Source organism: Juglans regia, chromosome 3 (genome assembly GCF_001411555.2).
Source record: "Juglans regia cultivar Chandler chromosome 3, Walnut 2.0, whole genome shotgun sequence".
NCBI classification, from domain to species: domain Eukaryota; kingdom Viridiplantae; phylum Streptophyta; class Magnoliopsida; order Fagales; family Juglandaceae; genus Juglans; species Juglans regia.
In genome coordinates, this window is record NC_049903.1 from 1,229,295 (window position 1) to 1,350,874 (window position 121,580).

Sequence of the window (121,580 nt, forward strand, 5' to 3'; positions counted from 1 at the left end):
CTCATCTAAAAAACAAACGAAACAGTCTATATAGGTCTTACAGAGTTCAGAATGTGAAACTAAAAGTGTAGGTCCTTATAACCTATTAGTGGTGGTATAAATAAAGCGAAATAGTAGTGTCCTATAATAATACATACTCATATATAAGTTACATATTATTATATGAGTAATCCTACATGCAATCGTGGAATGCATAAATACTATACATTCATTTTAAAAAAGAGTGGGGTCTACTATTAAAAAATTAATTTCTTTTCATATGAGTCTCGTATTTATTTACTTTTTTCAAAACGACTGCACGGCACTTACATATTCACAAACTGCTAGTATCATTTCTTTTATTATATATGCCTCCTCCTCGATGGCAGAGTAGTTCAATTCTTTCTATGGATCTTCTTTCTCTCAGCTTATTCCTTACAAATAAGATGGTAAGTAAATCTCTCCTGGATACTCCTTCGATCCCTCCTTGGAATGAGTAGGCAGGCTAATGACTTCGATCAGTTGTTCATGATGAGAGTCGAGAACAAATTATACGAAAGCAGAAGGAAAGAAACAAAAAGAGAAGAGATGAGAGGAGAGAAAATAGATGGTACGTAGCTAGCCTCGTCTGAATACAGTAGGATTACTGGGGGTCATACAACAGAGGTAGATCCGATTCCTCGGAACCCTTTTTGTCATTGTCATGGAAATGAAGGGCCTGGCCTGCTCGAATTTCTCACCCCCACCATCATCATATTCCGAAGTTTTTTCAGGTCATTCTTTTTATTTTTTTTTACGTGCAGAATCTATATACCATTCGTTTAGTTCCGAGGCATGGTCTTTATAAATTAATTCTGAGAGCATTTCCAGCATTAACAATCTGTGTTCTCAAGACCCGAAAAGCTATATTCTCCATTTTACTCACTTATTAATTTCTCATTACAGACTTCAAAAAACTCTATTTACTCTCTATTATCTTAAAATGTTATTTGGAAAAATAAATACTAGGAGAAAAAGGAGAAAGAGAAATTAAGTAAATTGAATAAAGAAAGGTTTGAGAGTACTGCAACGTATGGTATACTGGCCGCTATATATATTTAAAGAGCCAAGGTAGCATTATATATGTTGGTTTAATGAATATTTTATAACGAGTCTGTTGGACATGGGGTTTTGGGGTCTTTCAAACAAGAGAATTTTATTTATTCAACACGATAATTTTATAAAAATAATCAGAATTAGGTATTTTGGGTTCTTTTCAAATAATGGAGTTTTAACCCAAATTATAGCTAGCTTTGAAGCTTTGCATGAACTCTTATCCCCCCGCGCGTCATGTACTATACATAAAAATTAATTTTAAAAAAAAAAATCTAGAAACTATCAATTTCAGCAACTCCTAGACGGAGTCACGGACGGTATAGAATCGAATCCATTCCACAATTACCTTCTTTAATCATATCCTGCGTTGAAAATTATTCAGATTTCTGAACTATAACCAGTAAGGGATTGTTTGGATTCATAGTTGATCTTGTAGATGAAGAGTTTGGTTGGGACTAGATGATTAAGTTGATAAGTTTGGACAAGACTAGATGAGTAAGATGATAGACTTTATCTTATTTTTTGGTTTTGTAATTTGGATGAATGTAAAATATTTTGACTTTATCTATAACTATTTTAAGTTTATCTAAAAATTATTAAGAAGTGTTTTAAATAAGTTAAGAATGTGAAAATCGAGTTATAAGGGTTTTGTAATTATCCAGAGAATAGTTTGACTGAAAAATTGTTACTGTTGAGAAGATTAAGTGTCAGATCATGTCAGCATCTTATCAGAAGAGCTCATCACTACAGAGTCAATTCGTTAGCAAAATCCTACTACAATTCAAATTGCTTTCATATTGTTTATTTAAGAGATCATATTGGTTAGGATACGTAGAGATTCAGTTCTAAATATTTTTATAGCAATTTCCAGTTCATATTTTTGTAAGAAAATTCATTGAAAAATTTTCATATTATTTCTCTCAACAAGTGTGATCGTTGATCCAAAATTGAGATAACGTGATCGTGATTCAGCCACTGGAGTTTCAAGATAAAAGTCAATGTTTGAAGATTGTCGGAGGTTCTAGCTGCTACTACGGTAGAGACAAACGGATCATTTGTTTGTCAAGTAAGAGTGTTAATTGACAAAGATTTTATAATTGAAACTTACTTGTAATTGACAAAGACTTTTTTGGGTATGGTTGTCCTGTAGAATTTTACTTTTAAAGAATTTTTTAAAGAGTTTCATTTTGTTTCTAATCTTGGTGTTATGCAATTCATTTATTTTATGTTATTATTTTATTATTAAATAATTGCATATTTAACGACTAACTAATTTATTGAGTAAATTAGTAGATCTTTGTGTTACGTTATAAGGACATTTGGATAATTTCAGATCTCATTTCATTTAATTATTACATTTTTTCTAAACTTTCAAACAAAATATAATAAAGAATTTAATTTTTTTTTTCAAATTTTAAAATAAAAATAATATTTAAAAAATATATTATAATAATATTTTATTTAATTTTCAAATATTATTTTATATATCTTAACTCATCTTTCTAATATGCTACCTGCTAAGTATTAAGTAGTAACAATAATGTTTTAGCTCATATAGATTTTATAAAAATAAATTCATAAATATATGAGGTAGTTAGATATGATACATCAAATTATAAAATTATTTTTATTATATAATAGATTTAATTCATTATATAAAAATTTATTAATTTATAAATTTATTTTTATCAAATTTATTTATCACTTTAACAGCTCTTCTCATACACCATACAATATAATTCTTATTATTAATAAATTAATTACACACGTCTTTATTCTTTTGATAGCTAGACAGTAAAAGGGTGTTTGACAATTTTGCTAAAGACAAAAATGTCGTAGTCATTATAATCACCTGCCAGTAGATGGCTAATCAATCAATAATAATGATAGGATTAGTATCTTATTATTATCTATTTATTATTATTTTTATATTTAATTTTTTATTTTACTTAATATTTATAATCTTATGACTATCCATCAATCAAACCCTAGAGTGATACTTGAATTGGCTGGTGATGGGGCTTAATTTGTTATTCAGAATAAAACGTTTGCAGCCATTAATAGGTACGTATATCAAATACAATTACAGCAAAATTTATATAATTTCCTATACATTGAAACCGTATTCCCATTTATGGTAAACTGTGAAGTGTGAAGGTCGACGACACTGTCAAGAAACGTCCGGCCCACATGGAGCTTTGCACTTCGCACTATACGACATGTAATTCAGAAGACAAGGGAGGTGAGAGAAACGATGGCCGATGTGATACCGATGTACGGTCCTTACTTTTCTTCAAGCTTGGAACCACTCATGTGTAACATTGATGAAATCTCATGGAAACAGTAAAAAAGTTGGACAGAACTGCACGTTGGGTTAGTGCCAGACGTCCTTAATAATATGATTCTGCCATTGAAAATAATAGGCATCATTTTCCACATGTAGAATGTAAGGAGATATATACAATACTAGGTAAAATAGTTTAGACAGAAAAAGATCACAAAAACATGAGATTTCACTGGCCCGAAAGCATAAAATGACAGCGTACGTACGTCACAAATACAGATAGGAAGTGATTCTTTTTATCTGCATGCTTTATTTAATCACATTATCACATACGTACACGGTAATGGATCGATCTAGGATAGAGATATATGACTTGAACAAAAGCCTCAGTAGCTAGATAAGTACTCCACTTTATTCTAATAGCTAGGTTTCTGCAGTAACATGGAGTTTTTTTTTTGCTTCAGTACTTAATTAGCTATCTAGCGTCTTCTTGCTGCTGTTTCTCTCTGCGCATTGAAGTAGACGGCAGCAACTGGGAGGCCGAGATCGTTTTCTGCAGCAAAACTTCGGGTGTTGAAGTTATCCCTTGAAGAAGGTGGCGTTACTGACTGCCTGCGTCTCTGCTTGAACAGAACAAACACAAACCTGTGGATTCCTATATTAGGCTTTGGAATCTCATAGCTCACTACCTCCCTTCCTGTAATGTACAAAAACCCACCAAGAGATCATGAGTTACACTTACAATAGATCAACACCCTATATATATAGCTAACTCTGTAACTCTCTTTTTATTGATTTGGAAGATCATATGATCAATAAACATACCAAATGTAGCATCAGTTGTGCCAGGAATGTCTGTGACCACCCTGCAGATGTAATTTACAGTATTAGTTCTGCCAGTTCTATTTTAACTTAATATAATATCCAAAAGTATATTTCCATCGGCCTTTTGATCTCCTCATGTTGGTTTTCTTTTTAGATCGAAGTTTGAATTTTAAAACCGGTACTAGTACTGTTCTTGATTATTCAGGAGCATATAATTAGATTACATTAATGGTCACGCTGAAACATTAGTACTATATATAAGAGCACAGAGAGAGATAAACAAATATATATATGTTCTGGCTGTGACAAAGTTAGTTAATCTTTAGTCCTGTATATTAGAAAGAACATATATGCATGGTTATCTTTTCATGCTTAATTAATTAAGCGCATGACATGAGATCATCATGTGCTAGTATGACCAGTACAGCCGAGAATTCGTGTCAATTTGGCTGTTTTGTAATTAAGTTTGTTTTTTGTTGGACAGAGCCAGAGGTTATGGGTTACCAGTGCAGGTGCTCCCTTAAATAAGGATCACTAGGGCCAGGAACATCTGGATCTGTCATGACCTGCACATAAAAGATCAAGTAAATATTAATGCATATGTATATGCCAGATAAAAGAGGAGATAAATTAACAGAAGGACTTAATATTCCAATATATATACCAGTGTAAAACAAGATCTCATATCGCCCCCTTGAATTTCAACCTTAGGTTTGGTGGCGACTGTGGAAGGATAGAATTCATGCCCATTGTAGACCTGCTTGGTATCGTAAGTGACAGTCATTTTTATGCTTCTCGTGAAAGAATCGAGAACATCTCCAATGACTCTGCCAACAATGAGAGGTTCTGACATTTTTGCCATTGAAAGAGCAAGGCAGAAAAGGGAGAGAAGTGATCTAGGAAATAGGCCAGGCAGGTGATAAGATTAAGTTGCGAGTAGTTTGTAGTTGGCATGGAAGCTGAAGCACCTTATTTATAGTACTTTTGAAGTACCTGCAAGTCACTTCAGACCAAATATTGTGGCTCCAGATTGAGTATAAAAAAGAACAGAATAAATATTATGGGAACATCTGAAAAAATCATATCGCTAGCTAGGCATCATGTACTCTCTATCTAATGTGGGGCACATCAAGAGCTGCGTGCCTCGCTTTCTATGAACTCTTTTAACAGTATGTGAAGCCCTGCCTGATCTCATAGTACTGCATGGGTCCCTAGTTCTAATTGATTGGCTCATGTATTCCTAACCAATAATAATATCTTGAAACTATTATCACTATATAGCCAAGGGAGGGATCCAGATGATCATAACACACCATTTTTTTTTCCTTGCCAAATTAATCCTCATCACATCGAATGAGAGCGAATTCCATTGGCTTTGGGTGTCTGAGAAACTGAATTAATTGTTTGGGGGTATATTAAAAAAAAAGTACCTTAATTTGCTTGCCATCCAAACGAAGAGAAGACTTGTTTATATAGTGAATAGTGATTTTTTTTTTTTTTTTTAAAGATAATTGTTGGGTAGAAGGAAAAAACAGTATTCTCAGCAGTCGGAGGAGACATTTTAATGAAGGGTACTACTGCATGTGGCGCAAGCTATTCCTAGCTAATTTCCTACGTATGTATGTATACAACAGAGTTTCGATTTCAAATTATCATCTTCACTCTACAAGAAACTGAAAGGAATGAGGACCGGCTAGATTTTGATGTAGGCCGGTAGCTAACTAGCGCAATGATGGGAGGGAGATGGCTTTAATAAGTATGGACAAAATTGAGTAAATCCAAACATGCGGCGGGCATGGGATTTTCCGACTAGCCCTTCCAGCAGAATATATATAGGAGTGGAGACTTGATAATTAATGCTCAATCCTTGTCACATTGAGCGTTAATAAATCGTTCTTTGATGCAAGAGCTGCTGGTAGCGATGCATTGATCATTTGGATCCTTAAAAGTTTTTTTTGTCTAAACTTAATTAGTTGTGGGGATTTCAATAAGGTGGACGCGTGGATGATTTTTATTGGAGTAGAGAGGCATAGATGTGTGCAGCAAACTGTCACGTCCTTGCTTTTCAAGTTGTCATTCCTAATCTCTCTCTCTCTCTTCAAAAGAAGAAAACATAAATTAAGGAAAAACAATAAACTTTTATGGATTCTTCTTGAACGTTGATCAAGGCTTAGAGCTCGATTGGATGTTAGAAGTAAGCTCAGCTCAATTTTAGATTTTGTCTAGTAACATCTGTCTTCAATTAGACCAATTTTAATTCGTGGGACCCATTGACAAGACCACCTAAAAAAATCTGACTTTCTCTTTTCCCTCAAAGATGATGGACCCACCGATTTTGTCTCTTTCTATTCTCCTCTCTCTCGATTTCTCTTTTTCGACCAAAAAATAAAAAGTAATGTTTTAGATCGTACTCTCATATTTTATACATCATATATTATTATTTTTTATTAAATATATGATAATTGAATGATATGTTAAAAAATTCAATAATTTTATGAATAAAAAAATAAAAATAAAAAATATGATATATAATATGTGAAGATAATAAATAGTAAAATTCGATAAAAAAAATATTTTAATTTGATTCTCGAGCGACGGAGAGTCTGCTCGAGCGGGGAGACAAATGTCTCCAACGCTGAATCGAGTGAAGCACAATTTGCTGGTGACTCAAATTTTTTTTTCTTCTTCATTACATGTATTTTTTTCCCTCTAATTAAATAAAATATAAATAAATAATAGAATAAAATGTGGAAATGATATTATAGTTATTTTATTAATAATTATTTTATTTTAGTTTTATAAATTTAGAATAAGAAAATTTGTGTTTATAGTGTTGGGAATATTTTTTATTTATTTATTTGTAATTTTTTTTACTTGCATTGAGAAAATTTATGTTCGAGGCATTATATATTTTTTAACTTTTCATAAATAGTATTAAAATCATATGAACATATTAAAGTCATATTAGATGGGTCCTATATAATTTATTGTACTATTTCAACTTATTACTATTTATAAAAAATTGAACTAAATTCAGCTCAATATCCAAACACAACTTTAACTCTAAGGAAGTCATCTTTTGCATTTAAGGTTATACTAGAGGAGAGAAATCGTTGAATGGAACTCTTAGAACTTTCCTAAAACACTCGTGCACAAAGGAAATTTACCAGTTCTAGAGATTCTTTCAGAGCTTTAGGGCATAAAGGAACTCCACCAAAAATGGCGAGGGCAGTGAGCTGCGTGAGTGCTTAGAGGTCATCTCAAAGTAAAAGAGATTCAGATCCAAAATGGGAAAGGTTGAAGAAGGTGGATTTTCCATAACTAGAAGCCCAAGTACTTTTTATGTATATGATCCCATGCTGTACTACCTCACCCCTCAAGTAATAATTCTCTATTAATAATGCACCATATAATATGCATTCACGCACCATCTAATTTTATTCCCCCCCTAATTAATTCTTTATTCTTTCGCTTTTTCTTTGTTTTCTTGCACCTTCCTAATCCTTGATCACCCGCGTTTGTCTCCTTTTCTCTAATATTTTAAGAACAAAGTTTAGCATCCATCGTGATGCTTCCAAGATCCAAGGCTGTGATTGGATAGTTATATTATTTAATATTTTATTATTATTATTATTTAATATTTTATCGTTAATTTTTTATTAATTTTTATTATTATTTACAAATTACATGAGATCACTCAAATTTATCTTCATATCTTTGAGAAAGGGATGGCCCAAAACCCGATGTATTCTATCAAATGATATAGGTATAATATTTTTAGGATATATTTTAAATTGGGAGTACTTGGGTAAAACAATGTTGTTTTTATATGTTATTTTATAAAAATGCTACTTATTTAAAACATGATTATAAAAATATTGGATGTGTATTATTTTCTTAATAAAAAATTTAACTTACAAAAAAACGTTAATGTTTTCTACTTTTTTTCTTATATAGTTAAGAAGCATATCATATATATATGTTCATCTTTGTTTCCTGCGAGTGCAAAAAATAACGCACATTATTACCTGAGGAGGTCTTAAATTTTGTTTCCTGGGTTGAAATGCAAATGAAAACAGTATTTATTAGGAATGAGTAATGGTATACATCACACTCTCATTCGATTTTGATCATATTAAGTGGTATGTGATACATTCATCACTATTAGATAATAAAGAAATATGTAATAAAAAATTATTTAATGGTAATACATGTATCATATTATACATAATGAGATGGTAATATGATGTATAAAATTTTTGATTAGGAAGATATGCTAACGTAGATCACTCTCTTTTGGGTATGCGGCAACCGGGCTTTAATCTTTGATTAAACAATAACGATTGGATTGGGCTTCAGGACGGTTCCGGAGAGGCTTTTTACTCCACAGTTGGGCCGATGATCAATATCCAACATAGATTAATGGAATGATGGATGATGATTAGGTGGCTAAGCTGCAATTCTGGAGGCCCGGGATCGGATCTTTTCTAAAGTTTCACAAAAATTTATTTTATCCCTCATCTTATAAAATTAAAGAGAAATAATAAAAGAATTTGAAAATAATAATGTAAACTTAACTCTTTAAGAAGTTTATTATCATTCTCTTTACAAAAAATTGCAGGAATCAATTTGACAAATTACTTACAGATGCCTAACTATTATATAGGACTTGTTGGAATAACTCTCATAGGTTGGAATTCGAACTCCCTCAAATAATAAAAAAATGAAAAAACTATTATATATAGAGATAAGACTCATGATACTCATCCAATGAAAAGTCAAAATTACCCACAAAACTTTTGCATTTACACCACTCTGTAAGATGTTAAACTCGGGAAATTAGTAGAATAAACGAGGCCTTTTTAGTCATGCAAAGTTGTAAAGACAGATATCAGTGGTCGAGCCCCAACATCAAAAACTCATAAACCAAGTCCACAAAAATCTCAGATCTCTCTCTCTCTCTCTCTCTCTCTCTGGGTCTTTGACTTTTGGGGTGATTTTGTTGCTGGGTTTTGGTGGGTAATTTGGGGTGGAAATGGCGGGGGGCGTGAACAGGAAGATATCGGCAGCGTCTGCCAGAGCTCACACCAGAAGAGCTAAGCAAAAAAGTTCCTTTCAGCTTCCCTTAGGTAGGTTGTCTTTCTTTTCGTTTTCACCTGATCCATTGCTGTTACATGATTAAATCTTTCATTGTTCCTCGTTCTTATCGTATATACGTCGGAACCATTGCATCGTTTCTATCTTGGTCGCCATTTAATATTTTATTATTGCGAAAGAAAAGAATGCCACAGAAATTAGACTTTTGTTAAGATCTCTATAATTTTTCTATATAATTGATCAGTTGATTATTACGAATTAGATCAATAGAATGCATAAAATGGAATTCACATGCAATTACATTTTAAGTTGGTTTTTATGTAAAGAGTTAAATTGCGTCTTCTAGTTGGAAATTCAGTTGTTGCTCATGTAAACCTTTTTCTATGTGATGGTGCGGAAGAAAGTTTTGTACTTGAAACTTTGAAATTTGGAACAAATGGGTACCTGTGCATGGTTGTTGGTATCTCATAGTAAACATTCGCATCGTTTTTTTGTTTTATATTTTCATAGTTTCTTTTAAAGTTAAAACTGTTGCAATTGGGAATTTCGAAAGAAATATTTATTTAGTTATTCAATTGAAAATGACTGAGAAGTATTAAATAAGAGATCTCACGTAATATTGAGGTACATGTGTCATTATAAATAGAGATTAAATAACTTAATAAAAAGAAAATCAAATTAGAACAAAAAGTTGTTAAGATTTTTTTTAAGGTTTCCTTGTACTTGAGAAAAAAGAATGAAGTCAAAGATAACTTAAGATTTTACTTTTTTTTTTTTTTAAGAAGAGGGACGGTACCCCCAGTTTTATTAATAACCCTCTCTTAAGGCGGATGAATACCTTTTACAATCAGTGTAAAAGCTTGGGGGGTTACATAAATCCCAAAACCAAAACTCTTGCAAAAACCTTTCATTCTAAGGAAAAAAAACTTGTACTTACATTAATTGTTCCAAAGTATCTATAACAGAAATAAAGCAAATATCCAAAAGAAACTATTCCCATCTAAAATTTGGTAAACCAGATTTATCAATAACAAAAAATCCATACAAATTTCTAGGTAATTGTAAGATAGAAGAGAAAGACAAAGTAATACCTGAAGCTCCAAGATTAGCTAATCTGTCTGCTACACCATTACCTTCTCTGTATATATGCTGCACATCAAAACTTATAAACTTGTTAAAGACAAGTATATCCTCCCAAAACTTGTAAAAAAAAAAAAAAATCCTCCCAAATATTCACGTACCTGCAGGGGGCTTTTTCCTATTTCTGTACCAATTAACTATCAGCAATGCATCAGACTCAACAATGACATCATAAAAACCAAGCTGGTAACACAAAGAAAGACCAGCTTTAACTGCAAAAATCTCTGCAAAAACATTTGTGCCAACCCCCAAATGCATGAAGAATCCATGTATAAATTGCCCACAGTGATCTCGAATAATACCACCACAGCCAGCGAGCCCAGGATTACCCTTTGAGGCCCCATTGATATTAAGTTTCACTCTACCAGTAGGGGGATTCAACCAGTGAATTAAACTAAACTTTTTCAATTTAGGCCTTGTTTGTATTCGTAACCCATCTCAACCCACCTCAACTTATCTCATCTCATCATTACAACTTTCTCAAATTCCCACACAAAATATAATAAATAATTCAACTGTTTCAAATTTCAAAACAACTTTCCCAAATTTCCACACAAAATATAATAAATAATTCAACTTTTATTCTACTATTCACAAACCATCTCAACTCATCTCTGAATCAAAACCACTCCTTAGTCTTCAGCAATGGAATTCTCAAGACACTTAAAATAGAAACATCATCCAACCTTTTTATGCCCCTTGATGGTTTAATCATCAGATTTAATTCATGCAACCATTTCACAATTTTGCAAATAATGCAAGAAGAAAGCTTGATTATACCTTCTTATTTGGCTGAGTTTCTTGCTAGCCACAATTCCCAAAGTATTAAATAGGGAACTAATTGAGCAATTATATGAATCTGATATGTCCCATGGAAAACCGACCACCAAGTTAGCAATTTATCTCTCCACCCCAAAGCTGAAAGATCTAGAATGCCGAAAATCTGTGAGAAGTGATGCCATACAGATGTAGCAAAATCACAATCATTAAAAACATGTAAATCAGACTCTACAGCCTCGCAGCCACAACTACAGTTAGAAGCCAAGCTTATGCCACATATTTGAACATTTATGTCCAAAGCTACCCCATTATTCCACAATTTCCATACAAAAACAGAAATTTGGAGTGGAAGATTCTTGCAGCAGAAAATCGAGAATGTTGAGTTCTAAGAATGTTCCATGCTGACTGAGTAGTGAATTTACTATCATTTGTATGCTTCCAATATCTATCATCATCACCACTTCATAGCTTTATTTGAAAACTAAGAACATGATGCATCAATACAGGATTTTGAAGAATTTCAAGCTTGTCTCTCTGCCAACCAGCAGATTCCAAGCAACTTAAGATTTTACTTAACCATAATTTTTTGATGCATATATATGTAAAACCATAATCCCCAAGGGTTGGCTCAGTGGTATGCTCCATCTATGTCTAAGATTCAAACCCTTGGGGTGCAAACAATTTGTAGGGGCCCACATTCCATCGGTGAAAAGCCGATGATTTACTTGATCCGTGTGATGAGGATGCATTACATGGGTTTGGGGTTTAACCAGATAAAAGACACGTGTTTGTGCATTCTGCAGAATTCCTCTTCACGAAACAAATATACGTAACAATCATGATATTTTATCTATTTTTTAATGCTCCAAAATGCTTTGTGATACACAATTCATAATATTTGAAAGTGATTCACATTTTCACAATTTAACAAATATGTATTCCCCCCCAACCCCCCACGCCCCCCTCTCTCCCGCTCTCTATATTTTTATGTTATTATAAACATTGCAGGATTGTTTCCTTCCAGTGGCATTTGTTTGCTTGGGAATGGTAATCCATGGTGAAGTTTAAATAACTAGTACAGACATTTGTTCTATACTGGACAGTATTGCACAACTAACTGGGTTATGGTATAACTAGGTTATTGTGTTCAAGAAACAGACTATTTACTGGAGAAGCACTATACCCAGTATGTGTATTTCCCAAAACCTGTAGCGGGTTTAATATCCCATTTCTTGTGCATCTCACCATAATATATCACCTCATGACTTTGAATTCTAGCTTAAAGAACAATGGGGAGTCAGGTCATGAGTTTAAACTCCACTGGGTGTGCATCTTAGCGATCCATATTTGATATTTATCACCTCTAATTTTTGAACCCGTTAATCACAAACTTATGCTGCTGGAACGGAATTTTCTTTTTGCAAGTTGCACAGGCGTTATTTGAATTTGTGCTTGAGAAAACTATGGCCTCAACGGCACAACCTGACAATGGCCGTTAAGACTGTCATACTTTATAGTTTATAAAAAGTCCTTCCTTCTAAATAAATGCAACACAGAATAATCATGTCGTTAGTATAGTTTATATTCTCAGCCTATGGATTTAACAGGTTGATTAGTTTTGTTCTCTCCATAATTTAGTAGAGTTGTTCAATGTTTTATCCAATCCTTGTGCTGTTTTTTCCTAAAAGCTCAAAATTTGCAGGGCTCTTAAAGAAAACAACAGTTTTGTTTTTGGTGGGGTTTCTAGCATGGGCTTATAAGGCAGTCCAACCTCCTCCATCGAAGATATGTGGTTCCGCGGATGGTCCCCCTGTTACAGCACCAAGGATCCAACTTAGTGATGGAAGGCATTTGGCCTACAAAGAGCATGGTGTGCCTAAAGAAATGGCGACCCATAAAATTGTCTTCGTCCATGGTTATGATTCTTGCAGGCATGATGCTGTTGTCGCCAAAACTCTATCCCCGGTACATTTTCATTGGTTTATTGTAGTTCTATATTTTTATGCCTATCGAAGTTTAGATATGATATTCTTAGATTTGTTATTGTTTGAATCAATGGTGGGTTCTTCCAGGATATAGTTGAAGAGTTAGGGATCTACATTGTTTCTTTTGACAGACCTGGTTATGGGGAGAGTGATCCTAACCCAAAGAGAACAGTGAAGAGCATGGCTTTGGATATAGAAGAGCTTGCCGATCAATTGGGACTCGGATCCAAATTCTATGTAATTGGTTTCTCCATGGGTGGGCAGGTTGTTTGGAGTTGCCTCAAGTACATACCTCACAGGTATGAGTTGTCTTAGCTGTATAAATATATGCAAGAGAAGAGAGGGAGAAATAAAGAATGCCTGCATTTGTTTGTGTAGAGAAAAAAAAAAAAAGAAGAGAGTTTCTACCTACTGTTTATGCCTTTCTCTTATGTGAGGGATACTTGTAACACTAACAGGCTAGCAGGAGTGGGACTATTAACTCCAGTGATTAACTACTGGTGGCCTGGTTTTCCTGCAAATTTATCTAGTGAAGTCTACAACCAACAGTTACAGCGAGATCAATGGGCACTTCGTGTTGCTCACCACGCTCCCTGGCTCACCTACTGGTGGGAGACACAAAAATGGTTCCCTACTCTTAGCGTTGCAGCTCTCAGTCCTGATATCCTTTCTCACCAGGATAGAGAACTCATGTCTAAGCGTTCCGATAGGGAAAACTATGTGGTTAGTATCTAGCTTTTCTTGAAATTTTAACATCTCAAAATTTCTATGATTTTTTTCTTTATTTAAATGGAAATTACTTCACCTTACCTTTCTGTCAATCTAATGAAAATTGCTGTGGAATGAAGAAGATTCCCAGTCACATCAATTACTAACTTGCTTTCTCACTCCCTCATAGTCTGACAGTATATGTCTATTGATGATTGTAATTTGTGACCAAGAAAAAAATGTTCTTCTGAGATTGTAGCTTGCTTGCAGTCCTGGAGATCTTTGTTATGACACTGATATAGAGAGTAGTGGTATGTGATTAATTGTTGAGAGCTTTTTATTGGCACTCTACCAACATTGAGAAGCAAAGATTAAGCTTCTAACAGGGATTTAGAGGATTAGCTTTATAAAATAACAACGAGAGAATCAAAAGCTCCGCCCTCATTGTTCTCTGGGCATTGGTTTTGGCCTTCTATGCACAGCTTTCTCTTCTCCTATTTTTCTTTCAAAAATTCTACATGAAAAGAATATAGAGGCAGGGTTGCAAAAAAATTTATTGGTAATATTTTTTTTTGTAGCCTCATTTGTTTGAAAATAACATTAATGGTTCTGAAGGACCTCTAAAAGATCCCTTGGAACGATATGAATTGTGAAAGTATTAGGACATTAAGGGACATAAATGCTACTGTACTTTTTTGCAACTATATTCATTTACTTGCTTTCTAAAGCTAGGACACTTGAAATAGACCAACTAATCCATAGGGATGCCTCCCATGTACTTGGATATGCCCATTTTTATCCTCAATAAAGTCCTTGTTCTACCATAGTTGCAGAGTATTGCTATCAGCCCTTGATTTTAAAAATGAATGGGTGTCCCTCTTGTTTCAAAATCACAAGTGCTGGTGCACTAATAACAGAATCAGACTTTTGAGACAAGATTAAGCTTTCAGCTCATTTTCTCATCCAAATTTAATGCTTGACTAATTAGTTAAACCGTCTGATGGACACAAGTTTAAATAGAATTTTTGTGTAAAAATGAAGGGATTCTTTTTAGCTTGTTCCAAGTAGATAAATTTATGCAGCATCACCATAAAGTAGAATGTTCTACTCTCTCTCTCATTTTATTTGGGTGATCGATGCGGATTTAAGACCAGAATTTCTTGCTATGCTATTATGATTAAAATTTTTAAAACAAAATGTAATTATTTACTGAATTTGGCTTCCTCAGGCACAGGTAAGACAGCAAGGAGAATACGAGTCCCTCCATCGTGACGTGAATATTGGGTTTGGGACCTGGGAGTTCAGTCCCATGGATCTGGAAAACCCATTTCCAAACAAAGAAGGTTCAGTCCACCTGTGGCAGGGAGATGAAGATATGATTGTGCCCGTTACGCTGCAACGTTACATTGTGCAACGGCTACCATGGATTCACTACCACGAGTTAACGGGAGCTGGGCACCTGTTTCCCCATGCTGATGGAATGTGTGATAGTATCGTCAAGGCAATATTGGTAGGGGAGAAGTAGGCTTCCACATATGTAATGGGCTACCCCCGGTCCACCTGGTCAATGCATGGGGTTCATGTTGAGTGGAAGAGCAGGAGCTGGTTGTTGTCAGAAAAAAAACAAAGCTAATGACGGAGTTTGTAATGAAAACGTTAAAAACTTAGGAGTTTACACATGCATGTTATGAGCGTATTTATTTACACAATCTTTCATGAGTGGGTGAATTTTTGTTCATTAATGGTTTGGTAATTGTTTTCCTTTTATGTGTATGGTTATGCTTGCGATCACATCTAGGGCGATCATCCGCCTTGTACGGGCTAGATAGCATTGATCCCATCCCAGACCCTGCTCAAAAGGGGGGCTCTTTTACTCCCACCCCAGCCCCCATCCCTGCGTGCCTGGGTTCAGCTGCTCCCACCCAACCGCCGGGCGGGTAGGCACGGAGTCCCATTTGGTTTCTCCACTTGGAAACCCATGTCTTAGGGACAAGTATGAGATTTGAAAATGGCTTATAAAGGCTAAAAACCAGTAGTAATAGAGGAATGGAAAGAGAGACGGAGAAACAGAGGAGATTGAGAAAGAGATGAAGACGTTTAATCCATTTAAAAGACCATATAACCCTTCAACAGTCAACAACCAATAGGTCCAATACCAACTAAAGCAAAAAATAGTACGTGAAAAATTCAATGCATTATTTTCACCGTCTACCTCACACCCTGGGATCAAATTTTCTCCTCATCCTCCCAATTTGCTTAGGACTCAATCCAAAAGTCTTCTCTAAGAGCTCCTCATTGATTCCAGATCCAAAAATGGCAGCTGGGATTTTTTGTGACCCGGGATTTTGGCTATTGAAACTACCAAATATGGTTGCCGGCTTATCACCTACATTCATTTGGAAGTGCACTAGACCTCTGGGGAACACCATGACCTCTCCTTCCTCGATTGTTCTAGCAAACACCCGGTTGCCCGAATCCACAAAGCCTGAATACACGCTTCCTCGCACCACATAAGAAATTTCAGTGGCTCTTGGGTGGAAATGTGGTGGATTAATCCCACCAACTTTAAGGTCAGCTCGTATAAATGACATGCCTAGAGTGTTAATGCCAGGAAAGATTGTTGGGTTCACTGGTATGGCTGCCAGGCCTGTGTCTGAGAAGTTGCCGGCGCTCTGCATGCCTGAAAACACAAAATCATCGACGGTGGCCTCGGATGAATTCTTGCATGGGAGAATAGCAAGGTGGGCAATTCTTATTGAACCGTATCTTGCGTTTGGTATGCAAAAATCCTGAACTGGGTCGGGGTCTGAGGCCGAAATTATAACACAATGGAGGGAGAATGCTAATGTAACAAACAAGATTGATAAAAGAGGGGACATTTTTCTATGCTAACTTCTTTTGATCAATCGGATTATGAGTTCAGGTTTAGATGAGATTTAAATTTATAGAGGCAGATAAGATTTGTAAAGTACTAGAATACCCTTACTTTTTAACCTAAGTAGGCAGGCCACTTGATGGATTAGACTATAAGAACATAGGATTTGAGAATTTCATTTGCGAGATTCAAGGAATATGTATAAGAAGCTGATACAATACAATAATCTAATCTGTGTCCCACCATTAATAATCTCCTGATCTGCCTATACGAACCACTAGGTTACTGATCATCATTTGAATAAGTGGGATTTTCACGCCATGTCAGACACGTTGTTGACAACCATAATAGGTTCTCGATGTCTTTTTTCACGTGACTAAAGGTGACCGTATTCATGTATTAATTTACATGACATATGATAAAATAATTCCCTGGAAGTCTAATGTATAACCAGGTACAAACGATCGAATAGGACCATAAATACTCATACTATGGTATGTTTGGCTTTACCCTTTGCTTGGGAGTGAAGGGATAAGAGGCCAATGAATCATGGGTTTCTCAGAATTGCGACTCCAAAAGGAAAGTAGAAGAAGAAGGACAAAGTCATGAACTGTGCCGTTTTCGGTTCGATCGATGACATGCTTTTGATACTTCTGAATGCTTAAACTTGAAGCAATAGCATTCAGCCCCTTGTCCTTTTTCCTTCACGCGGATGCAGCATTGGATCAAAAGGCTGCCCAATCAGGCGTGATTACCGTCTACATATATAGCAATGTTGTGGGTTTAATCGAAATCACTATGGGCAGTTCATACATGGCTTCTCCATTCATTTGGGGATTGGTATAAATGTTTTTGCAGTTAAAGCTGGTCTCTTCTTTATGTTACTGCTGGATTTTTATGACGTCATTGTTGAATCAGATGCTTTGATGGTAGTTAATTAACTGGTATAAAAATAAAAATAAAACTCTCCTTGTAGGTATGTGGACCTTTGGAAAGATATACTGACTTCAACAAATTTTTAAGTTTTGATATGCTTCATATATATATATAGAGAAGGTAATGTCACACGCGACAGATAATTTAGCTAACCTTAGAGCAACAGGTATTACTTTGTTTTTTTCTTCTATTTCACAATTACTTCGGCAATTGTATGGCCTTTTTGTTATTGATAAATCTGGTTTGTCAAACTTTAGATGAAAATAGCATTTTTTTAGACACTAGCTTTATATTCTTCTATTATACTAGATAACTTGAAACAATTATTGTACGTATTAGTTTTCTTAGAACATATAAGGCTTTGGTTTCGGGATTTATGTAACTCCCAAAGCTCTTTCCTAGTTTGTATAAAATAATCCTCCACAATAAAAGAGGATAATCACTAAAATTGGGATTACCTTCCCTTTTCCAAAAAAAAAAAAAAAAAATAGCAGTTGACAAGCGATCAAAGTTGTTAATGACCTCATAAACCAACATGTACATACTTCGTATAATTCCTACCCATTATAAGAAACTTAAGCTAGCCCACATACTAGTCAAATGATCAGCCCCCTGGTATCTTATAGTACTCAAATTCATGGTTTGGGGTTGAAAATGCTGGCGGGCTTATAATTTTTCCAGCATCACAAGGAATTAACTGAACGAAGGGACGTAATTTGGGTGAAACAGGGTTTGTTTGTAAAAGTAGGGAAGTTGATATTTGTTTGCTCTCCAAAAAAAGAAAAACGAGTTAAGAATAGGGTTTAAAGCGATGGATAAGATTATTCTTAGGAATCAATCACCTCCCTAGCTTCAATGGCGTCTGAATAACTAATGCAATATTAGTAGGACTTATTCGATTGTTCCAAAAAACAATATATATCATCAGCATGCCCTATGGGGACTAAACAAGCTTTGACTTCTTTGTCCCGCCAGCTTGTCGTTTGAGCTTTCACACACAGACAGACACACTTGCAGCCAACATTAATGTTCTGGGCCGAAGTGGGTGACATGTTTCACCCAGGTTCCGTTTCTAAACAGGGCATCAAACTGATCAGTGTACATAGCCTTTCTCCGTTCGGGTGTGTAGCTGCCCCAGTGGAGCATGAAGGTTCTGTCTTCTTGAGTGTCAAGATAGACTAAGACACGGACACACGTATATAGAAAGCAATGCGTTTGGTAAGGGATACCGGCCGCGGGCAAGAACATCAAGCAATACTGAAGCGAGTCTATGCTTACAGCTTTGTATCATCCTGGGAGACTCGGACTGAAAAACGAGCACCAAAGTGCAAGAACAGGGCGCTGTCTGCAAGAACCAGAAGAGCCAGAAGTTGTCTGCAAGCTATGAAGAAAGGAGTTTATGTATATATAAACGTGTAAAGGCCACGTACAACACCAAGTGCAGCTAGCTTTTGATACATTGATTAAGTAGTGATTAATAATTTAATATATTAGTCTCAATAAGCTAATCCTATGTAATGCATCGCACGCATAATACAATTATGATTTAGTTGCTTCACAATGAGGAAATCGAATTTCTTCTCATGATCACCTTCAGGCTTCATCCATTTAGCTTTTGATCTTGCCTTGGTTTGACCTTTCAGGTTTCATTTCTCAATACACTGCATAAAAGGTAATTCTTCAGGCATATGCATGCATGTACTGCCGCATCAGAACAAAGTGAGATTCTACAATATTGCTGCAACTCAAAACTCAAAATATGATGTCGCAATTACCATACCATTGATCAAGTACTGATCCTTACATCACAAGGGGCAACTTTGGTTCCTTTTCAACACCCTCAGTTTCTCTTTAGCTTTTTGAGCCTTGGTTTGAACTTTCGTTTTCATCTCTTCAGAATACTGCTAGCGATGGAGAAGGATTTTAAAAAAGAACATATAATTATAAAAGACATATCATGGAAAATAAATGCATATATATATATATATATATATATTTTATTGGCACCCCGTGTCCATTAACAGTGTCCAACTAATCCCGGGGTGCATAAACCCTCAGCAAGGAATTTTCTGCAAGTGCACTTCGGATAATTCAAGAGAAAAATCCCCTAATCCAATGGTCCCTAGAAGTTGTTTGCACCCAATCTCTAGGTTTTGCAGAAAGATTTTGACAGTAAAAGAGGAATAAGCATAAATCAAGAATAGTTGTTTGAAAGAAATTCGCATTAAAACCACAACTCCACATGGGAGTTACGGCCTTATCAGGTTGCAAATCTGCAAAAATTTGCATACCTCAAGCATATGGCCATCAATTAATTGATCAAATACGCAGTTCTTTGGAAATAAAACATGATAGATCTATCCAACACAGGCGGGATTGGTTCCGTACTAGATGTAGATCCATGGGTAAATGTAAAAGCGTATGATCCCTTACGCATATTGATACTAAAAGAAATTACGACAGTTACCTGTTGGTTTCTTTTCCTCTCAATTTCTGCCTGTTCGAAGAAGAGAAACAAAGCAAGACTTGTAAGAGTAGTTTCCATATGAATGTGAAACTTTTAAAAAATCAAACATTCGATATGCCATTACCAGAGCCTGTTTAAGGTCTATGTTCTCTTCTCTTAATTGGTTCAGTTCTGCTTCTAGTTCAACTGTGTATGCCTGTAAAAGTAAATTAAATTAAAATTGCATACGAATATATATATCATGGCATCATTTGTAGGATGCAGCACTGTGTGAAGATCATTAGGACTTGTTTGAATAGTGAGATGAGATCACGAGATGCTATTGTTTTAGATGAGTTGAATAAAATATTGTTAGAATATTATTTTTTAATATTATTATTGTTTTGAGATTTGAAAAAGTTGAATTGTTTATTATATTTTATACGAAAATTTGAAAAAATTATAATGATGAGATGAGATGAATTAAGAGTATTTCTGTATCCAAAAGGCAAATAGTCCTAGACTCAAGGGTACTTCTCAATGATTTCTTAGAGAATTCCAAAGAAGTGTGTTCCTGATCAAATGAAATCTGTCAATACATGTAGTTTTAAATAAGTAAGCTTTCAGTGACTAGATAATCACACTGCTCCCATCATACTTAAAAAAAAAAAAAACTAAACCCGGGAGGATTCTAATTTACAGGAGCATGTTTTTCCTTCGTTGCACTTCTTTTCCATTCACTTGCAGTGACTTTGGAGAGATGCCATGAGAATTACCAAAACGAAAAAAATGTTTACAACAAACGTGACAATATATAAAAAGAGCAGAGAATTTGACGTACTTTGTCAAGCAATGCAAGTTTATAAAATAAATTATTCGTAATTCCCATTGTAAGTCTAATATTTGGCTGGCTACATGTGAAAAGGTGGGATATAATTTCTCTTTGTAATTTGTCCTGTTTGTTTTCATAAATGAGATGAGATTAAAGTTAAAAATTGAATAAAATATTATTAGTATATATATTTTTAATCTTATTTTTTGTTTTGAAATTTGAAATTTTTAAATTGTTTATTTTATTTTATAAATTTAAAAAATTTATAATAATAAAATGAAATGGAATGAGTCAAAAAGTTTTTTAAAAACAAACGAGGCCGCCTCGCATTGATACTTTCTTTAAAACTTCATGAACACTAGTATGCCTCTCCTTGCATGCGTTCCTTGATGAGCATTAATCGATCAAACTAAATATGACTAGAACCAAAAAGATCGATGTACGAGGTTTTGATTTACAGACAGTACTAACTGGTACTAATTGATGATCGAATCTAGTCTAAATTCCTCTAATTAGACGAGTTTTAATTACACTTATTGGTTTAAAAGTGGAGGCTTCCTGCCAAGTTTAGGAATTCATGTTAATTAATTTGCAAGACGCAACCGATGTCACAACCATCACGTGAAAATTAGGATTTAGGGAAGCTGGCAAATTTGAATAATATGTACTGGAACAAACAGTGGATTTATTACCTGTTTCCTGGCTCTAGATCTGGCCGCGGACTCTCTATTCTTGATCATCCTCCTTTGTCTCCTCTCCACCACCTTCTCCACGGGACCATCTATGATCCTCTTCCTTCCCCTTAGTCCCCCCATGTCCAGTCCAAATTGATTGCCCGAGTTATCAACCTGAGTTGTGCACAACCCATCAGAAGAAACAGGACTAACCGGTGCCACCACTCCCATTGCTGGCGCCGCCCCATATCCACCAGCACCGTTCACTACCCTTCCACCATAACAAACAGGCGCCGGTGGCCCGGGTGGGTATCCCCCACTCCTCTTGCCATTTCCAGCATACCCTAACGACTCTCCAATAGCCCCACCAGCACCCTGTGGCATTGTTTGGTGAGTTGGAACAGTACTCGCACCACCAGCGCCACCAAATCCTGTTGTAGGCCTAGTTGCGAAACTAGGACCCGCTGTGGAATTTTTATTCTGGTATACCCCGTACTGCTGCTGAGGTTGGGGTTGTGATACTGGCATTGCACTCGGTTCCCTCACCACCCCTGCTTTTATCAGAAAATCCTCCAAGGTCATCTCTCCGAAAGTCGGCTGGCGAGCGCCACACTCGGGATTCTGAATGTTATCACCATTTTTATGGCTAGTACTATTACTCTGATGCTGTCCTTTGTGGATTTCAGACCAGACTTCGTCCACCGTTTTCCTACAGAGAGGTGCCGGGAGCGTGAGCGAACCTTGTCGTGGCAAGCTTGGCTGCTTTGCTATTCCCCTCTCAGTATGCGCTTCGCTTAGAGACAGCTGGGTGTGGCTGCTCATATTATTAGCGGCGATAACATTGGTGATGGTGGTGGCGGTGGTGTTGACAGCTTGGTTTTCTTCGGCAGTCCAAATACTGGTGAGGAACTCATCCATGTTCATGGACCCGAAATTCTTGCCGCTCTCGCAGAGCGTGTGCTGGAACTCGTCGAGAGTGAGGGAGTATATTGATGATTGTCTTCCGAGCGACGAGAAAGGATTGATCTTGGGCTGTTGATCTGCTAATAGTGACGACTCGACCTGGCCTTCGGAGATCATCTCGGACTCCGTGGTCACCATCTTTGTCATGCAGATCAGATTGCAGCTAGTAGCTAGGTGATGATGATGGCAATTAAATGCACCTGCGCTTTGGAGCGTACAAGATAGGGTTTACCTTTAGCTTAATGGTCATACAAGCAGTAGCCCAGCGTTTGCGAGCAAAGAGACGCTGTTTTGCGGAATAAAGAAATTAATGACGTCACCTTAGCCGATTAAACGTCTTTGGGAGTTTGATTCAGCTTTAAATATTGCAGTAGTCATTTTTCTTTTCCATGCCTAATAATTTGGCTGATTTGGTTAATTTTTTAACAGAAATGATTCAATTATAAAATTCATTTTACTATAAAATATATTATATTAAAATATATTAATTTATAAATTTATTTTTATAATTATATTTTTTTAATATTCTTAAAATATAATATGTTTCTGATCAAATTGAAAATAATAATAACAATAATAACTTTTAAAAAAGAAAAGTAAAAGAATTGTTTTCTGAAAAAAGCATATGTATTTAGTTACAACAACAGCATGATGGCATTTTATTCCACATCACTTCGTTTCTGACACCAAATTAAGTTAAAAGAAGAATATCCACGCACGTGCATCGATTAAGAAAAAGAGTGACACTACAGCACCGCTCCCAGCAGTAGCTGGAGCTACGTTAATAGGATTTTTTATTTTTATTTTTTTTACGTTTCATTCATATATTTTTTAATATTTTTAAAATTCTTTTTTTTAAAAAAATATTACAATATAATTAAAAAATATTTACTTAATCACTAAATTAAAAAAAAAATGAACAGTAAATATAGCATTTTCGAAAAATTAGCATTGCCGCTTAAAGGACAAGGTGCGCTCAAAAAATGGCACATGGTCTGTAAGATCTTGATTGCACTCACTTTCAAGCATATATATATATATATATATATATATATATATATATATAACATTTATTTATTGAAAATAGTTTTTAGAATCGAGCAACTAGTTAGGAAAATACTGGACATGTACAAGGGTTTTTTTTTTTTCTATTTAATGCATGGATTTGCATTTTTGAGCTAAATGCTTATATACACAGCTAGATAGAGTATGTACCTATCATGTTATAAACCCACTAAATATATAATTGTTTCAAAGAGTAAACCCCGATTATTTAATTACTAGACAGTTTTGTTTGAACAGTTATCTCTTTCTAATTAAATCATATCACATGTATTGTTTTTTAATTTAAAAAAAAATTACACAAGGTCATAATTAATGTAAGTACCCACAGCTAGCTAGGGAGTACTGTTTAACCAAAGTTTTCTAAAATAAACACCATACAGGAGGGAAATAATTTTATTAAATCTAAAGACCAACAGAAAGTCATAAATATTATAGGAGAGAGAGAGAGAGAGAGAGGGAATGAATTGCATGTGAATGTGAATGTATGAGCTTATATTATAGGTTACACCAAGGCCGGCTTTCCTTAGGGGCGCCCGGGATAGGATTATAGGAAGGTAATTAGATAGTACACGATTCAACAGAGCTAAACGACACCTTTCGTGAATGCAACACACACACACACATCGTCGTCGTTCTAATATCTTTCCTGACATAAACAATACTGCACATTAGAGCATGTGTTTTGTATAAGTTGAGAGTATGTGTTTAGTCATAAATTCAGTTTTTCAAACACTCAAGAGTTGATATATAATATATATCTATAAGGTAATTAAGCATATTAATATATAGTGAGATTAATATATATAGTATGTACGTAATATTTTTAATTATTCCATGGGTTAAAACGAGTACGGGAATAATAATTCATCGGGACCATATATAATATATAGTTTCAAATTGGTAATTTACATTATGATCTTTTAGTGGCTAGCTAGCTTCTAAAAGAGGAAATATTCTAATTTTTCCGATCCTTTCATGCAAGCTACTTTCTTCTGATCCTTTCTTTTAATTAGTTGATTATATATGATTAAGAAGCAAGTGCCATTCTAAAAGATCAGCAAGGAATTTCATGTAATTTTCTCTTTCCCTTTCCAACCCAGTAAGGGATAATAATATTAATCCTCTCTTTGGATCACCTCCATCTCTCAATGGGCATGCATGCACGTGAATTTGATCTGATCTATTTGTCCGCCTAAATATTATATATGTTGAAATCAATTAAACACGGTCTTTTTAACTTCTATTTACTTTCTGTCTATTCCCATCGTTTTCTCCTAAACAACATTAATATTAGCTTGTAATTAACTACGTACTCATGACTACCAAATCCCACCTAGCTAGCTAGCTAAAAATTATCGTGAATGCATGCACTTATAACATTGAAAAACTACCGGAAACAAGAAACTCCGATATTGAAAACTGTAAAGCGGCTGCATGAACCCATAAACCCTAACCACTGCATGTCTTGGGGCTCAGATCTGGTATCCACTTCATGAAAACATAAAAAAACGAATATGATTCGGAATAAAATGTTCCAACACAGCTTGGATCAGCCCAGAAATAAAATAAAAAAATAAAAAATACAATAAAATTAAAAGAGTCGTTCAGAATACACCACAATCACAATCGAGGCAGATATAAGTTCATATAACATGGACAGAACATACCTGATTAATTATGCTCTTTACTCCTCCTTTTAAGTTTTAATCGTATTGAACATGAGATCTCGAAGCTTCGAGCTATCCAGCAAAGCCGCCTCTCACAAAACGGCTACACATGCATGAGTACATCATGTTCTTTCTTAGCTTATATATATATATATATATATATATATATATATATATATAAAAGGACCAAATCTTTCGCAGAGAAAGATCAGAAAAATGAAGGTTTTTTGGGTTTAGGAGTGTTTGCACTTTGCAGCGACAATTTCTATACGGTGTCTGCTTCTTCTCTGAGTGATCTGAGCAACTCCACCTGTTCTCTCTTCCTCTGTATTCCCGGCAAGTGTGGGGCCCCACGCAAACAGGTTTTATAGTCAATACAATATAGCCACACTAGTCAATAGAAATTCTGAGGGGCATGCAGTCCCATGCTCGGCCCTCTCGCCACGTATCGGCCAGGTGTCTTCACTGCGCTCCTTATGGTGCCGCCTCTATTCCTAGACCTCAAGCAGATCTCCAATGTATCGCCCCCGCACCCATACCTGTTGGTCCTCTCTTTAAAATTTGGATTTTGCTATATATAAACGAGTTCGTGAGCCATATCACGAATCGATGATTTTTTTTATTTTAAAAAAAAATAAAAAATAAAATTTTAAGAGAAGAAGAAAATTTCATTTATCATAAAAATTATTTCCATATTTAATTCACATCATTTCGTTAAACATATATATTATATATCAATATTGATAAACTTGCTTGCAATAAGATATTTTCTTAAAATTTTCACTTTTTTTTTTAAGGAAAATGATTCTTGCAGGCGAATTTGTGCATCGAAGTGCACCAATCGAAGCTGATATAGACTAATTTAATGAAACGAATCGTTTTGATTTTGGCAACCGAAGCTGCGAATGCTGTGTCACACTCCGTATATTTGTAGTAGGAGCAAAGGAAGAAACTGACTTGTTACAGCCATTTCTCGAATAGTTAGAATTGAATTCTTCTCTCGAACCCTTAATCCCCAGAGTGAGAAATGAAAGCCCATAAACTGAAAATTCCTCCATTTCTTCCTTGCTTGCAACGGGATAACTTGAATATGCCTTGAATGACATAAATCCCACGGAAAGACCCATTTCCAGTAGAGGATTTTCATATGTATAAGAACAAATACTGACAGAAAGAAAATAATCAAAACCCACCCAAGAACCCATTTCCGATATTGTATCCTTTAGTTCCAAATCAACAAATAAAAAGAAGCCTGCCTATCCCAAACCTCTTAAATCCAAGCTCATCCCAAAAACCAAATCTATTTCCAAAAAAATGGCATAATAAAGGAAAGAAAATTCAAAACCAACCATAGGTCAATAAACCAACCATAGGTCAATAAAGTCATGCAGAGAGGAAGCTCGCATTTAAACGCGTCGATCTTCCTCAATTCCTCCTTCAATCTTTTCACAAAATCGAACCCATTTGCAATCTGTGTATATATATTATATAATATACAGGTGTGAAAATTTATTTTAGAGTGAGAGGTGGTTTTTAGAGAGAGAGTGGGGTGGGTAATGGGAAAGGAGAAACAATTGAAAATCAGAATTTTTACACGGAGATTCTATTTGGTTAAGGAAGCGAGAGCATCCCGAGTTCGACAGTGTTTTTTCTATTGTGCAAGATTACGTTTTCCTGTTGTTTCTATCTTTCACTTCGTTTCAGTTTTTGGGGATGTTATCTTGTGTTGCTCTTTTTTTATTTTTTTTAATATATCTAACAACAGCTTTAAATTATTAACTGGTACGCAGGTTGGTGCACAACCCGCTTGTACCTAGCAGAATTGTTTTTTTAATATATAAAAGTTATAAATTTCATTCTTTTAATTACCTATCTATCTCATTTGTCTACGGTTGATCATAAGATCTTATTTGATTATATATATATTTCATAAATATGTTTCTATTTTATATTTATTTTTTTAAACATAGATTTTATTTCAGGCCAGTTTATTGACTCGAAATCAGAGAGGGGTGTTTGTTTGTGGTTTTGAATAGGGAAGATTCAACACGCCTTGTGCGATGGTGGTAATCTGGAAGATACGTCATGCATACGGAGTGGGGATCGTTCGCAACGTTTTCCCACTAGTTTGGGCAGCAACATCCCCAGAGGTGTGCTTATTCTGAAAAATATTTTTCATTTCAGAAGTTTTTACCTGACGGGCATGCAGCTACATTATCATGTTTCAGTACATCCGCCAGCTATACGACCAAGGCCTCGTTTGGATTCAAGATTCATCTTCACTCATCTTTTCATTACAATTTTTTTAAATTTACACATAAAATATAATAAACAATTCAATTTTTTAAAATTTCAAAATAATAATAATATTAAAAATAATATTTTATTCAATTCATTTAAAATCATCTCAACTCATATCTAAAGAGTATAGTACGATCGCAAGGGTTACTGTGGAAAAAAATGGTGAATGGCGAGGACGACACAACCAATGTATAGCAGCTGCTGCTGCTGCTGCTGCTGCTGCCGCAAGAGTCCACCAGACAATGACAAGCAACGCCATTCTCGCTGGTGAAATTTTCGTCAAGAACCATTGCTGCTAAGCTTGAGTGGGGAATAAAGTATAAAACGAAGTGTTTCATCGAGTCTCGATTCATCACAAGTTCAACTGAACTTTTAACCATCACCCTGCTAAGCAGCTCCAGTATTGGTTGTTGTCATGAAAGATTCACCGCAACCACACTGCCCTTTAGAGTTCGGATTGATAAATATGAACTCGGACCTGACAAGGAATTTTGAGGAAAAAAAAAAAAAACAGTGAAGCAAAACTTGAAATAGGCATAAACTCAGATATGTAACAATAAGAGGAAAAACGCAAAAAAAGCCAACACAAAATCAAGCATAATGGATATGTCATCACCATTAGCACGTAAGGCATCTCCGCTAAAGAATTTCATCATGTCAGCTATGGAAACATTAATCGAAGTCAAGGCATAGGGTACTTGAGAGAGAAGAATAAAATGGTCAATTGACAGTAATGCAAATGCCCAAATTTCCATTCTGACATCAGTTATCTATGTGCCATGGCCGGACCAATGCAACAACAAAAACCTAGATGAAATCAATGGGGCCAATTCCGATGCCAGAATGGCACAACCTCTGTCACTGCAAACATCTAAAGAATAGGGACCGAAGACTTAATGTATTTCTCTCACATATTGAATATGTATAATGCCTATAAACCCCCAACAAGAAGAAAAGTGTACCTGAGTTTGTCATCTACAAAATCCATCTTGGTCCCGATTACATGCATAAGGGCCTTTGGATCAATTAATATCTTTACACCCTTGTCCTCGACCAATTCGTCAAACTTCCCCTTTTCTTCTATCATATTTTGATAAACCATATGGAATTGAGAATCAGTATAACAAAATAGTGTTAAAAAAAAAAGAAAGAATCGGCTCCTTCTTGAATCTTTATTATTTTTTGTTTGGATGAGTAAAGAAGGAACATTTTCTTACAGAACAATTAAAGAGGCAAGTTTAGTATAAGAATAACATGTCCACATTATGGCTAGGAAGTTTTCCTGATGTTTTTGAGCTTATTATATCAACACTTGGAGAACAACTCCCACAGGAACGTCAAACTGTCTATATGTTAAGAGCAAAAGATTTGGCAACATAATTCTTAAGTATGCATCTTATTTCTCATAAATTGTATATGATTTCTTCGGACGTGTCCCTCTGGGTTCTCGTTCTTCAAAGAAAATCTTAAAATAAGAAACGATAAGGAAAGGTAGAAAGCATCCAGCAAAGGAACAATGGAGGGAACTGCTCCTTATCCTCGATATGGGTCGAGATGGTGAAGATGTAAACCATACACCATCCAACTTTTTACCTCTGTCAGAACTGAAGGGCTGTACTATCGCTCTACATTTATTCAAGAGGCAATATGCCGATCCAAGGATAAAATATATGCCGTAAGAGTGTCTTAAGGCTGTTTTTTTTTTTTTTTCGATAAGTGATTATGTCTGAGGCTGCTTGGAGGACAATCGATCCAAAGAAGCAAGAGTCCCCTCAAAAAGGCCCGAGAAGACCAGTAAAAGATCCATTAATCTTTGCCTCCTAACTAAGCCAATATGGTACATAATAACCCATATGACTACTCAAAGAGGCACTGGTTTTTTTTATTAAGCCAAAGAGGCATTGATTTTGAAAGGGAAGGAAGTACAACGTTGAAAGGAAAAGAGAAATCGAACCCAAAAAAGGAAAAAACAGGGACAGCCATCTTCGCAAGAAGCTACTCAGGGATTCGTAGAATAGGATATTCATTCAGTGATATCAAACTGCGAGCGCATGGAGATGGAAGCGGATGAGAGAGACCGACCTGCGTAGTTGAGGGTGTACGACAAGCCATTACAGCCACGAGCCTTGACGCCCAACCTGAGGAAGGGCCGCTGCCGCTGTTGTAGTAGGTGGCTTATTCTAGCGGCGGCGGCATCCGTTAAGTTCAGCGCTTGGCGCTTCGCCGCTGCGGATCCCATCTTCGACACCGCCGACAGAATCCGAGAAGCCATCATGATCGATTTCCCGATTTGTCTGAAGTCTGAACCCCAGGGCCGTGCCGATGCCATTGTGATCTAGCCCCAAAGAGAAGAATATAGGATTTTGTCATGGGCTTTGGGCTCTTGAGTTGGGCCAAGCCCATAGAAAGTATTTTGTTTTTAATTGATTTTTTGGATTTTTGGATTTTCATAGGTAAGCCCTATTTCTGCTTCCTCCTAAAGAGCAATTTTTATTAATTAATTAATTGATTCTTAAAAAGCAAATTATTTGTTTGTAACTTTACTCCTTTCGCTCGAGATTTTCGTTGCTAAGCTAAGTAGCTTAATACTAGATAATCGGGACCCGCTTCTCAGGTCAGTACCCAAAAGCTTCTGGGAGATTTGTTCTCTCTGCTACATTGGACTCCTCTGCTTTCTCAGGCCCTCTCTTCCTCCTAAACCCAGGTGCCGTTTTCTCTCTCTTGCTTCAATTCGTTGCATTTTCATTCATGTTTGAGTTAATTCTCTTCTCAATATCTGGTCCAATGGCGTCTCATTTTACAAATTTTGATTCTCTGTTTGCTCTAGGCTTTATGGTTAGAAAGAATTTGGTCCTATGATTTTCCTCATCTACTGTGAGAAACCTGTCTGGTGAGAAACCTGTCTGAAGCAATGCTCTATTGTTTCTAGGCTTTTCTTTCTGTCTTTTTCTGAACTGCAAGCAGGTCTTGTATTTTCGTGGCAGTCTGCAGTATACCATACATTTCCTAGGACTTTTTTCTGTTGCAACTCTTAGATTGGGCCACTCACAAACCGATGTGCAGTCTGTAGTTTCCAAAATGCGGTTTTTTAAATTTCTAATTATTGTTGGGTACTGTTTTGATCGTATGGTTTTTATTAGCAGGTCTTGGAAGAGAGATTTGCTGTAAAATTGGGAATTTAAGCCGTTTGAGGCCTTAAAATTCCTCGACACACAGTAGCTCTCTAATTTCCGAGATTCGAGTTTTGCCATTTAGTCATGACGACTTGTATGCCGACGAGTTTGATGCCTTCTAGTGCTCGAAACCCAACTGGGGTATTAACTGTGCTGGGAGGAAGAGTATTAATGGAGAATCAATTTGGCAGAGCTTGCTGTCTGAAAATGTCTGAGGAGAAGAATTGGCTTTTGGGTGGTCGTCAAAAGTTGACTTTCCCTCGGTTCAAGTGTTCCACCAACTCTCAGAGTGTTAGTCCATATCACAATAGAGACCCTTTTCTGAATCTACACCCTGAAGTTTCATTGCTTAGAGGGGACGGGAACACTGCTGTGAACAATCCAAGAAAGGATAGTTCAGGTGGAACTGTCAAAGAGAGTTTAGAGGACACGCCTAGTTCGAATAATTACAATGAAGCTAAGATCAAAGTTATTGGTGTTGGAGGTGGTGGATCAAATGCAGTTAACCGCATGATAGAGAGTGCAATGAAGGGTGTGGAGTTCTGGATTGTCAACACGGATATTCAAGCCATGAAAATGTCACCTGTATTTCCTGAGAACCGTTTGCAAATTGGTCAGGAGCTTACTAGGGGTCTTGGTGCTGGAGGGAACCCAGAGATTGGCATGAATGCTGCAAAAGAAAGCAAGGAATCAATAGAAGAGGCCCTTTATGGAGCAGACATGGTCTTTGTTACAGTATGTCCAACTTCTCTTTAGCCATTATGACTTTAGAAACTTTTCTATATTGTTGTACAACTATTATTGCTGCTGTTTTATGGATATAAGACCACAGTGTGTTTACTGATTGTTTACAATTTTCATCTTATTTGTATATTTTCTGAAAGATTGTCAAAAAGGAGAGTATTGGAAACAAGCATGCAAGACTTTGTTCACGTTCATGTTTAGTTCTACATGCAAATGAATGCTCAAACATTATAATATATATTTTCTCCATTAGGATCCTGATTCACAGAACTCTCGGTTTGATAAATTCATGAAAACACCTACATAGATGTATTATTTTCTTATCTATGTGTACTTGGGCCACGTGTACTCTCTTCTATTAATAAAATCTTACTTTACCTATAAAAAAACTCTTTTCTTATCTAGGACTTTAAACTTCTATATTTTCAGGCTGGAATGGGAGGAGGAACTGGCACTGGTGGGGCTCCTGTAATTGCTGGGGTTGCAAAGTCAATGGGTATATTGACTGTTGGCATTGTCACAACCCCTTTCTCTTTTGAGGGACGAAGGAGGGCAGTTCAAGCACAGGAAGGAATTGCAGCTTTAAGAGACAATGTTGACACGCTGATAGTCATTCCAAATGACAAGTTATTGACTGCAGTTTCCCCATCTACCCCAGTAACAGAAGCATTTAACCTCGCTGATGATATTCTTCGTCAAGGTGTTCGTGGTATCTCTGACATAATTACGGTACGAGATGTGCATAGAACCTTTTATTAGAACTTTATATTCTTTCCTTTCTGTGCTTAACATAATAATAATAATAATAATAATAATTACCATAATAATAGTATTTGTAACAATTTAAATGATGGATTAATCAACGAACAAAGGAACAAAAGAGAAAAGAACAAAAGGAGAAGGATACATGTTATTTCCTTCCTTTGTCTTCTCATAGACTACAATAGTGATTTTTTTTATTCTTTATGATTTAATTCATATTCATGAAGAATGGCTACCTATAAAAAGATGATGGAAAGAATGTAGGAAGGGCATGTTTGCAATAGGTAGGGCAAATTGCAATTTCATGTAACCGAAATACACTATGTTTATCATAGAACCTCTTAACTTTTTGGATGTTGAAATTTCTTGTTATGCACATATTGCTATAAATATGTGGACATATATGCAGGTTGCATCTGAGTAATATTTTCAGAGCAATATGTTAATCAGGGATAACTCTGATACATAATTAATTTTTTAGGTAAACGGAGTTGATGACTAAAGCTTTATAAATATTTTATGGTTTCTGAGAGACATCTTAATTGCAGGTACCGGGACTAGTAAATGTGGATTTTGCTGATGTGCGAGCTATAATGGCAAATGCAGGTTCTTCATTGATGGGAATAGGAACTGCAACTGGTAATTTCTCGCTAATTCCTACAAGGGTGTCTAGATTTCCAAATCCATTATATGTATTGCTGGTCATGATAGATCGGGGCATGTATTAGGAGGCATGCAGCAGATTAAAGCTGTCTTATGCTTATGATCTTCACAAAGTTAGTGTGGCAGCCAAACATTAGTCCTTGCACTACCTGTAGTTTGATCTTCAAGCACACTTACATCTACACACTATAGTTTCTAGAAATAGTTTTTGCTACTTTTATATTTTGGCATTGAAAATACTGTGTTCAATTAGAACTGGAAGGAAAAAGATCATTTACATCCAATCATTTGTTGTATTTTTCACAATGCTTAGCTTTTCATGCTATTTATTTTCCCCAGAATGCCTTTTGCTTGAGCTTCTTCAACCAGAACTTTTTGTCTATTCTCATCAAGTGTGTACATACAACACTCAAAACGTTTTTGTGGTGCTTGTTTTTGTGTAGGGAAGACCAGGGCAAGAGATGCTGCATTAAATGCCATACAATCACCTTTACTAGATATTGGTATAGAGAGGGCCACTGGAATTGTGTGGAATATAACTGGTGGAAATGATTTGACCTTATATGAGGTAGCTCTCTCAGGAGGACTTGACCTGTATCGAATCTTTCTTTCTGCCTGAATCTTTCTTTGGCATTTTCCAAAAATAACCCACATCTATGTGTCAAAGCCATGTTGGTTACTGTAACACTGAATGTATTGCAGCCTGAAGTTTTGCTCAATTCTTAGAAAGAAAGTGATTGATGCGGTGTTACAACCTCAGCCCGCTTTTAAGCAATAATTTCATATTTACATGAAAAAATGGGATGTATCATTTACTTGTCAAGTTGCATTTACATACTTTCCGTGTTATATAGTTCTTGAAACATCTTGGTGCTGCTCCTATGATTTTTTGTTTTCTTTTTGCATTGTTAAATGTCGTGATATAATTATAAATTAAGCAAAGGCTGTTGTGAAATATACTTGACCCATTGAAATTTAAATGTTAATTTTCAACTCAACCTGCTGAAGAGATGTTGCTACCTCATTGTTTATATCTTGCCCAATCCATCTACATAGCCCGAATTGAAAAATAGTGTTATTTGTCAGTTTTTTGTAGTTAAAGAGTGCAATGTGTTGGCTTTGGTAGTTTGGGGTGCAAAGTATAGAACACCTAGTAGTTAGAGGGTGCAGAGTGTATTTTTCCGAAAAATTATATTGTTGATGGTGATTATATCACTTTTTCTTGGCATTCAAATGAAATTAGTTGTGTTGTTCTTCTCTAGATAATTTACTTGGTTGAGATTTAATTGTCTTAAAATGCCTATTAATTTTGAAATTCCACTCTTCTCTCAGATTATGGTCAAGCTCTATTACAGACTGATGATATCTTTCTTCTCCCTTCAATTACTATGTGGGTATGTTTGCAGGTAAATGCCGCTGCAGAGGTCATATACGACCTTGTGGACCCAACTGCCAATTTAATCTTTGGAGCAGTGATAGATCCATCGATCAGTGGTCAAGTAAGTTATTGCTTAGCCTAACATAAGCAGGGTAAATTTCTATTCATCTTCATACATTATGTCATGGACGTACCTGCAACAGTGCAACTACGTGTGCTCGTCATAAGACTGTATATGGTGAAAATGCCATCAAGGTCATTTTGTGAATCTGATTATATATGCCTTTGCGGTGTGGCTGTTTTTTGCTATTTGTTTTTCCGAGGAAGAATGTTCGCTTTCTCGTGTAGGGAGTGTACAAATTGCATGTCTATGTGCCAAGGGATTTTTCTACACCTGTTGATTTGGCATGTTAATTAAATCATGCTATAGAAATTAAGTATCATAGCAATCCCTGGGGTCGTTCTTGCATGGGCTAACGTTTCAGTTTGAATGCATGCTATACTTTTGTAGTGCTTTGACCTGAATATAATTATATAAGCTTTGGTACACAAGGTGGTTTCCATAATGGAATCTAATTTTTTTGGTTCTTCGTTCAGGTCAGTATAACTTTAATTGCTACTGGATTCAAACGCCAAGAAGAAAGTGAAGGGAGGCACCTCCAGGTATTCCCCCACCTCCTCCCTCTCCCTCTCCCTCTCCCTCTCCTAATTCTGACTCTTTTCTGGTCAATACGCAGGCTAGTCAGTTAGCACAAGGAGACAGCAACCTTGGAATTAATCGGCGACCTCCCTCTTTCACTGATGGCAGTTCCGTGGAAATTCCAGACTTCTTAAAGAAGAAAGGACGCTCACGCTTTCCCAGAGTTTAGGATTTCCCATAAAATACTCCATTTCTTCCCTTCCGCATCCCTTCTTAGGTATTCAAAGTACACCTTTATAGGTTCTATATACACTCCGTGCTCTTTGATAGTGATTAATAGGATTTCCCGTAAGGAAGCTTCGATAGATTAGCCTGTCTGATTAATATATAGCTAAGAGTAAGTTCTGGGTTTGTTTTGTGCTTAAGTAAGTTGATAAATTTCAGATTAAAAAAATGGGTTGTACAGAGTTACCGGCTTGAAAGAAGTTTAAAGCGGTGTGCAAGCAATAATTGTTGAATGAATGTTTTTGGTGTTATATACTGTTCTTGGATTGTTCTAAAACCTTGTCAGATTTGAACGTTCCAAAGCCAAGCCAGATATTTTCCTGAAGAACTCTTCTTTTTCCTGTCAAAAGCAATTATTTATCATGGAATACTATCGACTCGAAGGCATGCGGAAATTCCTGTTTATTTTCATGTGGATCAGTACTCTGGCATGACTAGGGGAAGCAACAGGAAGAAAATAATGTAATCTGTCTTTTTTCTTGAATCCACAAAGTTGATAATCAATCACTAAATTCATTTATAGTCGATGAAAATTTTTTTTCATTAGTCATTATTTACTATACCGCACTTCACATTCTATGAAAGACATTCAGAATCTATGATAAAAAAAATTATAAATGTAGAGTGTGAGAGTGAATGGTGATTGATGCATAATATTCTTCATAGCTAATAGGCCGGGATTAAGTTGGTCATTATTTTCTTACTAGCCTTACTTCGTTTTGACCACGAAGTTATGGAGTTCTTTTGCGTGGTCTGCCCTTGGCTATGGTTGATGTGTTTGCTTAACATGAATTGCTATTTGTAGTTTGGCCTTTATTTTCTTAATAAATGTTTGGATAGTGAGTTGAGATGAGATGAAAGTTGAATAAAATATTATTTTTTTAATATTATTATTATTTTAAAATTTTAAAAAATTAAATTGTTTATTATTTTTTGTGTGAGAATTTAAAAAAATTGTAATGATTATATGAAATGAGTTGAGAAGATTTTGTATCCAAACCGAGAGTAATATGTTAGATACAGTTTTGAGGTGTTCAAGTTCTACGGACTCTCTTTAAAAAAAAAGTAAGATTTACTATTAAAAAAATAGTAAATCTTAACAACGGCACATCCACATCTTTTTTATGCGATGTTTATCGAATAGGAAAAATCTTTACATCAACCTATTGTTGGCTGCAGTCGCAACACACTTAACGTGTGGACTGGATTCACTAAACGCACTGGACCGGGTTTACTTACATGCACAAATCATCTCTCCTCTCAGCCCTAATTCTTGTTCGAGAGTCTTCTCATTTCGCACCTCCTCTGTCGTCTTCGATCTCAGCGCGATCAAGCTAAGCAACAAACCACTGATTAGAGCCCTCCCCACCACGACGTGAGCCCTCACGAGCAGATCAGTCCCCAAGCACCCTCGGTCCGTAAGTCATTCAACGCAAAGCCCTTAGTCCCTCAGTCCACCGACGCGAAGCCCTCAGATCTGTAGGAAGGTAAATAATCTGTGATTCTAAGGTTTGGGCATACATGAAATTTTTTTATCTTTTTTTTTTCTCCTCTGGTTGGGCATAAATAAGCTGTGATTATAGGGTTTGGGCATATGTATTTGGTAGAAACTAAAAGTGCGGGGTTGTAGATGTTTTCGATGTTGTCTCTGATAGCATACATTTCTCTTTTTTCTGTGTCATGCTAGAGCGATTTCTACTGCGATTTCGACTTCAATTCTCACCCTCAAAGCCCCTAACTCCTCTGCTGGGCAGAGGGGGTGCGAGCCAACTAGGGCATTGCTTGGGTGACAAGGGGTGGGGGTGGGGGGAAAGGATGGGCGACACAGGTGGTGGGGGTGGGGGAGAGGATGGTGGGGGGGGGGGGCGACACGGGGGGGGGGGAGAGGAAAGAAAATGAGGCTGGCGATGAGGGAGGGAGAGGAGCAACGAGGGGTGGTGCGACGCTGACAGACGGCCTCGATGTTGCTGGAGAACGGTGTCGCTAGTGGCGGTGGGTAGAGCACAATCAACGCGGGCTGAGATCAAAAGGCAAGAGCGCGGGACAAATTTGAATCAGGGAAATACAAACCAACAAAAGTTACAAAACGTACGTTTTGAGTTTTAAAAAAAAAAAAAGGACGCCACATAAGATGTGTGAAGAGTGCAATTCTACGGGGCTGATGTATAGTAGTATTCGACCGAATAAAGCCTGACAATAACCCTTTTTCGCATCAGAGGGAATAGAATTGGCTCATCTAAATCCATGATTTAAAAGACATTTCTGACCCACATATATAATATAAAGTTAATTGTGACTAGAAAACCAATAAATTAAATGAATATTCCAAGCTCGTGATCATGATTTTGTTTATGGCATTGAGCACTGGTTTTTAGGAAAAATCTAATTATTGATATCCTACCAACTAGTAGTCTCTATCAAGTTTTGTCCAAATTTTTGTGTGTGGGGGCCAAATAAGATTCGTTCTCATAAGGAGTACTACTCCATGCTCTCAAATTGTCTCTTACCACCATAACCCAATGCTAGCTAGTTGTACATGAGAACAATTCAAGATGCAATGAAAATGGAGCAAGAGGGGGAGGAAAATTAGCAGTGAAAACTAGTACTGAGACATCACATCCGCAGGCCCTGAATGAAAAACATGTCCATGTGATCATCAAGCTGAGCCTTACGATTCGAAATAAATAAATAATAACACACTTTGACAACGTATGTAATCAATTGCCATGTACAAAAGTTATGAGCGATGCAAAAAAATGGAAAATGATAAATTCAAAGTTATTTTGATAAAAAAAAAATGTACACAAAGATATAATATTATAAATAATCTATTATTTTAAATGAAAGCTTGTAAACAAATATGAAATTATTTGATGAATAAATTAATTGTTTGTAAATTAATACTAATTAAATGTAATTTAAATTCGAACTTGACTCATATTAGAATTAAAAGAATTAACAAAATTTGATCTACTTGTCCAAATTCAACTTGTGTGTGTGTGTGTGTGTATATATATATATATATATATATATATATATTATATATCCGTCTAATTCATACTGGAAGAGAATCAAAGCCAAAGAAAAATAGAATTTTATTTTCAAATAATTAACGGCAGTTTGGATTTAGAATGATGATATAAGATGGTTTTAATTGAAAATTATAAAAAAAAAATATTGTTAAAATATTATTATTATTTTGAGATTTAAAAAAATTAAATTGATATTTAAAAAAATTATAAAGATGGGATGAGATAAAACACTTTTCAAATTTCAAAAAATGAATAAAGATGGAGGGTAGTTATAAAGTTGTACACCAGGAAATGAAAATATCTCCTAGCTCCAATCTCCCACACGTCTTCATCTCATTAAATATCATTAATAGAGCTTAATTTCTATTATTATTATTATTATTTTATTTATAATTTATTGTTAAATAATAAATAGCTATATATATAGCCCTCCCCAAATCGAATCGTGCAAGATGATTGGCCGAGACCCAAAAATCCCAATGCATTGTGCCCAAAATCAACATCAACCTCAGAAACCTCCAAATATCCATCCAAGGAATCGCTCACTTCCATAGAGCTTATATAGAGCCTTTATTTCCATTTTCGTAATACCAAACTCAAAACCAAAGCCACACATATTGCCATCCGTTCTCTAACAAGACACGTACGCTTGTCACTTACCATACAAAAAGAGTACACTTGTGAATGACGTGTAACCTAACCCCCCACCCATTCTCTTTGCTTTTTTATTCCCACACATAAATCCCATATTAATGTAATCTTCTCTTGACCTAAAAAGCAAGCTGCAACAGAGAGAGAAAGAAAGAAAGATCGTTGTAGTTCATTGCATGTGAAAAAAACCCACCGGAATGGATCGCCAAGACTCACCTGTTTTCGATCGCTTTGCTCCTTCACAACCATTAGAGTCCAAGAAAAACTATCATCAGTCCGAGAATGGGAGTGAAAAAGACAGCCGCGGTTCTGGTAATATTGAAAAGGAAACAAAGATCATCAGCCCATCTTCAAGAATCCGTCAGTTTGACAGAGAGGAAGTTGCATTATTTGCAGGCATGAGTTCGCGTCCAGATCAAGATGATGGAGAAGAAAAACCAGTAGTAGTACTGTCGTCCGAGGCCATGCCTGAAGATAGCGGACGTGAGAGGCTGAAGAGGCATAGGGTTGAGGTGGCGGGTCGGGTTTGGATTCCTGATATATGGGGCCAGGAAGAGCTTTTGAATGACTGGATAGATTGTTCTGCATTTGATGCTTCTTTAGTCCCCAAAGGAATCATGTCGGCTCGTGCGGCCTTGGTTGAAGAAGGAAGAAGAGCAAATTCTAGCGGATTAAGAATAGTAAACAGGTGTTGAATTTTTTCTTTTTCTTAATTCTAAGATATTTTCCATTGTTTTAAGCTTATTGACAATGCACTTAGTATATTTAAAACCCTAATTGATTACAAAAAATAAATATATGTGAACGGTTTCTATTTCTGGGTATCATAATTTTCTAATTTGTTGTTCTTTCTCTAGTCAGCTTTAAACATGATAAATAATATTGATCCTCGATTAGTCCTTTTAATTTTATGATATTTAGGATATATTGTGATTATCATATGATCTTCTTACATCAAGAAACATTTGATCTGATCAGATTTGCTCAGATATAGAAATAGATAGGTCTAAGCCAGTCCCAAAAAGCTAGGGACGAAACTAGAGATCAGATCGAACGTATGGAACCATAATCATGAGTAGAGAGAAAATGCAGAAAAAAAATCTCCTTTAGGTTATGGCAATCCTAGCTCTGATCTCATGAACTCTCGATGGACAAAAACCGGCCGCCATCGTCATATATATACCCTGCTAGGGTTTGTATATATATCCGGCCGCATGCAGAAGGGCTGGTAAAAGAATTCAGCTTGATCCATGGGTACGTACTGATAATTAATGGGATTGGTTGAACTTGGTTTGAATGATTATACGATGTAAAAAACAAGACAATTCTGCAAATTAATCGTTCACCTACAAAATTAAACTATATATATATATAGAAAAATTATATTTGCAGTCGTAAAGGTGCAAGCGCCGTACAGTCTTTTTTAAAAAAATGAATAAATATGAGACTCACATAAAAAGAAATTAATTTTTTAATAATGGACTCCACTTTTTTTCAAAACGACTGCACGGCGCTTGCTTACTCCACGACTGTATGTAGTATTACTCTAGATAAAATCATAGAAAAATTCTACTCATCATTGATGATTCATTCTCAGTATACCACACACCACACATAATTTTTTTAGTTTTTTATTTTTTTCTGTTACCAAATATGTGGAATATAGATGATGACTGATAAGTAAAAGAAATCAATTAATTTATGAAAAATAAAACTCAAAAAAATATAAATAATAAATAAAAATAAGCGTGGCACGTGAGAATGATGAGTAGCAAAGTTTTTTAATAAATAATTGAATTGTTTATACTAGGGGTGTAACCGGTCCGGTCCGGTCCGGTTTTGAACAAAATCTAAGACCGAACTGGTATGTACCGGTTTTGTATTTTTCAAAACCGATTACGCACCGGTTACCCTCCTAAACCGGTACTTTCGGTTTTACTGGTTTTCGGTCGGGTCCGGTCTGGTTTTTCGATTTTTTTAAAATTTAAATTTCACAATTTTTCATTAAAAATTTATTTATAAAAAAAAAACTTTTAGTATTAATTATAAGTATTAGTATTAGTTATAATCTTTTAGTAAAAACTTTTAGTATTAATTATAAATATAACTATAATCTATAGTCTATATTAGACTATTAGTATTATTTATAAGAGCAATGCTAGATACAGTCCCCATTTGGGGACTGCAATACAAGCATAGGCAATTTTATCTTTAATTTTTTAAAAAATTACAAAACTATCCCTCCTGAAATGATGATTTTTCTCATTTAATAAAGGGCCTGCACATGCAGTCCTTAAGTGGGGACTGCAAATAAAATTTCTCTAAAAACTTATATATTAGTATTAACATTTAATGTAATAATTTATAAATTATAATATGAAATTATTTCATATATATGTATATATATATATATGAAATTATAAATTAACATTTAATGTATAAATTTATAATTATACATTATATATAAAACTTATTTATATTAATATTTAATATATATTTTAAATATTTTGTATAAAACTTATATATAAAAATATTATTTTTTATTTTTTTTAATCAACCGGTCCGGTCCAGTTCAAAAAATCCTAAAACCAGAACCGGATAGGAACCGGTCAGTTTTTACATTTTAAAAATTAGTTCCGGACCGGACCGATTTTCCGGTTTGAGTTTACATCCCTAGTTTATACACAAAATATAATTCAATGATAAGATCGAACTCAATTTATGCTTGAATAAGAGTTAAATGATGAGATATTGGACCATCGTCTGCGTGCTCGAACTCGACTTCTTTACGGCTATAACTATGCAGATTGGGTTTTCTTAAAGAAAGAAAAAGAAAAATTATACTAATTGGAACCAATTTACCAGTACTTGTATATATATATATAATATTATTTAGTTCAAACACATATGTGGTCGAATTAAGAGGATAGAGAGGAGCACAACCAAAAGTAACTCTATAATCCACAATATCGTTCAATACGATCAATGTGAATTCTGCTCGATTAATTTACTAATTATAGCTAAAATTTTCCTCTAAATTAATCCCTTTGTTATGTCCGGCCCCATGGATAAACTCCCTCCATACCCAAATGAACGGAGCTTGAAACTGGGCCTTATCCACATCTTGATTTTCCACACACTGAATTAGTAGTAGCCATTTCTACATGAAGCTATCTCCATATATCTAATGCATCACCATCACTAGCAGAAGCTAGTAGCCGTTTCCTGACAATTGAAACAGCATGAAAGATGTTACTACAGATAGATAGATGAGGCTTGAAACATTTCCATTCATTTTAAAGCTCAATCATAGACGTTTACCTGTACTTGATGAAACCAGCTCCCATATCTTTATCACACCATCATCACTCGCGGAAGCTAATAGTCGTTTCTCCTGATAATTAACAACATAATAAAGGAAACCACCACAGAAAATAAATAAATAAATGAGACTTCAAACATGGCAACGGTAAATAGACAAGTAGATGACTTTTAAGTTCCAATAAAAGGTGACCTGTTAATATCAAATATCAAGTAAACATCTGAGTTCTATCAGTTATGTCCACCCACTGAATTCTATCATGTGTGAAGAAGTTATGCAATGTGAGTGGGATTACACTCCAGACTTTTATCAGTCTCAAGTAACAATTCTTACCCCAGGGCTCCATTGCACTGAATTTATATCCATGTCATGGGCTTTTTCTTTCTTCAGCAGCAATTTATATGTAGGTCCATCAACCTATCATATAAACACACAATGGAGTTGATCAACTTATTTGGTTGTTTCTGAACCGCATAAAAAGAAAATCCAGGAATCTAGAATTTGGAAACATTCTAAATGCCCTTCGCAATTGCAATATATATGATTGCTGAAATGATTTTCTCAGAGACGTGGGATATCAACCTTTTTTTTAGAAGCGACTTGGATTATGAACTTCACAAAGGCCAAGGCGCAATTCACTCTAATAAAATGAAAAACCAAGAGCCCCATTGCCCATCATCAGTGCAAAGGACTTCTAATTTCAACCCAGTAAATTAATCCAAATAAGCTTCTGTGCTGGTAGACAGTAGATATCATGTTCCTATCATTTCTCACTATAATTTCTACCATTGCTTGAGAAAAAAAAAAAGAATGACACCATATGTATGTGTTCCAGATACATCCCTAGTGCATTTTGTAGACGGATGGAGCATCCATGGAATCGTAAAGAGTTGTTAGGGATACTAATATAAACACCCCCAAAATAATTACGTGCAGGAAATCAAGATTCATATCACATTATCTAAACGAGATTGGCCCTCTATAAACATATCATCCTCAGTACACATGGAGGCTAAGATGTATTGGGCACAGTGGAGATCAGTGTCCATAATCCATATCACTTACGGAAAAATTGATGACAGTGGGGCAATATCACTGCATCACTGGGAATTGTCAATAAATCACAGCAATGAATGAAAAGGTGATTAGATATTATGAATACCAAACCGTCTTTGTTCCCCACAAAAAATCGTATGGCATCATCAGCTGCTCCACTTGCAATAATACCCTCACTGTCATATTCACATATAGAATGTATTTAACTCATGATGAGAGGGGGCGGGGGAACAGAAAACAGAATGGAACAGCTAGGTTTTCACAATGGGAAGAACATAACTCACCCATGAAGAGGGAAAAAAACTTGTATCAAATTCACTCAATCAAAACTCAAGTTGACAGCTTGAATTGTCATTTATATATACTTACATATATACTTTATGTTTGTGACATACTTTGATCGAATAGAGTACATAAACCAAATTGAGGGCTAGTCTCTAATGTATACTCGGCATGAAATAAAACAGCTAAAATTAGATAGAGTACCACATAGTATCTAACCTCATATGTGATGTTTAATCTGATGCCAAACAAATGTAATGTGGTGCGCATGATGATGATGATGATGTCTATGGTATTTTCTCATTTCAAGATACCCTTTCGCACAAGAATAAGCTTTCAGACCAAGCATATAACTAACACTTGTGTGATAATGATGCAAGTGAAAAGGCAAAATCTAGCCTATCTTTTTCTTTATTCTCTTTTTTTCTCATTTTTTTGGTGGCGGAGTAAGCACAAGACAAAATTGATGGTATAACAACTTTTTCTGTTAACCTGTAGTAATTCTAATTGAACATTTAAAAGGGTGGGGAATGGGGTTTAAATCTGATAATCACAGAAATTTAAGTCCATCTCAACCAGCAGATGAGCAAGTATTTGTCTTAATTAATTTGACTTCCACTACCTCGACCAATGAACTGAGAAAATTGTTCGATCATGATAACCAGTGAGAGTGCATATATGTCTCCTGAAAAACCAAAGAGAGGGGGACCCTGTTAAAGGTGTGCATATAAGAAATCAGAAATCAAACTGTTACCACTCTAACAAGTACTTCCATACTGGGCAAATTAGTTTCAATTCCTATCGAATGCATGCCATACTTAATGAAGCAGGTGTTATGAAAGCCGCATTGCATAATTTTTGTTCAGTTCTTTTAGCATTGCTCTTCTCACTCATGAAAATGCATTATTGAAACTAGAAAGCAATATATTCAGCAAACAACGCATTACCACTGAGTCTCAATCGTGAATTTGGGGGTGGGGGGAATGCATAATCACATTTTATGTGTGTGGAGTTCGAACAGCCAAGCTTCAAAATAATAGTATTCCTATCACAGCCTTATCAGAAGCAGCAGAAAATGATGAATAAGAAGGCATTAGAAAGAATATGAAGGAAACAACAAGAGAGAAGGAGAGGAAGTGTAACGCCCCAATGGAAGACCCATACCACTTCAAAATGACTAGTCAATGATATAATTGGAGCCCCATTGAAACCTTATAAAGAGCAATAACTTTTCCTTCCCAAGCAATGTGGAATTCCAAACACCACCTACCCTTATCCATATTATATGCAGTATCACAATCTACCCCACTTAAATTTCCGAGCCCTCGTCGGGCCTGTCCATTATAGGTGGCATGGCTCAAGTCTAACATTTCTGGTTGGGATAATCTCTGATATCATTTGTAATGTCCCAATAGAAGACCCAAACCACATAGCCTATACTCCAAAATGACTCGTCAATGATACAATTGGAGCCCCATTAGAACCTTATAAAGAGCAATAACTTTTCATTCTCAAGCAATATGGGATCTCATACACCACCCACCCTTATCCATATCATATGGAGTATCATAATCTACCTCCCTTAAATTCCCGACATCCTCGTTGGGCATGTCCATTATAGGTGGCATGACTCAAGTCCTACATTTTTGGTTGAACCTGGATCTGATACCATTTGTAATGCCCCAATGGAAGACTCAAACCACTCCAAAAGGACTAGTCAATGATACAATTGGAGCCTCATTAGAACCTTATAAAGAGCAAGAACTTCTCCTTCCCAAGCAATGTGGGATCTCGTACACTACCTACCTTTATCCATATCATATGGGGTATCACAGGAAGACATGGAGATTCAAACTCATATATACCAAGTTCCAAAAGAAAATGAGTTAAGCACATGCTCCCTAGTCTCTACCTCACTGATATTTTCTAACAGCACTTCCATCAACATGCTCCTAGTTTTTGGAGCTAAAGTCCTCAACAAATAAACATAATCAAAAGAAAGAAAGAAAGCAAATACACATAAGATGGCATATTCCTCACCAAGGAGCATAACCATCACCAGAGTGCATCTGTACGTTGTCTGTTTCCCATATCTTTAGGGTAAGATCATCACTGAAAAATCAATCCAGTATCAATGTCGTTTACAGAGTTGGACAGGAAAAAGAATGTCCCATTAGCGAGCATGAAAATGAGAAAATACTTTCACCCACCTACATGTGACCATTTTGTCTCCGCTAGCATTGAAAGAGAGTGCCCAAACGGTAGAAGAGTGACCACTGGCAAGAAAATCAGCCTAGATGAATTAGACTAAATGAGCATATCGTTAACAAAATGGTTGACAGTCTACAGATTGGCGAGCACAACATATATCAAAGCCAAGTGCATATTACAGAGAGATCAAGGATTTAAGGTAGAATACTTGTTAGGTTCACCTAAAGTCTGAACACATTGCCAATCATCATCATCATCCGCCCAAACCTGCAAGTAACATTGCATGGCATCATAAATCTTACTATCCAGTCTTGATAGCCTTAGATACAAGGCAAGCACAATTATATCAAACATTTTTTAGGGTGTTCATGGCTAAAAAGAAAATCACAAAAGCCACTTGGGCATAATGCAGTATCCTTTTTTTATAGGTAATAATGCAGAACCTTAATGGTGTTATCGTAGCTACAAGAGAACAAAACATCCGTAGTCGGATGCCACTGAACCATCTTAACATCTTGAGTATGTCCCTGCAACACCGAAACACACTCGAACTCGTTGCCAGGCTGCATTTCCCAAATCCAAACCGATTTATCTCGGCCACACGTTGCAAGCAACGTCCCCGATGAATTCCATGAAACGCTTTTCACTTCATTCTCATGACCCTGTGTATAAATTAAATGCCAAATAAAGCTATGTTTAAAAAAAAAAAAAGAAAAAAAAAAACTTCAAATGATCAGGAAGAAGATTTACAATAATGATGATAACAACAGATAATATATAACAAAATACATCTATAAGAAGGAGAAGATACCTCTAAAGTGGAGACACATTCGTAATCACCACCAACGTTTTCCCAAATGGCAGTGGTGGCATCGAAGCTCGCGGTGGCCAATAGCTTCCCCGACGGCGACCAAGCACAAGATCGGACGGTCCTAGTATGCGTGTCTTCCAGAATTGCCTGCATAATCACGCTTAAGATGAAAATTACGCTCCAGAATTACCCACAAAAAGTAGAAAATAGAAAGCAAATGGAGCTAGCCTTGCAGGTCCAAGTAGCAGAGGGAGAGGGAGTGTGCTCCCAGATTCGGACGGTCTTGTCGCCGCTACAGGAGGCGAAGACGAGAGGAGTCCCAGAGGCTCCAGTGGCTGGATTCCACGCCAGGCTCCATACCCTGTCGCCGTGGCCTTCGAGCGTTTCGAGCAGCTTCAGGTCGCACCCTCCCTCGTACAACTCCATCGCACGAATTGTAGGAAGGCAATGAGAGACGATCAGACTTAGGCGGAGGAATAATTGAGAGTTACGACTTGTTTTTTCGTGCGGCGCTAAAGTCGACTTAATTGGTGGTGGATTGAGCACGCGCGGGCACACTCTGTAATTTGACTGCCGGTGGACTATTCTACACTTCTGTCTTATTTTTATCTCAATGGCTGAATAAAATACTTTTATCAATTTTAAGGCTTCGTTTAGAAGTTGAGCTCATCTTAATTCATTTCAATTTATCATTATAATTTTTTTTAAATTTTAATATAAAATATAATAAATAATTTAATTTTTTTAAATCTTAAAATAATAATAATAATAAATAATAATATTCTAATAATATTTTATCATCTCAATTCAACTCAACTCAACTCACTTTAACATCCAAACCCACCCTAAATCATCTCCTATAATAAATTAAAACTTCCAATATAAGTACAGTTTGTAATAAAAATAACGTTTGATTTGTTCCTTTAATTTTTTTTTTTCTAATTGCGCACATGTCTTCTACTATATAAAAATATAAGAGCATTGATAATAGACTAGTTAAATGTTAATGGAAGTCCAAACTTTAGCTAGATGTGAGAAAAAATCTCTACATTGAACTAGCCAATGGTCTAAAGCTTAAGACTTGATGAATAATAAATCTTAAGTCCTCTCCAAATATGACTAGTTACTATTCACAATAGAAAGTAATATTTAATTATTTAATCACTTTACTCTCTCTTTGAATGGTAAAACATGCATGGATGCACATTATTTCTACTGATTGATAGAGTAGACACATTATTTTTATAAAACATGAAGATCTAAAAAATATATAAATTGTATTTACAAAAAAAAAATATTATTATTATTATTATATTATTATTTTAACTTTATAATGGTTAGTCTAATGTGAACTCATCTAGTCAAAAATTGATATTATAGCTAAAAATTAAAATTATAGTCAAATTTTAAAATTGACAATGACTAAACCATTACCAATGCTCTAAGTCGTGTTTGAATGTCGAACTTATAATACCATTGCTTTAATAAAAAATATCTATAATTGTTTTATAACAATAAAAAAAAGTACTATTTTCATATTAAATTTTAACATCATAGCTAAATTAGTGCATTATGCATGTGTTAGGATTGTAATGAAAAATATAACTTAGAGTTTTAGGACTTGTAGCTTATAACTTAAGTTTAAAAATATATGTTTAAAACATTTTTAACTATGTTATATTTGTCTGTAAATAAATTAAAAAAGTATTTTCTGACATATAAATGAAGATTATTTAAATTTTTAGAAATTATGATTACATCCCTAAAATTTTGAAATTTGAAATTATTTGGAAATTATATAAATATTTTTGTCCATTAGCAATCTTTCAAAACTTGAATTACGTTTTGTTTTTCCTCAAACGTACTTTTTAACTTATTTGAGATTAAAAGTGTTTTGATATATAACATCTAAGCAACTTAATTTTTCTAGAAAGAACTTTTAAACCTATTTAAGTATTGTTTAAAACTCCTACTGCAATCTCAAACATGCTCTTATTGTATAAAATATTTTAAAATAAGTTTATTTGAGCACTGTTACATTCACAAATGAATTACAAAAAAATAATCTCATTAACTGACGTCACTTCATCTGATCCGTTAGATATAATTTACATAAAAGTAATTTTATAATTTGACGAACTATATCAAGTCACATCAATTTATGAGATTATTTTTATATAATTCTTTTGTGGTTAGAATATTTTCTTTTTTATTTAAGTGATTCGCGTATAAAATTATTTAAAATGTATTATATAAATGAGTGATATTAGATATAGTTTTAAAATGTGAAAGTTTTGCAAATATATTTTGAAAACAAATAAAGTCTAATATTAAAAAATAATTTTTTACATAGATCTCAAATTTATTCATTTTTTATAGATAATATACCGGACTTGCATACTTTAACAATGAAAATATCACTTCTTTATATAAATAAGTGTGATGAAAAAAGAAATATGAAGAAAAAATAAGGAAAATTAAATTAAGTTTTTCCACTAAATAAATATTACTCTATGATACCCATGCACTACGTACAACGTAGAACTCTCTACCGGCGTACGCGTATCGTTGGTCAATCACTGACTGGTGACTACTGAGCCAATTAGCCCGGCCCAAAAGATTCGCACATTAAGCGGTCCAACTTAATTTCGGTCCGCTCATAACCAAACCGTCCCCGTAAGCCTTCACAATTACTAAATCGACCTTCCAGTCCCATTCCCCATTCAAGGCAAAGAGAGCGCTCTGCAAACCCTAGCGAAATCACAAAATTGGGAGCGAAGAAGCGACGCAGCAGTCTAAATCTCAATGGATTCAACTGCTCGAAGGAGCGGCGGAGGCCTTCTCGAAGGTCTTTACAAGGTAATCATGCGCCGAACCTCCGTCTATGCCACCTTCGTCATCGCCGGTGCTTTTGTTGGAGAACGGGTGAGGCTTCGAGATTTATTCTAACCTTTGATTTCGCATCGGATCTCTCATATTATCCTGTTTGATTACTGAGAAATTTGAGGGATAACTTTGGAAATGATAGCTTTGCGAGCTCAGCTCCAAAATATGGTTATGTTATTTCTGATTGCCGTAAGACTTCTGAATTATAAAATTTCACGAGACACGTTTAATTTTCTGTTTGATAGTATTTTCAGTATTTGCGGTAGCGTAATGGAATATTCAAATAGAGTGGGACATTTTTGGTCGATGTGATCACAGATTACGGTTCCTCAGATTTAAAATCGCAATATGTTACAACGTACATATCGCAAGCAACCAAATAGAGGACCTGGAATTACTAAACTGTTTTTTATTATTAATACTGATCGCTATAGTAGCATTAGGATTTATGGACTACAATAATTTGAATGCATAAATTTGTGGGTAATTAGAATGTTCTGAATACATGTTACCGCTGAAAGGCGAGGCTTCTTATAAGATTAGCTCAAATGGGTGCAGGTTGTTGATTATGGAGTCCATAAGCTGTGGGAATACAACAATATTGGGGTATGCATATAGTATCACAATTCTTTAAATTTATTTTTCTATGATTTCTTATTCTCACTCTTCAATTAGTTTTTCTGTGGATTTCATGCTTCGAACAGCTGATTTTAGATAAGCATTACACTTGGGTGCTACATAAAAATATGCGGGTTTAAGAAATTATGCTGCTTCTATACCTACGACCGTTGAGATCCAGAACAGGGAATGATTTATGGTTATTAATCTTGCCCATCAGCTGACCAGTTTTAATTTAGTTTCTCCTAGACATAAAACATTACACAAAACAAAAAATTTTGGTTTCTTGATTGCATTGGTATCACCCACATCATGTCTTTCCTGTCTATAGATACTCAACATATTGCTAGAGGTTCTTAGTACCTTTATTAGTTTTGTGTTCTTATGCACGTCTGGATGGATTACCAGGCCCTTTGCTGTACATTAGGATGGTTAGAAGAAGACTTCACTCAAGCCAAGCTGAATTTTCATTTTAATGTGATTCGAGTTTGGATCATGTTGTTGAAATTTATATGGTAGTATGGTCAGATTCCTATGAATTTATAAGACTTCATTCTGATTTTTCTGAATCTGTCAGAATTGGTTTGTATCGGCGTGTTTTAAGCACCCTCTCTGTCTCAACAAGATTGGTCTAGTTGTTCTAATTGCTTTCGTCCCTCAGTCTATTGGTAATGGATTATTGAGATTTAGGATTTACAATCAATAGAATCTCATAAAGAAAAGGAAGAAAAAAATCTGTCCTTTTACACAGATTTGATACAGGTTGTATAAACTGTCTTTTTTATTTTGTATTTTCTGTGCATATGAGATCAGTCAGTTTTAATAGCTGTCTGGATACCGTGGATCTGAAAGGAGTTGCAGATTTTGGTAATAACATCAAACTTTCCAAAGATTTGAAACAGTATGAAGCTTTGTTGAGATATTATCGGTGCCAAATTTCTTCTTAGCCATCTTAAATAAGCCTTTCCTGGACAACCTCTAGCTTGGGAGTATTAAAAAACCTAGCACATGGTTTTAGATGACATATATCTCCTGATTTCTTTGAAGGTCAAGGCACTTGTGACGTAGTTATAATATATTCTCTACAACGTTCAATGATGCTCAATTTACTGCATTGGTCGCAGGACTCAGATTGTAACAATGTCTATTCTCCACAGTATTCAACTGTGCTCAATTTACTGCACTGGTCACAGGACTCAGATTGTAACAATGCCTGCTATTAGTTATCTAATGGGCTGAATTCCTTGTGCATAGATGTAGAAGAATTGAAAATTTTATATTGATGATTCATTTGGTGTAGAGTCAGACTGCTTTAAGTGGGAGCGGGCAGTAAACTTTTTTTTTATAAATAAAGGATTCTATTAATAAAAATAGGCATAACCCAAGTACACAGGGAGTATACAAGAGGTAACACTGGGAGGAAGAAAGAGAAACAAGGAAATCATGAAGATCTAGGCCATTGAAATCAACCGCTTTAGCCCATAGGAATAAAGTATTAACAAAGAACAATTTAGTCTCCTCCCGTGTGCGCTTACTATCTTCAACAGTCTGATAATTTTGCTCCTTCCAATATGCACCATAAAATACAAATAGGAACCATCTTCCACATAGCTGTGATTTGTGGAATACCGCCCATATTCGTCTAGCTGGTCAGAATCTCGACCACAGTAGCAGGTGTAACCCAGGCTAGCTCAAATCTTCTAAAGACATTATACCATAATGCCGTAGTAACCTCACAATGTAATAGCAGATAATTCACTGTCTCACCATTCTTTCTGCACTTGCAGCACCAGTCCGCAACAATCACCCGACGTTTTCGTAAGTTATCCATAGTCAAGATCTTTCCCCATAGAAGCTGTCCAAGCAAAAAAATACCGCATTTAGAGGCACCTTATTTCTCCAAATGCTTTTACAAGGAAAGTGATCGTTCTGCTGGTTTGTAAGGATCTTATAGTGGGAACTAGCAGAAAATGTACCCTTTTTACCCGGTTTTGGTGAGGGGGGTTGATTAGTCTTTTGTCCAATTCGTATTTAATCACATATGTGCTAGCATATAACCTCTACTTTTGGCCCACATGTAACCTCTTGTGACCTTTGATAGTGATACTGAGTCTATTTTCTTGTTTTTACTGAATTTTAATTTTCTTGTTGCGCTGCAGAAACGTTATGAAGACATTCCAGGCTTGGGGCAAAGGCAATCAGAAGAATGACTTTTTGAATTCCTCCCCTTGGCGACTTTTTAAGTCGATACTTTTGGAGTTTTGAGGCATTTATGTAATTGATAGCTTTGTGCATGTTTTCAATAAGTATTATATGCTTGCGTGCATCAGACATTTTCCAAGCATGGTTTGATTCATCTTAGCTGTCGGAAGTGTTAAATTGGTACAAGTTATGTATGGCTACAAGGATTCGTCTCATCCGGGAACATTGTATCTTCATTTCACTTTCTGAATTTCTAATCATGTTATCTAGAGTCTCCATCTCCCCCTTCTGAATGTGGAAGCTACATATATTCGTGTGGTAAGAGCACTCCGAAATTTGTTCCGGATGTGTCGAGGTCCATCTGCTAAATGAATATGTTGCTCAAATCAAGAATAATCATTCGTGGAGTGTACTAATTATACAGAGAGAGTTAATTACAGTTGTGACCTTTAGAAGGTACATGAGTATAATAAGGTAAGAAATAGTCTTTATTATTGGTACTCGCTTGGTTCCGAAGACGACTCCCAAATTTGGGAGTGAATTTTAAACTAGATAAATTATATTTGCATATGTGCAAGTGTTGTATTTTTTTTTTTTTAAAAAAATAGTAAATATAAGATTCACATAAAAAATAAATTTAATAATAAATTTTGTTTATTAAAAAAAACATGCACGACATTTTTATAATCCGCAACTCTATCAGGAATTACTCGTTTTTAACTATCCTGTGAAAGCACTTTTTCTTCCGTATACCTCCTTCCCTGTTTAGAAAGGTAAACAACCCTTTCTTTACTTACTGATTTAACGCGAAGCAAGAGATGTAAAACCTAAAAGGAAAATCAATTAACTAATTAATTAAATTAAATTTCTAGGAACAATATTATTTGATATAATATTTTCGTGTAAAAACCACATTAGTGGTTTGATTTTTTTATTTTAATTTTTTAATGTATTTGTTAGTTTATAAATGTTACGATAATAGTTACGTCAACAATTTACCAATTAACGGAATGGAAATTACTGGACTGGGAAGCACGTGTCTTCAACCCTTGGCACGTGTCTAGGGTTTTTATTCATATGCGCCAAAGATGCTTCTTGCTTTCCTCCTTCCGTCGCACTCGCTCACTGCAGCCTCCGCTTAGGTTCGCTCCTTCGCTCTCTCTCCCATCTTACATGTTAGGGTTTTTGATTCATCCCTAATTCCAGGGTTATATGTCTCAGATATCCAAGATTAATCAATTACATAGTTTTGTTTGATTATATGTATTGCAGGGTACCATTGGAGAAGCAGCTGGAAAGAGAAAGCTCCACCTATGAGGCAATCGCTCTTCTTTCTCGCATTTTCCTGTGTTTTTGTGTTACGCTATGTTTTACTCTCATATAAATATATCTCTTTTCTTTGTTTCTTTCTATTTTTTATGTTATTATAAACAGTAAGCTTCAGAGCGATACTCTTAGGGAGGTAATCTCCCAGGTCTTCAACAACGCGAAAGAGAAGAAGCGTAACTTCACGGAGACTGTTGAGCTGCAAATCGGGTTGAAGAACTATGATCCCCAGAAAGACAAGCGCTTCAGTGGTTCCGTGAAGCTCCCCCACATCCCTCGCCCCAAGATGAAGGTTTGCATGCTGGGTGATGCTCAGCACGTCGAAGAGGTACTCCAACTGATCCGTTACCCGATTTTATTCATTCCCTATTGCCCTTTCGTATTTAGTTGTATGCTATATTTCAATTTATGTATGTGTCTTGTACGCCCTGCACTGCCCTGACGTGACCCACCCCCAACAAGTATTTGATCTGGTTGCGCTATAAGAAAACATGGACATTTTTTGTATTTTCTTATAGCGGTGCGCTTCTTAAGCGATTTAATGGACATTTTTGTTATTTTTGCGTGTGAAGTTTGGCCATAACTTAGAAGTAGCAAATTTAATTGCAGTTTTACAATTTAAGGGCCTACATAATGCGTCTGGGGTTGCTTTTACCGCAAAGCTAAACATTTCACGTATTGATTCTGTTATTTATTACTGCAGGCTGAGAAGATAGGATTGGAGTATATGGATGTTGAAGGGTTGAAGAAGCTCAACAAGAACAAGAAATTGGTCAAGAAGCTTGCGAAGAAGTACCATGCCTTTTTAGCATCTGAGTCCGTAATTAAGCAAATTCCTCGTCTTTTGGGCCCCGGTCTTAACAAGGCAGGCAAGTAGCTCATTTCTTTTAGCTGCCTTTTCTCGTCTTTGTTGCAGTGTAATGATTTCCAATGTGGTATTGGCAGAGGTAGAGTTGGTCGTATTCAACTTTATAAATTCCAACACTTAGTTCTTGTTTTGGGTTTGTAAGCACTTTGTGAATGAGGATGCCTCTCCTGGCTGGACATTTCCCATTAGAAACATTAAAGGCAAATTCCACTGATAGTTCTTTGTACTCAATTGCTTTGTGATTCAAATAACCTTATATTGATGATTAAGATGCTTGGTGATATTTAAAAAAAGATGTTTGGTGGCTTGTTATGTTCTTAAATTAATTGATTTGTGATTTTATGTCTGTTTCTGGCACAAATTGGCACTTGATCTGTTATTTGCAAGCATTAATAAGACATAGGGCTGTGGAGTTGCCTGTTTAGTTTTCAAACTAGCCATTTTGTAAGTAGTTTTTCCAAAAAGCTTTTGTTACTTATCAAAAAAAAAAAAAACATGCTCTGAATCTAAGGCCCTGCCTTTTCCTTTATTAGATCCCCAATTTATATTCCGAAAATCTGAAGTATTAAGATGTTTAGAGAATTTTGATTTGCTGATTAGCAGGCTTTCTTTGTGATCCCCAACATAGAAACCTGCTTCTTGTTGTCACCATCATATCAATGTAATTGCTACATAAAATTGGCTAGACCATTGTTAATAACATAAAGAATGTGAATGCAGGCAAGTTTCCGACCCTGGTGACTCATCAGGAAACCCTGGAATCGAAGCTTAATGAAACAAAGGCAATGGTAAAGTTTCAACTTAAGAAAGTTCTTTGTATGGGTGTTGCTGTGGGGAATTGCAGTATGGAGGAGAAGCAGCTGTTCCAGAATGTGCAAATGAGTGTCAACTTCCTTGTTTCATTATTGAAGAAAAATTGGCAGAATGTAAGTTCATTAAATGTGTGTATTCGTGATTTATCTTCTCACTGCTCGGTGGTTATTAATTTTGTGCATTTGGTCTGGCTTAAATAGGTAAGGTGCTTGCATCTGAAGAGTACCATGGGGCCTGCAATCCGCCTCTACTAAGTTCATTTTGCTGTTTGTGAGAGTTATTTCAGGAGATAGCATAAGCAAAACGTCTTATGAGCACTCTGTGAGCGAGACATTTCTTGAGAAATGCTGCTGAGGACCTTTTTGTTTCCTTTTAGATTATTAAGCTTCGTCAAAGTTTACTAATAGCCGTTAATTTTGTTTTGGTTTGATGTTATTGGGGATTGAGTAATGGAAATGTTTTTTGTGTCCTTATGCGTTTGGCATGGTTTGAATAGTGAGATGAGATAAGATAATTTATTAATATAAATGGTTTGTGAATAGTAATAAAATGGTTTGACCTAAGATGATTATGGAGTTTTGGGAAAGGAGAAAAAAAATTGAATAAAAATATTATAAAATTAAAATATTGTTAAAATATAATTTTTTAATATAATTTTTATTCTGAAATTTAAAAAGGTTGAATTGTTTTTTATATTTTATTTGTAAATTTGAAAACGTTGTAATGAGGTAATGATTAGATAAAAAAATAAAAAATTTGAAATTGAAAAGTATTATGTTTGTGGTGAGGTAATGATTAGATAAAAAAGTAAAAAATTTGAAATTGAAAAGTATTATGTTTGTGGTGTTTAGATATTGAGATGAGATGATATGAAATGAGATATAAGTATCTTGTTATCCAAACCCAAGTCTTGAATGATATTTGCTTTTGGGGTGTCATTTGCGTTACATAAAGTGAATATAGCCCATACGCATGGGTATATCATGCTTGAACTTTGCCTATTATGGTTAAAGGATTTAGTTCCAATGCACCAATGTGTGTGGCTTGTGGGTGGGGTGGGGGTGTCCCAGCATGATGCAAGCAATAGGCTTATGTAGAAAATCGAGTGGCTCGGCCCGTTCATGAGCCCTGACCTGACCCAAACTAAAAAAGAGGGTTTCAACTATTGCTCGAGTTCAACCCAATCTGGCGACTCGCCTTATAAAATCTGCAGATGAAACCCTACCCCCCCTCCTCCCCTCCAAAATCGATTTTAACCCTTCTCTTCATATTTTACCTTATCGCCTAGGCTCTCCTTGAGTTTCAAGAAACTGAGTTGAACGGCAGATCCCTATGATGGAGCCACAAGATCATTTAACCATCATTGTCAATCCAATCGACAGTCATGGCATCTTCAATAATCGGGAGGACCGACTCCTTGACCACGCCAACGTGGCTAGGGTTGGCTGCATAGCCCTCGAGGTCTTCCTTGGTTTTGGAGCAATTGTGGAACGTGTGGGTGAAGTTGAGGGAGGAAGACTCGGCAGAACACAAAAAATCATCATTTTGATTACCGTCCAACTCTCCCACCTGCAAAACGACCACCCCCACAACGATATGGTTTCCTTCCATAACTTGAAGACGCACCCAAATTAATTTGTTGAGATTCTCAACACTTCTTGGAGTGAAAAAAAGGATTGTTGCATAGCACAACTTTGTTCCACTTCCAACCTATTAGACATGACTTGTCGTTCTCCATTATTCATTGATGGTTGCATATGGCGGCCTTATAAACCCATCCCAAATGTCACTTGATTTAAGGCATTAGTTGTGGAACGCGTGGGTGAAGTTGAGAGAGTAGACGGGGTATGGTTTGGGGGGCGAGAATGCGAAGGAAAATGACAATGAATGTGGAGGAGTTCCCAGAGAGCATCGAGTATTTGGAAAGAGGATATCTGAGAGTGATTGAGACTTGGACGATGGATTGGACTGATCACTAAAGACGAACGACAGTGATGGATAAAATATCACTAGTATTTGAATTTGAGGAGGAAAAAAAAAATCACGGGTTGGCCCGATCAAGAATATGCGGGTCGGGTCAATTCTATCTAACACATCCAAAAGCTCGGGTCAGGCCCAAATCCTGAACGGATTGCTCGGGTTGTAAGCCTAGCAGGCAAGGTTGTTCACGCCGCTCAGCTGGGGCCGGGGTGGTGAAGGGGGGGGGGTCGGTATTCTGCTCAGCCCTAGAACTTATTCCAAGCCAATATCTATGTCAGTTATGAAATATTAGAGTGCAAAAAAAAATGCAGTAATACCAAAAGGGTCATATGTTGACAACTGTTCATGGTGTTTGTGAAAGGAAGCTAACCTAGAAATGCGGAAGTCACTTGCATGGTGGTTCTTGAAAGCAAACCAAGCTTTAGAAATATGATATATGTGTCGCAAGTTTTTTTGGTACATGCATTACATTCGACTTCCATTTGGTTTGATTTGTTTTATTCCCAAAAAGGTTAATTATTCTGCAAATTAAAAAGGACGTGTTATGTCTACAGAAGATTTCTACCAAAATCCTCTACCGAACACTTGAAATATTTTTTTTTTATATTTTTTATCTTTTCTTTCATTATTTTTTTAAACTATTTAAATATTTTTTTTAAAAAAAAATACATTCATTTAAAAATACTTACTTAATCATTAAATAAAAAAATTAAAATTAAAAAAAATTCCATAAAGAATTTCGGCTGATATCTTCCGTCGGCATAGTGTTTTCCAATTAAAAAACGACAACAGTTTTGAGTACTGCTTGGAAAATCGCTGCCGAGACAAAGGTCTTCAAAAAACGTCCGTTGGTTTTCCATTAGTCAGACGAAACCCATTCTCTTTTAGGTTGTAGCTTTACAAAAACATTCAAGGTAATAATTCCTTTACACGAGTTCGATACGTTGTAACATCTTGAACAATGAAATCTTTTAAAACTTGACTTAAATCATATTGATATCTCAAATTCCTTTTGAAATCCTTCCAAGCAAGCGGAAGTTAATCTGATTTATAATGAGGAAACATGAGATACCATCCAAAACATTTGTACTTTTTCCATCTTCAGCATCATGACATGTACTATTAAAAGCTTGCAACAATCCTACAAACCAATGGCAGCAATCAACAATATGTAAGATGCATGCCCTTACAAATGCCATGTCGGAAATGCCAAACAAAGTGTAATTATTACTGAATTACCTACATTCAAATACAACCCTGAAACGATAAAAATACAAGAGCTCGATGATAGATGACTGTTTTACACCTTGCTTTCTTACATGTATAGTAGCGTCTACAGAAGCAATTTCTTTCAATTGAAATGGTTGTTATTGGAAAACAAAAAATGGAAATAATAACCAGTTGGGGCCAAACATGAATGACCTCTTAGCTGTGCTGGGAGTATATGGGTAAGGTACTTGCAACAAAACTACTGTTTCACCATGAAAGAACTTTTACAACTGCACCCACCCACTGCGCTTGGATTTTCAGTCACCTGCACATTACACTGGAATTTAGCCGAAGCAGCATCGCGTATTACAAATATGAAATTTTGATGGCACTATATCACCACACAAAATCAGCACTAAGTAACATACAAACTTTCTAAGGGGAATTCCACTTTTTGCCCACAAATTACACTTTTCCCTTTGCACCTTAAACTACCAGAAGTTTCAATTTCTACCCAAAACATCCTATATTTTTCAAATTGGAACCTACACTACCAAAACTTTCTAAGGGAAATTGCACTTTTCACCCATAGATTATAGTTTGTCAGTGAAAAATTATTTCCCAATTTTATACTAAAAAATCTGCAGAAATCACACTAGGCATCTGCCACGTTCTAACCGGCAAAAGTACAGTCAAGCATATCTAAATATTAAAAAAAAATCAAATCTGTGAACCTTGGGCACCGTTGAGTTTCAACCCAAACAGCCAAAATCTAATTATGGTCTCTTAAACTGGCACCATTTTGCAGGTTGCTCAAATTATTGCATCATTCGATTACAGAGAAGGATGCGTGCAGTAACATTATATGGAAAAGACCTTTCTTACTTACAAAAGATTAAAAAAAAAAAACATTATATGGAAAAGAGTAAGGATTTGTACAAGCCCCTAATATACAAGCCCCTAATATACAAGCCTCGTGCAGTCCCTTTATAAAAAAGAGGACCCCACTATGAAAAATTATATAAAAAAAAAAAAGCAACACTTTTTTTAATGAGACTTACGTTTTTACAAAGGGCCAGGCCAGTGCAAGGCTTTGTATACTTTAAGCTTGTATCTAGTATTACTCTAAATTTCTTGTTTCCTCTTCTTCATCCTAGATAGGTGTTTTCTCTTTGTATACCATGTTGTGTACTTAGGGCTATGCCTATTCTATTAATACAATCATTTACTTATAAAAAAAAATTACTCTAGATTGGGGTCATTTTCTTTCAATAGGACCTTTGCAGGATCACTTATTCACACTAAAAAGATGTAAATAGAGCTTAGCAAGGTCAGAAATAAAACCATCGACAATTTTGAACTGCATGGCAAGATGCTCCTTGGATTTGTCCGTAAAGGCAGAACTCAAGTACCTAGATTCCAGATCAAAAGTAAACGGCCATAATATTCAATTTTGTGACACCCCAACCAACCAACATGAACCAGACATCTAAGAGGATAGAGACTCGCATCAACCTCTGCCCTGTGGACTTCATCCACATTTCTTAGTTTTGTTTTGGCTGCTGCTGCCCACCTAGGGCCTAACGCAGGCTATCATAGATCAAGTTTAACTCATATAAAGTTTGGAATTTTGCCTCAAGTCTCGTTGTTCTTGTAAGGATCTACATAAACCCCAGCCTCGTGGGCTTCATCTGCATTTCTTATTTGTGTTTTGGCTACTAGTACCCCACCTAGGGCCTAACACAAGCTATCATAGCGGAAGTTTATCTCATTTAAGCTACAGACTCTCACCTCAAATCTCATTGTCCTAATAAAATCCTGCATAGATAATATGACAGGAACCACTTACCAGAGGACATTTCTAAAGGAAAAAATGGTACTTCAGACTAATTATCCTAATTAATCAATTCAAACTTTCCCAAACAAGGAGTTTCCATCTCAGGATGACAAGTTATGCTATAAAACAAAAAGTACCTATCAGAAAAGGATGACAAGTTATACGCAGTGTGTACATCCATATCCACTTACCACAAATGCTGAACGGATCAGCTCCTCAACGTAATCAACGGTTGCCCCTTTTACAAAATCATATGAAATATTATCGATCACCAACTTAACTCCTTCCCTCTCAACAATTCTACAGAAAGTGAAAGATTTTTAGCAAAATTGAGTACAGCTTCTGATGAACACTATCCAATTAGAACAGAAACGGGTAAGCAATCACATGCAAACGCATATACCTATCATCTGAGCTCGTTTTGTCATCCAGATCAAAGACATATTGGAACCCAGAACATCCCCCAGTTTCCACACTCAACCTAAGCATCTTTTCACCACCCGGTGCTTCGGTAGCTTGCAGCTCTTTCATTCTCTGCGACAGTTACCCACAAATTAATAATATGTAAAGGCATAAACTCTGGGACGTTAAATATTATGGAACCAGATAATGAAAACATCCATCAAGACCAAATGGAAATTTCACTTTCAACGATTTTACAGAATAAATCTTCTGGGTTCCATTAATCTTGCAATTTTCTAAACACATAATAAATGCGATATTCTGTTCTTCCAAAAAATACATTTTTTCAGTTGTTCAATTTCTTTCAGAATATGGGAGAAAATCCAATATGAAAAAATAACTTAATTCCTATTTTTAAAAAAAAAAAAATGTGAGATATAGCGTACTCGGACCCAATTGTCGGTCAAGTGGACGGCATCGGGAGAAGGAGATGGTGAAGAAGGAGATGGAGGGGCTTCGTAAAGAGCAGAAGACGAAGAAACAGAGCTTAGAAGCCTATGGTTCTGTCCGATTCGACCAGCCAGGAATGGCGCCAGGCGCTGAATCAGCGATCTCGGCATATCTTTCTGACCAAGAATTTTCTCAGAACGCCATAGCCATATTCTTTAGCTTCGGGTTTCTGGATCCTTCCTAGATTTCTCACTCGGACTCTAAAATATTGGGCCCACTCGAACTCTGAACTAATTGGGATTCACTCGGACTCTGAAATAATCGGGCTCACTAGCTCGGGCCCATAATCACCATATCGACTAAACTGCATGTCGTTCCTTTGGATCTTTATTTCCTTTATTTGTAACTTCTCTCTGCTCCGCTTCAGCAATCTCAGCTTTTAATTTCGACTTCCAAGCGTAGAAGCTGTCAAAGTAATACAAGGGTAAATCCCAAGATCGAATTCACAGGGACAATGAGAAATTAGCAAACATTTCATTTTCGCAAGACCACATATTACCGTTTGGAGTGACACGAAAATTTAAAATAATAAGCAAAGAGAAATAAATTCCTAAACTTAACCACTAACAATATTTACACTTAAATGTGGGTATTTACTAAGGGAGTGTAGAATGAATTATGAGTGAAATGGTCGGGACGTTAACTTAAACCTGTAAGAAACAATTAAACAAACACTTGGGATGCAATTTTCACCCACCAATTTGGTGATGGATTTACTTCTCTTTTCATTTTCTCTCAACCATTCTCTCATTCCTATAAATCATAGTCGGATAATATAGCAATGAACCACAATTTTATTTTAATAAAACTACTTGACAAATTATATAACAATCATAGAAAGTGAAAGAAAAACGTTAAAGTCATGTTACTTGTTCAAGTATCAATTGTGCCTTTACGTCTACAATTGATCTAAACCAAGAACAAAGAACTTTAATATTTTCTAGATGCACATTGAGATATAATCCATCAAGTTAATCATCAAAAACACTAAATATTGAAGTAAATCCAATCCCAAATAGTCACGGGTTACTCATTGAATCCCAAGCTAAAAATCTAGCCTATCATCTCTAGATTAACAAAATGCTCAATAAAATTAAAATCTAACATCATCATATACTGTTTCAAATGAAAATTACTGAATAAAAATATATTGTATCCCACAAATGTGCTGAAATCCAAAACCCAAAAACATACAAATTTGCAGAAATTAAAATGAATTGGAAAAATAAAAATAAATTGAAGAGGCAGACGAACGCTGTGCGAAAATAAAAATGAAAGAAGAAACTGTGCGGAAGAAAAACTTGCGGAAAAAGACTAAAAAAAAAACTGCCGGCGCACGAAATTCTTTTTCATTTTATATCTCTGTTTTCGCTCACGCCTCACTCCGCGTTTTCAGTTTCTCCCCCTTGCGTTTTGAGTCGGCTCCCCCAGCGTGCGTGCGTTTCGTTTAAGCTCCAGCCCAGTGCGCACGTCTCTTGCGTTTCATGCCTTCGTTGCTTGCGTTTTGATCTGCCTTGCGTGCGTGCGTGCGTGCGTCCGCATTTCCTTTCGTCCGCATCTCTGCTGCTGCTGTGCGTTTCATCCCCTTGCAACTCTGCGTTTCGTGCATTTCTCTCTTGCGTTTTGATCTTCTGCAGCTGTGCATTTCTTTTGTTGCTGGCATTAGGTACTTCCAATAATACCCATATAATTTTAATATCTTTTCCACAATGCCCTGCAACATAAGTAAATTATCAGAATAAAATTTGAGATATTAATCAGAATTTAACATTGTGATCAAGTATTAAAAATCAATACATAATTAAGTGCTTAATTTATTTTTTTGTTAAATAATTCATTCACTTAAGCAGCTTTATCATGTAATTTTTATCACTTTATCATAGTTGTACGGTACTCCGAGTCAGAGGCAAAGTCAGTCTCAACTAATCTCCCAGGCTCTTCTCGCATCCATTTTATCGAACACCTGGCCTTCCTCGCGGTGATGGACTCCATTCCGCCCGGTAGCAAAGGTAAAGGGTAAATTCCTGAATTGTACCTAGGAAAATCTAGCCAAGTCCTGTTTTGTGCTTCAAATCTATGCAGATCTAATGCTTCATCCTTTTTCTATATATTTGAACGAATGTATCCAGATCTTATCGGGTAAAAGAAAAAGATGCAGGCCAGTAATTCTTCCAGCGAAGATCAGAAGTTTCTGGTACGAAGATTACTGATCTCAGACAAAAGCAAGGGTTTTATAGAGCTGCTGCGGCAACTAACCGTTTGTGACTCTGTTTCTGACAATGACTTTGAAGATCGATTTCATGAGATCAGCTCCCTTGGAGATTACCACGTTATTTGTGTCATAGAAGATGAATCGTCTGGGAAGATCATTGCAACTGGGAGTGTGTTCATTGAGAACAAGTTTCTGAGGAATTGCGGCAAAGTTGGGCACATTGAAGATGTTGTGGTCGACACCAATGCTCGGGGGATGCAATTAGGCAAGAAAGTCATTGCATTCCTCACGGATCATGCTCGTTCTATGGGTTGCTATAAGGTGATTCTTGACTGCAGTTTGGAGAATGGGGCATTCTATGAGAAATGCGGTTTCAAGCAAAAGGAAATTCAGATGGTCAAGTATTTTGTGTGATTTTCTTACTGCAATTTTGGTAGCCATTGGTGTCTGGTTTCTATTAGAACGAGGAAAACCAAAATAACTTGTGATCATGTGAAATTCATAGCATCAGGATGCTCTCTAATTTCTAGGATATTAGCCAAATTCATCGATAAATATAGAGTTGAGAAATGCTAATCACCACCTATTTAACCACCATCATTTCATCATGAGTCCAGACTTGCCAGTTTATTATTATCCAGATTTGCAAGGCATGAACAAATCACATCAATAAATTAGCTGATTTCCATTGTTTTGCAAGTTTGGGAGTGGTGAATTGTAATAGGGACTGTTTGTAGCTTTTTAATTCTATTATCTTAGTTAGAATCTTGTTAGAGTTGGTTCAGTCAACAATCTCTATTGTCTATGTAGGTGGCTTCATATGATAAGTTAATTTACTTTAGTTTTACAATATAACATACTACATCAAATCACATCAGTTTATAAATTTATTTTTATGAAATTTCTTTATGTCTGAAGTATTTATATATACATATATATATATATATATATATAGGTCATCAATGAACATAGGTTCCAGTCAGCATAAAAAACATCAAATTTTGAGAGCTTAGTTTTAATTTTATCGATTGCAAAATAAAAATCATCCCACAAGGCGTCAAGCATATTCCGATAAGCATTGTCGCCATACCCTATTGACATGATTTGTGCGGGTCTTATTTAGCAAAATTTTGGCGCATAAGATCCGCTGCGTGATAAGAATAAAGGAAAAACATGACTAGCTATGATTACCGGTGACAACATTTTTCGGATTTGAATAGTAGGATGAGATGAGATGATTTTATATGAAAATTAAATTAAATATTGTTAGAATATTTTTTTTAATATAATTATTATTTTGATATTTGAAAAATTAAATTATTTATTATATTTTATATAAAAATTATAATTATAAGATGAAATGAGATAGATTGAGGCGGTTTTGATATCAAAACTTAGAAACACCAACCCTTGAAGGTGAAAAGTCAGCTCTCAAAACGGACGTGGTCACCTTTTATATCACCTTGCTCCAACTATTCTCATATATATTTAAATTATTTTATTATTATTTATAAATTATTAAACTATTATTTATAAATATTTTAAAATATTCTTAACATCTAATCGAGCCCTTATATATCGTTGACGTTTATTGGGAGGAGCATAACTACTGGAGGACCAAATGGTTGTAGTTAGAATACTTTGGTGAATTTGTTGAGAATGTTCACTTTCACTGTCCTTGATGTCTCATTCAGATAAATAAATAAATAACAAGATAACTAAACTCAACAGTCTAAAAATTTGTTTTTATGAATATAGAACTTTTTCGTCTTAAAAAATATACGATTTTCTAAATAAAAAAAAGCTATTTTTTAGCTAAAGATGTTAATTGGTTCGATCTAAAATGATTTTTTGGATTGGTTCCCATCCCGTGTTCTAATATTCTTTGAACGTGGCAAAGGCTGATTAGTTGAACACTTTGAGATAAGAAGGTCACGCTGACACATGATGCCTACTCTCCGTCCGTACGCATCTGCTTCTGTGCCTGTTTACTTTATTTTCTCGCCTGTAAACCTAAAAGATCCCCCTCTTTTCCGTCCGTAACCCTAAAATCTCGACCATTCTTCGTAACTGTCTTTAAGATTAGACTTTCCGCTACATTTCACCTTCAATTCCTTCATACCCATCAATTATTTTTATTTTTATAAATTCGTTTTTCTTATTGAACCTGTTCCCTGAATGATTCGTATTGAACATTTTAATTTCGAGCTTTTTGTTTATAATGGCGTTATTTTTTAGATAATACAATTATTAAAATGTTATTCGATTCTCACATTTTAATTGAATTTTTGTAAATAAAAAAAATGGGGTCGAGTTTGCTCCGGTGGGAATCGGACCCTCTGTTTTCGGCAGCCGAGGTCGTTCAAGACTCCGTCGACAGGTCAGTTTATATTTTGGTTTTCTTTTTGCTATTTCGGAAGTTTTTTTTTCCTTCTGAAAGTAAAATGTTTGCTTTTTGAAACGCGGTGTGGGGAACTGGTTTATCTCTTTTGGGTTTACGCAGCAAAAGTTGTTGTTGTTGTTGTTGGTTTTTTTTTTTTTTTTTTTTAAATATAGTTAACTCAGCAAAAGGGTTTATGTTAAGTATTTGGGTGGTTGCACTCTTGAGCTCAATTTTATCGTAAATTTATTGCTATCCCTTCTTGTTTACAAAACGGTCTTAATGGTTTATGGAAATATAAGCTTCCTTTCAGGCGTCATTTATAAATATTGGACACGAAGCCATAAAGCTCGAGAAAATTTGCCATTTCGGCATCTGTAGTGGAGGTGCTAATGGTGTCATGTCATCTAATGGAGTTTAATCATGGGACAGTTGTACTTTTATGGTTCAAAAGATTCTCTATAGGTCAAATGTTGAATTCCTTGGTGGCAGGACTTTCAAGATTTGCATTGGAGTATGAGAAGTTGCTTCCCCAATAGTTGCAACTTATCCACAAGTTAATTTTCTTTATAATTAAGCTAAAACTTGAAAACTTTTAGAGGTTCCTTATCGTGTAGATGCGTACAGTAGGTTCATTGTCCTAGAATCTCAAATTATATTTTTGTTTTGATATATATTATACGGTTGAAACTTGAACTTTTTCCCTTGGAAACTTACTTGTGATGATCCAATTCTATGTTTTGGTTTGGAATTTAGGATGGAATCAATATTCCGTCTTTTGTTGCACGAGCAAAGTCTTCAAGGTGAGCACCCAGACCCAAAGCTAATTCTGTCAATTAATTATCATAGGCGTGATCTTGCAACAACCCTTGAAACAGCAAAATGGCAGGTATTAATGTCGACCTCGACCTCAGCTATTTATCTATTTGGTTAGTCTTCTTAATTTTTTTTAATCTTATACTGGTTATTATCTCTAATTAGTTGGAAGATTTTGAAAGAGCAGTCAACTTGTCATCTGTGATAGACAAGTCTCAAAGGCAGGAAGATGTAGTTTCAAGACACAAGCAGTTTGTCAGAGCCATCAGGGAACAAATAATTCATGTGCAGAAAAGCCTCGAAGATGCTTCATTGCAAGATACAGTGACAAATACTGAGTGGGTTAACTTAGATGAACAGGACAGAGATAGGTTGGCATTGTTTCTTTCCGGGGGAAAGCCCACTGAAAGCCTCAATCGTTATGATTTAGAAGACTGTAGCATAATGGGAAGATTTCTTGATCCAAACACAACATCTAATTCTAAAGATACTGCTGCTGGGCTTGCTGAGCACAGCAGCAGAGAAATTGAAAGCCTGAATATTAATGGGGTTTCACATATTGACCACAACTCTAATAAGCTAAGGAAGGTGGGTTCTTATTTTACTCCAAGGTTGGGTTGTGAAGCTCCGGATTTTCTTCAAGAGACCTCTTGTAACATACATGGTGAGGATGGGAGTTGGGATCTGGAAGCTGATGAACCCAAACCTAAAAGCTTCTTCCATGAGAACAAGTTGCGGGCATTGTTGGGCAGATTAAATTCGTTTGGTTTCTTGAATAATTTACGGACTGCCTGTAGGAGCACTGTCAGTAGGAATTATACAAAGAGGTTAAAGGATGGAGAAGAACAAAGGCATTCCCCATCATACGCTGATGTTTCTCATGGTGCACAGGTAACTTGACCATATGTGTTCCATATATGCGCAGGCAGTAAATCTACTTATCAAAAAAAAATATGCGCAGCAGTAAATCTTCATAAATATTGTTGAAAATGGACAAATTAGGATTGCAAAGTGGTTAGAATACCCTTTTATATTGTTAAAGCATTTTTTTGGCTGTCCAGCAATTCATCAGTAAGGAGAGTCGAGAGAAACCATACAATCCGTCTTGATATAGAATCTTTCCATAGAGTTGTCCCAAGGAAGATTGTTGATGGAGTTATCATTTGGCTACAACGCGTTAGAAACTTTTGTTGGAAATCAGTTTCTATTGAGTTTGTCGGTGTGTTCGACCTGTGTTTGCACTATACGGGCCCCCATTGGCACTTGCAAATGTATTTTTTTATTCACTATAAAATAGTCATTACTTTGCATTTCATTTAACAATGTTGCTAAAGGATGCATATGATGTTGCTTGGATTTTGTGGCTAATAAAATGTGTAGCCCTAGTACACGGAGCCATACTAGAGATATGTAGAAGAAAATAAAAGGAAACGTAAGGCCATAAACTCAGAGTCAAAACAACACATCCATTCACAATGATCTGTCATCATCATTGGCATGTTATTACATTTTAAGGAGTATGTATCTGCAATGTTATTCCTTGAACATTATCCTCTTTTAGTAAGTAATCAAAGATTTTATTGGGAAAAAAATAAGTATACTAGCGTGAACATTATCCATTTTTGTAATGATATATCATCTGGCAGACTGTTATCAGATGTTTTAGGAAGTATGTGCAATTGTGTATGCATATTTTTGTGACTTGTGTGTCTTTAGAGTATGGCTATGTTAAAGGGAAGAAGGGATAATGTAGGTGCTTATGTGTGCGCATCTCTTTGATAGGGTCAGCAGATGGGAATGCAGATGAGAATGAGCATAGGTTCCTGTTGGGCAAGATATCAAAAATCTCCAGTCTGTGTTCGAGTTAATCAACATCTCATTCGATTGATATTGATAATACTGTTTACTGTAGTAATTTTAGGTACGCAGCCCTTAAACATCATTTTCCTCATTTTACAGTTCTAGTTTTTCTCCAAAACCAAAATAAATGTTTTTTTTTCTTTTCTTTTTTGCAGGTGTTTTGGTCTCCCAAATAGCTTAGAGCAATATTATCGGGTATATTCTGCGATCATTTCCTTGAAGAATTGTAGCGATGGTGAGAACAATTGGTGCCAAGCTGCTAATTCACCCGTTTCCTGACACATCATATCTAGCCAGGGTGCACAGAGCTGTCTGTACCAACGGGCATCAATTTATACCATTCCTTGATCATGTGATCCCCGTCATTTCTGCTGGGAGTCCCATCTTTTTAGTGTTGGATGGATTTATATGGCACCAATTAAGTAAAAGAAATATATTGGTTTTGATAATGGCTGTTGATGGTGGTCTTTGCACTGCATAGTAGTGTGTGTATACAATCCCCCAGTCATTTCTTCTAGCAGAACGTATTTCATGGTGGGAATACGGCATTTTGATGTATAATTGCAGGCACTATCTAAAAAAATTATTCTAAATAAATAGAAGTTTAATATAATTTGACGTGTTGAAAGGAACTTACCATGTGGCACATTTACATCAGCTGGGTAGACTCGAAGACGTGACTGTAACACTTGACCCCTTCCCCTCTAAGGCTCGTGGAGATCATGATGATCATCATTGTATATAAGTAATGAAAGTTGACACTTTGAATGTGGTCACTATTAAGAAAAGAAAAATGTACACGAGAGAATTGGAATCGGCCCTGGCCGGTATTTTCCCCGATTTACTGGGAATGATGACACCACAAAAGAGATGATTACATTCCTAAGGGATCTCAGAAGACTGCAGATGTTAGGAAATGATCAAGTAATAAATACGAAGCATAAGACACTTTGAACTCTACACTGATATATAAGTAGCTACAGTAATGTCCTATTCTTCATCTGTATATGGCAATTTGCGGATAAGGTCCAATTGAATTGTATCACAAGGCTTTGCAGTCCAATCTGCTTCCTTCGGTATCTCGGGAGACTGCAGAATCAATCCTTAACTCATATTCCCCAGCTTGCTCGGTGAAAAGCTTGGCTTGGAGGGAGGTAGCAGACCGAGATATACCATGATGTTCTCAAAGAAAAAATACCACGAACTCAGCTCTCCAAAACAACAAATGCAACAGTGGATTGATTGTCCAAGTATGAAAGCACCATTATAATAAGAGCATCCAAGGGAGTCGGGACTTGTATCCCTGCAAGATATAGCAATCAACGATCAAACTAACATCCAAGGGGCTAACTGCCATGCGAAATTTTTAGCATTTTAGATTCAAGTATCCTTCATTTTTCAATCGATAAAAATAGCATGCAACCAACTGAAGAGTTTTTATTTATTTATTTATTAGCAGATTAATCTTTTGGTTCCTGGACTCTTTAGTTGCAACCAATTTAAGAGTCCATGAACCAAAAGATTAATCTGCTAATCAAAATGACCACCAGGTGTCACATTGCTTCTTTCAATGATATATATCAATGTAAACTAATTGATCATTCTACCACCATTAACTTGTTACAAATTGTAGCTTCAAGAAAATGTTTGAAATTATATTAACATATATCAAATCATTTCATATGTTGGTTATGTTTTGATTAAAGGCCGTAAATGTCAACTTTAAAGAGTAACAGACTTACCGTGGTATCAACTCAATCTGATTTCTCTCTCTCTCGGAATCTCAAATCCCATTCCTTGGCCTCATAGTCTTGTTCAATTAAGTCCCGGTCAGTGCTGTAGACAATTCGATCCTGTCCTATGACTGTTCTCTGAGCCAGGTCCTGAGCACTGAGGAGCTAGATATGGGGATGGCAATCAAGTTAATTATTCATGCAAAGGTACAATATACTTTCTTCTTTTTTTTTTTTTATAGGTAATCAAGAAGTTATATTCATAGAAATAGGCAAAGCCCAGGTACACAGGTAGTATACATGAGAAAGCGAAGGTACAATATGCTACTAATGGCATAGAAATCCACATGACACTTCTTTTTTTTTTTTTTGGACAAGAAAATTATTTTAGAAAAAATAAACCTCATCCCCATGGCGCATTGGGAACATAAAGCAATTCTCAACCTTTTCTAGATAAGCACCAACATAGTTACCTTCCGTCTTAGTGAAATATCAGGCAATTCAAGTGCCTGAGCACGCTGTTGCCGAGCTCGGTTTCTCTTTTCTATTTTAGCATTACTATCGCGGATGAAGAACCACCGGATCAAAGGAATTGCAAAGAAAGAACCAGCATAGATCTGCAAAGTAATTGTTCAATAAATAGATGCAACCAAAGATAAACCAACACTTGACAACATTGCCCAAGACTGCAATCTTATATTTGTAGAAAGTGAAAATCATGCAAACACAGCGAAAGAAAAAATTAACAGTTGTTATGAGAAAAAACTTCAATTTGAGAGAGTACTTGGATATCCGTTCCACAAGCAAACAAAAATACTCCAATTTTTTTCCCATAGTCAAGGAGTTTTATCCCATGTCAGCAATTTTAAATTCTAAGTAGTTCAGATCAGCCAAAAAGTGGATGAGGAGAACCAATTCTATTGTATTTTAAACTGCAACAAATGACATACAAATTTCCACCACCAGGACATCAATGAAGTTTACTTTGTTGGTAACAGTAATTAAAAGAAATTTTAGATGACCAAGTAAGATATGAAATAATGAAAGTGTTTGACAAATCACAAAAGCTGCTAGCCATCAAACTTAAAGTGCAATGGTATAATAAAACGACTAGAAAAAATAATGAAAAATGTATTCTATATACATACACACATACATGAGTGTTTGTGTGTATTTTCAGAGAAGATGATAGATCAAGAACATTTCTGTTGATAAAAAAGTATTCAAGACATGCTTTGACTTTTTCTCTGATATTTACTTAATTTATGGTTCTGCTCATAAAGTGAAAACTACAGAACTAGTCATCCAGAACTCAAAACTTGAACCATATAAAGCAAACTGTTCATATGGAATCTAATATATCAAATCATACCTGAAGGAGAGGAAATATATCAGAAACAAATCTAATTAACCCACTGGGTTTAACTGCAATTTCCCTTCAAAAAAAGAAAAAAATGGGAACATTAGGGCAACATCAAGGGAAGCCACCCAGCATCAATTAACAATAAGAGAACCATACTTTAACATGCTTCCGAGAATAATGACACCAAGTAGGTTAAGCCCACCCAGCCCAATTACCATGGCTTTCTGTGAACTGCTAGTTTTACTGCAAAGAGGGGTGAAAAAAGGAAAATGAAAAGAAAAAACATGTCAAGAAAGAATCACGGATGAAGTTTTGCCACGTAACTTTTGGCATGGGGGAATATATAACCTGAATTCCCATTTTCTCTCCTTGAAAAACTTCTCAACCCCTCCAACCCAATCAGTCCACCTTCTTCCCACATATTCCTTTTTTCCACTCCTTCGAGAGGCAGTACGCTGTAGAGATGGAAAACGATAAAGGATAGTTCCCTGCATCATAAGCAACTGGCAAGTAAATGCAAAGGGAACACTTTTGTACCAGATGCTTTGATGTACGGAAATTTCACAGGTAGCATTTTTGGCATTAAGATCTGAGCGCAGGGCATATCAATGGTATAAGAGAGATAAAAAATTATTGATAATACACAGTATCATAGCTTCCTAAATTTGATCTGATGAATCAGTTCAAGGTCTCGACAACTGACATTCTTCCAATAAATTGTTCTGACATACCTCTTCATCTATTTCAGGCTGACCATCAAACCGCAAAAGAACAGGTAAGATGTATGATTCATCATTCTGGAATCAACAAAAAAGAGGAAAACAAGGTGAAATGAAACAAACAGCACATCTGCAGTGTAAGAACTAAATGATTGATTGAAAATTCCACTAACAAAGAAAAAAATCAAATAAATTATGTCTTAGAATTATGATTGCAGTATTTGCAGACAAAAAAGGCAAAATGATTAATTTGTAGGCAAGTAAATCTGAATACAGTTTGAGAAACTGCAATTATGCTCTTGAAAAGGGGTGAAAAGAAAGACTGCAATGTAAAAGTATCAAGTTCAAAACTTTAAGATCCGATAAGCACCAGAATTTGAATACTCTGAAAGTAATCATGGAGATGATCTCAAATCTTGAGGGAAGGAACTTTATTTAATGAGAAATGTTGAGAGAAAGAACTTGGACCAATAATCAACAGATGATAGTAAAACACAATCGATTTAAATAAAGCATGGTTTAAAACAGGAAAAATCACAACTTCTTGAATTATTGGTAGAGAAAAAGAGGGAGAGCAAAGCAATACTCCGTGAAATATAATCACAATGATATGCGATGCAAGCTACGGTACTCCCAATTCAATAGCTAAACAACAAACTTGCAATGCATGATAAAAACTAGACTACATCAAACATGAACTTACTGTGGTCCCTTCTGTAGTTTCTACATCGAGATATGGAGCAAGTTCTTCAGCTGTGACAACACCACCATGAGAAGTTATGTATTGCCCAATCTGCACATAATTTTCAGGAAAATGATTAAGTTATTGCATTCTTCTTCCTTTTTCTTTTTAACAGTACCATATGCCCATGTTGTTTTGGGAAATGAGGGAGAAAAAGTTGAATAAAAATATTATAAAGTTAAAAAATAAAATTGATTTAATATAATTTATTATTATTTTTGTTTTGAAATTTGAAAAAGTTGTATTGCTTTTTGTGTTTTGTTTGAGAGTTTGGGAAAATTGTAATGATTAGATAAAAAAGTTGAAGACTTGAAATTGAGAAGTGTTTTGTGTTTTGTGTTTGAGTGATGTTTGGGAAGGAAATATTTGAGAATACTTGTGTTCCCAAACAAGGCCTTAATTACCTCTTTCCTTTGTTATCTTTTTTCTTTCTTATAACTCATATTCCCAAAAGGACTTAAGCCTGTGACCTCAACCGCCAAAAGGACTTATTAATTACCTCTTTTCTTTCTTATAATATTATCAGTAGAGAGAGAGATAGGGAGAGAGTACACTTGTATAGCCCAGGTACACAAGAAGTATACAGCTGAGAACACCAAGTTACTAGTAATCACACTTAGATAAGAACCATCTCTTCTAAACTACTCTTTCTAGAAAGACACATAAAGAAGTAAGGAGGTACTACAAACGGTTTCAGATAGGAGAAGAGTTTACTAGCAAAAAAAAATCTAAAACAAGATAAAAAAAAAAAAAAAAAAACACAAAGGCAAGAGAATAACAAAATTAAACACAAAATACAAAAACTAAAGGAGTTTATATAAAATCTTGAAAGCAATGGACAACTGAATTGAGTGATAAAATATTACCAACTTCCATCTCTCTTCTTCGATTCCTTGATTTGGATCGCCATCCCCAAACACGAATGAAAATATCTAAAATACAACGATATATAAAATGAATGTATTTTGAGATGGCCAGTAAAACAAAAAAATCGCAATCACTTCTATCACCTACAGATTCAATGAAGTTCATCTCCTGATCGTCTGTTTGTCTTTGTCGTCTCCTATAGTAATATGGATCCCAGTACCTAAATAAAATGAAACCAGAAACAAATTCTTGCAACTCTCAAGTATACAATTGCACGAATCTTAATCTGCCTAGTTGACCTTGAATAATATGATAGGATGGATGTTTTCAAAAAGGCAATGCTCATCATTATCACACAGAAGCATCATACATATCGTTATCCACAAGAAAATCAGCCAGAGACCACTGAAAAGTCTAATAAGAACAATTTATCAACAGTCAACCACTATAAAAAACAAAACTCATAGAATATCAAACACTTGCATGATACTTTAGTCAATCATAGAATACCCTTGTACAGAATGACAAACTCTTACAAAATTTTACTGGTAACCTTAAGTTCTCATACTTTGATCCTCTCAGTTACGATTCCAATGATCAACTAGACCATTTGAATCTACATGGCATGTCAGTCAACCAATGAAAATCACACTTATATGGTCCTACAAAACATGTGCTGTGAGTAATACTTCTCATAATCCTGACACTACATAGAATATTACCAGAACAAGTCTGCTGGATTGAAGTAAAAGTTAAATCCCGAATCATATGCTCTACCTCCACGTCTTCCACGACTGTCCTCGTCACTGTCACCAGAAATGCCTTTATCCATGTCAGCATATTACAAAGGATTTGTTTAATAAAGGGAAATGCATAAAGGTCAAAAGCCGTGCAAGTTTTTGAACAATAGAAGGCCCGAGATTACCTTCTACTACTACCGGACGAAAGAGCAGCAATAATTGTGGTATAAACAATTATAACAGAAGCAATCAGTGCAGTACCAAAGGAAATCCTCACTAAATACCCAGCCGTAGCCTGTCAAGTCAATTTTACAGACGATAAACCATTATTTCCTAGGATGGCGAATCTGAACATCAAAAGTAACGATAATAGATACCTTTGCCTTCTCAATGACAGGCTCAACTTTGAATCTAAATGACTTGGCCGCAAGCTTTGCTCGATAATCTTTGGGAAAAACATAGAGAACATCACCCTCGTCCGAAACCTGTAAGAGAGCATCTTGACAACAATTGACTTCACCAAATCAAGAACTTCAAGGACCAACAGCATCCAAAACTATAACTAGCCAATCCAAATGTACAATTCCCTCTCACATCGTATCATATGCACAATCTTTTAAACATAAAGAAAAAAAAAAAACTAGCACGCTTAAATTCACTTGAACATCCACAGACACACATATACATCTAGTTTTTAGGAGCGCATGTACGTATGTAAGTATGTTTATACCTCCAAGAAGCCATTAGTGTCAGCAGCAAGAGCTTGCAAGGCCTTCTGAGCTTCATTCAACTTAAGCCCGGCTTTGCTCGCCACGTCACCAATGGTGACCCTCCCTCCAAAGGCGTCCACGGCCTCCATCGTCCGCTTCCTCACGTCAGCGGGTAAGCTATCGCTCTCCACTGAACCTCCAGGCCTAATCGCGGAAGGTACATCGATACTCGCTCTCACGACCCCTGCCAAAACCCTAGGTTCGCGAACTTTCACAGGGATTCCAGGGGAAAAAATCGGTGTTTGGATGGGAGGAAAGGTGAAGGAATGTTTAGGAAAAGGGGGGGAGGGTTTAGGGTAGAGGTGGCAAGAAGTTGGTGAGATGGTGAAGCACATGGAAATAGAGGCCATTGAAAGTTGGGGAAAAAAAGCCCGAGTTTTGTCAAGTTTTAGCCATGAAAGAGAGGAGGGTTTTGCAATTTGCAGCGGTAGTAACGTAGACTCTGTGGTACAGGGATGTTAACGGTATCTCTTGGCGAGTGGCTCAGAATCAGAGTTTTAGATTATTTATTAAGGATAATCCTATTATTCCCACTCTATTCCACCGCTCCACACTACCGCTTTTATTTTTTAATTTTTATTTATTAAATGATTTAGAAAATATTTTTTAATAATATTATATTTTTATTTTTTAAAAAAATATTTAAAAGTATTTTAAAATACATATATAAAATAAAATAAAATAAAATTCTATAACTAACTGTCGCTCGATTGAGAGAGGTACTTGTAGCATAGTTTATTTTATTTTATTATTATTATTATTATCATTTAGACATTGAACCGAAAATTGGCTCTCAAATTTGGATTCGACAGAGCTTTCGCAATCACGCCCATTTTGTTGAAGTGTAATGTTGTATATAATTGTAAGGTGCATAAATGTCGTATAAATATTTTAAAAAATAATAAATTTATTATTAAAAATTTAATTTTTTTATATGAATCGTGTATTTATTTAATTTTTTAAATAAATTATACAACACTTACACATTTAACTATTGTAAATAATATATCAAGTAATTCTACATATACTTACAAGCAATATTTTGTTAGTATTATTTTTAATTTTATATATCAACACTTGCATAATCTTTTTATAAATTTTTCTTAAAAACAAATACCATTTTTCTAATATATATCATTTCTCTTTATTGAAAGCCTCACCAATTTCGCTTTTGATATTTTTTTCTTCTTTTTCATATTGGTCGGTGCCACCGTATCAGTAAAATAAATGGGAGAATCTTTATTTCGTTGAGGGAAAACGTGAAATTAACAAACTATGTATATCTATTCTATTATTAAAAGTAGCTATCGCCTGAAACAGTGATAAACAATAACTTTTGTTCATCCGTTTTTCTTTCGTTTTCGTTTTCTTTTTTTTGTTTTACCCGTTTTGTCACAACCCATGTGCACAACTATGCTTTTGTCTTCATTTGCATAATTACGTTATTGTCCTCTAATTCGTGTTTAAAAATACAATTAGATTTTTTGTTCTTCTAATATTAATTAGGATATAATAATAATAATAATATCTTACAAATAATCTCAATTGAGGATTTTTGTTTATTAAACTTTTGTGAAACAAATTAACAACTTAAGATTTTTCTTTTATATTTCTTATTAGATTTTAAAATAATAGTATATTTCGCATATAATAAATATTATTTCAAGAAGAAATATTATATACAGAAGCCACTGTTTATTGAAGTCAATTTGCACACATTAGGTGTCAAAATATACACATGTTTGAGAGGGAAAACGAGAGAGAGAGCAAAGAGGAGAGAGAGAGAGAGCATAGATGAGAGAGAGAATGTGAGAGAGCGAGAGCAGAGATGAGAGAAAGAGCAGAGATGAGATGAGAGAGAGAACGAGCGAGAGATGAGAGAGAGAGCGAGACGAGAGAGAGAGAGAGAGATAGCAGAGATGAGAGAGAGAGAGAGTGACGATGAGAGAGATCGAGATGAGAGAGAGACGAGAGAGAGAGAGAGATAGCAGAGATGAGAGAGAGAGTGACGATGAGAGAGATCGAGATGAGAGAGGGAGCGAATATGAGAGGGAGAGAGTCGAGGAGAGAGAGAGAGAGAGAGAGAGAGAGAGTCGATCTGATAAGAGAGAGAGTCGAGGAGAGAGAGAGCCCGAGATGAGAGAGAGAGCTCGAGATGAGAGAGAGAGTGTCGAGATGAGAGAGAGCCCGATATGAGAGAGAGAGTGTCGAGATGAGAGAGAGAAACGATGAGAGAGAGAGAGTCGAGGAGAGGGAGAGCCCGAGATGAGAGAGAGTCGAGGAGAGAGAGAGCCCAAGATGAGAGAGAGAGTCGTTTTGATGAGAGGGAGTTGAGGAGAGAGAAAGGATGAGAGAGATCTGATGAGAGAGAGAGAGCATCGAGATGAGAGAGAGAAACGATGAGAGAGACGATGGGAGGGATGAGAGAGACGGGAGAATCCGTCTGGTGAAAAAAAAAAAAATACATGGATCATAAGCATCAATGTAGTGAGTGCATTGTGTGCACCCAGTGGATGCTATGTAGCAGCTCTCTTTGAAGAATTAACAATTATATCTATATTATTTTTCATAGTAATTCATAAAAATAAATTATAATCATTGGACTAATAATATTTTCATCTTACAAAATACAATTTTTATTTTTAGGTTCCAATCTATGCATTAGCTTATAATTGGTCTTTAATTTATCATATTCACTATTTTATTTTTTGTGATAACGCATTCCGTATTAATCTATTTTTTAATGCATTTTTCTAATTATTATTAAAATAATTAATAACACTTTTTATCCTTTGAAAATTATTTTGGTAAGAACATACTTTTATTTTCTAAGGTCGATATTGTAATTCCAGATTTAAAAAGAATAATAATATTATATTTAATTTAAAAAATGAAAATACTGTCTTTAAATTTAAAGAATAATATTTTATTACTATTGGATGCCATTTCAAAAAAATAATAATTGTCTTCATATTATTTCTCATAATAATGAATCATAATAAATCACTTTTTAAATTAATAATATTTTCATTTGAAAAAAAAAATTATGCTTTTTTAAATTTCAAATTAATACTCTCTTTTTACATTTTATCATTCCAATAACGCTTACATCTATGTAGTTTTCTGAAAAAATTAAAAATATTATTATCTTATTTTATTTTCATTTATTATTATTGTTGTTATTATTATTATTATTATTATTATTATTATTATTATGTACATGTCTAATTGGTCTTATAACGAGTGGAGGAATGTATATCCTATTATGATTTCAAAATAATTAGTTAATTTTAAATATTAAATTTGTTATGTGTTCAATCATTTTACATTTTTTATTTTCTTCATTTTTTAAAAATATATTTATAATAATTTATAAAAAAATTTACATAAATTTATAATTATCTCTATATTTGTTGTTTTAATTGATATATATCTTAAAAATCATATCTACCCTATATTAGAAATGCAATGACACTTTTAATAAGGAATACGTGCCTTGCACGTAAACTCTTATCTAACTATAAATAAAGAGAATATCAACCTAACAATGAAAATTTTCTCCTTAAAATGTAGAGATTTTTATTTAATCGGATTTGAATCCTTTAAGACACGTTTAGATGCAAGACTTAGTTGAGATCAATTCAATTCAATTTAATTTTAAACTGAATTTAATATCTAAATATCAAATTCTTAAATTACTAAATTTATCTGAACTCAAAACTTTTCTGCACGTAAAATTCACAATATTTTTTAATTCAACGCCTTTTTATATGTAAGATCCATAATCTTTTTCAATTTTTTATAAATAGTAATACACTCATATTAATATTTAAATACATCTAAATTAATTTTAAATAAATCTCACATAACTCACTTTATCTATTCAATTTATTATTATTTATAAATAATTCAACTCAACTCAACGTCCAATCGCGGGCTAAGACGTTAATAGGGCTCGAAGATGAAGTTAGCTTCGTCCGCGGGGAGTATTTTTACTTTTGTCACGAAAATGTCGTCGGCACTCCTCCATATGCTACGCACGACAACATAAAAAATCTTTGCAACTCCTTTTTAATGTTCTTGGGAAAAAGAAAATATAAGACCTATTTTATATTAGATTTTGTGAAAGTGAACAAATAAAATGACAAACATTTTGGATAACACCATACAAGAGGCACATACATTCAAGCCCCGCATCAAACATTCCTAGAGATCATATTTTTGTGTCCACCAACAAATTCTCAGAGTATCTCAATACCAACACAAGTCAGATGTGAAGAAACACAAGGAACCTTGCTCTTGATTGTGGCAAGCCTCATGGAAAACCTCTCTCGCCAGGAATTGAAAAGACCACAGATAATCCCACATATTGCTTCCTTTTCTTGCAGATCAATAAAATGAAGTTATAATGTGTTCCCATTCCACACAAATGCTTCTGATGGCCACATCTAAAACTAGTACATACTATAAGTTGTACTAATTATTGGACTATTGAACTAGAATTGGCAGAGATTATACATCTTCCAATTTATAATCCACATTTTCATGTTGTCAGGACCCACCATATCTCTTCAGTCACATGTATATGTTTCATTCCCTCAAAAAAACATGCATGATATCAACATCAGAAATATCCCTGGCATTTAAACTTTCTCAATGGAGAGGATCTTTTCCTTGTTAGTACGTTACCAATAGCACCACCATTGGTTCTGCACGAGGCAGACAATGAAATAAAAATCCAGTCTGAAAAAATGTTGATATGTTCAATTACTAATAACATTCGCTTGGCGCTGCACCAAACTTCTAGAATTTGCAAGGCCATCCATCAACCTATTATATGCAGTAAGATCAGGTAAAAACCCTATATCCAACATCTCATCCACCACCACTGCCCCCTCCTTCCTTTTTCGCTCTCTCGTATAACCGGACACCAAAATTCTGTAGGTTGTTTCATCTGGTTCAAAACCCTTGCTTGAAGCCAGCAACCTCAATCTATTTGCATCCACAGTTCTACCCATGTCACAAAGTCCTTGAAGGAGACAATTAAATGTCACACTATCTGGAACCATGCTCTCCCTAAGCATCCTCTCCATCAGCATAAATCCCTCATCAATTTTCCCGGACCTCCTCAAACCTTCGATCAAGGTGGTACAAGAAATCAAGCTTGGAGCGTCACCTTTCCTCCATAACTCATCCACAACCCCCAATGCTTTACTTGTGTTTCCTTTCTCACAAAGCTCCTCCATCAGACCAAAGTAATCATACCCATGAGGCAAAACTCCTTTCCTTGATAAATCACTCAATAGCTCACATGCCTCCAGAACCCGACCTCCTCTACGAAGCCCATCAACCAGTATCTCACAGGTCACTCTTGAAAACTCGCATCCCAATTCAATCATCTCATAAGCCATTGCAACCCCTTCATCAAACTTCCTCTCCCTAAAGAACCCTCTGATCAAGGTATTAAAACTAACCACATTTGGACAGCACCCCTTTTCTCTCATCTCCTTAAACAACTCCAGAGCTAGCCCGAACTGTGAATTACGACAATAACTACTAATTAAAATGTTAAATGTATACACATCCGGCTTAACCTGATCCTTGAGCATTTTATCATAAAGCTTTAAGCCATTATGATGCTCCCCACATTTAACATATCCATGAATCAATATGTTATAAAGCGCCACATTAGGCCTCCCGTCGATCATTTTTCTCATACATTCAAAGGCAACCGCAGCATCATTTAATTTTCCAACTCTAGAATAAGCATTGATCGAAAATCTAAAGATGGGTTCGATTCGAGGGCAGGAGAAGATACCGTCGGAGCAGGGGCAGGGGTTAGAAGCCATGAACCGGAGTAGGGATCCAAGGTCGTCGAAGCGGTCGGTGATAGCGAGAGTGCGGGCCATCCATTCGAACGTAGAGTGGTCGTGACGGAACGAGTCGACGGTGGAGGCCCATTTGAAGACGTGGAAGTCGTAGTGAGTGAAAGCAGGGTGGCGGTGGAGCTTGGACTTGAGGAATTGGAGGAGGTGGGTGGGATTGAAGGGCGGTTTAAGATGGGCCATGAGGAAGCGGAGGAGGTGGTCGTGGTGATTGGGTTTATGGGTGTGGTGCGAAAGAGTGAGAATGGGGAGAGGGGTGAGAGAGTCCGATGGTGGTGGTAGTGGGAGAGAGGGGTCTGGGATCGGAGAGAGTGGTGGTTGTGGTGTTTTGGAAGATAGGAGAGCTTTGGGATTGCGCTTCAGAAGCTTCTTGAAACCCATTCTTCCCCGAGCCGATATATTTGCAGCAGCAGCAGAAGAAGAAAGGTGCCGTTCTCGTTTGCCTCTCTCTCTCTCTCTCGTCAAATTCCACAGAAATTCTATTTTTCTTCGTCTTTTGTTCTCGCGACTGTTGCGTTGTTAATGGAAAAAAAATGTCTAGCATATTAGGCTAACAATTTTTTTTTTTTATCTTTAGGAAAAAAAAAAAAAAAGGCTAACAATTTTTTACTCGATTTGTGCATTTGACACAAAAAAAAAGAAAGTATAAAATTATAACCAAATTCAAATAAATCAGATTAATTTGAGTTTGATCCTATTATTAACAAGGTCGTGTTGAAACTTGAATCAATCCGCAGGATCATGAGATGTCCAAGTGATCCACTTAACAAAAATAAAAATAGAATAAAAAACTTCTCAATTCATTTTGTTCATATATCACTAAGATCAATTTGTGATTTTTCATAAATGATTAGAAGAAACGAATTGAAAGATTTGTATTTCTAATTGTAGGTTTGTGTTTTTAAACAAAAGAATATATGGATTGGAGAGATTTTCATTAATAGTAGTTATAAAGTTCTAATTGGATTTTGTAAAAGTAGTGAAACCCATTAAAATAAGTTTGGATGCAAAAATTCTTGAGTTAAGTTTTTTAGAAAATATAATAAATAATTCTTAAAATATAATTAAAAAAATAAAAGAACTTATTTGTGTTAAAAAATTACATTATCAAATCAATGTGAAGAAAAATTATAATAAAGTATTTAAATGGTATAGTTTGATTTAAAAAATAAATTTTAAATTTTAAATATTATAAATTAAATATTATTATTTAAGTAATGTAAATTTTGTATATGGGATAATTATTATTTGAGTGTCAAAGATTGCCCACTCCGACCATTGCAAATGGTTTGATCTGGACTGTTCTTGGTGGTTAGATTCCCCCCCCTCCCCAGTTACGGCGGTTGCTGTTTTTCGTTTAATTGTTAATTCTCAGAAATTGTCAATTTATCTAAAAAGTATTTAAAAAATTATTTAAATGTTTTCAATGTTTAAAAGTCTTGAAAAATTTATTAAAAATGTACCAGAGTTTAGACGAGATTTCTTGCCAAACATCCCTTTATTTCAAGTGCACTCTTGCGCCTCGGTCTCAACCTATAAAACCACTCAGCCTCTCTTCTTCTTGGTACCTGTAGCAATTCGGCTCATCACGATGGCTCAAAGCCTCCATACAACTTCAACACGCGACTTGAGCTCGCTCCAACCTTTAGCCTCTTTCTATAGCCAGAACAGACGAAGAATCGTCAATGCTATTCCTTCTCCATTTTCCAGTAACATTGCTTCACCTTTTTTCCTGAAGTCTTTCGTACTTGTAAAATTTTATTTTCATTATTGTTATTATTAACTTTTTTCTTTTGATGCAGGTTTTTCACGGTTGTCCACTAGGTGTGCTGTTCGTTTCCGGCCTTGCATTGATATACACAAGGTACCCAAAACTAAAAAATATATTTATGTTACGGTCTTTGCCTGTCGATCTCCTTCTTCAACTTAACGTGTTTGACAAAAGGTCGTGGAGATACGTTTTTGCGACATTGAAGTTTTGTTAGCTCAACTTTTGGTTTATGATCAAGGTTGTCTACTACAGATTTTTTGTCTCAAAAATGATTTATTCAGTGCTTTTTTGTTTGTCTAGAATATGTAGAATATGATTCTATTGAAGTTTTAGGTTGACCCGTATATGGTATTGGGTAGTATAAAGGCTATAAAGGGGAAACAAATGCTGCATGAGTGGTACATTTTGTTATTCCACGCAGCTGTGCGGTACTTTTTTTAGGGCGGACTTGAGTAATTTTCTACTAATATCATGTTTCTAATGTGGTTTCTTATCAGGGGAAAGTGAAACAGATTGTTGGGTCAACCCTTCTGGATTCTAAGGAGGATGGGTCGATTCTCGTGACCAATTTTGAATCAGATAAGTCAGCCGCTGTGTTTGCGAATTTATACAAAGAAGATGGACTTGCAGGTGGTCATGTCATCATGCTTGGAGCAGATCCTTTGAGTAAAAGTGCAGCCATCGAAGCATTGCGTGCTTATCCTGGTGAATTTGTTTGCTCTTTTCTGATATGTTGTGTTTGTGGTTACTTTCTTTTACTTGTTTCCTTAATTACGATTAATTTCTTTTAACTTGAATTTTTGGAAATTATAATTATGGATGTACTGTGTTTCTTTCTTCTTCTTCTTCTTCTTCTGTTTTGTTTGAGAAGTGGATCTACCGTATTTCACCTTATAAGAAATCTATTTATCTTAACTAATTAGAAGAATCATTGTCCTAGCTGATCAGTTTTGTTCTCAAAACTTCAATTTGCATTTTTGGAATGTGGTTTGGCATTTGCACCTCTCTAATTCCTTATGTTGAGACATTCAGCCCACGAAATTGAGCACCTGAGATTAGGTTGCGTTACCTTTAAGCTGTATAATTGATTTTAAGTTTAAAACTTACAGACTTTTCCTCTGCTGAACTTACTGCGAGGACTGGTAATAGGCGGTTTGCAAGTTGGAGGCGGGATCAATTCTGAAAATTCTTTGAGTTACATACAGGAAGGAGCTTGCCATGTCATTGTCACATCAGTATGCCATAACCTTTTCTCTTAATTTTTCTTAACATTTATACAGAAACATGAAATACTACTTCGGTGATATAATACAATTTCTAATCTCTCTCTTTTTTTGATAAGATAAGTGTTTACAATCTTTCTCAATTACCAAAATGTGAATGAATTTCCAGATAATGACCCATTCTTCATTTTCCTTTATTGTAGATTCAGGTATGTGAGATTTGTATAATGTTAACTTGAAATGGGGGACAGCCTTACGGGCTGACCCATTGGGGCCGGTAGCACTTCTTGTACTGATTTAAGTATTGCTACCTGTCTTAGAGATGGAAAGCTGACTGCAACCATGAAGAACCCATATCTATTCCCCCTCTCTCCAAGCCAAAAAAAAAATGATAGCCTTGAAAAGAAAGTGGCTGATTGTAAACCCAATTATTGTCATGTTAGGATATATGTCTATTACCTTGTATGAGTTCTCCGTGAATTTTGTCAAAGCTACCTAAAGATTATAGGACTCTATTTGCCTACTTGATTCTAGAAGCCACCTAAGTGTCAGATGTATTGGATTGTTGGTGTTGAACATGATAGAAGGAATATTTCTAAATGACCATTGAAGGGATGGTAGGGTTGAATATAAGTTCTACTTCCTTAACTCTCTTGATCATGAATTTACCTTTATCTATTTTAGGTTAGTTCTCAAATAATGAAACTGGATCACAAATAATGGTGGTTAGAGCATAATGCTTATGGGACAGAGATATTCGTATAACCACTTAACAAAAATAGTTTTACATGGCAGTTGATTCAAAGAATTTGGGCCAATATGCATAGAAAATTTCTCTCAATTAAATGTTTAAATTGATCTCTATTATTTACCTTTTGGTTTCAATTTTTTTTTTTAATCTTGATTTCATTCACAGTATGTATTCAGCAATGGACAAATGGATCTTGAAAGGCTTAAAGACCTTGTTCGTGTTGTTGGAAAGCAGAGGCTTGTCTTGGACCTTAGCTGCAGAGGGAAGGTGTTAAAACAATTTCTAGATGTTTCTTCTTTATGCGTTGGGTAACTGGGTTCGAGCTTGAGGTTTCATTGGAAAATGTCCCCAGGCAGGAATTGGTGACATCTTACAAGCTTGGGTTTGAGCCAGGTTTTGTACTGGTTTCATATATTCAGAGTTGTAGTGGTCGTTCAGACATGAGTGCTCCAGGGTTGGATGCTCTAGTGCAAGGAAGGATAAAAGAGGACAACAATTTTATAAGAAAGGGTCATGGATTAAAAAAAAGAGTCGTGGATTAGAATTAGAATCAGAGATAATATATTAGATCCTTTTTTATGAGCCCCCCTTTCGTTTTAGTATTCAGTTTCAACTATCCTCTTTTATGTGCTGACTTCGATTTGCAGGAAGGCAAATATGCAATTGTGACTGATAGATGGCAGAAGTTTACTGATGTATATCTTGATGGCAAAATACTGGAGTTTCTAGCCAGCTATGCAGACGAGTTTCTGGTCCATGGTGTTGATGTTGAAGGGAAAAAGTAAGTCTAAATTGCTATCTTAATTTAATCACAGGTTTTGCCCTATGCCTTGAGACTTTCTAGCTCCCTTAGGTTTTTAGAAGCATATGGTCAGCTTTCAGATTATTATATTATTTGTAAGATATCTTGACTTCTTGGGTTTTGTTTTGCCCATGGTCAGATAGACAAAGAGAGGGAAGAAAGAGACTTTTGAATTGAGAATATAGATTGTACAAGTATCTCTGCTGCAAGACAATTTACTCGAGACAATTTTTTGCAGGCTGGGAATTGATGATGAACTTGTGGCATTGCTTGGGAAGCAATCACCGGTGGGTAGCTGCGTTCATTATTATTTTTGTCATTTGTCTTTCAGATTGTCTTGCTACCTTCTCATTTCTTGGTTTGAAATTCGTAAATTGATAATGCCTGGGGCATTGGATTTTGCCAAAAGACTCCATCTAGGCAATGACCGTCATATTGGTCAAAAGTGCTGATAAGAGGTCTTTATATAGATGATGGCAGATGAAATTATATAAAGACAAAACGGTAAAAACTTATTCGGTGAAAAGAATATAAATACCTAGGCAATACCCAAATGGGCAGAGAAAGATTCAACTCGTGCCAGATTACCTTCATTCGAACCATTCTCTTAAGCTGTGAATATTACACGGTGTGACCCTGGTGCTTTCGCTCCGAGCCATTAGTCAATGAGCTTCTATATTTTGCCCTTTATGCATGCTATCTTAGACAACCTGTTAATACAGCATATGGTTTGGTGGTGCCAGATTCCAGTGACTTATGCTGGTGGTGTGACCGGAATGGCTGATCTCGAAAGGATTAAGGAGGCAGGGATGGGACGTGTGGATGTTACCGTGGGCAGCGCTTTGGATATATTTGGGGGCAACTTGGCTTACAAAGACGTTGTTGCTTGGCATTCCCAGCAGGAGGCTTTTACAGTTTAGTTCCTTCAGTTGTTTCGTTTGCGTATTCTTCGCTTCCGTGTTTAGCTTCTACGGTCTCATAAGCTTTGTATGCCAAGAGAATTCGGTTGTAACTGACGAGAGAGATCATCCCCTCCCCACTCACTACTCTCTGTTCCTAATCTATCAAAAATTAGTAAGTTGAAAGAGATTAGTGTAGCAAGATTTAGAAAAAAAAAAAACAAATAGAAGAGAGAACTGTTGGGAATGTATGTATGTATGTATGTATTTATATATTTACTCACACACTCCCTAACAAGTAAACTAGGTTATCTATCAATGAAAATTTTTTATAAAAGTAAATTTACAAATTTGGCTTGACATGGTAGGTTTGATTATAAACTTAATTTTATTGTAAGATAGATTTAATGTATCACATCACGTAATTTCGAAACATTTTTCTTTTATGTTATTAGATATGAGTAATGATATACAGTATTTTTTACAATAGATAATGTAAAATGAGGGTATTTTTGAAATGTGGTATTACTTTTATATGGTATTTTACAATAATATCATTCATTAAGTTTATTTTAAAACATGATTGTAAAATATATTGTGAAAAATATTGTGTATTTATCATTTTTCATTAGATATTGCACGAACAAATATTGAAAAAATTATGATTAAAAAGATGCATCGTACTAGTCTATAAAATTCAATCAACCCACCAAGAAAAGGGTATTGCGTTTTAAAAGAGAGTGTGCTCATGCTTATTTTCCACGAAGTAAAATTAATTTCTGAAACATTAAAAAAAATTAATGTTTGAAAAAAAAAAATGGAAAACGAAGATCTGACTAAAGGGTGGCGCACTACGGCAACCCATTTTGGGTTCCGATTAGTGATAAATCTTTCTTCTTGTTTTTTATGCTTTTTTTTCTTGTATTTTTTTAATTATTTTAAATATTTTTAAAAAATTATAATATTATTAAAAATACATCTTTAATAACTAAATAAATAATAATAATAATAATAAAATAATAATGTGTCCGAGACTTTCTCTGACGCAAAGCATTTCCCATTTATTTTCTTCTGGAATTGCCGATATAATCTTAACCACGAACGCTTATCAGCGGTGACCCTCAAAATCACCTCCGTAACAGAAATTCAAACGAAAAGGCCAAGAATAAGGAAAAAAAATGCTCCTCTGCTACCCTTCTTCAGTTTTTACTATACATGGAACCTCAATTTCCACTCCAAGGAATTCCAAAAGATCTCGCTCTATCATAACCAACTCCACGGCCACCGACCGGGCCACGGCTCCACCGCGGCGGAGACCTATGTCCGCCTTCGAAGCCCGAGTCTCTCTGGTCCTCGCTCTCGCTTCCCAAGCCTCCGCTCTCTCCCAGAGACGTACATGTTCACTATCAATCACCATTTTTAAGAGCCTTGCTTCTTAAGTTGTTGAAAGCAATCTCTGCCCCTGTTTGTTTCAATAATTTTTGGAGTTTTCGTGCAGTCGTAGTCGATACGGCGACCGAAGCTGTGAAATACGTGTTCCCGAAAAGGTTCGAGAGTCGGAATCTCGAGGAGGCTCTAATGGCAGGTGGTCCTTTTCGTTTATTTTTATTTTTCTTGATCGGTCTTTTATTGAATTGGGCGTTCTTGGTTTTGTGTTAGTCCCGGACCTAGAGACGGTGAACTTCACTGTTTTGAGCAGGACAGAACAGTACGAGATAAGGGAAGTTGAGGTATGCAGTCACTTTAACGTTTTTCTTCACTCTGCCTTTTAGTCCTGTGACTATTGTGATTCTGTTTTTGGGAATGTGATTCCATATGTATATACTTTGTTATAGCTTGTAAAAATATGAAAAATGTTAAAAAGTCATTCATGCCGAAAAATCTCTTCATGCTTGTATTTATATCTAAACTCATAGAGCTGTGATTGCGCAAACAGCCTTATTTTATAGCGGAGACAACAATGCCTGGGAAGACTGGATTTGACTTCAATGGAGCGTCTCGATCATTCAACGTATTGGCCGAGTACCTGTTTGGTAAGGTACTCTGAGGTTCTGTAATAAATTGTTATAATATCTCACTATGATACCTATTTGTAATGATATCTTTATTATTTTCTGCTTATCCTAGTTTTTGTGCTGTTTTTAGAATACGACCAAGGAGAAAATGGAGATGACTACACCTGTTTTAACGCGAAAGGACCAATCTGTTGGGGAGAAAATGGAGATGACAACTCCAGTGATAACAAAGAGGGTATGATGTTTTATATGCATCATATGTCAATAGTTATTTAGTTCGCAGGTTATGGAATTTTTACTTGTTCTTGTGTGTTTTAAATTCATTTGTGGTGCCTATTGTGCCTTTTTGAACAAAGTCAATGTTATCACGTGCTCCTAGGTCTTGAGCTGTCTAAGATGTTTATATTTCAGTTTGGCATTATTGCAGACCCGCTGAATATTGTAGTCTATTGGCATAAATTCGTTTTCTTTTGTTGCTTATGACATTACTACTTTCATATTTCTAACATTATTCTTGAGTGCTTACAATCTATTTACTTCTTTTGGTTGATTATAATTATAGGAATTTCCCAGTTCCACATATTACTGAGAAATTATATTGTTTGGTCTTTTTTAGCCATGAAGTTCTCTTTGATTTGTCTAAGAGCAGTTGTACTGTACAAAAAGCTCAATTGTTAGAAGACTTTTTTTTTAATTGTTGCATCTGGTATGTTTTCTTTTTCTTTTTCTTTTTATCATGATCTGATACTCTTGCTAATGTATTAGCTGGAAGATCAAGATAAGTGGCAGATGTCTTTTGTCATGCCCTCAAAGTATGGTGCCAACTTGCCAGTGCCTAAAGATCCATCCGTGAGGGTCGAAGAAGTTCCAAGGAAAATTATTGCAGTTCTTGCCTTTTCAGGTCTGTCCTTCCCTTAATCTGACAGCCCTGAGCTCATTGGATGCAGAAACTGACATATGGGTTATGAATCTTGTAATTTCACATTCATTCTTAGTTGTTGAACAAATGGTATTTGGCACTAAGGCTGTCCCAAGTGTTAAGAACATGGAATCGGGCTTGGAGTATGTTGTTACGAACATGTGATTGTATGTATGAGTTCTGTGCATTTGGAGGTATTTATTTGTCATATGATCATAATTAAAGTAGTTCTTGTTTGGTTTGTGTGCTAATATGGTGTTAATTGGCAATGAATCAGACTTCTGCCACAATAACCAACAGAGAGTATCACGTTATCCAGTCAAGTGTCGTGGTCTTCAACTGTGGATGTGGCATGCTTATAATACCCTTTCTTTTTTTGTTTCAAATAGGCTTTGTGACCGATGAAGAAGTTAAACGGAGGGAGTCAAAGTTAAGAGAAGCTCTGAAAAGTGATAGACAGTTTCAAATAAAAGAGGGTGCTTCAGTGGAAATTGCACAGGTGAGATCCCTATGATCAATTCCTTCGTACTTTGTAGTATGAGAGCCTCTTTCACACGTCAGTGACTTTTTGTACTTATCATTGTTGCAGTATAATCCACCATTTACGCTTCCATTTCAACGCCGCAACGAGATTGCACTGGAAGTAGAAAGGAAAGAAAATTAGCAATAGAGCAATTGTAGAATCTTGATGTATACTGAATTTACACCCTTTATGTAAAGTAAACAAAATCAACATGCATTCAGGTCCCATAATGTAACATCATACATGGTTGAATTGATACTTCTGATTTGTATATCTATTGACATATCCTTCTCAGTATCCAAGTTTTAACATGAGATAGGTAATTTAAGAGTTCCTTAGATGCTGGATTTCAGTGATGGTTAACGTGTTTGAATTTGGCACTACTGAACTGTTGTTACATTGTTCCTTGATGTTGTTGTAAAATATCTGTGCTGTCAAATTCCTAGTATCAAATATAGGTTATTTGAGTTATTATACATTGTAATTGAATCAGGACTAAGTCCGATTCAAAATCGATTTGGAAAAGTGCAAAAGTTTGTGAGACAGACTCGAGCAAAATTTGTGAAATGCAGGCTAGCCATTGGCTTGAGTAAACATGGCAAATTTAAAGTTTTAATAGCATTTTGAGTCCTAATCTAAAATGTTTTTAGTCACCATATTAACACTATAATTCCCTTTGTTTAAGTTGATGGAGAATATTTGTCTTACATTAGCGCATGATAGTTTAAGCAGATATTTGCTTTCAGAGTTCTAGGAGAGGCTTGCATTTCCCAATGCATTGTGAGCTGGAGATAATGAGCAGCATGCTTCATAAAGGAAAGCATTCTGCAATAAAACCATACAAGGCATATGAACAGGAAGACAACTGTGATTAAGATGCAAATATCCAAATATATTAGAATTACCAGTTAAGTGTTCCCTTCTGGAGGAAATTTCTTGAAGAGGTGGTGGGTATAATGTCAAACACCAAAAGGAAGAAATGAGGCACTTTTACTTGTTAGTGTTGTTACATCTAAAGAAGAATGCGGTGCTATATTTTGCAGGGCACGGTCTATGGTCCTCACAATGTTGGGACCTGAGTATATCCAAGTTGACCTTTTTACTACTGTAGTGGAGAATCTCTATCTCTGTTTATGAAGCTCAGAAGAAAAGAGTTGTCAACAGGTGCCTCTTACTTTGTCCACTTTCTGTGGCAATTGGAGTATTACATGTTCACTACTGGGCATCTTGTCAGGCTCTCTCACCTTTTATAAAGAAGCAGTTGCATCAACTGCATTGTGAATTTGGGATGAGGTATCTGATTCCCGGTCTTTTTCTACATCATTTTAGTAAAACAAACAAGCATGCAAATGCAATTCTATCCTTTCCTCTTTTCAGTTCTACTTTATTCTGTCAGAGTATAATCAATGCAGAGTCCCAGATCAATGTTGGACCGAAGCCATGCCGTGCCTTGAAATTACTTGTTATTCACATATTCGAGTTAATTCTACCAAGGTTGAAGTGAGATCAAGACTTATATAGTTTAGTTAAGTTTTATATCTATCAACTTCTAATGTGCCATTTATCTTATACTATGATTACAGTGACAATTGAATGATTCAGAGAACTATTTAAATGTTTTCTGCCTTCAATCATAAGAAAAAATCATAAATCCCCAACTTTCATTGTTGTCTTTAGTTACAGTCGTCACAGGCTGGGTATGTTGGCATATGGGTGAAGCACATGTAGGCAGGTTGGCATCTAAAAGAAAATGAAAGGACAAAGAAGCAGAGGCATAATGTTTTGGGACACATGGGAATGAGAATCCAGTGACCCGTGACCAAGAAGACAACCGTGTTATCCGTGAATAGAAAAATTCTTCTTATCATCTCCTACGCTATATATTGGTGTTACACATTAATATACGTGTATAAAAATAGAATGATAAAAATAATAAATTATATATTAATGTGTGATAATAAGGAACATTTCTCAATTAAGATATCCTGAGTGAGTTTTAATTTCTTCTTTCGGCGGTGATCATGGTGAAAATAAAGTGTTTTTAAGGGCACACTTTCGGCAATTTATTGTTGGAATTCAAGGCCCGGAGGGTACCAAACAATTCATACCGAACGTGTAGAACGTAAAAGATAGAATATGGTGCTGCTAAGTGTAGCCCAGTAAACTCGTTAATGAAACCAATGATGTTGGAAAGTTTTTGGATAAGCAGAGACAAGAGGATGCGTCATATAAATATTGAATATTCATATTTATATTGGATCCACTTAGGAGATAATTGATTGGATATCCGTCTCATAAAGTACGTGTACAACACTAGTGCTTACTGCCGAGTGCACTCTGTATCTCCATCACTGCTTTGCTCGTCACACGTCAATCCTCAAAATGGAAGGTGAAACATGAACCACTCCTATCATCCTATAGGTTCATCTGGTGCTTCATTCATCTGGACTCCTCAGGCCGGTCTGGATATAATATTCCTAATTCAACTCTATTTATTTCGTCAAATTATTATAATTTTTTTAAATTATCACATAAGATTTAAGTTTTTTAAATTTTAAAATAATAATAATAATAATATTTTATTTAATTTTCATCTCAATTCATATCGTCTTAATTTATTATCTAAACCTTATGTAGCTTATATTCTATAATAAAATTATAGAGAGAAACTTTAAAAAAACAATATTTTATTTAAGAACATAACTGTCTTTAAATATTTTCATATTTTTTTCATTATTATTCACAAATCATTTAAAATATTCTCAAATGAAGCCTAACTAATTAGGTTCGAATGTCACAACCAGTAGAAGACTGAAAATAACTACACTCACTACTTTTATTTTCATATATATATATATATATATATTTGTGTTCATTATTGAGTTTGAATGAGTATAAAAACGAAGGTAATAAATTCGTTTAGATGTTTAGAGTATTTTAAAATTTTGATATATTGTGGTATTTTGAAAAAGGAAAAAGAAAATAAGAGACAGCACAAGCTGTATAAATACATACAGACATAGCTGCTCTGCTCCTCGACTTTCGAGGAAACATCTCCATATATAGCTCACATATCATCTACCTCTCTCAACTCTCTAGTTTACCACAACTGGTGCTACTGCTGAGCAAGTGAATAAGCTACCATATCCACCAAGTATAACGGAAAATAAGCATCCATCCGTCCCCCAAAACTCATATTTTTAGCAGAGATATCATCTCTCTATCTCTCTCTCTCTCTCTCATATAGCACAACTAGTACTAGTACTACCGGTGGTGGCCAAAGTACTGAAGAAGAATTGCCACAAAGTGTAGCAGCAGAAAACAACCGTTCGTGATCACCCGTTGTTTCAGTATTTTGTTTCAGATCGAGATAGTTCGCCCGCAGTAGCAATGGCCCCTAGACTTTCATTCTCGGTCTTTGCCATCGCATTGCTTCTTGTAGGAGCTTCGGTTTTTGCTAAGCAAGAGCGTATGATCTCTCTCTCTCTCTCTCTCTCTCTCCACAACGTCTGTATATACACACACGTTTGATTTTTTTTCATTCTTTTCTGTTGAAAAGATTCCCGGCCTGTTTTCTCATATAAAATGATGTTTTTTTTTTTTTCCCTCTACATTTTCAATGATTTTCTTCGTTTATTTTCTTTAAATGTTTTGGGGAATTTGTGTCAAGTTACTAATTTATGTCATGTATGAAAATTCCAAAACCAGAGATAAATTCAATTTCGTTCAGTTATGTCGGCACGACTGGCCCAGGACACTGGGGAAACTTGAACCCAAATTACACGACCTGCTCACACGGGAAATGGCAATCTCCGGTAAACATTGTGAGGGACAAGGTTGTCCGTAATAAAAAATTGAAGCCCTTGACCAGAGATTACGCTGCTGCCAATGCCACACTGGTCGACAATGGCTTTAACATTGCGGTTTGTTCTTAATTATTAAACTACTTGCAAATAATTGATTTTCTTCTCTTCTAACTCCTCTTCTTTCTCTTTCCATCATTTTAAAGGTATGTTTAGATCTTAAATTCATCTCAATCTATCGTATTTAATAATTACAAATTTTTTAAATTTTAATACAAAATATAAAAAATAATTTAATTTTTTTACATTCTAAAATAATAATAATATTAAAAATAATATTTTAATAATATATTATTCAAATTTTAATTTTTATCTCAACTAAATTCAATTCAACATCTAAATACAATCTTAATCTTCTCGTTTGGTAAGATTACTTATGATTACGGCAATATATTTCACCTCTAATTATAAAAGGATGCATGCATTTTGGTACAATAAGCCTAGTACCCAGGCCTACACGTAAAACTTCTTGATGCCAAAGATATTTTCGTTAAACGCCCAACCCAAAAGCTTACGCTATACGGTGGAATTGGGTAGCAAACTTGGCTAGAAACAAAAATCGAAATCAATCAGGATTGGGTTAGTTTGGATTATGAATGAGATAATTTTAAATTAAAAATAAAATTTAAGAAAATATTGTTAGAATATTATTTTTTAATATTATTATTATTTTGAGATTTAAAAAAGTTGAATTATTTATTATATTTTATATAAAAATTTAAAAAAATTATAATGATGAGATGAGATAAAATAATTTCCGAATCACGGTTTTAGCACCTTTTAGGGCATGTTTGGTAACCAAAACAAAATACAAAATTATCATTTCATCTCATCTCATTATTACACTTTTTTCAAATCTCTATACAAAATATAATAAACAATTCAACTTTTTCAAATCTCAATACGTCTTTTTCAAATCTCAAAATAATAATAATATTAAAATATAATATTTTAAATTTCAAAATAAAACACAAAATTTTCATCTCACCTCTCAAACCTGTCCTTAAAATATCGTCCAATCGAATTTCAGGTTAATGAATTTTTCAGAGCTGAAGAGGTAAATAGTTTAATCATTTTTTAGAATCCCATTTTCTTAGAGTTTTGTTGCTTAATTATGATATGAGAGAAACAATCTAGAAATCCACAACAAATAGCATTATTATAAACTTTTAGAAAACAAAAACACAATGCTCCTATGTTTTATCGAGCAGAAATGTTTTGGATTCTGAATTTAGATTTTGAATTTATATTTCGAATGTTTTTTTTTTATTATTTAGTGATTAAATAAATATTTTTTAATAATATTGTGAATTTTTATTTTTTTAAAATATTTATGATAATTAAAAAAATATATGAAAAAACATAAAAAAATAAAAAATAAAATACACCATTAAAAACAATTCTTCGAATTATTTTTTCGGTGGCTGTGCTGTATCAGACCTCTTTATCGAGAGCAGCTTGATAAAATGCGCACGCCCTTTGCCTGTGCAGATAAGATTTGAGGGACACGTGGGAGTGTTGGTTGCAGACGGGAAGAACTTCACCTTCAAACAAATGCACTGGCATTCTCCTTCTGAGCATCAGATTGATGGAAAAAGGTTAGCCCTCTCGCTCTCTCTCTCTAGAAATGAACTTCTCTTAATTATGAGTAAAATTGAATGGATGTGCAGGTTTGATCCACAAGGATCCGGTTGTTTGAAATGAATTAAATTGAGTTGTGAAGAATAATATTTTATCTTATGAAGTTGAGTTTAATTTTTTTAAATAGAGATGATTTTAGTTTTTTAGATTAAAATATATAAAATAAGTTTACATGAATTTAATTTTTTTTTTTTATAAAAAGTTAAAAAATAATAAATTTTATCAATAATAAAATTTGACAAGAATTGAATTTGATTTAACAATCGAATACAGATTCGATCTAGAAGACTCTTGATTAATACTTTCGGCACTGGACTGGCTCAGCCCATTTTACAGAAAACAGAGTTTGAGCCAAACCCAAAAAGAGAGAATTTTTTATTTACAGCGCACAGAGACAGAGTGGCATGACTTTTGTTTTTTTTTTAAGTGAGTAGCATGACTTAATACTTATCAAAGGAGAATGATATAACTTTCTTTTTTCCTATCATTTACTGTAACTACTGCTTGAAAAGAAAAATTTTATTTATAAGTCTCATATAATATATACTATTTTTTTAATTATTTTTTTTTATTAAATATGTAGTGTATATATATATATATCTAATGAGTAGAATAATTTAATTTTTTTAAAAAGAATAAAATAAAAAAATTATAAAGTTACTTGGAAAATTAACAGACATTGGATAACTACAGATTTCCAGTGGAGATGCACTTGGTCCACCAGGCAGATGACGGCAGCTTCGCAGTTGTGTCAGCACTCTACCGTTATGGTGATCCCGATCCTTTTATTTCTAAGGTACACGTGTTTTTTTTTTTTTTAAGTTAAATAGCAAACGATAAAATTAATTAAAAAGTTAAATAAAAAATTATTATAATATTATTTTTATTATAATATTTAAAATATTTTAATTATTTATTATATTTTATGTAAAAAATTTTAAAAAATTATAATAATGAGAACCAAACTAGCCCTTATACATTCAGGTCAGAGGAAAGAAAACATACCAATAATTCCAAAAGCCAAACGAACGAAACGGAAATACTGATGTTCATGGTTGCAGATAAAGAGCAAGATGGATGAACTAGCCAAGGAAGAGCGTGAGGGGCATGAAGAGGCACAAATCCCGCTTGGAGTCATGAAGACCAAGTACTTGAGTCGAAACACGCGCAAGTATTACAGATACTTTGGTTCCCTCACCACTCCACCGTGCACCGAGAAGATCATGTGGAACATTGTCGGCAAGGTACTTAAGTTAAAAATAGGATTCTTTGATCTCAAATTAAAGCATCATTCGAAACACTCCCTTTCCAAGTATTTATCTCCCACCCACCCACCCACCGATGACTTGACATTAATTAATTTATGAGCAGGTGAAATCAGTCTCCAAGGATCAAGTAAAGGCTCTCAAAGCACCATTGGTTTCAAGTTGCAAGAACAACTCCAGGCCTGTACAGCCACTGAATGGGCGTCATATTGAGGTATATCATGATGATGAGCTTCGCGGCAACTGATTAGTTTTAACTTTCTCTTCACCGCTGAATTATAAGAGTTGCTTTTATGTATGTTTTTGGCTCATGTGTGAACATTTTATGACCTAAAACTTAATTATGCTCAGCTTGTTTCAATGCATTTCTTAACCAATTCATCCGACTTTTCTTTTGCAGACGATATTATCTTTTATTTTTTCATCATTCAGAAAACCCCAACCACCAATCAGCCAAATATATATATTTTTTTTTCTCGCGTAGGGGAATTTTCCCCAAAAAATGTTTTCGACAAGATTTAGGCATCATTTTTTTTTATAATCATTTTTATATCATCTAATTATTATAATTTTTTTAAATTATTATATAAAATAAAATAAATAATTTATTTTTTTAAAATTTTAAAATAAAAATAATATTAAAAAAATATATTCTAATAATATTTTATTTAACTTTTAATTTTTATCTTAATATATCTCATCTCATTTCATCTCATCTCATCTATAAAAATAAACAAAAGCTTAGGTACAACTTCATGTAATCTTTGTGGGCGACTAATTTAAGACAAAAACCTGATTTCGATGGAAGGTGACGTGGTGGGGTTGGATAAAGAATAATGATATATATAATTGTAAAATATAAAAATATAAAATTAATTTTTTATATAAATTTTATATATATATATATATTTTTATTAAAATAATTATACAATACTTATACAATCAATTATCATTTCTCTTGAATAAAATCATCTATAGATGGGATATATGGCCAAGATGCCCGTGTCTACTCAAGATTATAGACCATAATATCCGGTGGCATTCACGTTAGGAGTCCTTGGCAACTTATGCCCATAACAGTGACATGTGACAGAGCAGTGAAGAGTCAAGACCACCAATCACGAAGCATCTGATCAACGACAAGACTCCGTTTGAATAGTAAATTAAGACGGGATGATTTTAAATAATAATTAAAAATTAAATAAAATATTATTTTTTTAATATTATTATTATTTAAATATTTAAAAAAAATTAAATTATTTATTATATTTTATATAAAATTTTAAAAAAATTATAACGATAAAATGAGACGAAATAAAAATATTTATTAATCCGGCTTAACTGTGCACTTGAAAATGAAAGTGGAGTACATGAGAAATGTTGTACAATGCTGCAGACGGTTTTCAAAGAGTTATTATATTGTCCAAGTCATTTAAATGGTAAAATTTAATTTATAAATTTTAAAATTTAAAATTTATCTTTTAAATCAAATTATATTAAATAATTTACTATATATACTACACATCGGTTTGAGAATATATTTTTTTTATAAATAAAAAATAATAATATTTACAATTATAGAATATGCAAATATCACACATTATTTAAAAAAAATGAATAAATATTAGGTCTACATAAAAAAATATTTTTTAATGATAGACCGTACTTTTTTTCAAAAGAAAGATGCGGCACTTGTACACCCCATAAGTATATCTAGCATTTTTCTTAGTCCTCGTTTGATTACACTGTTCAAATGAAATGTTTTATAAAAAGTTGAATAAAATTTTATTATAATATAAATTTTTAATATTATTTTTATTTAAAAAATTAAATTATTTATTATATTTTATATAAAAATTTAAAAAAGTTATAATGATTATATGAAATGAAATAAGATAAGATTGTTTGATTTTGTATAATCAAACCAGCTAATTTATTTCAAACTTAACTAATTTATTATACATGTATCTTAGTCTCATTTAAGCGATAATAAGTTTAAGAAGCAAAGTGAATATACATTAATGCAAATGCACCATTTCTTAAAAAGTAATGATATATTTACTATAATTTTTATAATTTTTTATACAACCATATTTTAATTTGAGAATATTTTTATAAAATAATGTTATTTTTATAATTTATTTTATAAAAATATTTATCATTTAAAACCGAGCCATGAAAGAGCTGTATGCGTATCATTTTCTTTTTTTACAAATTTTAAATATTATTTTTTCAACTGCATAGTTATATTGAATCATTTATATTTTCAAATTTTATAATTTCTGAAATTATTTAAATTTTTAAAAAGTATATATTGACACATAAAACACATCCTTTGAATTAAGTTAATTATAATGATTATAAGAATAATAGAATTCAAGATAAAAAAACCACTATTTCTTTAAATACCCTTAATATTCAAATTTAACAAGACTATCAAAACGGAAAATTACCATATGCTCATTCCAGAACACTCATGTATATTTACAAAACACAATGGCGAAAAAAAGGAGAGAGAGAAGAAAATAAACGTGTACGAAAATCTATAACCATTTACCTTTTCACGCGGGGGAAGGGAACCCGTTATTTCACGTGCCACGTCATTTCAACGACCCCAGAGTAGAATAGGGCCCACCAGAGACTGCCAATCGCGACCGCCAACTTGCATGCGTGGGCCTACAAAAGTCGCCGTCGCCGCACGATAGCGAGATTCAAAGAATCGGATCAAGCCACATCTCCGGCCCACCCGTCGGACTTCCTTCCAGATGCGAACCGCTTCATTCCACCCAAACCTGGCGGTTCAATCTCCGAGACGCTTTTTCTAGGAAGCGACTCTGCATACGACACGTCGATATCGGAAGCGGTACTATGACGCCCTCCAATTATCGCGCTCTTTCTCGGCGGCGATTCAGCCCGTGGCGCGGCGATTGTATGAGCTGTCTTTTCTCGGTAACCGGACCGAAAAATAGCCCGAAAACTGGCGAACAACCCGGTCTTCCGTTTCACAGACGGTTTTTCTTTTTCTACGACCGGTTCAGAGGACTGCTGCCGATTCCTCAATCTGCGATTACGGTCTCTCTTCGATCTTACCCTTCCCATACATGATACCTTTGGAGACGATGGTTCAACCAGTGGAGCCTCCGATTTCCCGACCGATCCGGACCTCTTTGGAAACAACCGCATGTTCCCAGTTTTGCAGATCCGACGATTTTTCGGGTCGACGTAACAAGACTTCTGAGGCTTCGGTAAGCCGATAATCGATGCTTTAGATGCTTTAGATTTCAAGTTCGAAGAATACCGCTGGGAACTGGAGTTGGAGCTCGGATTCAAATTTGGATTTAAGTTCGTCGAGTTGGAGTTTCCTTTGCTCGAATCTTTCCTCTCGTAGAAGGCGTGCTGGTTGAACCAATCGAGCTCGGCGTCTTTGGAGAGCCAGAACGATTCAGGCGGGACATCCGGGGGGACCTCCAGTTGATCTGAATGCTCCGGCTGGTGATCTACGTTGGCGAGGGTTTCGCAGGCGATTTTCCGATCTGAGCCGCCGGCGCAGGCCGAAACTAATGTTTCCAGATCAACTTGTGGCATCGTACACGCTCCAAACAAAAAAAACAAAAAACTCAAATCAGAGAAAGAACCCGGGGAGAGAGTGAGGGAATGTTGAAGAAGAGAGAAATTGAAGGAACTATGAAGTTCTATAAAAGTGGTTATGCGAAGAAAGAAATATAATGGTGTGGAAAATTGAAGAGAGAGAATGATAGTAAATTTTTGGAGGGAGAGTTTCAACTTGTTGACTCGTGCTCCTCAGGTTCGGTGGACACACCTCTTTTGGGAGTAAATTATTTTTGAGTTTTGATAATTGTATTAATCTGCTTATTAATATTATTATTTTTATATTTTAAATTTAAATTAATATTATTTATAATAAAAATTATTTTCTAATCAATCATATTAAATAAGTATACATATTAGTGTATAGAATCATTTACAATTAAATTTTTTCATTATTTTTTGTTTAGCCTCATTTGTACAGTTAAAATATTTCATCTCATCTCATTTTATTTTATCTAATTATTATAATTTTTTTAAATTATTATATAAAATATAATAAATAATTCAAGACTTTCAAATTTTAAAATAATAATAATATTTTATTCAACTTTCATCTAAAATAATTTTATCTTATCTCAATATCCAAACCACACTCAAAGAGAAAAACATAGAGTTTGTAAAATGAGCTTTGCTACTCATCGTTTCCACATACTGCATTTTTTTTTTTTAAAAAAAAAATTAGTTTTGGTTTTATTTGTCCTAAAAAAAATATATTTATCATCTATTTTCTCATCTTGTAAATCTATCATTTAATGGCACATCATGAGATGATGAGAGAATAACGAAAATTGTGATGATAAGTAACATTACTCTTTTTCCTAAACTAATTAAGTTATTTTACTCATCATCCATACACTACATATTTAGTAAAAAAAAAATCAAAAATTATATATGGTGTGTGGTGTGTGATGTGAGGATAATGAATATAGTTTTTCTTGTAAAATATATTCCGATAAATGATTTAGTACCTCGTAAAAGTAAATTAATTAAGTAATGTAATGTAGTAGGTTAAATTGTAAAATTATTTTTATTATAAAATAAATTTAATGTATTATATAAAACTATATTAACTTATAGATTCATTAGGCACCGTTTAGGTTCAGAGTTGATCTCAACTCATTTTAACTCATCTTATCTAACCATCACAATTTTTCTAAATTTACATATAAAATATAATAAATAATTTAAATTTTTAAAAATTTAAAATTATATTAATATTAAAAAATTATATTTTAATAATATTTTATTTAATTTTTAATTTTCATTTAAAACAATCACATATTCTCTCACTATACAAACAGACCTTAGATTTAAGTAGTCACTTTAAACCTATATTTTAATTAGTCAAAAGCGAATATGAAAACGCTGGTTTGCTTTTAAGATTCAAGTTTCAACCCATTCGGCTTTAAAGTTCAAAAGGCTTTAAAGCAATGGCTCCTGACGGAACTCGAGTTCGGCTACTTTCGCTTTCAATAGGTGACTCATCGATTTAATTATTTCCATATCTTAAAATTCAAACAAACTTAGCACCCACTGCCATTTGAAATAACATTGTCAATAACTCGGTGTATTGTTAAAAAAATAAAAAAATTATAAATCAAATCACACTAATTCCTTCAGCAATTCAAAATTCAAGTTAATCAGGTGGGCTTAAAAGCTTTTTGTGAATACCGTATTAAATTATTAACTATCTTCTTCACAAATCTTAACAAATGGAAAACAGCCGGTGATTTAGGCTTCGTTTGGATTCCAAACTCATCTCAACTCATCATTACAATTTTTTTCAAATCTCAATACAAAATATAATAAACAATTCAACTTTTTCAAATCCTAAAATAATAATAATATTAAAAAATAATATTCTAACAATATTTTATCATCTTAACTCAACTCATTTCAACATCCAAACACAACCTTAGTCTTTTAATTTAGAAAAAAGATATTTGTCATCGTGAATTGTGAAATCGCTGCATAATCATTTTGAAAAAATTGAATAAAATATAAGACTTATATGAAAAAATAATAATTTTTTAATAGTATACTCTACTAATTTTCAAAACGATTACGAGATGTTGACGTATTTTACGGTTATATGTAGAATTATTCTTTAATTTATACTCTAACTTGACTACTAATAATATGTTATTTAATGTCTAAGGATCGTGAATTGTATATAAGATTAATTATTTAGTCAAAAAATCAGCGGGACAATATAGGATTCTTCCAACATGTACAACAAGGATTAGAAGATACATCAGCAAGATTTGTCGTGTTAATTATGTAAGTTGAAAACCCAAAAATAAAAGCCTGTCGGGGATTAATTAATATGGACATAATATTTACTTCCACTTCAACGTATTTTACACCCAATCAATTGTACCCATTAAAAAAATTAAAATAAGCTCCGTTTGGGTTGAAAAATTATTTCAACTCATCTTATCTCATATAATTATTATAATTTATTTTAAATTTTTACATAAAATATAATAAATAATTTAAAATTTTTAAATATCGATTCAATTTTTTTAAATCTTAAAATAATATTTTATTCAATTTTCATCTAAAATTATATCATTTCATCTTATTATCTAAACGGAATCTTGAAAAAGTACGAGTAATTCAACGAGTATGGGTAAAACAAATCAAGAAACAAAATATTTCAATTGGAAAAAAATAATTTATTTATAATTTTAAAAAATAGGTCGACCATGTCATTGTAAATGAAGTTGGCATTACGAGTCTACGACCCTTAATATTATAGGACTTAATATTATAAAAGATATTTATATATACTTTTTAATACTCGATAACACGCGAGGTGGGAGAGATAACGCCACACGCCTGATCTACAATTGAAGTACTGATATCCTTTTTATCCCTTTTAAATTTGATGAGTCAAGTAGGTAGATTGAGTTGATAATGGTTGTGGTAGGAGGAACATTTCTTAATAAAGGCCGATTAGGTACAACCTACAACAAATACACGAGGAAGAAAAGTCTTCCAGGACCATGCCATCACAACAAAATTTGACTACTATAATACTTAACAGACGTGATTTCACATAAAATTTATGGGTTTTGCTCGAAAGTTGTCCATATTGACGTCAGATTATTATTTTTTGATAATTAATAAGAGATTTATTATCATAAATAGGAATAGTTCAAGTACACAAAAAGTATATATAAAAAAAAATATATCTACATATAACGGCTAAAAAGAAAGAAAAAATTAGAAAAATTCCAACAATTCATTACCGTTCATTACAATGGCCTTAACCCATAAACGTAGAATTTTAAAGAAAAATACACTAAATTCTTCCATCGAAGTCTAACTATCGTCAAATTCATATAAAAAAATTAAAAGAAAAAAAGTTAGAAAGTTGGGAGAGGGAAGGGAGTACAATTCACTGGTCTTATGGGTGTCCCATTGGTCATAAACAATAATTTTATGTGTGATCATTTGGTGACTGAAGCATGCTATATCACTAATACATAACACAAGTCAAGAGAAAATGCTCCTACAGAGAATCTCTGCTTGGAAGAACTTGTTTTCTTGGTACAAAAATTATACAGAACACAAGATGGAAATCAATTTTATTATTATTATGGGTGTGATGTCTCATAAACAGTAAAAAAACTATAAAGAAAAGAGCTTTGCTACATAACCTCCATCACACTCCACACTTTTTTAAATTTTTTAAATTTTTAATATTTTTTTAAAATTTTTTTTTGAGTTTATTCTTTTTAAATTATTTCAAATTTTTTATTCATTATTCATATAATAAATATTTAATAAAAGAAAAAAATAATAAAAATTAAAAATAATATAGAGTGTGGAAATTGTGTGAATAGTAAAAAGTTGGGTAGATTTTTTGTAAAGAAAAAAGAGGCATACTATAAAAACTAGGAGAGAGGAAAGGGTATCAAAGTTTACCAAAACAGCCATGGAATTTGGGACATCCGTTAACGTCAGTGCAGTCTTCTATAGTACTAGATTGTGTCTGGTCTTTCCTAACCTCAGCATCTAAAGGAATATAATCAAATCAAAACACAACAAATCAACTGACGTCCCTTTATCAAACCCAAAAAAAATGATTTTTACACATCTTAAATAAATAAGCCTAGCATAAATCTTTGTAAAAAAAATTAAATTTTTTTATTAATGAGATCCATTTAAAAAAAATTATATAAAAATTATCTATTTAAAACTTATAATTAGCATTACTAAAAAAACAAACCTGAAACTTGGGCAGAAAATTGCAAGTTGCAACAGCCAGCGTTAGTGGGGGATCTGTTCCCTCCCACGTCTAAAATCAATGTCTATGTTGTATGATAAAGTAGATAGACAAATTTAAGGTAGGATATCCCGCAAAGTCGGCAATAATGGCGTGTGATAACAGCATGAAATTTATGACATCATTATGACACATATGACAAAACATTCATGTCGCTGCCACTTTCTCCGTTTCTCATCGGCTTTTCTCCTTCCATGAGAAATTAATTGCAGAACGACTCCAAAACACGATCATTACCCTTGGTCCGTCACAAATTCATTATTACAAACCTGCCTAACAACTATGGATTTCTTCACACTGCCCACCTAAAATCATAACTATATTTTAAATTGAAGATAAAGTAACCTAGCTACTGCGTTTGGAACAAGGAATTTGAGTGAAAAAGAAAGCAAGTAAAAATAAAATTAAGATAAATATCTTAACTACAAAATATTTTATAAAATTAAATTTATAATCTGATATAATTTAATATGATACGTTAGATTGTCAAGTTATTTTTATTATAAAACATATCTAACATATTATATTAAATAATATCAATTTGTGAATTTACTTTTGTGATATTTTTTATATTTATAAACACTTCTCTAAAATTAATTAAGAATTTACAATATTCTCTCTCTTTTTTAAGAGTTTGTAAATAAGTTTAGAAATAATGTTTAGGGTAAAATAATTACACTATCACTTTTCTATATATATGAGAGAGAAAAAAGTCTATGTCTTTTTTACTTGTAATGGGTTAATAGTTAGACTAGAACCACTCTCAACGAATACTTTATCAAGAAATTTGACACAAATTAATTTTGTACCAATTGCAAATCCTGGTTTCTTTACTCCTCGTTGCTATTATAAATATGATCACCATAAAAGAGGCCAAGCCCCATAAAAGAGGCTAAGTCTGAATTAGATTATAAATTCATCTCATCTAATTATTATAATTTTTTTAAATTTTTACATAAAATATAATAAACAATTTAATTTTTTTAAATTTTTAAATAATAATAATATTATAATAATATTTTATTCAACTAATCTCTAAATCTAAACTAGACCTGAAACTAATTTTTTAGAATTATATACAAGGCCAATTGAACAAGGACAACATCGCACCTATGTGTAGATATTAAACCAAGAATAATTATACATATACAACCCTTTTTATAATTCTTTATACAACTATATTTTAAAATTTTAAAATAATAATATTTATGTAAAATGATGTTATTTTTATAAGTTACTTGATAAAAATGCCCATCGTTTAAAATTTAGTTATATAATAGGTTGTAAAAAAAAAAAACGGTTTCGTTTGGATCATCAACTCATCTCAACTCATCATTATAACTTTTTCATATTACAACACAAAATATAATAAACAATTCAACTTTTTAAAATCTTAAAATAATAATAATATTAAAAAATAATATTATAATAATATTTTATCTTCTCAACTCAACTCATTTCAACGTTCAAACTCAACCTAACTAAACGACATGTTCAAGTTGATCTGTACTGATATCTTCATTCCAAATTTTCAATAATTAAGTTCAAAGACTTCAACTAAACTCGAATCCAACACGCTTAATTAGGTGTTGACAATTTTCACCTTCTCTCCTTTTTGGTCCTACAAAATGACAACCTAACCTGAGTCTCGCCAAGCCAAGACGAATCAGACGATATTGGAACTGCGTTATAAATAAAGATTAAAATTTGAGAAAAAAATCTAAGATGGTATGCAGATTATTAATATTAGAGAAATGTAATTTATCATCTTCTATATCACATACTAATACATAATTTATCATTTTTATTATTCTATTTAAATATATGTGTGTATTTAAATAAAAATAAAAATAAATTATATATTGGTATGTAACGTAAAAAATGATACAAAAATTTATTGATATTGGGGTCTGTTGGAGTCCACGAAGTAAATCATGTCAGTATTAATTCTTCAAAATTATATGAAGGCAAGTCATATATACAAGACAAAAGCTTTCTGTTTCAAAAAAACAAAAAATCAAAAGCTTTCTGCGTCTCCCAATTCAGTCCCAATCCAACCCAAGTCGCCGCCAGAAAGGTAACTTAATTAATGACGTGAGCCGTGATGAAGTTTCTTACTCTGGTCCACAGCTTCTAGATGATAAAAAGATACACAGCATGAACAAGACTCTGACAAATCCAAATTGAGGGTGGGAGTAAAATGCCAAATGGGATTAAGGTGAAGTTTAGATAATAAATTGAGATGAATTAAAATTAAAATTAAAAATTAAATAAAATATTATTTTTTAATATTATTAATATTTAAAAAAATTAAATTATTTATTATATTTTGTATAAGAATTTGAAAAAATTGTAATGATTAAATGATATGATAAGATATGAGTTGAAATCAACTCTAAATCCAAACAGCTTGGCTCGGCTTATGTATACTCGATTCGAACTTAGTTTATTTAATAAATGAGATGTTCATAAACACTAATATAGGTTCGAATATTAAACGAGTAAAACTCGTATAAACTCGGTTCAACTCGATTTAGACACATGAACAAAACTCGTATAAGCTTGACTTGACTCGTTTGAGCTCGTAATATGTTTTATATATGTATGTGTTATATATATATATTACATGTTAGTTATATATTATTAATTTATTTTTAGTTCATTTTTCATTTAATATATAATATATATATATGTTATGTTCCCAAAATTTGTATAGGATAATTTGTATAATAATTTAATAATAATTAGAGGTGGCAAATCGTATTTTCGGGTCGTGTTAAGTCATGAACATTCGACTATATAGGTAAATCTGAACCCAACTCGTTAAGCTAAACGTGTTAAACTTTCAAATCCTAACTCAATCCATTTAGATAACAGGTTGTGTCGTGTCACCCGTTTTGACCTGTTAAATAATTAATTAGAAATATGTTAACATGACACGACTCATTTAAACCCGTTTGTTACATGTAAATGGGTTCAACTAAAACACATAACTCATTTTACCTGATTAATATAATTTCACATAAAAGTTAAAATTTATTTTTATTAATAACCACAATATCTTAAAAAATATATAATAAAACCAATATTACAAACCATACAATAACATATATGAGTATAGATCTAAAATTACAATCTCAACAGTAAAAATAATAAAAATATAGGCATACTGAGAAATACCAATATTACAACTTAACAATAATAAAATGTTAAATTTGAAATAAATTATAAACGGGTCAAAACGGGTTGAGTTTACAGGTCGTATCACATATTTTCACCCAATATATCATACAACTACAACTATTGATTTATTATATTATCTATATGTATTAAATAGTTTAGTTTATTATATTTATCTTGTGTATTATTCTTTTAATTTATAACTATACATTATTTTTATAAAAAAGTTATACCATAAGAATTTTGAATCAAAATTATTTGGTTGAATAGTTAAATGGTTTGAGTTGTTTTTTGTAAAATGTAAAATATTTTTATTAATCAAAAGATAAGATTCAGGAATTTTAAAATAAAAAATCGAATTTGAGCTACTCGAGCTCAAAGTCGTTTATTTATTTTTAGTCGAGCTTGAGTCGAATTCGAAATACATTAATGGTTAACAAATCAAGTTCGAATAAGGATATTCGAGTTTTATTCGATTTCGAACAAGCAAACATGTTAATCGAGTTCGAATACTCTTGTTCGAATTCGACTCGACTCGGTTCGCTTGTAGCCCTATAGTAATGATATATAGTGAAATGATATATAGCTAGTGATCATTGGGAGGTAAAGATTAGAACGCATGTACTTTCTCATATTTGATTTGTCATTCATAATCAGTTTCTCTCTTATGTTATATTTAAAGTGAATTTTTATTTAAGTGATTAATATAAAAGGTCACTAAAAATATAGAGCATCAATCAGTATTATTGAAGATGACAAACTTAGATATTAGTGAAAAATAGAAGAAAATTGTTAATTGGGTAGCAGCTTACAATTTTTCAATAATGTATTAAAAATTATATATTCATCTTATTTTTCAAGATTTATACCTCTCTTTTTCATTTTGGTAAAGAGAAGAGTCTCCGTTTTATTACCATAAAGGAAGAACCGAAGAACATACCTATTAAGCTACAAGCCAATTGGTGATTGATTTTACCGTTAATTTGAATATTTGATAACATGCTATTTTGACTATCATGGAACCCGTCCAAGGGAGAATGAATGGAACTCATGAGTGACGATCAATCCATCAACAATTTTGAATATATTCTTTGGAAAGTCAAATAAAACCCTCGTGGAGGATGTTTTCCCATTGAATATTCAACAGCAATACTTAAAGATTTAGTAATATGAAGCCTACATTTTTTCAACAATTTAAAGATTTTAGAAAATTAATAAAACAATATGATATATGAATTGCCACATTATAGTTGAATGTTATACGTGTTAAATCCCACTTGTTGATGATGTTGACTCTCATGTAAAGAAAATATTGGTTAATTATGAAAAAAATATTCTTTTTATATGTAAGGACTCGTTTATTTTCGCAGATGAGATGAGATGAATTTAGATTAGAATTAAAAATTAAATAAAATATTATTAAAATATATATTTTTAATATTATTTTTGTTTTGAAATTTAAAAAAATTGAATTGTTTATTTTATTTTATGTAAAAATTTATAATAATTAGATAAAATTAAATGAATTAAAAAGATTTACAAAAACAAACTAGACATAAAGCTCTTCCGTTGCGAGGAAAGTCCCTAATTCTAAAAATCAAATCAAAGTCAATATTAGGCCTCATTTATTTTTAGGCCCAATAAGCAAGCTGGCACGCCACGATCCCCCGAAAAACTAATGCCTTAAGAGAGTATAGGTTGTAATCAAAAGTGCAACCCATGTCACTGCATACATACAATTAGGGCAGTGCCCTTTCCCATCTTGGGCCCACTACTGGCCTACGCTTGGTCCAAATGGACCTAATCCCCGTGGCAGCTAGGTCCCAGTAGAGTATTCCCTTTTTGCGTTCTTCTGTTTCCGCACAACATGAACATTTTCCCTCGTGACCATAAAATAACTTTATCCAACATTAAAGGTTCATTTGTTTTTTTGAGATGAAATAAAATAAGTTGAAATAAAAGTTAAAAATTAAATAAAATATTATTAAAATATATAAAATATTTTTATTTTTATTTTTATTTTGTGATTTAAAAAAATTTATATTGAGATTTAAAAAAATTAAATTATTTATTATATTTTGTATGAATATTTAAAAAAATTATAATAATATAAACTATGAAAACAAACGAGTGCTAAACCTCGCGAGTCGTGAACCCTATAACCACTAAGCAGGCAGGCAGGCAGGTAGGCAGGCAACTTTTGGACTCTAATTGTGATATTTTTGCTAATTATTGTGCAGTTTTGAAACAGACCACGACGAAAACTTTTTTGCCACTTTTCGGCTGAAATTCATGTGTCTATGGTCTTTTTATAGAACGCTCAGTGGAATTACTATCGAGTATTCCTCATAATTCCTCCTAAGTCAAATCCATCATCAACAAAGTCAACTCGACCAACTCCAAAATCAAAGCTAACAAAATCTGTAAATGATTCTTCCCTCACCGAAGGAATGTTCCCACAATGCCAATATCTTTCAAATGGATAACCTTCTTTTTCTAAGCTAATCATGGAAAGCAGAGGCTTTACCTTAGAATAAAGGGACCAATTCTGATCGGGGAATAGGTGCGGGAGTGATGTTTTCGAAATAGCGGTTGAACGACGGTGAGCGAGATGGCTGAATGTGATGGAGAGGAAACACGAGAGCGAAAACGCAGAAAAGAGACCGTGGCAGAGACCGAGAAAAGTGGGAGAGCGATAAACCAATAGCAAGAGATGTCTCGGGCATGCCATGTCCATTCGAATTTTTTTCGACCGTTGGCGTCCGACACAGACAAGGTAACGGTTTTCGATTCAAAATATCCCCCCCCTCCCCAAAAAACAAAAACTTCCATACCGTTGGCCACATCTTTTCTTTTTCTGCAGACCCCAACCCCAAAATAAAACAAGGAAAAAGCCAGAGCCAACCCCACTGATCAATGGGCTGCGTTTCGTCAAAACACTTCAGACAGGATCTCAAGCGAGAAGTCCATTTCAACAATAGCGGCGAGTGCGTGAACCATTTGGTCTCTCTCACTTCAAGCACCTACGGTCTTCTCAACTTGGACAATGAGAAACCCATCGAAGAGCACTGTGTTGCAGAGAGGAGGATGTTACAGAGATCTCCTCTGCCCGAGGAGCCAGAAGTCATTAATGCTTGGGAACTCATGCAGGATCTTGAAGAAGGAATGCCCATTTCTAATACTCAAGCCAAGAAAAGTCCGAAACCAATAGCTTTTCTCCGTGGTTTCGTGGGTTTCGATGCTAAGAGTCCACTGAAGTTCTCGAATCAGATTGGTTCTCCGAAGAAGGCGAAGAGATTTGCTGGGAAAGAGAATAAGGGACGGGTTAATTTGTTTGGACGTTCTGACTATAGCCCGAAAGGGATTCTGAAAACTAAGAATCATACCGAAGATTCTTGTAACGCAGCGTTGAATTTAAGTTATTCGGTGAAAGGGTCTCTAATCGGGGAGCAGAAAAGAGACAGTCCTGGCAGCGATTCGGGGCTTTCCTCGCGACGGAAGAGCTTTAGTCCCCTATTTGATCCAGAGCTTCTTGCTTCTTATGAGAAAGAATTGTCTGAAGAGGAAGAACAGATCAAGAGGATGGTGTCACCGACAGCGAAGTTCCGTAAAACGAGAAACTCCAGAGGGTTGGAGTCTATTCTTCATTTGTTTGAGATGAAGTGCCCGCCGGGTGGAGAAAATGCGGTTGTTATCTACACCACCACGTTACGAGGAATCAGGAAGACTTTTGAGGACTGCAACAATGTCCGGACGATCATTGAATCGCATTGTATTCAGGTGATGGAGCGCGATGTCTCCATGGATTCAGGATTCAAGGAAGAACTGAGGGGACTAATGGAGACAAAGCAGGTGAAAGTTCCACTCCTGTTCGTGAAGGGAAGGTTGATTGGGGGAGTAGACGAGGTGGTGAAGTTGGAAGAAGAGGGGAAACTAAGCAGTCTGTTGGATGGGATTCCAAGGGCTTTAGGAGGGTGCAAAGGGTGTGCCGGAGTAAGGTTTGTGATGTGCATGGGCTGCAGTGGGAGTTGCAAGGTTTTGGATGGGGAGCAAATGAAGAAGGTGAGGTGTGGTGAGTGCAATGAGAATGGGCTGATTCATTGCCCTATTTGCTGTTAGCCTTTGGTTTAATCTCTCTCTCTCTCTTTGTTTTTTTTTTTTGGTTTATATGGGAATTGGGGTTCTAAAGTGGGTTTTAGACCCTCCTGAATGCTGTATGTTTTGATTTGCTTGCTCTATTATGGGAAGTGTTTTTTTTCCTCACCATATATCTCTAATTTGCCAACGACCTTGATCAACTTTTAATTTTGACTTCCAAGCGTAGAAGTTGTCAAAGTAATACAAGGGTAAATCTCAAGATCGAATTCACAGGGACAATGAGAATTTAGCAAACATTTCATTTTCATAAGACCACATATTACCGTTTGGAGTGACATGCAAGTTTAAATTGATAAGAAAAGAGTAAACTAAATTTCTAAACTTAACCACTAACAATATTGACACCTAATTGTGGCTATTTACTAAGGGAGTGTAGAATGAATTATGAATGAAATTGTTAGGACGTTCAAGCATAAGTAAAGCTAAAAATAAAAGAGAATCTATTTTTCTAAAATTGCTAAGATTAAAGAGATTTAAAGAAATCGTGTGGAAGTTGACTTAAACTTGTAAGAAACAATTAAACAAACACTTGGGATGCAATTTTCGCCCACTAATTTGGTGATGGATTTACTTCTCTTTTCATTTTCTCTCAACCATTCTCTCATTCCTAGAAATCATAGTCGGATAATATAGCAATGAACCACAATTTTATTTTAATAAAACTACTTGACAAATTATATAACAATCATAGAAAGTGAAAGAAAAACATTAAAGTCATGTTACTTGTTCAAATATCAATTGTGCCTTTACGTCTACAATTGATCTAAACTAAGAACAAAGAACTCTAATATTTTCTAGATGCACATTGAGATATAATCCATCAAGTTAATCATCAAAAGCACTAAATATTGAAGTAAATCCAATCTCAAATAGTCATGGGTTACTCATTGAATCACAAGCTAAAAATCTAACCTATCATCTCTAGATTAACAGAATGTTCAAGAAAATTAAAATCTAACATCATCATCACTGTTTCAAATGAAATTTACTGAATAAAAATATACTGTATCCCACAAATGTGCTAAAATCCGAAACTCAAAAGCATACAAACTTGCGGAAAATAAAATGAACTGGAAAAATAAATTGAAGAGGAAGAACCGAACGAAAATGAAACCGAAAGAAAAAAAAAATCCCCAAGAAAAACTGCAGACCCCTTTCGGCCAAAAATCCTTCCTTTTTATACTCTCTTCCTCTTTGCGTTCTATGCCACCAGATCATGCGTTTCGTCTCTCTGCAGTGCGCACGCCTCAGCCCCTGCATTTCACGTCCGCATCTCCTACGTTTTGAGCCGGTGCTGTGAGTGGTTCTGCGTGAGTGCCCGCGTTTCGAGCGTGCCCCTGCGTGCGTGCGTCCGCATTTCGTGTCTCGCCTAACTCCCGTTCCACTTCGTCCGCATTTCATGTATGCAGCCCAGCGTTCCACTCTCCATCTCTTGCGTTTTGAGCCAGCCCAGCGTGAGTGCGTGAAGTCTTCGTGCGAGCTGCTTGCAGTGAGGCAGTTGCTGCTCGTCCTGCAGTGAGGCCCTGCATTACAACTCTTTTTGAGTGTAAAATATCATAACTTTACATAGAGTCAAGTAATAAAAATCAATGCATAATTAAGTGCTTAATTCATTTTTTGTTAAATAATTCATTCACTTAAGCAGTTTTATCATGTAATTTTTATCACTTTATCAGACCTATTAACACATTTCTCGATCTCAAATTCTCATCAATATGATTATAGAAGGCTTAATGATATTTTGAATTTATCTATCATTTGCAGATATCCAACGTCAGATTTCAAACTGTATATTCAAAATGTGTTTTTATGACCATAGAAACAATGATTCTTTCTTTTTTGAAAATGTGACATACTTGGAGTAGATGAGATTTGGGATAAAGAAAAACATTACTGTAAAAGCAATGCCAAAACAAACTCAAAATCTTCTGAAACACAGGCATCATTGTAAGTTGAAGATTACAACCATTTCTCCACCCAAATGGTAGGGGCTGGCTCTAAGCAAACAATTATTCAAAATTCTTTGTCCCGCAGGAAAAGAAAAAGAAGATTAAATATTAAAAAAAAGGAAAAAAACCCCTCCTATACTGAAATATTAATCGAAATTGGACTCCTAACAGCATGACCATGATCGTCGCTCCAAGTGATGCTTCCGAAGGTATCCATTGGACCCGTAAGGCTCAAATTCCCACCTTCTGAGACTCTGAGAAATCAAGAGAATCGGGCACGACTCTAACATTGATCCCTGGAGGAGATTCTATGGAAACCCTGTAAATTTTAGGATAGTTTGGCTCCCTACAAAGGTGAGACTGTGAGAGTGCGATAAACAGACATCGCCCCGTTCATGGCACCAATCCCAATGGAAGAGTAGTTGAGAATGAAACCAGGAATTGGGGGATTCTTGCATGAACTCTGCAGTTGAAACACATTTACATTCTGGGAACACAGAAAATCAACCACGTCATCCATGCCGTAATCATACACCAATCCTGGATCAACAGCCGAGTCAGGATTAAAATGTCCAGATCCAAAGTCGAAAGGTGTTGCATCACTTCCCATAGATTGAATCCGACCTCCCGTATTATCTTTAAGAAAGCTGTTCCAAAATTATAAGATTGGGTAAGAGACATGGAACGAGGAGAATATTGTATAAAAGAATATTTCTTGTACGAAACCTGTTGTCATCAATGCAGATTTTATTGCGGCAAGACTCCAATTTCTGTTAAAAAAAAATTATTTATGTACAATATTTTTATAATATATTTTATATTAAATGAGTAATAATTTTATAAAATTCTTTATAAATATAATATTATTTTATAAAAATAATTTTATCTTATAATATTATTATGAGATGTGTCGTAAAAATATGTTATATGCGTATGAATACTCATCTGTTAATGGCTTTGATGGTTGCTGCAACAGCGGAGGCATGACTCATGAGGACTAGCCATAGATGTACCCGAATCCATTCCATAGATTGCCGAAAAACGAAATTCATCACTTGATGGAGGCAAAGCTGCCAAAATATTTACTCCTGGAGCTGTAATGTCAGGCTGCAAATCAAATAAATATATATTTGTTAAATAATGTATATTAATGATAATAATAATAATAATAAAGCGTATATAGATATCATATTACGGACACAAACGAGATAACACAAATACTGGTTCACAATGAGGAGCAATTCCGGATTCTTTCATATTATCTATTAAAATATATCATTAAAATTAAAATTTTATATTTTATATATTGATTTTTACAATATAGTATACATCAACTTATCTATTTTTTCTTTACATTATTTAAATATTATACTTTTTAATATATTTTATTCATTTCAAATAAAGTAGAAGGAAAAAGCTGCTTTGCCCACCAATTCTTACCACTCTATTTGATCGCTCGGAATTTTTTTATTTATTTAATAATTAAAAAAGTAATTTTAAATGTATTGATATATTTTTTATTTTTTAAATATATTAAAAAAATGTGAATAGAAAAATGAAAAAAAAAATTCCAAAAACAACTAACGGTAACAATGAGCGGTGCTACTCAGGTGGCAGAGTAGCACTGTTCAAAGTAAAAAATAAAAAATAGATAAAAAAAATGAATAAAGAGTAAAAAGTAGAGAGAAAAATAAATTAAATATTTATATAAGTGTGAACAATATTCCATAAATGTAGAGATGGTAACGTAGCAAACTGAATATTAATTATAAAATACATAATCTATTAGATCGACTATATTAAGCTATTTCGTTCAAATTTTACAAAAGCATCGATTTTACATAACCTATAAGAAATGACAATTTGATTTTCTCTGTCATGTAAAAAAGAAAAAGAAAAGAAAAGCCTACCTTAAGGATGTCGGGCGAAATTGGGCTTGGTCCCCTCGAAGAAAAGCTAGCCATCTGGGGACAAGTATCTTTTGAATCTCATCGCTATTTGGCAAAATGCTAGCAACTGGAGACCTGTAATAAGAACCACAACTCTTCATGTTCAGTTACTTGCGCGTTCTTTCGATCAGTACCAAATAATAATCAGCAGAAACAAAATAAAGAAAGATGATAAAAGACATAATTATGTGGGCTTGTTATAGCGTACGTTGTGCTACGCATGTAGGAGTCGAGTGTGGTGAGTTCTTGTCGAGCAGTTATTACGGAGGTAGGCACGTCAAACTTGTAAATCAAACCATCTGTTTCATCCACAGCCAAGAGGACCATACCCACACCTCCCAGATCTCTTACTACTCTTGATTTACTCGTTGTATCATCCTTCCCATTCATTGAATCATTGCACATACCACAATCTTTCCTTTAACGAGAGAAGAGAAGGATCGAGCGTATCTCTGTAACAATACCTACAAAAACAAAGAAAAATATATAAGAGCTATTAATTAATTAATGTTCCTTTAGATCAAGCTAGAGATCTTTGAATCAAGATATGCGTACAAGTTATACCCATGACCCGACTATAACAATACTGATAATCTCATCTATATTATACGTACCCTGCTTGGTCATTAGAAACACCAGGCAGCCCTGCAAAATATGCTGATACCAGTTCATATTCGCCATCGAGGTTGTACAAGTTATACTCATGACCCTCTAAAAAGTTCATCCAGCCCGTTAATATATATAATGCTCATGAGTAACATTACCTGCTCTGTTGCAGATCAGATAGTAATGCCTTTCATTGCATGCTTATAATGGTAGCTAGCAGATATATATATATATATATATATGTATATGTATATATATATGTATATATGTACATACCTTTACAAAGAAGCTTCCGTGTCCAAGACTCAATTGGCAAAAGCTCTCTCTGTCAGTTGAACTGGCCGCAACAGTGAGAAACCAAGGAGCTGAATTCGCAACAGTCCCATGATATCCAAGATTGCCAGCACTAGACGAAACGAGAATTCCATTTCTAAAAGACTCAAGAGCTCCAACGGAAAAGCAGTCGTTTAGGTAAGGTGGGAAAGGAAGTTTCGTTTCGGCAAGGGACATGGTAATATCAACACCATCGTGGATTGCGTCGTCAAAGGCTTTGAGAACATCAGCACAACTGCTAGTATTTAGCCAGCAAACCTCGTACACAGCTATACGAGCAGAAGGCTCTCCACCTTTTACGATGTCGCTCTCCCATCCTCTTACATTGGCCAATTTCACTTCTGATCCAGCGGCTGTCTTTTTTTTCTTTTCTTTTAAGAGGACGGTACCGATTTTATTAATTGTCTTGTGGAAGAAAATCGTGATTAGAATCTGACACCTAGAGATACATATAAACTACAAAAACCAGAACCTAGGCGTTAAAAGAAGGATACTTAAACTAAAGAACGACACTCTTACCTAAATAAAAACAAACCAAGTACGTGGTAACCTGCAAGGGAAAGACAAACCAAAACAAGGTATAATAAGAATAATAAGCCAAAAAGCAACTTACAGGGCACAAACCTTACCGGACCTGCTGATGAGGGAGACCCAATTTGTCCATGCGAACACTTAACCGACTAGGCCAAGTATTATTATCACAAAGTTCAAATCCTCAGCCTCACAATTAGCTAAGAAATTAGCCATAGCGTTTCCTTCACGAAATATATGATTCATGGTATAATCTAACCTATTAAGGTTTGTATGAGTGCCGTGCCCAAAATCATCTCGAGGGGATAGATAAATTGATGCTGGTGGTTTAGGATAAGCCATGATCTGCGTAACGACCACCAATTATTTTCCTGCATAATCATTTTCGATCCTTTTTTAATGGGTTACTAGCTAGCTAGCTTACGCAAAACTGCTTGCCGTATAAAAATAAAAGCTATTATATATTGTATTGCACTCATATTAATTAAGATTAAAGTTAAAAAAATTAATTACGATCTTAATTTTTTCTTCCAAATAGCCTCAGGAAATAGATTGATAGTAATGCTAATTACATGGTAAATATCATTTGAGATTAATGAAAATAACTAGATATGTTTTGTTAAAAAGTGGCATTATTAACGAGCTCTGTTTCTACTTACCCATTACAAAAAAAACTTGACAACCCAAATCCCTGTAACACATTCTCCTCTAAAGTAATTTGGCACGGGACCTAAATTAACTGGGTTGAAGCTCATTGACTCGGGCCAAACACCTGTAGATTACCACACAAAAAAAAAAAAGCAGCAGAGAATAGTTTTCAGTGCTGCTTAACACTTTACTGGCTGCATGAGCCATATATGTACACGCGCGCCTAAAATCTCTGGCATAGTAATTACCACTATCAAAATGACCAATTATTACGACACCATCGTGCACTGCATGCTTTCTGAATTTGTTATATCGGCCAGCAAAATTACTCAATCTACTATCTTCCATGAAATCCCATGACCTTGTGGTTTGAACATGATGAAGAGTACTCTCAAAAACAGAAATAACTGATTCATGTTCTGTAAAAGGAAAAATAATTAGTATATATGCATCATAGAAACTTCAAAAGGAAACCCACATGTTTATAAGTAGACCAGAAGATCAGAGAAACAAAAAGTAAAACGCTTTATGCATGTATCAAGCAGTTTTCACGGTACTTGATATCCTCCCGACCTGTTCTGGTGTAAAGCCTAGCTGATTACCCTCTGAATGTCTTGGAGTAATGATGGACTGCTGCCTTTTTCACCTGGTCGACAGTGAAAAGGACACATGAATATAAATGATTTGTAAAAGTTGTAAATACTAATATATATTATTAGGATAATACTATTCCACCACTCTTTTTTTAATTTGTGATTAAGGAAATATTTTTTTTAATGATGTTATAAATTTTTTAAAAAAATATATTTAAAAATATTAAAATAATACATGTAAAAAAAATGAAGAAATTACCTGCCAACAACTGAAGAAAGTACTTCATGGTTGAAGTTGACCACGATGTATATTGAAATTATCCAAATATTCATGATTATTCACGTTAATGCTAAACAAAAATTATTTGCACGGATTAGTAATCAATATAAAATATTAAAGGTATTAACACAATAATTTAGTTACAAAGGAAACCTTTTGAAAAATTCCTCAAAAATAAAACTTTATAGGACAACCAAATTCAAAAAAGTTAATTTTATTGATTGAGAGTATTACAAGTAAAACGTTTATAAAATCTTTGTAACTAGACACGTTTACTCAAAACACGCGACCCGTTTGTCTTCTATTGCAGTAGGTAGTCAAAATCTCTGACACTCTCAAATCTTTATCTTTTCTACTGGAACCTCCAGTGGTTGAACTCGAACACGACAACTCCCCCTCGGAGTATACTCTCACTCAATCCCACGAGTTGAGTTTTTTGAAAAATCATTAATTTTCTCTTGCACGATTTTTTGAAGTTTTACCCAAATATTCAAGCTCTCAATACTTGTGAATATATGTTGCTCAAGTCACTTTAAAACCCTCAGTCGACTTCTCTACAAATAGGCAATGCTATGATTGATTTGGAGGACTCTGCTGACAGAATCTCAGTCAGATACGTTGCTCACTATTTGTAAACATCTCACGCTAGATCACTTCTTTTGGATTGCCTCAAGTTCAAATCTGCTTCAGTTTTTTTTTAATAAAGCTTGTATCTTTATCTTTTCAACTAACTCTTAAACTAGAAACATGCATATGACTCTTGTAGACTTTTATCTTATAATATTAACAAGATTTGATAAGAGTTACAGTTCAAACACTCATCCTTATCGAATGCAATCCTAGAGTCCAATTAAAATTACATCCATCCATAATTCAAATTAAATACAGACTCATCTAATCCTAACCAAACATAAATTACATTTACATATATAAATGCTTTCCCATATTCACAATGTAATGCAAGAATGTATATATATACATCCAAGTTAGTGTCACAATTCGGTTTAGATGAATCAAGCATGCAAATAATCCTCTATTAGAGATCAAAACGTACCTTTTGAGTTGCATTAAAAGATCCATGAACGGTTGATATTGCTACTATGAGGAAGGAAAGAAAAACGAGAAAGCTCTCCATTTTTTACTTCCCAAAGCGATGATCAAAAGAGCAATAGTACTCAATAGCCAATAATATAACCCTCCTAAGAATCTTAAGTATTCTTATAGGATTTAATTACGTACCTAATTAGTTGAGTGAAACTGTGAAAGTAGACCTTCTTCCTCTAATTATCTTTGCTTTATGATTATCAGGTAGCTCTCGTCCCAAGCATTGAGCTGAAATTTGAATTTCAGGCTTATCCCATTCAGGAGAAAATTGAATTTTACGGATTTATCCCGTTAATTAAGCGCAAATAAGTTTTTTGAAATAACGTACCTCTCAAATTATCTCCGTTTTTTTTTTTTTTTTTTTATCTTTCTTATTCTTAATTTTTTTTCTCTTTTTAGCCAAAAAAAAGATATCTGCTAGAATATCATATATTCCAAATTCTTTTGATAAACCATTCAAGGCAGAAATACCATATAGGTATATATCAAGCTAGGGCTAAGCACCAACAGTTTCAGAGTCGGAGGGCCCAACCTCCGACTCCGACTCCGACTCCGACTTTGTTGGAGGTCGAATCGGACCTCCGACTCCGACTCCGACATGTAGAGAATCCGCTCCGCCTCCGACTCTGACTTTTCGGAGCGGAGTCGGATTTTTTGATTTTTTTTAACTTCATATTTGACCCACTTTTTTTAAAAAAAAAAAATTGTGGGCTTTCAAATTTCAATTTTCTAAAAATTACAATCCAAACTTATTAAACTTTTGATTATAATAAAAAAATACAACTAAATAAAACAAGTAACATACTAACATACATTCAAAAATTAAAAATAAAAAGAAAGTCTTATTTTTACATGTACTCCCATCATCCATGATTCCATATCTACATCCAACTAATCACTATAATAAACAAAGGCACCATATACGAAATGAAGATTAAAAAAAAGGCACCGTATAGTTATTATAGTATACTATTGTAATTACTATGAACCTATTTTTAATTATATTATATATATGATATATATATATTATTATATATGAATATTAAAAAAAAGGCACTGTATAGGAAATGAAGATTCAAAAAAAAGTATTACTGTATATATAATATAGTATTAATATATTATACTATTAGTCTATTACTATATCTTATAGTATAATTACTAATACTATAGTATCATACTATTAGTATGTTAGTGATTTAATATTATATATATATATATTAAATCTCTAATCTCTTATACTTGATATATATATATTAATATATATAAATATTAGT

General features: G+C 34.5%; 21 protein-coding genes and 1 non-coding gene across 32 annotated transcripts; 11 read left to right on the forward strand and 11 right to left on the reverse strand.

The window, feature by feature from the left end:
- Nucleotides 1–3,644: 3,644 nt before the first annotated feature.
- Nucleotides 3,645–5,096, reverse strand: LOC108985714 (CEN-like protein 2). Its single transcript, XM_018958126.2, has 4 exons — nucleotides 4,848–5,096; nucleotides 4,688–4,749; nucleotides 4,184–4,224; nucleotides 3,645–4,055 (listed from the first exon to the last, which is right to left on the reverse strand). The coding sequence occupies exons 1-4, from the start codon at nucleotides 5,043–5,045 to the stop codon at nucleotides 3,838–3,840; spliced, it is 519 nt and encodes a 172-aa protein (XP_018813671.1). The 5' UTR covers nucleotides 5,046–5,096; the 3' UTR covers nucleotides 3,645–3,837.
- A 3,980-nt stretch (nucleotides 5,097–9,076) lies between these two features.
- LOC108985712 lies at nucleotides 9,077–15,635 on the forward strand. The gene is made up of 5 exons (XM_035688582.1): nucleotides 9,077–9,312; nucleotides 12,903–13,165; nucleotides 13,273–13,484; nucleotides 13,644–13,908; nucleotides 15,122–15,635. Exons 1-5 carry the CDS (start codon nucleotides 9,219–9,221, stop codon nucleotides 15,416–15,418), a joined length of 1,131 nt encoding a protein of 376 aa, XP_035544475.1. The 5' UTR covers nucleotides 9,077–9,218; the 3' UTR covers nucleotides 15,419–15,635.
- Nucleotides 15,636–15,979: 344 nt separating this feature from the next.
- On the reverse strand, nucleotides 15,980–16,802 carry LOC108985713 (germin-like protein subfamily 3 member 2). The gene has a single exon (XM_018958124.2). It carries the CDS (start codon nucleotides 16,770–16,772, stop codon nucleotides 16,107–16,109), a length of 666 nt encoding a protein of 221 aa, XP_018813669.1. The 5' UTR covers nucleotides 16,773–16,802; the 3' UTR covers nucleotides 15,980–16,106.
- A 1,758-nt stretch (nucleotides 16,803–18,560) lies between these two features.
- Nucleotides 18,561–25,494, reverse strand: LOC108985710 (protein ABSCISIC ACID-INSENSITIVE 5). 4 transcript variants are annotated; one of them, XM_018958117.2, is made up of 6 exons: nucleotides 25,352–25,494; nucleotides 21,675–22,819; nucleotides 20,296–20,367; nucleotides 20,172–20,201; nucleotides 19,485–19,605; nucleotides 18,561–19,365 (listed from the first exon to the last, which is right to left on the reverse strand). In XM_018958117.2, the coding sequence occupies exons 2-5, from the start codon at nucleotides 22,764–22,766 to the stop codon at nucleotides 19,510–19,512; spliced, it is 1,290 nt and encodes a 429-aa protein (XP_018813662.1). In that variant the 5' UTR covers nucleotides 22,767–22,819; nucleotides 25,352–25,494; the 3' UTR covers nucleotides 18,561–19,365; nucleotides 19,485–19,509. The 4 variants fall into 4 exon arrangements, with proteins under 4 accessions (XP_018813662.1, XP_018813664.1, XP_018813663.1 ...); XM_018958119.2 differs by having other exon boundaries at nucleotides 21,675–22,824; XM_018958118.2 differs by having other exon boundaries at nucleotides 21,675–22,905.
- Nucleotides 25,495–27,715: 2,221 nt separating this feature from the next.
- LOC108985715 (iron-sulfur assembly protein IscA-like 1, mitochondrial) lies at nucleotides 27,716–29,971 on the reverse strand. Of its 2 annotated transcripts, none has more exons than XM_018958128.2 (3): nucleotides 29,735–29,971; nucleotides 28,615–28,729; nucleotides 27,716–28,130 (listed from the first exon to the last, which is right to left on the reverse strand). In XM_018958128.2, the coding sequence occupies exons 1-3, from the start codon at nucleotides 29,925–29,927 to the stop codon at nucleotides 28,040–28,042; spliced, it is 399 nt and encodes a 132-aa protein (XP_018813673.1). In that variant the 5' UTR covers nucleotides 29,928–29,971; the 3' UTR covers nucleotides 27,716–28,039. The 2 variants fall into 2 exon arrangements, with proteins under 2 accessions (XP_018813673.1, XP_018813672.1); XM_018958127.2 differs by having other exon boundaries at nucleotides 28,615–28,732.
- On the reverse strand, nucleotides 29,373–29,487 carry LOC118348075. The gene has a single exon (XR_004801221.1). It is a non-coding gene; the product is annotated as a small nucleolar RNA U19 (small nucleolar RNA).
- A 212-nt stretch (nucleotides 29,972–30,183) lies between the features above and the next one.
- Nucleotides 30,184–35,554, forward strand: LOC108985721 (cell division protein FtsZ homolog 2-2, chloroplastic). 2 transcript variants are annotated; one of them, XM_018958137.2, is made up of 9 exons: nucleotides 30,204–30,356; nucleotides 30,480–30,542; nucleotides 30,796–31,560; nucleotides 31,999–32,298; nucleotides 32,880–32,970; nucleotides 33,438–33,562; nucleotides 34,401–34,493; nucleotides 34,970–35,035; nucleotides 35,110–35,554. In XM_018958137.2, the coding sequence occupies exons 3-9, from the start codon at nucleotides 30,910–30,912 to the stop codon at nucleotides 35,239–35,241; spliced, it is 1,458 nt and encodes a 485-aa protein (XP_018813682.1). In that variant the 5' UTR covers nucleotides 30,204–30,356; nucleotides 30,480–30,542; nucleotides 30,796–30,909; the 3' UTR covers nucleotides 35,242–35,554. The 2 variants fall into 2 exon arrangements, with proteins under 2 accessions (XP_018813681.1, XP_018813682.1); XM_018958136.2 differs by lacking the exon at nucleotides 30,480–30,542 and having other exon boundaries at nucleotides 30,184–30,356.
- A 3,524-nt stretch (nucleotides 35,555–39,078) lies between these two features.
- On the forward strand, nucleotides 39,079–39,804 carry LOC108985699 (protein BIC1-like). The gene has a single exon (XM_018958098.2). The coding sequence runs from the start codon at nucleotides 39,178–39,180 to the stop codon at nucleotides 39,673–39,675; it is 498 nt and encodes a 165-aa protein (XP_018813643.1). The 5' UTR covers nucleotides 39,079–39,177; the 3' UTR covers nucleotides 39,676–39,804.
- A 2,020-nt stretch (nucleotides 39,805–41,824) lies between these two features.
- LOC108985724 (protein CIA1-like) lies at nucleotides 41,825–47,200 on the reverse strand. 2 transcript variants are annotated; one of them, XM_018958140.2, is made up of 11 exons: nucleotides 46,891–47,199; nucleotides 46,663–46,809; nucleotides 46,295–46,513; nucleotides 46,060–46,118; nucleotides 45,851–45,916; nucleotides 45,681–45,752; nucleotides 44,263–44,325; nucleotides 43,465–43,534; nucleotides 42,636–42,719; nucleotides 42,302–42,374; nucleotides 41,825–42,205 (listed from the first exon to the last, which is right to left on the reverse strand). In XM_018958140.2, exons 1-11 carry the CDS (start codon nucleotides 47,086–47,088, stop codon nucleotides 42,192–42,194), a joined length of 1,065 nt encoding a protein of 354 aa, XP_018813685.1. In that variant the 5' UTR covers nucleotides 47,089–47,199; the 3' UTR covers nucleotides 41,825–42,191. The 2 variants fall into 2 exon arrangements, 1 of the variants encoding a protein (XP_018813685.1); XR_001995240.2 differs by lacking the exons at nucleotides 41,825–42,205; nucleotides 43,465–43,534 and having other exon boundaries at nucleotides 46,891–47,200.
- A 2,132-nt stretch (nucleotides 47,201–49,332) lies between these two features.
- LOC108985725 (cytochrome b-c1 complex subunit 9-like) lies at nucleotides 49,333–52,639 on the forward strand. The gene is made up of 3 exons (XM_018958142.2): nucleotides 49,333–49,587; nucleotides 50,107–50,154; nucleotides 52,326–52,639. The coding sequence occupies exons 1-3, from the start codon at nucleotides 49,468–49,470 to the stop codon at nucleotides 52,374–52,376; spliced, it is 219 nt and encodes a 72-aa protein (XP_018813687.1). The 5' UTR covers nucleotides 49,333–49,467; the 3' UTR covers nucleotides 52,377–52,639.
- A 770-nt stretch (nucleotides 52,640–53,409) lies between these two features.
- LOC108985722 (60S ribosomal protein L10a-like) lies at nucleotides 53,410–55,846 on the forward strand. 2 transcript variants are annotated; one of them, XM_018958138.2, is made up of 6 exons: nucleotides 53,410–53,510; nucleotides 53,641–53,686; nucleotides 53,803–54,022; nucleotides 54,398–54,563; nucleotides 55,283–55,488; nucleotides 55,576–55,846. In XM_018958138.2, exons 2-6 carry the CDS (start codon nucleotides 53,682–53,684, stop codon nucleotides 55,627–55,629), a joined length of 651 nt encoding a protein of 216 aa, XP_018813683.1. In that variant the 5' UTR covers nucleotides 53,410–53,510; nucleotides 53,641–53,681; the 3' UTR covers nucleotides 55,630–55,846. The 2 variants fall into 2 exon arrangements, with proteins under 2 accessions (XP_018813683.1, XP_035544481.1); XM_035688588.1 differs by having other exon boundaries at nucleotides 53,471–53,510; nucleotides 53,616–53,686.
- Nucleotides 55,847–58,553: 2,707 nt separating this feature from the next.
- On the reverse strand, nucleotides 58,554–61,500 carry LOC108985726 (iron-sulfur assembly protein IscA-like 2, mitochondrial). Of its 2 annotated transcripts, none has more exons than XM_018958144.2 (4): nucleotides 61,256–61,500; nucleotides 60,805–60,935; nucleotides 60,593–60,701; nucleotides 58,554–58,889 (listed from the first exon to the last, which is right to left on the reverse strand). In XM_018958144.2, the coding sequence occupies exons 1-4, from the start codon at nucleotides 61,421–61,423 to the stop codon at nucleotides 58,824–58,826; spliced, it is 474 nt and encodes a 157-aa protein (XP_018813689.1). In that variant the 5' UTR covers nucleotides 61,424–61,500; the 3' UTR covers nucleotides 58,554–58,823. The 2 variants fall into 2 exon arrangements, with proteins under 2 accessions (XP_018813689.1, XP_018813688.1); XM_018958143.2 differs by having other exon boundaries at nucleotides 61,250–61,498.
- A 1,684-nt stretch (nucleotides 61,501–63,184) lies between these two features.
- On the forward strand, nucleotides 63,185–64,213 carry LOC108985702 (glucosamine 6-phosphate N-acetyltransferase-like). Of its 2 annotated transcripts, none has more exons than XM_018958103.2 (2): nucleotides 63,185–63,322; nucleotides 63,443–64,213. In XM_018958103.2, the coding sequence occupies exon 2, from the start codon at nucleotides 63,466–63,468 to the stop codon at nucleotides 63,937–63,939; it is 474 nt and encodes a 157-aa protein (XP_018813648.1). In that variant the 5' UTR covers nucleotides 63,185–63,322; nucleotides 63,443–63,465; the 3' UTR covers nucleotides 63,940–64,213. The 2 variants fall into 2 exon arrangements, with proteins under 2 accessions (XP_018813648.1, XP_018813647.1); XM_018958102.2 differs by having other exon boundaries at nucleotides 63,210–63,329.
- A 1,264-nt stretch (nucleotides 64,214–65,477) lies between these two features.
- Nucleotides 65,478–69,030, forward strand: LOC108985717. The gene is made up of 5 exons (XM_018958130.2): nucleotides 65,478–65,905; nucleotides 66,662–66,794; nucleotides 66,887–67,612; nucleotides 68,504–68,642; nucleotides 68,737–69,030. The coding sequence occupies exons 1-5, from the start codon at nucleotides 65,829–65,831 to the stop codon at nucleotides 68,760–68,762; spliced, it is 1,101 nt and encodes a 366-aa protein (XP_018813675.1). The 5' UTR covers nucleotides 65,478–65,828; the 3' UTR covers nucleotides 68,763–69,030.
- A 286-nt stretch (nucleotides 69,031–69,316) lies between these two features.
- On the reverse strand, nucleotides 69,317–75,995 carry LOC108985716 (uncharacterized protein At5g03900, chloroplastic). The gene is made up of 14 exons (XM_018958129.2): nucleotides 75,476–75,995; nucleotides 75,123–75,230; nucleotides 74,931–75,040; nucleotides 74,728–74,811; nucleotides 74,153–74,225; nucleotides 74,005–74,070; nucleotides 73,100–73,189; nucleotides 72,409–72,474; nucleotides 72,026–72,165; nucleotides 71,834–71,920; nucleotides 71,687–71,750; nucleotides 70,788–70,931; nucleotides 70,324–70,479; nucleotides 69,317–69,884 (listed from the first exon to the last, which is right to left on the reverse strand). The coding sequence occupies exons 1-13, from the start codon at nucleotides 75,863–75,865 to the stop codon at nucleotides 70,336–70,338; spliced, it is 1,566 nt and encodes a 521-aa protein (XP_018813674.2). The 5' UTR covers nucleotides 75,866–75,995; the 3' UTR covers nucleotides 69,317–69,884; nucleotides 70,324–70,335.
- Nucleotides 75,996–79,610: 3,615 nt separating this feature from the next.
- On the reverse strand, nucleotides 79,611–81,803 carry LOC108985718 (pentatricopeptide repeat-containing protein At2g36240). The gene has a single exon (XM_018958131.2). It carries the CDS (start codon nucleotides 81,779–81,781, stop codon nucleotides 80,279–80,281), a length of 1,503 nt encoding a protein of 500 aa, XP_018813676.1. The 5' UTR covers nucleotides 81,782–81,803; the 3' UTR covers nucleotides 79,611–80,278.
- On the forward strand, nucleotides 81,740–87,188 carry LOC108985719 (1-(5-phosphoribosyl)-5-[(5-phosphoribosylamino)methylideneamino] imidazole-4-carboxamide isomerase, chloroplastic-like). Its single transcript, XM_018958132.2, has 9 exons — nucleotides 81,740–81,826; nucleotides 82,975–83,109; nucleotides 83,203–83,264; nucleotides 83,669–83,876; nucleotides 84,321–84,406; nucleotides 85,311–85,412; nucleotides 85,793–85,926; nucleotides 86,186–86,234; nucleotides 86,691–87,188. The coding sequence occupies exons 2-9, from the start codon at nucleotides 82,992–82,994 to the stop codon at nucleotides 86,865–86,867; spliced, it is 936 nt and encodes a 311-aa protein (XP_018813677.2). The 5' UTR covers nucleotides 81,740–81,826; nucleotides 82,975–82,991; the 3' UTR covers nucleotides 86,868–87,188.
- A 715-nt stretch (nucleotides 87,189–87,903) lies between these two features.
- Nucleotides 87,904–90,641, forward strand: LOC108985720 (heme-binding-like protein At3g10130, chloroplastic). 2 transcript variants are annotated; one of them, XM_018958134.2, is made up of 8 exons: nucleotides 87,904–88,244; nucleotides 88,345–88,431; nucleotides 88,506–88,576; nucleotides 88,783–88,884; nucleotides 88,992–89,096; nucleotides 89,627–89,762; nucleotides 90,170–90,279; nucleotides 90,370–90,641. In XM_018958134.2, exons 1-8 carry the CDS (start codon nucleotides 88,025–88,027, stop codon nucleotides 90,442–90,444), a joined length of 906 nt encoding a protein of 301 aa, XP_018813679.1. In that variant the 5' UTR covers nucleotides 87,904–88,024; the 3' UTR covers nucleotides 90,445–90,641. The 2 variants fall into 2 exon arrangements, with proteins under 2 accessions (XP_018813679.1, XP_018813680.1); XM_018958135.2 differs by having other exon boundaries at nucleotides 87,905–88,238.
- Nucleotides 90,642–93,331: 2,690 nt separating this feature from the next.
- Nucleotides 93,332–97,458, forward strand: LOC108985693 (alpha carbonic anhydrase 1, chloroplastic). The gene is made up of 6 exons (XM_018958089.2): nucleotides 93,332–93,772; nucleotides 94,012–94,226; nucleotides 95,658–95,764; nucleotides 96,501–96,603; nucleotides 96,869–97,051; nucleotides 97,179–97,458. Exons 1-6 carry the CDS (start codon nucleotides 93,694–93,696, stop codon nucleotides 97,317–97,319), a joined length of 828 nt encoding a protein of 275 aa, XP_018813634.1. The 5' UTR covers nucleotides 93,332–93,693; the 3' UTR covers nucleotides 97,320–97,458.
- Nucleotides 97,459–99,506: 2,048 nt separating this feature from the next.
- Nucleotides 99,507–100,851, reverse strand: LOC108985723. The gene has a single exon (XM_018958139.2). The coding sequence runs from the start codon at nucleotides 100,655–100,657 to the stop codon at nucleotides 99,797–99,799; it is 861 nt and encodes a 286-aa protein (XP_018813684.1). The 5' UTR covers nucleotides 100,658–100,851; the 3' UTR covers nucleotides 99,507–99,796.
- A 9,717-nt stretch (nucleotides 100,852–110,568) lies between these two features.
- On the forward strand, nucleotides 110,569–112,432 carry LOC109019189. Its single transcript, XM_035688579.1, has one exon. The coding sequence runs from the start codon at nucleotides 111,072–111,074 to the stop codon at nucleotides 112,272–112,274; it is 1,203 nt and encodes a 400-aa protein (XP_035544472.1). The 5' UTR covers nucleotides 110,569–111,071; the 3' UTR covers nucleotides 112,275–112,432.
- A 2,750-nt stretch (nucleotides 112,433–115,182) lies between these two features.
- On the reverse strand, nucleotides 115,183–116,965 carry LOC108985701. Its single transcript, XM_035688592.1, has 4 exons — nucleotides 116,826–116,965; nucleotides 116,420–116,675; nucleotides 116,173–116,286; nucleotides 115,183–115,369 (listed from the first exon to the last, which is right to left on the reverse strand). Exons 2-4 carry the CDS (start codon nucleotides 116,614–116,616, stop codon nucleotides 115,345–115,347), a joined length of 336 nt encoding a protein of 111 aa, XP_035544485.1. The 5' UTR covers nucleotides 116,617–116,675; nucleotides 116,826–116,965; the 3' UTR covers nucleotides 115,183–115,344.
- Between the last annotated feature and the right edge of the window lie 4,615 nt (nucleotides 116,966–121,580).

Excerpts from the sequence above, each read along its gene's own strand:
- LOC108985699 (XM_018958098.2), top strand. The coding sequence starts at position 39,178 with ATGGATCGCCAAGACTCACCTGTTTTCGATCGCTTTGCTCCTTCACAA.
- LOC108985701 (XM_035688592.1), bottom strand. The coding sequence starts at position 116,616 with ATGTGCAATGATTCAATGAATGGGAAGGATGATACAACGAGTAAATCA. Across the intron at positions 116,287-116,419 it reads TCCTACATGCGTAGCACAAC|GTCTCCAGTTGCTAGCATTT; the intron begins GTACGCTATAAC and ends TTCTTATTACAG. Across the intron at positions 115,370-116,172 it reads TTTCGCCCGACATCCTTAAG|CCTGACATTACAGCTCCAGG; the intron begins GTAGGCTTTTCT and ends TTTGATTTGCAG.
- LOC108985726 (XM_018958143.2), bottom strand. The coding sequence starts at position 61,423 with ATGCCGAGATCGCTGATTCAGCGCCTGGCGCCATTCCTGGCTGGTCGA. Across the intron at positions 60,702-60,804 it reads AAAACGAGCTCAGATGATAG|AATTGTTGAGAGGGAAGGAG; the intron begins GTATATGCGTTT and ends CACTTTCTGTAG. Across the intron at positions 58,890-60,592 it reads TGATCCGTTCAGCATTTGTG|GTGACTGAAAATCCAAGCGC; the intron begins GTAAGTGGATAT and ends TGTAATGTGCAG.
- LOC108985718 (XM_018958131.2), bottom strand. The coding sequence starts at position 81,781 with ATGGGTTTCAAGAAGCTTCTGAAGCGCAATCCCAAAGCTCTCCTATCT.
- LOC108985712 (XM_035688582.1), top strand. The coding sequence starts at position 9,219 with ATGGCGGGGGGCGTGAACAGGAAGATATCGGCAGCGTCTGCCAGAGCT. Across the intron at positions 13,485-13,643 it reads CTCAAGTACATACCTCACAG|GCTAGCAGGAGTGGGACTAT; the intron begins GTATGAGTTGTC and ends TAACACTAACAG. Across the intron at positions 13,909-15,121 it reads CCGATAGGGAAAACTATGTG|GCACAGGTAAGACAGCAAGG; the intron begins GTTAGTATCTAG and ends TGGCTTCCTCAG.
- LOC108985722 (XM_018958138.2), top strand. Across the intron at positions 54,023-54,397 it reads ATGCTCAGCACGTCGAAGAG|GCTGAGAAGATAGGATTGGA; the intron begins GTACTCCAACTG and ends TTATTACTGCAG. Across the intron at positions 54,564-55,282 it reads CCCCGGTCTTAACAAGGCAG|GCAAGTTTCCGACCCTGGTG; the intron begins GCAAGTAGCTCA and ends ATGTGAATGCAG.
- LOC108985720 (XM_018958134.2), top strand. The coding sequence starts at position 88,025 with ATGCTCCTCTGCTACCCTTCTTCAGTTTTTACTATACATGGAACCTCA. Across the intron at positions 88,432-88,505 it reads CGAGGAGGCTCTAATGGCAG|TCCCGGACCTAGAGACGGTG; the intron begins GTGGTCCTTTTC and ends GTTTTGTGTTAG. Across the intron at positions 90,280-90,369 it reads CTTCAGTGGAAATTGCACAG|TATAATCCACCATTTACGCT; the intron begins GTGAGATCCCTA and ends TCATTGTTGCAG.
- LOC109019189 (XM_035688579.1), top strand. The coding sequence starts at position 111,072 with ATGGGCTGCGTTTCGTCAAAACACTTCAGACAGGATCTCAAGCGAGAA.
- LOC108985721 (XM_018958136.2), top strand. The coding sequence starts at position 30,910 with ATGACGACTTGTATGCCGACGAGTTTGATGCCTTCTAGTGCTCGAAAC. Across the intron at positions 31,561-31,998 it reads CAGACATGGTCTTTGTTACA|GCTGGAATGGGAGGAGGAAC; the intron begins GTATGTCCAACT and ends CTATATTTTCAG. Across the intron at positions 34,494-34,969 it reads ATCCATCGATCAGTGGTCAA|GTCAGTATAACTTTAATTGC; the intron begins GTAAGTTATTGC and ends TTCTTCGTTCAG.
- LOC108985723 (XM_018958139.2), bottom strand. The coding sequence starts at position 100,657 with ATGCCACAAGTTGATCTGGAAACATTAGTTTCGGCCTGCGCCGGCGGC.
- LOC108985717 (XM_018958130.2), top strand. The coding sequence starts at position 65,829 with ATGGGGTCGAGTTTGCTCCGGTGGGAATCGGACCCTCTGTTTTCGGCA. Across the intron at positions 65,906-66,661 it reads GTTCAAGACTCCGTCGACAG|GATGGAATCAATATTCCGTC; the intron begins GTCAGTTTATAT and ends TTTGGAATTTAG. Across the intron at positions 67,613-68,503 it reads ATGTTTCTCATGGTGCACAG|GGTCAGCAGATGGGAATGCA; the intron begins GTAACTTGACCA and ends TCTCTTTGATAG.
- LOC108985710 (XM_018958117.2), bottom strand. The coding sequence starts at position 22,766 with ATGACAAAGATGGTGACCACGGAGTCCGAGATGATCTCCGAAGGCCAG. Across the intron at positions 20,368-21,674 it reads GATCTAGAGCCAGGAAACAG|GCATACACAGTTGAACTAGA; the intron begins GTAATAAATCCA and ends TTACTTTTACAG. Across the intron at positions 19,606-20,171 it reads AGAGGAAAAGAAACCAACAG|TATTCTGAAGAGATGAAAAC; the intron begins GTAACTGTCGTA and ends CATCGCTAGCAG.
- LOC108985719 (XM_018958132.2), top strand. The coding sequence starts at position 82,992 with ATGGCTCAAAGCCTCCATACAACTTCAACACGCGACTTGAGCTCGCTC. Across the intron at positions 83,877-84,320 it reads AGCATTGCGTGCTTATCCTG|GCGGTTTGCAAGTTGGAGGC; the intron begins GTGAATTTGTTT and ends GACTGGTAATAG. Across the intron at positions 85,413-85,792 it reads ACCTTAGCTGCAGAGGGAAG|GAAGGCAAATATGCAATTGT; the intron begins GTGTTAAAACAA and ends TTCGATTTGCAG.
- LOC108985702 (XM_018958103.2), top strand. The coding sequence starts at position 63,466 with ATGCAGGCCAGTAATTCTTCCAGCGAAGATCAGAAGTTTCTGGTACGA.
- LOC108985693 (XM_018958089.2), top strand. The coding sequence starts at position 93,694 with ATGGCCCCTAGACTTTCATTCTCGGTCTTTGCCATCGCATTGCTTCTT. Across the intron at positions 94,227-95,657 it reads ACAATGGCTTTAACATTGCG|ATAAGATTTGAGGGACACGT; the intron begins GTTTGTTCTTAA and ends TTGCCTGTGCAG. Across the intron at positions 95,765-96,500 it reads CATCAGATTGATGGAAAAAG|ATTTCCAGTGGAGATGCACT; the intron begins GTTAGCCCTCTC and ends GGATAACTACAG.
- LOC108985713 (XM_018958124.2), bottom strand. The coding sequence starts at position 16,772 with ATGTCCCCTCTTTTATCAATCTTGTTTGTTACATTAGCATTCTCCCTC.
- LOC108985714 (XM_018958126.2), bottom strand. The coding sequence starts at position 5,045 with ATGGCAAAAATGTCAGAACCTCTCATTGTTGGCAGAGTCATTGGAGAT. Across the intron at positions 4,750-4,847 it reads TGAGATCTTGTTTTACACTG|GTCATGACAGATCCAGATGT; the intron begins GTATATATATTG and ends TTTTATGTGCAG. Across the intron at positions 4,056-4,183 it reads CACAACTGATGCTACATTTG|GAAGGGAGGTAGTGAGCTAT; the intron begins GTATGTTTATTG and ends TGTACATTACAG.
- LOC108985716 (XM_018958129.2), bottom strand. The coding sequence starts at position 75,865 with ATGGCCTCTATTTCCATGTGCTTCACCATCTCACCAACTTCTTGCCAC. Across the intron at positions 75,231-75,475 it reads ACACTAATGGCTTCTTGGAG|GTTTCGGACGAGGGTGATGT; the intron begins GTATAAACATAC and ends GCTCTCTTACAG. Across the intron at positions 72,166-72,408 it reads AGCCTGAAATAGATGAAGAG|GGAACTATCCTTTATCGTTT; the intron begins GTATGTCAGAAC and ends CTTATGATGCAG.
- LOC108985715 (XM_018958127.2), bottom strand. The coding sequence starts at position 29,927 with ATGATGGCTTCTCGGATTCTGTCGGCGGTGTCGAAGATGGGATCCGCA. Across the intron at positions 28,733-29,734 it reads GTACACCCTCAACTACGCAG|AAGAAAAGGGGAAGTTTGAC; the intron begins GTCGGTCTCTCT and ends AAAATATGATAG. Across the intron at positions 28,131-28,614 it reads TTTGTAGATGACAAACTCAG|GTCCGAGTTCATATTTATCA; the intron begins GTACACTTTTCT and ends ATTCCTTGTCAG.
- LOC108985724 (XM_018958140.2), bottom strand. The coding sequence starts at position 47,088 with ATGGAGTTGTACGAGGGAGGGTGCGACCTGAAGCTGCTCGAAACGCTC. Across the intron at positions 45,917-46,059 it reads ACTTTAGGTGAACCTAACAA|TGGTCACTCTTCTACCGTTT; the intron begins GTATTCTACCTT and ends TTTTCTTGCCAG. Across the intron at positions 44,326-45,680 it reads GGTGATGGTTATGCTCCTTG|GAGACATATATGCACTCTCA; the intron begins GTGAGGAATATG and ends TTGGTTTTTCAG.
- LOC108985725 (XM_018958142.2), top strand. The coding sequence starts at position 49,468 with ATGGATTCAACTGCTCGAAGGAGCGGCGGAGGCCTTCTCGAAGGTCTT. Across the intron at positions 49,588-50,106 it reads GTGCTTTTGTTGGAGAACGG|GTTGTTGATTATGGAGTCCA; the intron begins GTGAGGCTTCGA and ends AAATGGGTGCAG. Across the intron at positions 50,155-52,325 it reads GGGAATACAACAATATTGGG|AAACGTTATGAAGACATTCC; the intron begins GTATGCATATAG and ends GTTGCGCTGCAG.